Consider the following 144179-nt stretch of genomic DNA (forward strand, 5'->3'; position numbering starts at 1 on the left):
TATGTCAGGAGGAGTTAAAATTTAGAATGGGAATTACATATATTGGATCCATGAATCTGTACCTCAATTCCAGATTTCATTGCAAATGTTCCACTTTTCAGTTTTTGGTTTTCTGAGCCATTATAACTATGCCAAAAATAAACAAACCCAAAGCTCCAAAGCTGCACTTATCTCAACTAGTCAGATTTATCCTCCAAATCAGAATAAAGCGGAATGGAATAGATTTGGAAACACCCAAGAAGATCCAAGTTAGGTCCCATTCAGATCAAATTAGAATTGGAAAGGAATGTTCAACTCATCCCCACTGTTTATCTGTAATATTGATTCAACTGACTTCCAAATACTGTAATATATTTCAAAAAGTGTAAACATGCATCAATGTATCCTGCTTGTAAATGCCATGTTGGGAATATGGGACGATTCCTCTCTGTGTTCTCACCCAAAAGCGTTCACTCCCTCCACCACCAGTGCACCATGGCTGCAGTGTACTGTATCTACAAGATGCACTGCAGCAACTCGCCAAGGCTTCTTTGGAAACACCTCTCAAACCCACAACCTCTACCACCTAGAAGGACAAGGGCAGCAGTGCATGGAAACACCATCACCTCCAAGTTCCCCTCAAATCACACACCATCCTTACTTAGAAGTATATCGCCGATCCTTCATGGTCGCTGGGTCAAAATCCTGGAACTCCCTCCCTAACAGCACTGTGGGAGTACCTTCACCGCACGGACTGCAGCGGTTCAAGAAGGCGGCTCACCACCACCTTCTCAAGGGCAATTAGGGATGGACAATAAATGCTGGCCTTGCCTGAGCTCCAAGCTCTGCGCAGAGCCCCGTGCAATGTTGGAGGCAGAATCCTGCATGCTCCTTGACATTGCCACGGGACTCTTTGGTAGACTTGCCATTGCACCTATCAATTCGATATGCATGCCCAACACCCACCTTCTGAAGGCTGCCCCATTGAGGTGTAGCAGAACTCGCACGCGAACTCGCCCTCTGGGGAGCTGGCCCCCGACCAACCCTTTCCCCCTGGCCTTCCTGCAGCCCACTCATGCCCGGTGTCTCACCCTGTGCAGATCCCACTACTACACTAGCCTCTAAAGTACAGGCAGTGCCAGTTTCTGAGCTGGTGTCTGTGAGTGACAGATGCAGTGATGCCGTGTCTTCTTCTTCTTCTTCTCCCCCCTCACTCTCATGCATCACCTCAGGGACAGGCTGGTCTGGTGCTTGTTGTTGATTATCTGAAAGCTGAAAGGCACAAGAATCGGGTTATGGTGAGGGGAGGGGGGAGGCAAGATCCATGCATACAGCAACAGCAGCTTGAAAGTGAGAAGAGATTGTGGGCTGAGAGGGAATTGGGATGTGAGAAGAGGATTAGGTATGAGCATACTGTTGTTGTCCCCAAGGAGTTTAACCTCACTGGTCGCCACGGACTCTATGATCTGCCACCCAGTGATGTCCATCACGCTCTCCTCCAGCTGGCTGAGGGTGTGGATGTCAGCCTGTCCCCCACCTGTCTGCTGTTGCTCCTTCCAGTTATGCGTGACCTTGGCCTGCAAGAGAAAAAGAAGTGTGTGAGTGGGTGTGGTGCAATGTGTTTGGCTGATGTGCCTGCCATAGTTGAATAGCTATCAGTGTGTGCAAGGTGTGCGATGTGGGTGTGAGTGTTGCAGCAGAGGGTGAAGTGAAGCTCTGATTGTGATGTCTGAGTGGTGATAGGTAGAGATTGTTGGTAGGTGAATGCTGGGGGTGTGGTGCATTAAGTAGTGTGTGAGGCTAGTGATGCAGATGGTGGGTGCCCAACCCGCCCCCAACCCGTCTCCATGTCATCTTCCCAGGAGCCGGGTAGCTGTCTCGTGCCGGGTCCCGCCTCCTTGGAGACGGGAAGGGATTAAAGCCTATTAACTGCCAGGTAGTTAACAGGCAGAAAATAAGATTATCCCCTTTTTGCCCTCACAAGTGCAGGTTTCCCGAAGGCTCCAAAACCCGCCAGGTCAGCGAGGCGAGTAGTGGGTCTGTGGGGGTCGGGGGGGTGCAAAGGTGTGGTGTGAATGTAAGTGATGGGTGCAAGAGTGGAGAGGTGAGTATCTGAGGTAAGTGCAAAGTGTTAGTAAAAGTGTACTTACCTTTGTTTCTTCCTGCAGGCTTCAGTCGGTGGGTATGCGGAGAGTCTCGCACCTCTAAGTTGGAAATGACAGATGACCATTGCATTCTCCAATGCAATATCCATCTAATTTCTGCAAAAGAAAGAGGTGTGGTGAGGTCTTCAAACTATAGAGAATGTCACTGTTTGACAGCTTCACAGAGCTGTCAAACGATGACAATTCAGCTGTCAAAACTTTTTGACAGATGAAACGTCATACGTTGACGTTCTCTGCAACCGGCTTTCCCTTAATTGGCCTGCTAAGTCCGCTGGGCGGGCTTAACAAGGTCAATCAAGGGAAAATAGCGTGGGTTGGCCAGAAGTTATTGGAGGTGGGACTGAAACCCGACAAGTGGGAGTCCCGCCTCCAAAAGCTCCCCATTGGCAAAATCATCCCCTTAGCTCCTAGCTCCTGGTACTCTCCAAACAGGACCTCTTACCTACTCTTTCCTATGTTGTTGGTACCAACATGGACCACAATGACTGGATCCTCCCCCTCCCTCTCCAATATTCTTTCACGCCGGTTCGTGATGTCTCTCACCCTAGAATCAGCTAGGCAACGTACCATAGGGGATTTTCAATCCTGTTTACAAAGGATGCTTTCGGTCCCCCTAATTATTGAATCCCCCAAAACTTCCACATTAGGCTTCCCCCTCCTCCTCCTCCCCCCAAGGTGCCTTGGTCAGCATTCTGGCTGCCCTTCCGACAATCTTTATCCTTAATCTCACAGGTAGCAAGTACCTTGTGCCTGTTGGATAGGATCAGTTTCTGCAGATACTCGTTCTCTAATCTAAAGGGATATGGGAACAACAACAACTTACATTTATATAGCACCTTTAACGCAGTAAAACAGCTCAAGGTGCTTCACAGGAGCGTTATCAAACAAAACAGAGTAAATAAATGTAATTGGAACTATTTGCTCACTTGTAGCGCAGATGATGCCACAGACTGGTTGGGCCGAATGGCCTGTTTTCATATTGTAACCTCTATGTATGTGTGTGTAACTACACCAAGCTCACTGGCATGAAAACATTACCTCCACAATATATATTACAATATAGATGAGTGTGATCTATTATCTTTTTATTTAAATAGCAAACCCGCCACTTCACCATGATGAGTATTTTGGATCTCAATGAGTTAAGCAAAGTGTAATGCCACGTTCTCGCCCATTTGCGTCTGACCACATTCATTCCACGGACAGCAAGTGGGACAATCGCCCACATGATAGATTCATTCTTGTGTCTGTCACTCAAGCTGTATCAGCTGGCTTCGAGGTGTGTGTGAATAATTTAAAAGCTACCTCTGGAAGGATGATGGTAAGGCATACCAGCATTTAAAAATAAAGAATATTTTTTAAAAGGATACCATTCCTTTAGTATATAGCAGGGCCTAAAATCTGTGGCCAGTAGGTCTGGAAATTAAGCCCTGGTATCTCCAGGTTTATGTCAAGGATTCTGGGATGCTTGTTGGAGTATTTTCAAGTGTTTTTACTTCAGCTACAGAGGGTGGTTGAAAGAGGGATTGTGGCAAATTGGATTTTGCCTAAATTGAATTAACTGGGTTTTTATACTATTTCTCTAGCATTTTTCCCAACAATAAACTAGCAGCCTGAAACCAGGCTGGTTATAATGGTAATTTAAAGTGCTAATTAGTTATTCAAAGGGAGGATCATTTTGTACAATCTTTAACATTTTGGGCTATTGTAAGAAGATGGCTCATTCTGACACCTGATGGTCCAGGTGTCATTCCATTCCATTCGCCTAGCAGGAGGGCTTAACTAAGTGAGACATGTGGGAACCTTCTGCTCCCATATCAAAAGAGTCGGTTGTCACAGACTTAAGCTGAATTCCCAAAGGACTCTCTCTCAAGACTCAGAATGCTCTGTGTTTTCCCTCTCTCAGACTTAGAATGTCCTGTGTTTTCACAGCAGCAGCTGTATTTTAAAAGTCTGAGCCAGTTTAACTTTGGAATCTTAGTTATGGAACTTGAACCCATGTTTAGAGAGTTTATAAGTTGTGTCTTTATTATTTTTCATGAGTGAGGAGCATAGGAAAATGTATTGTTCCTACTGTTCGAAAATTCATTCGTAAACCAGCCATTATTCTGAAGCTGTGTTTTGTTTCGATAGAGTGCTTTTCAGTCCACCTTTCATGAAAAGAGTAAAATTTACCTGGTGGCACATGCAATATTTCAATAACCAGTATATGGAGTAGGCGTTCTCGGTTACAATTCCTGGGTCATGCTATTGTGTATCTAGGTAGTGGAAAGACTCTGGGTCATGGGGACTGCAAGGTCCGCTCACAGGTGGACTGGTGACGCTGAACTGGGGTGAATAGCTTGCGCACAAGGGCAAAAATTGTGACAGAAATGGAGGAATAATTACAGCAGCTGTGTTTTGTTTTATTTATACCCATCATTTGAAAACAACAACAGAAAATGCTGGAAAAACTCAGCAGGCCAGGCAACATCCGTGGAGAGAGAAATAGAGTCAACTGAGAGAAAAGGCAGGAAAGCTATCGCATTTGAAAACAACACTTGTTCACATAAAGATTTATTTACCGCAAATGTATATATAAATCTTTACATAAACAATATTCACGAATTTTGAATATAAACAAAGAAAAAGTAGATGCAGTAATCATTGCTGCTGTGGGTAAGGAAAACAGTCTATTTATTTTTCAAGAACCAATCAAAAAACAATTGCTTCATTGCCTTAGAGCAGAATTCTTACAAACTTTTTCCCAAATTCTTTCACTAGAAGTACTCCTCTCCCGCTTACATAGCTCAACACTCCATCTTGCAAACAGTTTAACCTTTGACTCACCATGACAAAACCACAGGAAATCTGCTGATATATACTGTTTGCCTAGCGTGCATTTTCTTGGTCACAAATTGGGTTTTATAGTTACCTATCTGCAAATAAATTTCTGTGTCATTCTTAAACCTGATAGGCACAAATTTCACATTCTTAAAAGATTAACTAATTTAAAACTATCAGGTTGGGAATGTATCCATGAGCAAGTAGGAAGCAGGAATGAAAACCACCAATCATGAAGTTCAACAAATTGTGGAGGTGAAATTCGACGTCAATGGTAACACAAAATGGGCGATAGCGAATCGACAGACGATTTTACACCCTATCTGATTTTTCTATCACCCCTGACTATAATACTAGGCCAGAGCCTGCTGTATTAGAAGAGAGGGTGGGCTGCATTCTTCAGCTGAGGTAAACAGGTCACAAGGTGTAAGGCTCCCTTAGCTGCAGAGAGATGGTGGATGTGTTTTCTTCTGTTCCTGTTGGAATGGGGAAAAAAACATTAAATGCCTCCTGAGGCAAATATTTGCAACATCTATGAAGGCAATGGGCCCTAAACAGTGCCAGAAATCATCTCTTTTAAACTGTTCACTGAAAAGAGAAAGAGGAAATTCGAAATGGAGAAGCCTGATGAACAAGGCCTCCACTATAATAAGGAGCAATTGCATAACTTCAAAAGGATTTGTTTTCCTATTTATCTGATGACAAAGATAAAAGTATGTTTATTATTTTTAAATAAACAGGTGTATGAAAATGTATTTCGTGGCATAATACTCTCCTTATAAACAGGCATATCATCCAAATTACAGTGAGTAACACCACAGGAGATACACTAAATTTGTAGTAATTGTGAATTTCAAATATTTGAACACAACTACTAATCCTTTATATATTTAACATGGTGAAGGAAAATTGTCAATTGATATACATGTGTCTGTATACCATATCAAGAACAAAAATAGCATTTTTGGACCCGAGCCATTCAACACTTTTCCACTTTTTCCCCCTCTTTTCCTTTTCTCTCTATCCCTCCCTGACTGGTCTCTCCTGCCATCATGCCTCCTTTCATCTCTCCCCTCTCGGGCACTCTGCCCTCCCAAATCCCTACCTCAATCCTTCATTACTCTTCGACCTTCCTACTCTCCTGCCGCCATCCCAGGCTTGACTCCCTCTTAGCTAAGCCTATAGCTTCCCTCTGTGCCTCTCTTGAAATTCTACGAAGGGCCCATCGAGCCACTCGTCACTGCCTCCTTACGAGAAGCAACCCCAACTGTCCCATCCTACACTCTTGAAGACCTTCCCGCACAGCACGTCCACTGGGGGCAAATCTTGCCAATCTCCTCCCCATCCAACTCATCCCCCCCAGCGCTGACCCTGTGGATGCTGGCAGTGGGGCATCCATCACCGACCCTCTCCGCATCTCCCTCCAGAATGTCCGTTCACTTGTGAACAAGGCCCTTGCCATCCATGAACTTATCGTGGATGATTGCATCGACATCATGGCCCTGATGGAAACTTGGCAGAGGGGTGATGACACCTTATCCTTAGATGAAGCCTCCCCGCCTGGCTATACTTTCCACCACTTGCCCCGCTCAGACCGCCGTGGTGGCAGTGTGGCTCTCATCACTAAATCACACCTTGGTCTTTCCCCCTACTCCTCTGGCACTTTCTCCTCTTTTGAGCATCTTACCTTATTCCATCCCTCTCACCTCTCATTTAAAATTCTCGTTCTCTACCGCCCACCCAAGTAACATAGAAATGTTATTACCAAGATATCTTCACTGCTCTCCTCCCTCAGCCTCTGCACTGAACAACTTCTCATCCTCAGTGATTTCAACCTCCATCTCAATTCATCATGCTCTCTCTCCTCTGAGTTCACTAGCCTCCTATCCTCCCTTAATCTCTCCCTCCATGTAAAGTCCCCAACCCATATTCACGACCACCCCCGCGACCTTGCCATCTCTCGTGGCCTCGCTAATCCCATTGTGTCAATCGCAGATAAGGCCATCTCTGACCACTTCCTCGTATCGCTCTCCAACCACATCCTCCTTCCACCTTCCACCTCCGCACCCCCCCCCCCCCCAACCCCCTGCAACACTACTTCCTTCTGTGTCCGGCCCTGGAAAAAACTCTCTCCCAACTCTCTTACAATGGCACTCTTGAAATCCCAACTGTCCAGCCTTTGGCCCTCCATTCACCATGACATTTCTGCAGCTACCGATCAGCTCAACCACCATCACCTTCAATTCTGTTTAGGTTCCAGCTGGTTAATTTTCTTTTTTGGATTCATTATTTTGTACATTATTTGACATTGCTCCCAAAACCTCCTCACCACCAGTCCTCTCTGCTGGTGTTCTCTTTACTGCTGGTTCCACCAGTCCACCATGTTGTTGTTTACCATCCATGCGAGCAAACAGTTCAACTCATATTTACCCTCACCACCACCTTTGATGCCCTAGTCCCTATTAAAACAGTTACTCTCTCTCACCCTGGCTGTTCCCCCTGGTACGGCCCTCATCTTCACTCCCTTAAGTCTAAGGGACGCAGACTTGAATGGATATGGCGGTCAACTGGTTTAGCCATTCACCACCAGATCTGGCTGGACCACATAAAGCATTATCGGATCCTGTTCTCATCTTCCAAAATTGCTCACTATTCTAGAATCATTCTGGAATGCAAAGCTAAACTTTGCTCCTATTCTCTACTGCTAACCGTCTTTTTAAACACTCTCCCCTTTTCTCCTCCACCCTCACCTCCGACAACAAGTGTGAGGAGCTCATGGACTTCTTTGTCTCTAAGATTGAAACCATCCATTCAGCTGCCTCTGCCACTTCCTTTCCTTCCCCTAGCCCACTGGGCCAAACTTCCTCTAAGGTTCCCCCTTGCCCTAGCCCTGAACTCACATCTTTCTCCAGTTCCTCTCCAATCTTCCCTCATGACCTCTCCACGTGCATCTTGTCCATGAGACTCATTTCCTGCTCCCTCGACCCTATTCCCGCCAAACTGCTGACCACCCAACTTCCTTTTCTGGCTCCCATGTTAGCAGGCATTGTTAACGGTTCTCTTTCCTCAGGTACTGTCCCCCTCTCCCTCAAAACTGCCATCATCAACCCTCTCCTCAAAAAACCAACCCTTGACTCCTCCATCCTTGCAAACTACCGCCCCATCTCCAACCTTCCTTTTCTCTCCAAAGTCCTTGAACGTGTTGTCACCTCCCAAGTCCATGCCCATCTTTCCCGCCATTCCATATTTGAATCCCTCCAATCAGGTTTCCGCCCTTGCCACAGTACCAAAATGGCTCTCATCAAAGTCACAAATAACATCCTTTGTGAATGTGACAAAGGTAAACTATCCCTCCTAGTCCTTCTTGACTTGTCTACAGCCTTTGACATGGTTGACCACTCCATCCTTCTCCAATGCCTCTCCACCGTTATCCAGCTGGGTGGGACTGCACTCATCTGATTCCATTCTTATCTATCTAATCATAGCCAGAGAATCAGCTGCAACAGCTTCCCTTCCTGCTCCCACATCATTACCTCTGGTGTCCCCCAAGGGTCTATCCTTGGCCCCCTCCTATTTCTCATCTACATGTTGCCCCTTGGCGACATCATCCGAAAACACAGCGTCAGTTTCCACATGTACGCTGACAACACCCAGCTCTACCTCAACATCACTTCTCTCGACCCATCTACAGTCTCTCAATTATCACACTGCTTGTCTGACATCCAGTTCTGGATGAGCAGAATCTTTCTCCAATTAAATATTGGGAAGACCGAAGCCATTGTTTTCGGTCCCCACCACAAACTCTGTTCCCTAACCACTGACTCCATCCCTCCCCCTAACATCTGTCTGAGGCTGAACCACACTGTTCGCAACCTTGGTGTCATGTTTGACCCTGAAATGAGCTTCCGACCACATATCCGCAGCATAACTAAGACTGCCTAATTCCACCTCTAACATCGCCCGTCTCCACCTTTGCCTCAGTTCATCCACTGCTGAAGCCCCCATCCATGCCTTTGTTACCTCTAGACTTGACTACTCCAATGCACTCCTGGCTGGCCTCCCATATTCTACCCTACGTAAACGTGAGGTCATTCAAAACTCAGCTGCCCGTGTCCTAACTCGCACCAAGTCCCGTTCGCCCATCACCCCTGTGCTCGCTGACCTACATTGGTTCCCGGTTAAGCAATGCCTCGATTTCAAAATTCTCATCCTTATTTTCAAATTCCTCCATGGCCTCGCCCCTCCCTATCTCTGGAATCTCCTTCAGCCCCACAACCCCCTGAGATATCTGCACTCCTCTAATTCTGGCCTCTTGAGCATCCCTGATTATAATCACTCAACCTTTGGTGGCCGTGCCTTCTGTTGCCTAGGCCCTAAGCTCTGGAATTCCCTGCCTAAACCTCTCCACCTCTCTACCTCTCTTTCCTCCTTTAAGACGCTCCTTAAAACCTACCTCTTTGACTAAGCTTTTGGTCACCTGCCCTAATTTCTCCTTATGTGGCTCGGTGTCAAATTTTTTGTCTTATAATACTCCTGTGAAGCACCTTGGGATGTTTTACTATGTTAAAGGCACTATATAAATACAACTTGTTCTTGTTGATGTTGTACTTACCTTCACTGAATTCCTGTGACTTGTGGACTATATTAAATGTACTGCATATTCTTGGCATGCGTGCATTTTACCCCCAAGCTGTGATTCCTAGTTTACCCACAGTACATGACTGCGATCCAGACCTTTACTCACATAACTCTTCAATTATTTTTGATCAGTAATGTCTCCATGACACAATTGGCCCTATTTTAACAAATGGCACTATTTTAACAAATGGCATTATTTTAGTATCCTCCCAGCATTTCATTCTCCAAATACATGAAATAGTGCATTCTAATGAACTGATAATAAATCCTGTAAAATATAGCAAATAGGTTTTACTGTAAGTGCTTGAGAGGAACTAATGGGTTTATTAAACATTAATGTGCTCCAACTTTTGAGTAGAATCAAAAGAAATTCTTAAATAATTACGTGGTACATATAAATGCAAAATTACGTAACTTGGACAATTTTGGTTACAAAGCTAAACAACAACTTATATTTATATAGCACCCTTAACGTTAATAATGTCCCAAGGGGCTTCACAGAAGTGTTATCAAAAAAAAATTGACACTGAGACATATAGGGAGCTGTTAGGGCAGATGACCAAAAGCTTTGTCAAGGAGTTAGTTTTAAGGAGAGTCGTAATGGAGGAAAGAGAAGTGGAGAGGTGGAGAGATTTAGGGAGGGAATTCCAGAGCTTAGGACCTAGGCAGCTGATCTAACGAAGACCATCAATAGTGGCGCAATTAAAATAAGGGATGTTCAAAAGTCCAGAATAGGCAGAGGCCAGAGGTCTAGGGGGAACTTTAGGGCTGGATGAGATTATTATAGAGATAAAGCGGGGCAAAACCATGGAGGGATTTAAAAACAAGGATGAGAATTTTAAAATTGAGGCACTGCTTAATTGGGAGCCAATGAAGGTCAGCAATCACAGAGGAGATAGGTGAGCAGGACTTGGTGCAAGTTAGGATACAGGTGGCAGAGTTTTGGATGACCTCAAGTGTAAGGAGCGTAGAAAGTGGGAGGCTGGCCAGGAGTGCATTGGAATAGTCAAGTCTGAAGATGATAAAGGCATAGATGAGGATTTCAGGAGCAGGTACATTGAGGTAAGGGAGGAGACGGGCGATATTACGAAGGTAGAAATGGATAGAATGGATATAAGGTAGGAAGCTCAATTTGTGATCAAATATGACACCAAGGTTGCGAACAGACTTGTTTAGACCCCTTAATCACTCAAAACATTACAATGAGGTCAATAGATTTGTTGAGAAGAGGATGTTTATTTCTGTTTAGGTTCCAGCTGGTTAATTTTCTTTTGTGGATTCATTATTTTGTACATTATTTGACATTGCTCCCAAAATCTCCTCACCACCAGTCCTCTCTGCTGGTGTTCTCTTCACTGCTGTTCCTACCAGTCCACCATGTTGTTGTTTACCATCCATGCGAGCAAACAGTCCAACTCATATTTACCCACCCTTTTTCCATAACTCTTTATTCCACCTTCCTTCAACCATTGACCGATATTAACATATTCTTAATAGTTGACATGGTCTCTGATTCAACTCCGTACATCCACAGCTTCTGTGTACAAATGTTTCTCCTGCTCTGTATCTCTTATATTTAATCTTATATTTATGTCCCCTCAGTTTAGACCCCCTAATCATTGGAAACAGCCTGTTTCTATTTACTCTGTCCCATACCTTTAAATACCTCTATCCAATCACCTCTTAATCTCCTCTTTTGTAATGAAAACAGCCCCAATTTTTCATTTTGTTCTTCGTATTTGTATATCCTCATCTAGTGAAACTGCGCTGTACTCTATTGTCCCAACATTGAATTCCATCTGCCACCTTTTTGCCCATTCCATCATCTAATCCCCTGCCTCTTCCTTTAGTCCTCAGAATTATTTACTACATCTCCTATTTTAGTATTGTCTGCAAATTTTGACACAACTTGCTCTAACTCTATGTCCTAATCATTAATGTGCACAGTGAACAGAAACAATCCCAAAAAAGAACCCAGTGGGACATTGCTATCTACTTCCAACCGTTCTGAGAAATTACCCTTAACCCCGACTCCCATGTTTTTTCCCTTCGGACCAGTTTTTAATCCAATTTGCTACCCTCCCCTTAATTCCATACCCTGTAATCTTCTCCAATAGTCTCCTGTGCGGTACCACCTCAAAGGCTTTCTGAAAATGCATGCACACCACATCCACTGCATTCCTCCCATCCACTATATCTGTTACCTCAGAGAACTCTATCAGCTATGTCAAGCAAAATCTTTCTTTCTGAAATCGTGTTGGCTGTTTCTATTTATTTTCTCTTTATCTAGATATTTAGTAATTTAATTTTTAATTAAAAATTCCAAAATTTCCCTGCACACATTTTAGGAAATCAATTCCCTTTTCTTCATTTACCCCCTCACTGTCCTAATCAGTGAGTGGCTAATTATTGCTGGAGATTTATCAAAAATCAAAATAAAACTTTAAAAAAACTTTTTCTCTGTCTCTTTTATCTCTCTCTCTCTCTTAATCCCACCTTTCTTTCCCTCTCTTTATTTTGCCTTCTGTATATGATTTGGCATTGAATTAACTATTCTAACTTACACTTCCTGGTTTAGACTGCTGCCCAGAAATTCATCTCAGGCGAGGATCGGCCGCTCGTTTTGCTTCACTGCCCGAGACGAAGTTCTAAGCCTGCATGTCTCAGTCAGGATTCTTCAATCTGATTGGTTGAGGAGACACACTGTTGCTTGTCCTATTCACACAGGTCCCAGATCCCCTGTAGAGAGCACCACACTGTTTTGACTCTCCAATAACTGCAAGTTGCAGTGCAAAAGCCCACAGAAATTCTGTAGGCAAATGTAAGTGTAAAGAACAATGAGCACTGTTCGTTCGCCGCTGACCACAAAATACAGCCGAAATGTTTATTTTCCAGTCCAGCCAGTTTGCAGCCAAATTTCTGTTAATGCCATTAAATCTATGGCCTAGGAATTCATTTAGGCCATTTTTCAGGTACCAAATTGATGCAGGGAACGATCTCTGCACCCAAAAATAGAGGCCCAAGGATCGCAGGAAATTGGTCCTTGGGACGCATTTAAATAATTGCGGTGAACTGCCGGCACCTGTTGCACCTCCACAGACAGCTCGCCTGACTGAATAAACGAATTTCGGGCTGCCTGCTTCACTTGCTGGAGAGGGTAATTTGCTCTAGCCTGGCCTTCTGCATTTTCCCTTACCTATGAATGGTCACCATTTCTTCCTTTACCATTGCTAGCTCCCTATCTCTCAACAACAGCAACATTTATATAGTGCCTTTAATGTTATGAAACTTCCCAAGGTGCTTCACAGGAGTGTAATCAGTTAAGAACTGACACTGAGCCAAAGAAGGAGATATTAGGACAGGTGACTAAAAGCTTGGTCAAAGAGGTAGATTTAAAGAAGCATTTTAAAGGAAGAGAAAGAGGTGGTGAGGTAGGGATGTTTTGGGATGGAATTCCAGAGCTTAGGGCCTAAATGACTGAAGGCACGGCTGCCAATGGTGGGGCAAAGGAAGTGGGGGCTGAACAAGAGCTAGAGTTGGAGGTTTGCAGAGTTCGCAAAAGAACTGTATGACTGAAGAAGGTTGCAGAGATAGGGAGGGGTGAAGCAATGAAGGGATTTCACCACAAGGATGGGAACTTTAAAGTCAGGCGTTGGTGGACTTGGATCCAATGTAGCTCAGCTAACACAAGGATAATGAGTGAATGCCAGTTAGGATCTGGGCAGTAGAGTTTTGGATGAGCTCAAATTATGGAGGTTGTAAGATGGGAGGTCGGCCAGCAGAGCATTGGAATAGTCGAGGAGCCCTTGCTCCAGAAACCTCTCTCCCTTCCTGATGTGTAAGATTGTCTGGCTGCAGAGATGGTGGATGCATTGGTTGCAATATACCAAAATTCCCTGGACTCTGGAGAGGTCCCAGTGGATTGGAAAACCGCAAATGTAACACCCCTACTTAAGAAAGGAGGGAGACAGAAAGCAGGAAACTATAGTCCAGTTAGCCTAACATCTGTCATTGGGAAAATGCTGGAGTCCTTCATTAAGGAAGCAGTAGCAGGGCATTTGGAAAATCATAATGCAGTCAAGCAGAGTCAGCATGGTTTTATGAAAGGGAAATCATGTTTAACAAATTTGCTGGAGTTCTTTGAGGATGTAACGAGCAGGGTGGACAAAGGTGAATTAGTGGATGTGGTGTATTTGGATTTCCAGAAGGCATTCGATAAGGTGCCACATAAAAGGTTACTGCATAAGAGAAGAGCTCACGGAATCGGGGGTAATATATTAGCATGGATAGAGAATTGGCTAACTGACAAAGCAGAGAGTCGGGATAAATGGGTAATTTTCCGGTTGGCAAACGGTAACTAGTGGGGTGCCAGAGGGATCGGTGCTGGGGCCTCAACTATTTACAATCTACATTAATGGCTTGGTTGAAGGGACCGAGTGTAATGTAGCCAAGTTTGCGGATGGTACAAAGATGGGTGGGAAAGCAAGTTGTGCAGAGGACTCAAAGAACCTGCAAAGGGATATAGACAGGCTAAGTGAGTGGGCAAACATTTGGCAGATGGAATATAAAGTGGGGAAGTGCGAGGTTATCCACTTTGGCAGGAAAAATAAAAAAGCAAATTATTATTTAAATGGAGAGAGATTACAAAATGCTACAGTTCAGAGGGACCTGGGGGTCCTCCTGCATGAAACACAAAAAGTTAGCATTCGGGTACAGCAATTAATGAAAAAGGCAAATGGAATGTTGGCCTTTATTTCAAAGGGGTTGGAGTATAAAAGCAGGGAAGTCCTGCTACAACTGTACAGGGTATTGGTGAGACCACACCTTGAGTACTGTGTACAGTTTTGGTCTCCTTATTTAAGGAAGGATACACTTGCATTGGAGGCAGTTCAGAGAGGATTCACTAGGTTAATTCCAGAGGTGAGGGGTTTGACTTATGAGGAAAGGTTGAGCAGGCTGGGCCTATATGCATTGGAATTTAGAAGAATGAGAGGTGATCTTATTGAAACATATAAGATACTGAGGGGGCTCGACAAGGTAGATGCAGAGAGGATGTTTCCCCTCGTGGGGAAATCTAGAATGCAGGGGCACAGTTTTAGAATAAAGGGTCGCCCTTTTAGAACTGAGATGAGGACGAATTTCTTCTCTCAGAGGGTCGTAAATCTGTGGAATTCTCTGTCGCAGAGAGCTGTGGAGGCTGGGTCATTAAATACATTTAAGGTGGAGATAAGGGTGTGAAGGGTTATGGGGAGCGCGCAGGGAAGTGGCTTTGAGCCCAAGATCAGCCATGACCTTATTGAATGACGGAGCAGGCTCGAGGGGCCAAGCGGCCTATTCCTGATCCTATTTCTTATGTTCTTATGTCTTCAACTCCGTCTCAATTTCTGATATCTTGAGCTTAGGGAATCTCAGTTGGAGATACATCCCATAGATATGATTGTCTGAATTAACACCTGCTACTCAAAAGCCCCATATCCTGCAGGAATCGAAACAAATACCTCTGCCCCTGTCTGTGCTGCGATTTAAATATTAGTTGTTATAGTTAAGTTTGTAATCTTATCTACTTAAATTTCAAATAAACTACTCTGCTTCTTCTTTTCCCTCTGCTCTGAATTCCCATTCTAGCCATATCCCCATTATGGAAATCCTGTTTTCACTGTTCCCATCTCACTCCATTACTAGCTCCCCCTGAGGTATGCTCTCCACTGCCGGTTCTCTCTTCCACTAGTGCTCTCCATCGCTGATAATGATCTTCACTGGTTCTCCCCTCTAGGCCTGCTGATCGCTGCAGGTCTTCTCATCTGTAGCTCCCCTCCTTACTGTCTGACCCCCTCCTCCATTAGTCCTATCAATCCATTAATGTTCTCCTTCCTGACAATTCTCTCCCACTGCTTGGCCTTTCCTCCTCTACTGATCTTCGTCACTGGTCTTCTCCTCACCACCCTTTATTTCCATTTCTTCACTGCTGATCCTTTTCTTGCTGCTGGCCTTCTCCTTCCATTGATGCTCTCCTCACCATCTTTGTTCTCTCCTATTAGTTCTCTTCTCCATTGGTCCTTACCTACTGCTTATGCTTTCCCCAACTGGTACATTCTGCCATTGGTGATCTCTGCAAGTCCTATGCTCAATTTCAATACAGATAGCATTGAAATCCAACTTAGGCTTCAGTATAAAAGATAAGATGGCTTCAAATTACATAACAGATTTAACTGACAACATTTTGAATCATGGAGTTAAAGCCTTTAACTCACTCTGACCGGCTGTATTACAGTTTGGACTGTATTAGTCTAAGGGGTTCAATTTACTTGGTGCATTAGAGTTACCATACACACTAATTGTGCGTTAAGGGATGATAATTTTGTGATTTTGAGTTAATTGAATTGGCGTTAACATTTGTCTACACTCCTAAAATTTCTCCTGGGAATAAATATTTCTAACGTACGTTAACACTCAGACTGCGTTAATGCTTTTTTTTGCTTGCTAACTGCTTGTTAAGCAGCAATTAACATGGAATGTGCAAATTTGCTTACTATTTACTTAATTCCTACATTGCATTAATTTCTCCTATTTATAACTGGCAAAAAGTATTGGAGGGAGCTGGCAGAGTTCCAATGGAGTAGATAAGGAGATATTGCCTAAATCAAGAATCTTTTTATGAACCTGCGGTATGGATATAGTATCAGTTCTAACATTACTGGATACTTTTGAGGAGGAGCAGCAGAAAAAGCAGAGCACCACAAGACAGGAGGTCCCGGGCCATAAGAGACAGATTTACAGTATTCGTGACTACCCAATGTAGTGTGAGTGCCATCAACGTGTCAGCTATCTGGATCTCAAAGAAGCTGCTCCTTGTACTGTCCTTCCTGACCCATAATCAGTGACTCACCCTACACGACCTCATCAGGCTCGCCAGTACTGTCTGAAGGGAGTATGTCTGTGCTGACACCTGTTTCAGGTTGGGTTGTGCGTGCAGTACCTGCTTCCACCTCCTGGGCTTGTGGGTTTTTGATAAAAGAAATACCACAAGGTGAGCACATGGGCTTTAGTCATAATGAATAGAAACATTCAATATGAATGTATTTAGGATTTCTTTACAAGAGCAATTCGTATCCCATTGTTGTTACAATTACAGTATATTCTACATTTCCTGGCATTATATAATCATATCTTTGACATTGAAAATCAGTGCAACAGTGAATCTCATAGAATCAGAATGATACAGCATAATATATGTGATTATTATCCACAGGTCACAAATGTTGTTATCTCAAATTTCAGTGTCTTGGTCTATTGACATCCATAATGGCCTTCCTGTAGTGAGTAAAAGGATTTAACCATTGCATGCCAATGCCCATCCCAGCTGAATGTAACCTTCATCTCCAAAGCACAGTACGCTTGAGAGACAGTTTTGCAGAGAGAAGCAAAGGCCACACAGCAATGTATAAATTGCCAGGTCTAATTGACTGAAATGTACCTTACTACAGGTACTGACAATGGAAAATCAGATTGAGTAATTTTATGTAGTCAGTTTTACCTGCAAATAAGGATAACTTGTCAACAATCTTTCTCCAATGCTAATAAGCAGGTCTACCTTTTCTAGCCCATTGTAAACATTCTAAAATATCCACATTACCTCTCTTGTTGTGGTTCACTTTCAGCAGTATATTGGTTAAATTTGTGTGAAACTATCGAGGTAAACATCGCTGACATCTGCAATTTCCTTCAATAGACATTTCTATTAATGTAAGCTAATGATCATTTATATCCACATTTAGCAATGTAAAATAGTTGATAGTCATATCCTTGGATATCAATGTGACCTAATTGACAGTGGTCCTCTTTGTTTATCTTGGCTCTTTTCTTTAAATCAAACACACTTGTCCACACGTTCCTCCAAGTGAGTTGTGGAGACCAGTTTAAATTCCTGGGTTATTGTCGCCATGCCTGCCAGACCCTCTGCTTGGTGGTGGATTGCCTTTTTTACAAATAGAGGCCATCTCATTATTTCCTCATGTAATCTCATCAGTACAGCAGGCCTTTCAATGCCTTATTCACTCATTCAGTGTGCCAATTTGCACACTCCACAACTGGATTATTCACTGAGCATGATCTGTAGTGCTTATGTGCCTATTAAGGGAGGTAATGGGTGATTCAGCACCACTATTTTTATGATTGACTGCTCAGTTGTGCACTAATTGAGTAAATCTGTGTGTCCCTGTGAGTGCACTAACAAAACGAGTGATGCACAATCGGCAGGAGACCAATTGAACCCCTGCGAAATTTCAGATCCATTGTATTTTTGTTTGTCTAGGTTTAATTTGGTATCTGTCCCCTTAAGTCTACTCACAATACATAAGAAGTTTAAAGCCAACTGCAATATGCAACAAACCATGTCCCAGGTGAATTTGATGTAAAAGATGCAAGGAGCTTCAAACTGGTTTTTGAAATGTAGGTTTAATTTAGTCAAATGTACGACAGCCAATTATTTTTGAATCCAAGTGTCAGTTATGAAAATTGAATGAGCAAATCCCAAGTAGTGAAAGGGTATATAAGTGGATGGATCTGGTCATTAAGCTGAATTAGAAGATTGGCTAACCGTAACCTTCACAGAAAAATATTAGGTAAACTGGTTAACTCCCATAGTAAGAAAATATTACAAGAAAGAGAAGAACTGCATATCTATTGTATATTGAATTTGATACATGGACACACATTTCATTGAAAGCTCATTGGCCCAGATTTTCCGTTCCCCATGACGGCATACACACAGGGTACGCCATTGTAATCCTTGTAAAAGGCCCCGCATGTTCTGGGTTCCCCATGTGCTGCGCCTGCGCGAAAACCCGGAACTTGCGATCTGTCAAGGTTCGCCTTGACAGATCTACCGCACCGACCCAAAAATCACTTTCGCTGACGCAGAGTTGAGCTATTTGCCCAACTACAGCCCAGCAAATGCCCACAAAACCCTTATGCCTGGTAAAAGAGGGATAGGTCCTGCATTCACCAGTGTAAGGGTTAATATAAATGTTAAATTTAAAATTTAAACATTAAAAATCATACAGGTTACAGCACTTCAAGTGCATAGCCAAGTACTTTTTAAATGCAATAAAGGTTTCTGCCTCTACCACCCTTTCGGGCAGTGAGTTCCAGATTGTCAATGTGTTTGTTATAAATGTGTTTACAATTTCACTCCACCTAATGCCACAGAGGAAAACTTCTCCTTATATTAGTCAATCCTCCATGGCTATAATAGTCCCTATTAATGTTTAACAGGTTTTTGCTTTTTGAAATATTTTTTATTCTAAATAAAATATTCAATGAGTAACTAGAATATCATGTTTATCTGATTCATAAAAGACCAGTATAATTAATGCAATTTATGCAACATTTCCCATTTATATAACAAAACTGTATTCTGTAACCATTCATTAAATATTCTCAATTTTGAAAATGTTTAAATGAGTGATTATTCAGTACTTGCAGCAAATATGTTACATCAGAATGTGTTAGGTGGTAGATTTTAAAACAAAAGTCTACTGTTTTATACCTGGAGGTATGATATAATAAAATGCATCTTATATCCACAGCGAGTTATTGCAATGTGATGGCAAACAAACTGTCTAGAAGTGGCAGGTGTATATTAATCAAAAAGCAAATGTTAAATTATACACTTTCAACATTCCCTACTTATTATACGAGCAGTAAAGAAAAGCACCAACTTTCTGTTTATATGTCACTCTGAGGGGGGAGGGTGAACAGCCAGAGGTCATCGTCCATATCGATACCAACGACGTAGGCAGAAAGAGGGATGAGGTCCTGCAGGCAGAGTTTAAGGAGCTAGGAGATTAAAAAGCAGGACCTCAAAGGTAGTAATCTCTGGATAACTCCCGGTGCCACGTGCTAGTGAGTACAGGAATAGGAGGATAGAGCTGATGAACGCGTGGCTGGAGAGATGGTGCAGGAGGAAGGGCTTTAGATTTTGGGACCGTTTCTGGGGAAGGTGGGACCTGTACCAGCTGGACGGGTTACACCTCATGTGGTGGCCACCTCTAATGTGGCAATATGATGTTGTGGCAATAACGGAAACGTGGCTTGAAAACGGGGAGGACTGGGCACTTAATATTCAAGGGTACAAGATGTTCAGAAAAGATAGGGAAGGAAAAAAGGGAGGTGGGGTGGCAGTGCTGATTAAGGAAGACATTGTAGTGTTGGAAAGGGAGAATGTTCTTGAGGGGACAAGGACAGAATCCATTTGGTTAGAGTTGAGGAGCAAAAAGGGTATGATCACGCTATGGGGGTATTCTATAGGCCTCCAAATAGTGAGAGGGAGGTAGAGGAGCAAATCTGCAGGGAAATCGCAGGGATATGCAAGAGTGGTGATATTGGGGGACTTTAATTACCCAAATATCGAAAGGGATAATGCTAGGGTAAAGGGAATGGAGGGGGAGGAATTTCTGAAATGTGTTCAGGAGAATTTCCTTGATCAGTATGTTCTTGGCCCAACTAGGAAGGAGGCATTGCTGGATCTGGTGCTGGGGAATGAGGTGGGCCAGGTCGACCAAGTGTCTGTGGGAGAACACTTGGGTACGAGTGATCATCGTATTATAAGATTTAGATTAGCAATGGAGAGGAGCAAGGAACAATCTAGAGTGGAACTTCTAAACTGGAATAGGGCTAACTTCAATGGGATGCAAAAGGATCTAGCCAGGGTAAAATGGAACCAAAGACTGACAGGAAAAACTGTAACAGAACAATGGGTGACCTTTAAGGAGGAGATGTTCCAAGTGCAGACTAGGTACATTCCAACAAGAGGGAAGCTTACGGGAACCAAAGCAAGGGCTCCTTGGATGACGAGGGAGATAGAGAAGATGATGAAACAATAAAAGAGGGTGTATGATGCATGTCAGGTGAATTCTTCAAGGGAGAACCAGACCAAATACAATAAGTTGAGAAGGGAAGTGAAGATGAAAATAAGATTGGCAAAGAGAGAATATGAGAGTAGAATGGTGGTTAACATAAAAGGGAACCCAAAATCTTCTACCGGCATGTAAACAGTAAGCGGGTAGTAAGAGGTGGGGTGGGGCCTATTAGGGACAAAGAAGGTGATATATGCTTAGAGGCGCAGGGCAAGGCTAGAATATTCAATGAGTACTTTGTATCGGTGTTTACTAAGGAGGTGGATGCTGACAAAATATTGGTAGAAGTGGAAAAGTAGAAGCAATGGAAGGGGTGAAAATTGATAGACAGGATGTACTAGAAAGGCTGTGTATGCTTAGAGTGTATAAGGCACCTGGTCCAGATGGCTTGCATCCCAGGTTGCTAAGGGAATTGGGAGGGGAGATAGTGGAAGGGCTTGCCATAATTTTCCAATCTTCTCTAGATATGGGGGAGGTGCCTGAGAATTGGAAAGTGGCAAATGTGACACCATTGTTCAAGAAAGGGTGTAAGGAAAATCCTAGTAATTATAGTTTAATATCAGTGGTGGGTAAAGTTTTAGAAACAATAATCAAGGAAAAAATTAACGGGCACTTGGGGAGGTTTAAGCTAATTAAGGAGAGCCAACATGGATTTGTAAAAGGCAGAACATGTTTGACTAATCTAACTGAATTTTTTGATGAAGTAACAGGGAGGATTGATGAAGGGAATGCAATGAATGTTGTCTACATGGATTTTAGGAAGGCGTTTGACAAAATACCACATAGAAGGCTGGTTAACAAAATTGAGGCTCATGGAGCAGGTGGGTAAGTGGCAGCTTGGAGAAGGAATTGGCTTAAGGACAGAAAACAGCGAGTTGTGGTAAATGGCTGTTTTTCAGACTGGAGGATGGTAGACAGTGGTGTTCCCCAAGGGTCAGTGCTGGGGCCACTGCTTTTTTGATATATATAAATGACCTGGATATTGGAATACAGAGTAGAATTTCTAATTTTGCTGATGACACCAAACTTTGGGGGGGGGGGGGGGAAGTGAGGATGATGCCAATCGACTGCAACAGGACATAGAAAATCTAGCAGAATGGGCAGACAAGTGGCAGATGGAATTTAATACAGAGAAGTCTGAGGTGATGCATTTTGGCAGAAGGAACAGCGAGAGGCAATATACACTTAATGGCACAGTTTTAAAGAGTGTGCAGGGACAGAGGGACCTGGGAGTTAATGTGCATAGGTCCCTGAAGGTGGCAGGAAATATTGAGAGAGTGGTTAGCAAAGCATATGGGATCTTGGGCTTCATAAATAGAAGTATTGAGTACAAAAGTAGAGATGTTATGCTGAACCTTTATAAAGCACTGATTAGACCACAACTGGAGTATTGCGTCCAGTTCTGCTCACCACACTTTAGGAAGAATGTGAAGGCCCTTGAGAGGGTGCAGAGGAGATTTACTAGAATGGTTCCAGGGATGGGGGAATCTTAGCTACAAGGTTGGAGAATCTGGATTTGTTTCCATTAGAGCAAAGGAGGTTGAGGGGTCAAGCGTAGGTCCCTTGCAGTCAGAATCAGGGGAATTTATAATGGGGAACAAAGAAATGGCAGACCAATTAAATACATATTTTGGTTCTGTCTTCACAAAGGAGGACAGAAATAACCTCCTTGAGATGTCGGGGAACATAGGGTCTGATGAAAGGGAGGAACTGAAAGAAATTAGTATTTGTAGGGAAATGGTGTTAGGGAAATTGATGGGATTGAAGGCCGATAAATCCCCAGGGCCTGATAATCTACAACCTAGGGTACTTAAGGAAGTGGCCCTAGAAATAGTAGATGCATTGCTGATCATCTTCCAACATTCGATGGAACCTGGAACAGTACCCATGGATTGGAGGGTAGCTAATGTTACCCCACTATTCAAAAAAGGTGGTAGAAAGAAAATGGGGAATTACAGACCGGTAAGCCTGACATCGGTAGTGGGGAAAATGCTAGAGTCCATTATAAAAGATGTAATAGCAGAGCACTTGGAAAACAGTGACAGGATCGGACAAAGTCAACATGAATTTACAAAAGGTAAATCGTGCTTGACTAATCTACTGGAATTTTTTGAGGATGTAACTGGTAAAATAGATAAGGGAAAACCAGTGGATGTGGTTTATTTGGACTTTCAAAAGGCTTTTGATAAGGTCCCGCATAAGAGATTAGTGTGTAAAGTTAAGGCACATGGGATTGGGGGCAAGGTATTGACTTGGATAGCGAACTGGTTGGCAGACAGAAAGCAAAGAGTTGGAATAAACGGGTCTTTTTCTGAGTGGCAGGCAGTGACTAGTGGGGTACCGCAGGGATCGGTCCTTGGACCCCAGCTATTCACAATATATATTAATGATCTAGACAAGGGAACTAGATGTAATATCTCCAAGTTTGCAGACGACACAAAGCTGGGTGGGCATGTGTGCTGTGAGGAGGATGCCGAGAAACTCCAGGATGATTTGGGCAGGTTGGGTGATTGGGCAGAAGCATGGCAGATGCAATATAGCGTGGATAAATGCGAGGTTATCCACTTTGGTGTCAAAAACAGGAAGGCAGATTATTATCTGAATGGCAATAGATTGGGAGAAGGGGAAGTGCAACGAGACCTGGGTGTCCTTGTGCACCAGTTGCTGAAGGTAAGCATGCAGGTGCAGCAGGCGGTTAAGAAGGCAAATGGTATGTTGGCCTTCATAGCGAGAGAGTTTGAGTACAGGAACAAGGATGTCTTGCTGCAGTTCTACAGGGCCTTGGTGAGACCACATCTTGAGTATTGTGTGCAGTTTTGGTCACCTTATCTGAGGAAGGATGTTCTTGCCATGGAAGGAGCTCAGCGAAGATTCACCAGGCTGATACCTGGGATGGCAGGAATGATGTATGAGGAGAGATTGGCTCGATTGGGCTTATACTCGCTGGAGTTTAGAAGAATGAGAGAGGATCTCATTGAAACTTATAAAATTCTGACAGGCCTGGACAGACTAGATGCAGGAAGGATGTTTCCGATGGTCGGGGAGTCCAGTCACAGTCTAAGGATAAGGGGTAAGCCATTTAGGACAGAAATTAGGAGGAATTTCTTCACCCAGCGAGTGGTGAACCTGTGGAATTCTCTACCACAGAAGGCAGTAGAGGCCAATTCATTAAATATATTCAAGAAGGAGTTGGATATATTTCTTAAGGCTAAAGGGATCAAGGGATATGGGGGAAAGCAGAGACAGGTTACTGAATTTGGATGATCAGCCATGATCGCATTGAATGGTGGAGCAGGCTTGAGGGGCCGAATGGCCTACTCCTGCTCCTATCTTCTATGTTGATAGAGATGTTCAAGATTATGACAGATTTGGATAGGCTAGACAGGGAAAGGCTGTTCCCACTAGTTGATGGTACAAGGACTAGGGGACATAGATTTAACGTTTTGGGTAAGAGATTCAGGGGGGATGTGAGGGAAAACTTTTTTACACAGCGAGTGACGAGGACCTGGAACTCGCTGCCGACAGAAGTGGTGGAAGCGGAGACACTCAATTTTTTCAAGTGGAGACTGGATAGGCACTTGAGGGAAATAAACTTGCATGGCTACGGGGATAGAGCAGGGGAATGGGACTGACTGGATTGCTTTACAGAGAGCCGGCACGAACTCAATGGGCCGAATGGCCTCCTTCTGTGCCGTTATGACTCTATGACTCTTTTTTTGAAATACTGTTATTACAACTGTAGACAATTAATTAGAATTCCCGCTGCTTCATATGTATTAGACAATCTTTCCTGAGTATTATGGGATAGAAATTTGTCTTGGGCGGCAGTGCAAAACGAGCAGTATCGCTTTGGCTGCCCATTTAAATGCCCTGCTCGATATTCAGTGCTTTGAAATCAATGGAACTGAATATCGGGCAGGGAGTATAATGGCAGCCTATATGATACTGTCCATTTTGCACGAATCCCCAAGACAAATTTCTACCCCTATGCCTTTTTGTGTGTCAGCTGTGGCTCAGTTGGTAGCACCCTTGCCTTTTGAGTCAGGAAGGTTGTGGGTTCATGTTCCACTCCAGAGACTTGAGCACAAAAATCTAGGCTGACACTCCAGTGCAGTGCTGAGGGAGCGCTGCACTGTCGGAAATGCTGTCTTTCGGATGAGATGTTAAGCCGAGGCCCCATCTTCCCTCTCAGGTGGATGGAAAAAATCCCATAGCATTATATCGAAGAAGAGCAGGGGAGTTATCACTGGTGTCCTGGCCAATATTTATCCCTCAAATCAACATCACTAAAAACAGATTATCTGACCATTATCATATTGCGGTTTGTGGGAGCTTGCTGTGCGCAAATTGGCAGCTGCGTTTCCAACATTACAACAGTGACTACACTCCAAAAGTACTGTAAAGCACTTTGGGATGTCCGGTGGTCGTGAAAGGCACTATATAAATGCATTTTTTTTTGTTTATTGAATATTACTTATAAATACACAGTACGATTGAAAATTGCTATTTTATTTGGGAGGTACCACCGAAGTGCATCAGGAGCAGGGGACATCACACTTTTAAAGTATCTGCATAACCTAAAGAGTGTTGTCCCTTTTGGGCTTTAAGGCAGATAAAGTCAGTGACAGACTGCAGTTCAGCCGGGGTGTTGCCCCTCGTGTTGTGTAGATTGACCCGAGTTGGCTGCAACGGGTGTTATTTTCTTGTTGTTTTGGGGAAGGTGCTGCTGTTGTTTGGAGCAGGTGGCAGAGCCCAGCAGGTGGGGATTGAGCGCCTGGATCTGCGAGGGCAACGGCTTCCCCTGACAGGCGGGGCGAGCGGCGCATCCTGTGTGCAGACACTCACAGCCGGCGCTCAGGGCAAAACCAAGGCGCTCTCTCTCCCCCCTACTACCCACCGCCCGAGCTGCGGCCCTTCCAGCTGAACGACTAACCAGTATTAGCTTTTATGGTGAAGGCACCTTGGTGAAGTCCTTCGTCTGGCCCATGTAGTCGAGGTACTGTGCAAATAAGGTGCATATTATACATAGAACAACATGTACGATTTGGGGTCAGTTGAACTTTCAGGTGTTAAAACCCGTACATTGTATTTTGCATGCAAAAAATTGGGAGCGGAAAATGTAGCAGCTGTGTTTCGTATGGTGTAGCTAGTTGAATGTCGTGAGAGAGAAAAAAAAACCTAGCAGACTGGAAATAAGCCAGCAGAAGGGAGATTATGATGCCGATCTCAGAGTAGCTGGATTCTGGAAGTCCCGTTTTAATAGCAGATCGCGATAAGACACAGGGAGAGAAGCCAGGAGCTCTCGGCTGTAGCAGATGGCAGAGAAGGAAAGTATTTGAGCCGAGCCCGAATGCAGCAGCAGCCCTTCCCTTTGAGCTCTCGGCAGCCGGGCTTGGGGAAAGCATCACCAGCGATCAAGCTGCACACAAGACACGCACACACAGCCCTCAAACAGAGAGAGTGGGAGAGCAAGAGACACTCTGCCAGTTTATTGTTAACATATACTTGACCTCCTGACCCCTTCACGACACAGATGTCTGCTCTACCTCTTTCAACTCCCCCTGGCTAAACCCCACCCACCCCGCACCTGGGGAGCGAGTTACCAGCGCCAGCCGGCTTTGCAGGCAGGACTCTCTTCAGTACAACTGCTCGCTGCTAACGAGAGTATCTATCCGGCCGGGCACATCTACGGAGGGCGGCTGCCTGGAGTTTGTCTTCTGATCTGACATCGTGACGATCGATCCTGGTGGCCTGCAAACATCCAAAGGAGGCAACTCGTTTGTATTTTTTAAAAAAAAGCAAAACAGTTTGTTTTCCCCCTTGCCCCTGAAGTTTGCAATAGTCCTTCTTGTTTGGGGAGATCTGAAGTTTTCAGTATTTTCTTCAGTTGGTGCTGAGTTTTACGTGTGGACGGATCTGCTTGGCTGCAGGGAGAAACTTGCATTTTTCCTTATTTGTTTTGTGGCCGAGGTCTGGAACTTCTATAACTTAATAAATAGGCGAATGGTTGGAATCTCTGGATCTTATCAACGTAAGTGTGGTTCGCAGCATTTGCCTTCCTATTACTGATATCTTCCCCCGGTGTTAATTTAGGGCATCTGCGTATTTAAGCAGCAAGTTATTAGTTAAACGGATGCAATTGTAGCGACGTTCTCGTCTTTTGAGCTGTGACATTTGTTTTCATTTTTGGAATGCAAATTGTATAAATTTGATTTAAATGATTGACCCAGTTATTTGAAGAGAGGCATTAAACACGAGACATACAGGTTGCTGTTAAAATGATAATGCAAGCTATAATAAAAAGCTTACACATTGTATAGCGTGAACAGGATTGTGCACTTTTAGATTAATTACCTCTATTTAACAGTTGGAGTTTCACTTGACCTTCGTCCTTCTGTCAAAACAATTGTCTCATTCATATTAGAATTTTCCAAAAATCAGAAAGTTCACTTACTTGGAAGTATGATGAAATATGATGTATGGATCATCAATTAATTCATTTGATCTTTGTAGTGATTTGATTTGATCTATTAACCAGTATTTAACTTGCTTGTCGATGGGCATTTGTTGGTCTATTTTCAGCACTTAATCCTGTTATCTAGGAAGCTTTACATCTGGCTTTGTTTTGGAACGGCTACAATTATGTGATCTAGTAATATGAGAAAGGGGCATGAGGGGAAATGGCTCCACCTGGAGAGTGAGTTGCAGGGCAGTCAGCTCTGACCACCCTTTCCTGTCAAATCCTGTTTTCCCCTTATACAGGAGATGCATTCTAAATGCAGAGCGTTCAATGCAAAGCCCAATTCATTAAAATTCTTAGTGACTGCATCACTTGTGAGCAGCTCAAACTGAAAGAAAGTTAGCATCTGCAGTTTTGCATTTGAAAACAGTAGCTGTCACAATTGTCAGTTTCATCTTTTGATTCACTTTGATGATTTTCCCAATGCAGTTCATTAATGGAGATCTTTCAGTTGTTAAATGGAAGGTTAATATATTGTTTTGAGCTTTGGATTTCAATTAAAAAGCTTGGTCTTTGTTCTGTGGGAACTTGTCATGTGCTGTGATCAAGATGCCTTATCAGTTAAATAAAAGGTGACTTAGTACTTGCATGTTGGGGAGGCTGGTTCTCATGAGCACTAGCAGGAGATACATGTGGATAAACAATTGATGTTTGTGGTTTGGCAAAATGTGAACATTAGTTTGCACAAATTCATGAGCATATTTTTATTATTGTATATCAGATATGTCCAACTGTTAGTTACACTTTACTAGAAACATCATAAAATTTAAATAAATATAGAGAATACTTATTTTGAAATTCACGACTAGTTGCATATTCAACCGTTTCCTTTGAAAGGCTTTTTTTTTGTTTGGCCTAATCAAAGCCTTGCTTAAATTAACTCCAGTTTTGTGTATAAGAACATCTTTATTAATTTTCTTTTAACATAGTTATGGTACTGGAATTCCTTTTATGTACAAGTGCATTTTTGGGGGTTTTGGAAAAGGAGCCTGTTTCCCACTTGTCGCACCCAGAAACATTTCCATGAAGTTTGTTTTTGTTTCTTTTGGTGATAAAATAATTGCTGGCCACAGGGACATGAAAATAGTCGAGTTTTATTCCTACACTAAATTCTCACTTAACTGTTCAATGTCAGGAAGCAATTGCATATAGGACACAAATCTTAACCCACCAGCAGTGGTCCTTTACTGATCTTTCTTTCATCAGTGTGAGACACTCGTGAAAGAAGATTCACACTACGTTACCATTGCAGGTAAATTTGCTTTTGTCTTATCTATAGTTTATTCCAAATTTATGAATGAAATAGAACTTTTTAAAATGATCACTTTCAATAGTGCACCATGCAGTATTGGTTGGAGAAATCTATTCTAACATTGAGGTTTCTCCACTTTGAGGTGAAAGCTCTAATCATTTCTTCCTGCATGGCATTTTGGATCCAATGACACGACTGTAGTTTGTTGGAACTCTAGCTATGCCATATAACACACAACAGCATTTTGATGTATATAAATACTGCATGTTATGAGCCAGTGCAGAGTACAAAGATGTAATTGGGTCCAGAATTTACTACAGGAAGAAGGAACAGCATCCCCTAGTGAGAATACAGTGTTGGAAGTAGTACTTCTTCAGAACACAGCAATATAACATTTGAACCATGATTGTATTTGTGAGACTACTATTTGGCATTTACCATTTTATATAAAAAAGTTATCTCTTCAACAAATTCAATAGCTACATAGGTTTGTAATCATTAAGGAATCTGTGAAATGGATCTAGTATGCAAGAATTTGAGTTTTAATCAAGAAATAATGCATATGTGCTGAAATTAAAATTGAATTTTGCTTAAGCTTTAATAACAATGACATGCTATAGTAAATTTTATCTAATTTTTATATTTTTATTTATACTTCTATAAAATGAGGAAAGAGCATGTTTTCTAAGTGATTAAAACACACGATAATGATTTTAATATCACTACATATTTTTATATGTTTTATATGCCTTATTAACGTCACATTGGTTAGGTTTGAGTTTGGTCATTTAACTGAGGAAACATCAGTTCAATTTGTTATGGGTAATTGTATGTGCTAAGTGTTGAGTAGGGTTATTTACATGGTGTTCAAACAGAACAAGACACTTTGCCCAACTTCAGTAGCCATCTGTAAGTGTAGAGGGCTTGCACCTGTCAGTCCACACTAATTATAGATTAGGGTCAAAGAAATGAAATATGAGCAGTTGCTGTCGATGATTACTCCAACTCTTCTAGAAAATGATTATTTGTGATGTACATGTTTATTTTCAGAAAAAAAACACTATGGCTATATGATAATTATGTAAAAATTTTTAATGCTCATTCCATTTTGAGGTTAATGTTTTTGGCAATACATGCAAAAACTTCTTCTAATAAAAGCTGCTACTGTAATCCTAAAACTCAAGGAAATCATTTGTCTGGGGAAAAGCTGTTCTCACAAGGTCACTTTTTTCAGTTGAATATTATTTTAGTCTGTCGTGTCCACAGTCATATCAATGAGCCTTCCATGTTATTGGATTAGTTGAGGATTTGTGACAGACCCCTTTTATCTGCCATATTCATAGTGGTGCCAAGCTTTTCATCAGCTCCTTTTTTATTACAGTTCTGCTTTTCCACTCACATTATGGCAATGTGCTCTCACAATTTGAGCAGCTTTCCACCAGGTGACAGGTGTCCTGCCCGGCTGCAGTTGGCCGGGAGTCCATTTTCTGTAATCCTCAGTCCGTGTTTTCCCTTTGAGTTGCCAATTAACTTCTCACACACCCTCTGTTTATTTTCCTGGATCCATCTGGGCTGAGCTGATATTGTAATCACTCTAATGCACATTGCCTTCCCTTCACACACAATGTGCCATCATGACGAGCCTTTTATTTTAGATAAGCCGAGGAAGTGTGTTTAATGAATACAAACCCGTTGTGCTGGTGTGCACTCTGCCAGAAGGTAATCTCCATGAATAGGTGCTTTCAGTATTTGGAGGAGATGCATAAGTCGATAAGGCTGGGAGTGAAGATGTAACCTGTTATCTGCTGCTCCTCTTGCTGGCAGTGAATTTACATTTAAAGATTAACACTGAAGAAAAGCTGCCTTTTGACAAGGTTAGGTATCATTCCTGGTCTTGACAGTATCTGACATCACCTAAACCATTTCTGCAGGACTTCTAAAGGTGAGATTACCAGAGTCGTTATCTTTAATTGGGTTTAGCATGCCATCTCGGACTGCTTTCTGTAGTGTAGAACTAAGTACTGGGAGATGATAATGGAGAACAAAGGATTATTTATTGATGTGGCTTTATAACCATTAGAATACTAAAGAATATGGTCAGGGTAATGACTTGATTTGCTATTTCATTATGTGTAAATTGCCTGAAAATAGTCTTGCCTCTCACAGAAAAACCAATAAAGCTCTTGAATGAAGAGGCAGAAAGCCTTTGTCTTTTATTTTTGATGGCATACATTTGATAGAACTCGCTCTCTTGTGTTGTCTGCTAGTGAAGCTGAAGAGACCAGTGTGGGTTTGTTTAAATATAGGTAATGGTGCACTAACACCATACAACACATGTAAAAATGTTTATATCCCTGGATGTATTCCAATTCAGCAAATAGAATGAAATAAAGCTTAGTTGAGATTTGTTTTTTGCATGGAGTAAGTATTTTTATTTTAGGGGAGAATTACAACTAGTCAATAGGTCGAGACAATAGAAACCATTATTTACTTCTGAGCATATTGACATTTTGTGTTTGTGACTGGCTCGGTGTGTGATGAGATATTTTAGGATCTCACTGGTTACAGTACACAAATATTGCTGTAACTGACCTTTATGTCCTTAGACAACCCATTTGATGTTTGCAGATTCTTCCTAGGGGGGTATTATTTAAACAAGGGTATTACATTACACAAGATGCAAATATGTGGCCTTGTAACAATTTAAAGCTTCTTTAATCATTCCTTGTATTTTATTATGCAATAAAAGTGACGATGGAAATTTAAAGCCTAATGTAATGCTGGCCTGTCTGAATCATGTGTCTTGTAATTGTTGGTATGCGGGCGACTTTTAAGAATGTTCGAGACTGAGGTTTGTATGATTTTCATGAAATTGTTTTGCTTCTGTTTGATCAGCAGGTGCTGCTGAGATGAAAGCCATGTGCAAATTATTTCAAGGATAAAAAGTGTCGATTAAAAATGAATGTGATAAAAGAAAGAGCAATCCGTTTTCTGTTTTCAATTTGTGCAAAGTTTGAAGAGCTATTCTGCTAAACTGCCACATCTGTTCCTTTTTGAATATTGCAGTACATCCCCCTATAAATAAAGTGCTTTTTATTGGTCTAAATAGCCTGAGTTTTCAAAATGGCCAAAAATATATTCTGAAGAATCCTGATTGTAATTTGTCTCTCCATGGTATTTTCCTTTTACCAATTATTGATAATTATGGAGAGAATCTGAAGGTGGTGGTAGCACTTTTTTTTAAAGACAAAATATGCTACTGTAATTTGTTTGAAATGATGCATTTAACTGTGTGCCAATACTGAGGCTGAAAGTAGATACCAGAATTATTTATTTATTTTGTTTGGGTTTTAAAGTGGCATACTTTCCAGCTTTTAAAATGGATTCCACTCTTGACATACCTTATTGGAAGCACATGAGCAGCATGTGTCTTACAGCATTCACCTACTGTATCTTTACACAGTTTTATTGAATTTCATGACTTCGCGCAAATAGAGCTGAGAGTAAAAGCAGCTGACTCTGAAATCTCATTTCCCCAACAAGCATTCTGCAGTTTAGTAAATAAAGTTTTAATTTTTCACCTTTTGAATAGCTTGTAAACTCCATAATGTCGCACAATTTCCCAGTTTAAAAAAAATCTATATTAAAATTTCAGCATTTTCACATTCGCAAAGTTTGCACGCACTTTTACTCAGCGATACAAACAAAACTTTTTGTTTTAGAAATAAAGAGAAAGATGTGGTGCGTTTTGCACTGAAAGGTGATGAGGGTGGGTGAAAAATGTTAATAATGTAACCCACTATGTGATAAATTAATTCTGAAAAGTAAATGTCCTCTAAAATAGCAAACCCCAGTGAGCTGGAGGGCACTTGCTGAAGAATTGCCTTGGTAGTTTGCTGCAGAGTCCACTGATTGCATTAGTAATGCAGTTTAAAATCATCATCACAACAGTGAACTGTGCAGGTACAATTCAAATACTTGTAGAAATATTCTGAAAGGAGGAGGAAGGTTTGGTGGGATCCATCAGACCAAAGCAATATAAAGAAAAATTACAATATTCTCGTGTTTAATTGTTATTGAGTTGCCTGAAGGCTTTTTAAAACTTGGTTTGCTACATTGCTTTCATGGTCAGACGCTCAGCAGATGAAATCAGAAAATCATGTTTGCAGCTGGGCAATTACAATGGTGCCCAAGATCTGTGACTATCGAGCATGAACGCAGATGCCTTCAAAGTTATATTTTCTTGCATGTGGAGGTTGTTGGCATGAAACAGATGCCTTCATTTTTTTTTGAGAAGTCAGCCTGTGGATATAATTGGTTCTCTCTTCCCATCCTCCAGGGAGAGTCTCTCACAGATGAAATCAGATGAGAAAAATTTTGCACAAAGCAAACGTATTCATGGTTTAAGCACCCTGTGCTGCAGACACAGTCAATGACTAGATTCCTCATATTTATGGAACAAGAAATAAGAGTGTGTGTACAATTTTTTTTCAATTTTATTCCTGTAATAAAAAAAATCAATTTGGTGTTACTGTAGCGAATATGTATACGCATCTGCACTAAATTGTATATATAATAGTGCGGATGATTTTAAAGCCCTTGTTTGACAAAGCAAAGCTTTTCCAAAATGAGTGCATTTTAGCATATGGTTGGAATCAATCAAAAAATATCTTGTGTGTGCAACTGATTACATTACCATCTGTCATAAAATGTCCTCAGTTGGCATCTTTTTTTTTACATAATGTCAGAACCACAAGAACCATTTTATGAAAAAAAACAATGATAGGCTGTTTCTTTATAGTAAGGGAAACTTGGGCTTGGTTCTCAGATAAACATATGGTTTTCATCATTTCACGAGCTGGTAAGAAAAATGGTTCTGTTTTTTGTTGGAATGATAACATTTCAATTTGCTCCATTTGCTGACTAATATCTAGTCCATTTTATGGCCTACAGTATTTACATTTTTATATTACAACATATTAAAGTAAAAGTCTAGGGGATAGAATTCCACAAGTTGATCATTTTAGTGGAAAATGTCATCATTTCCTGTTTTGTGCTCACCAACTTTTTTGGTAAAATTATTGACATCAGGCATTCATTCCCTTAGTTATTTACTCTAGTTTGGCAATTCCACAAGTAATTTGTGCTACATTTAAATTGTGAAACTGTTTCTACTTGAAGCAACTTGGCAATCTATTTTGGTTCCTTGTGCTCTGGAATTTGCCTCATTTGCATTGTGGGGTGGATACCAGAATGCTGGCAGCAGCACTGCAACAACTGAACATTACATTGCTCAGAATTTGGAATTATAAAGTGGTAATTTTTCTCTCCTGGATATTTCTTGATGTTTACCATACGAGGTGCGGTACCTTTCACAATACACAAAAAAAACACATTTCTCAAAGTGGTACTTTGTGTGGCCAGGGCCAATAGAATCATAGAACTTGCAGCACAGAAAGAACCCATTCAACTTGTTGCTTCTGTGTTGCTGCTACTACATTGGAGCTATTTACTCCTAATCCTTTTTTTCTGCTCTATCTACATTATTCTTTATATTCTTCTTCATGATTTTTCCAAAACCAAGCTACATGATGTGATCGTACCTGCCTCAATAGCCACTTGTAGTAATAAACCTCTGCATGAAAAAAATAATCTAACATTCCTCTTTGTCCTTCTAGTGACAATGCTCAGTCTATGCCCGCTTGTTAAAGAAAGGAAAAACTTGCATTTATATACCACCTTTCATGTTCTCGGGACATCCCAAAGTGCTTTAAACAAATGCAACCATTATGTACTCAAACACATAAGCCAATTTGTACACAGCAAGGTCCCACTAACAGAAAATGAATGAATGACAAGATAATCTGTTCTTGGCTGAGGGAGGAATGTTGGCTAGGACACTAGGACAATCCCCTGTCCTCCTTTAAATAATACTTGGAATCTTTTATGCCCACCTGAGTAGGCAGATAGGACTTTGCTTTAAGGCCTCATCTGCAAGACAGCACTTCCACAGTACTGCACTGAAGTGTGAGCCTAGATTATCAAGGGGCTTGAATCCACAAACCACTGATTTAAAGGCAAGGTTCTCTGGACTGAGACAAGCTGGCATTCAGCAATTTCCCAACCAGTGGAAACAACCGTTCAATGTTTACCCTCATGATTTACTAACCAGTGGAAACAATCTTTCATTGTTTACCCTCTCGAAATGCTTCATAATTCTATCAGCGTTGCCTTATTTTCACTGCTATGGAGTTGGGATGGTTTACGTAGTAGTGATATAACAGAAATGGAGCAATGGGCACCCAGCCACTACAATAGTGTGAATAGTAATTGTAACCTAGTCTGTTCTATTTAAGTTTTATGAAAGCTGAAGCTTTCTTTTCATTTATGTGGAGGTTGTTCTGTTAATTCCTAGGTTGTTCTATTGATTCCTGGGATGAGAGGGTTGTCCTATGAGGAGAGATTGAGTAGATTGGGCCTATACTCTCTGGAGTTTAGAAGAATGAAAGGTGATCTCATTGAAACATAAGATTCTGAGGGGGATTGACAGGAAAGATGCTGAGAGGTTGTTTCCCCTGGCTGGAGAGTCTAGAACTAGGGGGCATAGTCTAAGGATAAGGGGTCAGCCTTTTAAGACTGAGATGAGGAATTTCTTCACTCAGAGGGTTGTGAACCTTTGGAATTCTCTACCCAAAAAAGCTGTGGATGCTGAGTCGTTGAGTGTATTCAAGGCTGAGAGAGAGAGATTTTTGGACTCTAGGAGAATCAAGGGATATGGGGATAGGGCAGGAAAGTGGAGTTGAGGTCAAAGATCAGCCATGATCTTATTGAATGGCGGAGCAGGCTCGAGGGGCCGTATGGCCATCTCCTGATCCTAATTCTTATGGTCTTAAGTGCATAAGACCATAATGGTAATTTTCTTAATTGTATAGTCTTGCAGTCTACACCCTTCATTGTCACCAGTGCAAATGCTAAACTATTAATTGCTCATTTGTCTCCTAGCTTCTAGATGGTATAAACATTATTCTTGACTTGTTCTGTTGTAAACATAAATTTTAGATTTTGTTTTGCATATCTGTGTACGTATATATGTACCTTTTCTTGAGTGTACACCCGGACAAGTCATTAGGACTGATATTGTAAATTTTTTTTTACAATTGTAACAATGTACAGTGTGGCAAGAATGGTTAGTGTTCTGTCGGTACTAAAGGAACTCATTGTCATGAGATAAAGGAAGATCATGTGCTTTTGTAGTCGATTATATTTAAAGATAAATATATGGGTTGCTTTACAGTGAACCACAGTGATTCGAATCCAGTTTAGTTGTACTGCAGTAGTCAAATAAAATTCTGAGAAGTTAAACAATTTTGGACTACCTATTTTAAGATTTTGCGCACTATCTTATATTCCTACTAAGTCACTGCAATTGCTGCTTTTTTCCTCTGGGAAGCAGCATGAGATGCTTTTCTACTTTAAAGATGCTATATAAATGCAAATTGTTGTTATGGGACTGTGCATGTGTGCGTGTTTACATGAGCACATGAAACTTCAATGATCATGTATATACATCAGTGCTAAAAATTTAGATGGAAAAATACCTATCTGGAAGACCAGAAGTATTCAAAGTTGGAAACTGGTCACTTGTGTTTACATCATAGACACATGTTTCAGGGACACATGTGTTTGAGTATTGTGTATGGTCTTGAGACAGCTCAGTCTGGAAATGTTTCTGTTTCACAATAAAGTCTAAAGTTAATTGTGCTTTTTGTATTGATCAAATGTAAATCCCAGATAATGCTGGCTTTGTTTACCAACAGAAGTGAAAGTTAGATGAGATTTATTCCCATCTGTAAAATCAGGGAAGCATCCTAATTATGAGAGGGAGGGTATAGTTTATTATCTGGTTGTGATCTAAGCCTTTTTTTGTCAGGCTAAAGATTGATATCCAGGCTAGAGGCCAAAGTCATCTATAGCCAGAAAAAGACGTAGGAAATTAGCCAAGGACTGGCAGAAAGCAGTCTGGTCTAAACAGCAAAACAATTGGAATTCATCAAGTAGAATAGGAAGGCCGGTGAAATGGAGAAAGGAACTTTCATTTGAATAGAGCTATGGGGAGATAGCCAAAAATGTGACTTTGTGTCTTCAGCTGCTATTTCTGACTCCGGGCATTGTCTCCCAAGAGCTCTTATCTCAAATTCCTGGATATGAACTTCTTACTTCCTAAAAATGAACAAAACAAAGAGCAGCAAAATAAAAGCAGATGCTGTTGTGAATAACAGTTATGTTTCTTCTGCAGTTAATTTTTTTTAACAGTACAACTTCTGGAACTATATTTTTTAATGTAAAATGCATCACTTTTTTAAAAGCTGTTATTTGCCAGTTTAAAAAGTTCACCTTCTATTCAGACAAACTGTCAATCATCCCCCTAAGTTTTGTTGTAATGAAAATAAAATTTGTGCTGGTAGAGCAACCAGCATAAAGTTAGGATTATCACTAAAAGAACGAAAGGGGAAGTTGGAAGCACATTTTTCACACACAGAATATTAGAATGGAATACTTTGTTACAAATGGCTATTGAGGCCGGGACTATAGCATCATTTAAAAAGAAATTGGGTAAGTAGCTGAAAAAGAACATTAAAGGTTACAGGGTATAGACAGGTAAATGGGAAATTGGAGCTAACACCAACACAGGTCTGATGGGCCAAACAGCCTCCTGTGCTTTAATTTCTATGATCTACTTACTGGTAGCATTCGTTGGTTCCCTCTACTGAAACACATTTTTGAGGTATGTTAAAGTATCTTGTGGAAGTTGCTGTGTACTGTCTGGTCTGCTCTGCCTGCAACTCACGTCGTACACAATTCAGTCCCAGCAGTCCCATTATCTTCCCCAGACCTACTGTCGAGCAATTTTTTTTGCGATTGGAAGCTCAGTCAACCAAGCTTTAATGAAACATCAAACCACTATATTTTTGTTAGATATTTAGACCCAAAATTCGAGCTGGTGGAAGTGCGGACTCCCTTCCATTGTCATCCACTGATGCAGACCCCGCCCCAAATCATTACCATATGGTCATTACTGTAATCAGGGTGAGTGGCCAGTGCCTGTAATGGTGCATCGTAGGCATCTAACCTGACATTATTGCAGAAAATTAGATTGCCCCTAAAAAGGAGAGGAAAAGGCCCAGGTGGGATCGATTACCTCTCTGTAGTGCAGCTCTGGGACCTTTCCAAAAGCCTCAGTGGAACCAGTACTCAGCTGGTGAAAGTTCTATGGGCCTTACAAGAGTGTAATGGCCAAAATATCTTGTGTAGCTCAGGAACTCCACCAAACACCTCTCCACCCCCTTGACGTAGGAAGCATGAGTTGTCCTTTCCCTCCCCCCACCTGTCCACTGACTGGAATTTCCTGGGCCTCTTGCATGGAGCAGAATCCCAGTGGTACCAGGTTCTGTCCCAAGTTCTAAAATTCTAGTTCCCGGTGGACGATGTGCACTCCCTCTGCCCGCTCAAACCCCTGGAATTTTGGGACCTTGATCTTCAATGCCTGCATTAATATAATTAACAGCAAAACAAGTTTGAAGATTTTTTTAATGTTAATTGGTTAGGTGTGTTTGAAGCTCTGTATTTTGACATTACTTTGGAATGGGGAAAGGCAGAAGGGGTGGATCTGAAAGTACTAAACGCAAACTTAATCACATTGTTTTAGGATTAATTTTAACTGTGACATTGCCTATAGTTTTCCACAGGGAAATGTTTTGAACTGAAGGAAGATTTGATCATATCAGAGTTGACCATAAGTGGGCTTTGCTACACTAATCTGTCAAACCTATTTTAATCTGTGATGGGGGAGGAGATGGAGAGAAAAATCTATACCGTACATTCCATTGCTTTGGAGTTACTCATTTGTACCATTTTTATTCAGTGGCCTTTAGTAAATTTGCACAAGCTGTTGTATAGCCCAGAGGAACTGAAGTATTGGAAGCTCCTTTGGATTTTAACCCTCTATTAGGTACTATTTGCTTATACCATATCCACACAAATTGATTGATTGGACTTCACTCTGAGAAGAAAATGTTTCTGGAAAAGTTTTGAAGTGGGGGAATCTATTTAGTCATGAACAGACATTGGTTGGCATTCAGGAGATTAAAATGTAGATATCTTTTGATAGTAATCCAGTCTTGCAGGGAAGAAATAACAGGACTGTTTGTTTTTATTTATATTTATATAATTAATTAAACCATACCACTGAAGAGCAGGCCTTTTTTGATTTTCAAAACTGCATCTTAAAATGTAACTATTAAGTGCTTTAATTCTATAACTTGATGCTTCTATCTTCAGAGTTGTTTCAAAACTGTAGTTGTTATTGTCTGTTCCTTCATTGGCACCCTGAATAAATCCATCCTGCTTTACTCTTCTGCACTCTCCCTCCCTTCCCCTCCTTTCCCCCCGCAGAAAGAAATGTCAGAATGTTTTAAACTATAAATGACTGGGTAGAGATGTTTGATATTGTCCCTAACCTCCCCATAAGGCATATCTTTCAAGCCCTTTCCCATGTCCATTTTGACTATATTAACAGCAGCCACGTCTACAGTACACAACTTTTTGTCATGGTGTTTTTTTGTTGTGGCTCATGGCATTGCGCGAGGCTTTTAAAATTTGAAATCCAGTGATAGTTGTATCGTAGAAGCCAATGAGTTCAGTTTGAAAATACTTTAATACATTCATATTGACTCTGTGCTCCAATAAACGACAAGCATTCAAGCTTTCTTAGTAAAGGCTGGGAAAACTTTAGAAGGCTTATTGCATGAATCTGATTTATGACTGTTTTGAATGAAAGAATATTGTCTCTTAAAGCAGGATGTTTTCCTAACCAGTTGGCTTTAAGAGACTTCTGTGTGTCTCTGTCATATTTACTTTCAGAAATATCCAAATAGATGTTGTAGAAGGATAGGTTTTGTCTTTTCCTTGGAGAGTATGGTAACAATTTGCAGACTAAAATACAAGATTAAAAACAAAATTCACTGCAGACAAGTGCATTTGTGGTTTAAGCAAACCTATACTGTATGGGTGGTTCAGAGGGGAAAAAAAACTTTTTTTGTTGATGCTCCAGCAAGTTCTAGCGGAAGCAGCTCGGAGTTTCTGTGGAGCCGTAGCACGGGTCAGACTCATACACAACATTCCTGCTTCCGTGTTTAACAACCTGAGGAGCAAAACATCCAGTGGCAAGTGTGTGAAAATTCTGTATCTTGGGCCGCAGTTTGTTGCACTGACATCCTGCAAGCCAGTCCTGTCCATTCACAAACGTCAGGGCTGGTTCCTGACAGCATGCTATCTCTGCCTGGCCTGGGTTCCTTTCATTCAGGATTCATTGTGTGGAAGAGGGTTTGGTCAGGAATTCGGGTTCCTGCCAGTACTGCTCTCTCCCAGCCCCTTCAGCACTGACAGATGCCTGTTGTCGTGGACAAAGGAATTGGCTCTTTGCTCCCTCTGTTCCTCCTTGCATCCGAGGTTAGAATTTACACCATCTCTACCCTTTATGGTAACACATGAAAAGAAAGCCATGTAAAACCTGTGTTAAATTTGTTTTACAAATGATGTAGATGTTGTAGAGACTGAATCTAAAGAACTTAAATTATTCACAAGAAAAAATATTAGCCAGGAATAAGAAAAAAAATTGCACTTGGTTGCATTTGCAATGTCAGTTTATCTGAATTTGGTTCAATATATATTTTCACTTATCTCCACATTTTGTGAAAAGAATGAAAACATCCTCAACTTAAATAGGCTTGGAACTAAATAGTAAAAACTATGGCTACCTGTAAAAAGCAAATGTTTTACAGATATGAGGAGATAATGAGCCTACTAGTAGTTTTTGTAAGCAGTAATATCGATAGCCCTCTGAACAGCTGATGCCAACACGCTCTCCGCCTGTTGTGCTGTAGTACCAGCTCCACCTAGTGGTTATATCTTGCTGCTATTATTAGATTGAATAAGTGGCCTCTTCACAGTATTTCTTGTGAAATGCTTTGCTAAGATTTGTTGTTTCGCGTAAGATACCGCAGCAATCATTTGTTTTCTACCATATTTGAAGGTTTTAAGCAATCAGTGTGTGATTATAAACTTTGGATCAATTTGAACAGTTAATTGGTGCTTATTGGTGCTCTGTTCCGAACATTTCTACACCTATTGTGAAGTGGATTTTTGGTAAATATATTGCTAGAGTAAATAAGCATTCAGAAAGTAAGGCCATTAGAAAAAATGTCGTATAAGATGCAAGACACTTTATCATTTTTAATCAAAAGCAAGCAAGTGATCAGAAGCATTTTCGGTCCGGTGCAAACAACCATAACATTTGAATTTAATTTGTCACAAACAGCTCAACAGAATGAGGGAAGGCCTTGAAATTTTGCCTGAAGTGTGGTGTGGGGGTAACTTTGAGAAAGTGGTCCAGATGGCAACCAACACACTGCAGCCCTATGATTTTTTTTTGTCTCTGGTGCAGAGGAGGGAAAGTTCATTGAAGCATAAGCTATCGCCCTTGCATTTCAACAGAGCAAACTCATCATCAGTCAGATAATAAGGGGGGGGAGGGATGATTGAGCTTGTAGAGAAACACTTCAGCTGTGGTACTGTAGAAGCACAGGAAACCGAACAACACTCTTGGCCTGTTTATGAAGAAGTGCAAGCATCGTCCCTCCCTGACAGATTTCACATGGGTGGGTCAGCCTTGCCAGCAGGAGGCTTTAAGAAAACACTAATAGCTTCCAGCTGTGTGGAAAATCAGGCTCTTTAGAGTCAAAAATGGGAGATTTGAATTTCAAAGCATGCTAATGCCTTCATTTCTGTTCACTACCATTTGGCCATAAAAGATTATTTTCCAATATGTCAACCCAATTGATGGCCAGTGGTCCGAGAATGAAAGGGAAACAAGCAAGCGGGGAAATTTGTACATTGGTGAGTCCGCCCTCCAGCTGGTGTGGCATTTTGTAGAAAGACCTACCATGAGATGAGGGGATCTTAATAACCATTCATCAATTGATCATTGGTTGATCATTGAGTGCTATGTTATTCAGTTTATCAAGTCTTGCACAAAAGTCAGAAAAGGCTTCATTCAACTTTGTTAAAGCAAACTCTTAGAGTAAAATGCTTTATTTGAATTCATTTTGCCTTTTTATTATTATTCTCTTTCCTCTTTTGTTAATGCAGCCTAACTGAGTCCTTTTATTTGGTGGTTTGAATATATGAAACTATTAATTCCTTTACGAAAGCCCAATGGGAAGCAGGAGCAGATGGGGTAGAAAACTATTTGGTTGGGAGTATTGCTTTCAATTTGTGTCAATGAGGTTTCAGTTCTTTTGAATTAACTCACTTAATACCTACTGTGTGAAGCCATGAATTCACAGTGTATCAGATGCATGTTGGCAATTAGTGGCCAAAGAGTAGATAGGGAAAGTTGAGCTGACTTGTAGAAAAGTCTCGATGCAGCTAGTGTATTGTTACCGAGCCATGATCTCGTGAAATGCATTTTGGGGTTTCTTGCTCTCTCTGGGTAAGCAATTTTAGAGTTGTTAATACCTTTATGTCTTTTAGTTTCTCTGTTATTTAATGTGTTTTTGTTTGATTTCCCTTCTAAAGATTTTGATTCATACTTTTATAGATAATTATCATCCTGAAATTTGAATTAAAAGCTAGTTCTTGTTTCAATGCTTTTAATAATTCCAGGTTAGCTCAAATGTGACTTTTTTATTTCTAATATTTAATTAGCTGATGGAGTCATTACTTGCAATACTTTTCTCAAAGCATGACAATATGTTTCAGATTAGGATAGCCAAAACTATGATCAATATTTGAAATTAAATTGATGTTGAAATGTTTAAATCAAAGCATTAAAAAAAACACTAAAATGACAACGGTTTAGAACTGAATCCATTAATGTTTATGCTGCACACCCATCTTGTAATCTTTGGAATTGCCTTGAATTAAAGTGTGAGCCTGAGGAACAGGGTTGGCCTTGTCACTATTTCAGATTGTTTGTGGGTGCCAGTGAATTCTACTCCCATTTCTGACTGCAGACGATGATTTTCCTGCTACTAATATCAAGAGTAGTTAAAGTGCAGTGAATCGCATTGATTGTAAATCACAGCCGCCTGGATTAAACCAAACTGGGGGATGCTGCCACATGTGTGGCACCTTTCCTGTAATTAAATAACCTGGAGATAAAGGCCTGATGCAGCTGACGGTTACAGAAAACACTGGAGGAGTATCCGATGCACAAGCATCCTTGTCTTGTCATTCCTTTCACTGATAGACCACTAGGTGAGAATCCCGAAGGAATTGGTTCATGTTAATGTGGATCAATTTGAAGCCGCAATTACTGTTGTGAGGATATGGTCCTGGCATTTAGAAGAGCTGTTTCAAGAAGAAAGACAAAAAAGAGTGAAAATGCTTGTGGTCTGAAATGCATGTCTGTGGTATAATCCTTTGATAGCTGGTGTATGTTGTAGAAGAGCTGACAATTATTGCTGTTCATAACCCTTTGAGGTGCTCCTGACTACACTGGATTTTTTTTTCTTAAAGAGCTGCATTACATTAGGAAACAGCTTATTGGCTGCAGCACTGCTGTGAGTGTTTGTTAACTGACATCAGTTGTCAGAGAGCCATGGATTGATCCATATGTGAACAGAGCATATTCATAGCTCTCAAAAAAAGGTCAGTTTTTCCTGTGTTCCCACATGGATTTCATCAGCGGTTTAAGGCGGCTACAGGGAAAAAATGCATTTGCATTGACAGAGGCTGAATGCTGGGGGATCTGCATTCAGACACATGTGAATCATATGCTGTAAGGAAGGCAGGAGGAATGCTACAAGCAACGTAGTGGAAGGATTGCAAAGAGTGGGGGCAAACAAATCAAAGAAGGAAAGGTTTACATTTCCGTTTTTGTAAAGAACGACACAGCTTATCTGAGGACTTCACAACAATATATCCCTGTGTCTGGTGCCTTCCTTGCCCTCCCCTGGGTTGGAGCTAGTAAAAAAGGTACAGTAAAATAAGTCAGATGAGGGTCTCAGGCAGAGATAATTTGTGCATACATCCATGTCATTGTTCTGCCTGAAGAGACTGGGCTTGGTTCAAGGCCACATGTGCTCCTGTCATCATTCACATTTCTGCTCCAAGTACAATTCGGAGTGTCAGCTCTCCATCTGTCTCTGCCTGGCAAAAGCACGCACCCAGTTTCCTGCCTCTAGGTAGGGTGCCGCAGCAAGCCTTATGGCTGTCTGTTTTCTCTGATCATTCCAGAGCAGGAGACCGTAGGTCTGCTGACTAGTTTTGCATTTTTATTTTTTTAAGAAGAGGGTAAAGGTGTGTAGCTCGTTCAATAATGCCAGGTGAGTCTTGTGGAGGTGACCTGTTCACCAAGCATGTTTAACATTGACAGGGTATTTTGTTTTAGTTACTGTCAACCTAGAAGTGAAATTATAGCCATTTATTGACTTGATGATAGGGTCTTGTTTTGTGTGCAACGTGTCACATTTTATTAGTCATACGTTGTGTATGAACTGTTAAGCCATGTGGCTGATGGTGTTATTATCTTAAGATAAAATATGTATCGAGAGAGACTGAAAGTGCACAGCTGTCTGTTTACAGATTATTTGGTTAGAAGTCCAGAAGTGGCTGCAGTTTAAAGGAGAGTACACTTTGCAGATGGTGTTTTGAAATTGTATCTGCCTGCTTGTACTGCTGTGTGTAGGTATTGCCAGTTGTTGAAGAAGATTTTTCTTAGGGGAGTTGTTGTGTGGTCTTATTCAACCAACATTTTTGTCCATTTTACAGCGCTATTAAATGCTGCATGTTACATCTGTACCATTGCATAGTATACTGTTTGTTACTAACACATTTTTGTTAATAGATGTCAGGCTCCAGTTTACTAGGTTGCTATGCACTATTGTTTTCCCAGTGATATATGAAAGCTAGTGTGCTGTGCTGTACTGTACTGTCAGCCCTTGTAATGTGGTACATAATCTGCAAATAACAGATGTGTGCAACCACAAGCATGTGCAAGATTTAATCTACTTGAGCATATCTGACACTTGGCTATTTTTTTGACACCCATCTGTACTATAGTCTGTTAGGATGGTCTTCACAATCTGCCCCGAGTGCTGTAGTTAAATTTCATTTTCATTGAGAATAGGATTTGTATGATAGCTTTTTTTTAAAAAAACCCACAGTAATTGGGGCCATAAACTCTAGCTGCACAATTGTTAATTTGAAAACCTCTTGTAACTACATCTCTGTGTTTGCTAAAGCTCAGATGGACGAGACAATTATGTAACTCTCAATTGTGCCCAGCTAGGGGACTTCAATTCTAATGTGGATATATTGGGTGCCTTTTTTTTCTCAATAGGTTGGATTATAACCTTGCTTTTTTTTTAAATCACATAACTTTTGACCAATAAACCTGCATGCTAGATGCCATGAGTTGACAGCAAAATAAACAGAAACATTCTGGAATGGTCTGTTTCTATATTTCTACTGTTAAAGCAAAATCTAGCTCACATTATCAGTGGTGCTGAATATAAAAAGTTAAATGGCGAGCTATAAAAGCACGAGAAAACTGTTTTAACAAACCTAACATTTTATTGAAAATGTTAAAAATCCGCACTCCCTGCATTTACTTGGGCAGGGCTTTCATTTGGCCTTGTGGTCCTATTATGTTTGTGTTTCTGCCAACACTTTAAACACAAGACAACTTTAAATTTTTATTGGTGTAAACAGATATTTGTGTGGATCTCTGTCTTTGGGAGTCGTGTGTGTGTGTGTGTGTGTGTGTTTCAGTACGAGATGTACTAAAGTATGGTTTTAGATATGGTTTGCCCATAAATATGCATGCAGTAAACTATGTGTGTTCTGTCAGGCCGTTGTATATAGGAGAGTGTTTGAGTGAGGGGCTACTATAGTGTACAATTTCACAAAGCAAATCTTGTGAACCCTGTACAGTACTTCCAAAGAACAGACGCAGGCTTATAAATACAGCACCATTAATGCATCTGGCATTGCTCAGGGTCATTTCCGTGAAAGACCATCAGTGATCATGGTCATTGTAGTACAAAATGATACTGTTCTGTTAGAAAAGGCCTGGCATTAGGTCAGACCACCCTCTTAACTTCTGCTGTCCAGATGTGGCCACAGCTCTTTTTCTTTACATTTCAAAAATTGATTCTGTTTTCAGAATCTGGTTCTACTTAGGACATCTCCATCCTGGGGCGCATTTCATAAATTGTCCACATATTTTTCTTAGCAGAGAACTTAACTGGCTGTAATTTTTAACACATGGCTATGTCATGTGATATTTTCAAAACACTTGCAGACAGCACTGAGCAAGTCCCAGTAGAAATAAACAGCCATTCTGCCGCCAGTCTTTTTTTTAATAAGTATAAAAGAATTATCTGCATTTTATATGTAGAAGAAACTTTATTTTAACACACATTTCTACGGCGCAGTTTGAAATACCTCTCAAATAAACAAATGATTGCTTCTTGGATTCAATGAGACTTTTTAAAATCTGTAAACATATATTAAAGTTATTGGGAAATCGAAGTACTTATTATTGTGCTTTAACTATTACCAATAAGCAGCAGATCATGCTTTGTTCTGCAAGGTGTCCAATATGTTTTCTGGAGGGCATGTCCGATTGTTCAGTATTTCTGAAAGACGACAGAAGTCCAGTTTTATTTTTATTTTTATTATTTCTGTACAAATTCTTTCACGTAAGATTAGTTATGGTTCAATCTGATAGTTTAGAGGTTGTCTCAAGTTCTCCCTAATGGTTTAAGGATTGATTTGTCTACTTTTTTTTAATAAAGTGCTTGAATAATACCAGTCACCCCGAAACACAAACTAAAACATTAGCCTTTTGTTTATAGCAGGCTGACTAATCTAATGAACCAAATGATTTTCATATTGTGGGTCCAGAGACCTCGTATGCTGCGGCAGCTTTGTTTCAGCAGCATCCTGAAGAGTCGTCTACCACAGAGTCATGAGGGTCACATATGGCTTCTCCAGACAAGCAGCATCCTACCATGGGCAAAGAATATTCAATATTAAACATTTAGTTTTGAAGAATCTAATTAAGTGCTCTGATAAATTTAGAAATTAGAAGCTTTTTTTTTACCTACACAACATCCCCATTTAAAGATTAAATTTATGTTTTGTTCACCTTTTACTACAAAAAATCTTGTGCATACATTTTTACTAAATATTGCCCTGTGGTTTCATGCATTTCATTTTATGTTAGTGTATTTAGTGCTGGACTAGGATAGCTTTCTGTAGATATTCCAGGATAGACAAATGTATACATTGTGAAGGCTGCATAAGAATTGCTAATCAAAGGGTTAATGTACTGTCTACCGCATCTGTGCTGTAAAAAAAAAATCAGCTTGATTAATGCAAAATGCAATGCAACAAACAAATCGGGCAGTATATTTCTGCACTCTAATGGCTACCCCCCTCTGGATTAATTTTAAAACAGGGCATGGAATTCTATAAAAAGGTGGATAAATTTTGCTTCGTGTTTCCAAAAATTCAGTTAGCAGAATAGTCTTAAAAAGAATATTGCCTTTTTTTTCTGGAATTAAATTAAAAGGCCTTTGACCTTGTCTTTAAAACAATATCTGAGCAAGCTTTTGTGCTACAGCAATTGGTAGCTCTCCCGCAGGCACTGTGCAGATAGCCTGCTGCAGTCCCATAGCCCTCACCTTATTTAATATAATGGAATAAAACTACTTTTGGAACCACCTGGTACAGATGAGGCAACCCGGGGGACGTGTACTTCAGGGATCGAGAAACCGAATGCTAAGAAATGTGAAAGTCTAAGGGGACAACTGGGGGATTGCAGGAAAAAAACAGTACAGGGACACTAATACATCTTCCTGACAAGCAGAGGTTTGATGGGACATGTACTGCATACTGTTCCATCTGGTGCTTATGATTGCATGGCATATTAGCGTGCTGCAAGTTCATAATGTATTCAAGGCGAGAAACCATCCCCTGCATACCAAGTGAGCTCTCCTTCCCAAGACTGCCTTTGAATCTTGATGATCGTGTCTTGCATGTTCCACCTGTGTTCTACAGGATGCGATGATTTTTTTTTACACACCACGAGAGACGTGCACCCCATGCATCTGCTGCAGTGGTGGCTCTGCTTATTTATGTAAACACACAAGTTGGATTGTAATCAGACTTACCAGTGGCTTATTAGAATCGTAAACCAATTCTCCTATCCAACCTCTAATTACAGAGATAATTACGCTCAAACAGCATGAGTTAAGGGGATGGGTCACAAGTGCCGACATACTCCACACTGGTTACTGAGCCATCATCCCAAGCTTTTTGGCTCATAGCAAGATTTTCACTGCTGCATTCCCAGGCATTCATACTGAAGAGACCCCAAACTACCACAGTGCATAGTATTCGGGCGTAACGTGACATATTGGCATTAAATTTCAGCATAAGTTTCATTTGTGTTTGAGGACATTTCCAATTATCCCCCTTGGTTGGTGATAACATTTCTAAACATTAACCTTCATTACAGTATGCTGCCTTTGTAATTAAGATGTACTGTTGCTTTGCTAAAACAGGCTACTTGCCTGCTAAATTCAGAGAAATCTGTACCGAGTGAGTGTGGGTAATCTGAAATATTTCAGCAAATGTTTACAAGATTCCATGAATGTTTCAACATACCACACAAAAACTGTAAATATCTGCTTCTGGAGATACAATGCACACATCACTTCATGCACTTGAACACTATGTGTAATCCCTAGAAACCAGACCCCACCAAGTCAGCCTCTCGTATGAAAGAGCACCTTGTTTAAAACAGACTGAATAATTAATATAGGCTGCGTGTAGTGAAGTAATTCCATTTGCTTTATATAGTGTCATACATTTTCACATATTGGAGGCTGTTAGATAAAGAAATTTGGCAGTCATCTTTTAGACTGCTTCCATTTAAACAATTAAAAAAAACCCTGCCACAAGCTTGATTTACCTTTTTGCCACTGTCTTTTAATTGTCTTTAACCGATCAGACTCAAAGTTGCTTCGTATTTACCATCTTCTAGAATGGAAATTATTTCACATTATTACTCACAAACTTTTGTTTCTATTCGGGCTTGGCCATGCAGCCTTTAATTTGAAAATAGTATGCATAACAAGTGAACTCTTTTTTTTTTTAAAAACCCAGCACTTTCACTTCTAATAAGTGTTTCAGTTTCTAGAGGAAGAGAGGGAAGTTAAATCAACATTCCCATGATTATGCTTTTACATTAGGAATAAAGTATTCTTGCAGAAACTCAACATTTTGAGCTGAAAAGGTTCTTTTGTACACTTACACTGTGGCTTTGCTAAGAAACAAATCATCATTCAGAATGATTGTGCTACCCAGAACAAATGGAACTGATTTACAAATACTCAAACCATATTTTCTGAGTTTACATCAAGTCACTAACTTTACTAGAGGCTTGGGTTTTTTTTGGATATGGATTAGGACTGGCCCATTACTTCAGCATTATCTCCATCATGAATTGATTGCGCTAAACAGCACTGAATGAGTTGCAGATGGTGGCATTACATTTAATTTGGAGGACCTCTCGGCTCTGGCTCCATCTGATCCAGGGCAGGTTGGCTGTGCATGAAACCTTCTGGCTGACACCAAACTGTCAGTACAGTAGAAGCATGTGTCTGCCGGGTTGGGGGAGGCAGTTTTAATCCTCAGCAGAGCTGTGCTGCAGATGGAGATGCTTGGGTGACTATTTTGGATAGCTTTCAAGATTTCATAAGGAAGTTCTGTATTAGGACTAATTGTGTGTGCTAAAGTGTAGAGATACACAGAAGTAACATGATTTCAGATTTATAATTACAGTTTATGCTTCAGTACTTGTAGAATGCTGAGATATTTAAGCATGAGGGATATGAGCCTCTTGTATAAGTAACAGATTAATTCCACAGGCTTCTTTCCCATGTGTTTTGGAGCTGGTTATCTGGACGGTCTTTTTTAACAGTACAGCTTGAGTGTTAGCAGAATGGAAACCAGATGGGCTAGCAGTTCCCACTGTTATCTCCCAACCAGCCCTGGCAAGCTCACTGCCCCAGCATGTCAGGAATATTTTCCTTTATTTAGGAGAGCCTGAATTCACTGCTCTGTCTGCAGTAACATGTGGTTGTTAGTTTTGGGTTTGGAACTGAAAAATATTTATTCCATGTGATTCTAACCACTTGAGGTAGTGAGGTGAAAAGACAGGGTGCACTGTTGAGCAGTGAAGGCTGGAAAACGACCGAGTATCATTGGCAAGCTTGTTCGGTCCCAAATATGAATTTAGTCATGGTCTTTTGAAAATACCAAAACTGTAAGTTGACATTAAGAATAAAATCTAGTGGATAAAGAAGTGACAAATAGTGAGAGACCCATTTATTTTTTGTGTTTCATGATCCTAATCTTCTGAAAAAGCTGTGGTAGCAAGAACGTTGAAACATTTTGGAAGAAGTAAATCTCTGGATAGATATTGGTACTGTGATCCTATGTGCTTTAATAAAGTTAATGTGGATTTTTTAAAAAGCATTTCAGTTAAAATTGCATTAAAATTAGCCTAATGTCCAGGCTTGTGTGTTACTGATTTACATATTTGTGCCAATTGCCCTATTTTTAAACTTTGCTTAGCTTCCAATAATGTGGTGAAGTGTGTGACCAATGAATTGCTGGATTAAACAGAAATCAAATAACGTTTCACAGTAATTATACAATGCATAGACAAAGTCCTATTAATTTTAATTAGCTATGAGCTGTTCTACAAGAGAGAAAGAGGCACTATATTACACACAAACTATTTATGTTTAGTCACAGTTCAAGGATTCCAAATACCCTATAATTTAGGTATGTGTTATATGTACAGGAAACTTCGCGATATCTGGCACCGACGGGACTGAGCTGCTGCCAATCTATCAAAACTTCTGGATAGACCAGTGCTAATGTTGAAGGATACGGAGGTTTTCATCTCCGTATCTGACAATAAACACTGTTGCTTAGCAACAGCTTGTAAACACTCGGCCCGTACCTTGGAAGCGTCTCTGAAGCTGTTGCTAAGTTACAGAGATACTTTCCAGAGCCTGACTGTTTAAAAAAAATGCTAGGAGAAAAAAAAACTAACCAAAACGGCTGCTGATTTCTGCCGTTAGATCGAGGTTTCCAGACATACAACCTCCGGATAAACCAAAGTTTCCTGTACGTGGTGACATATTATCGATAAGAAGTAACATTGTAAATAAAATATATAGTACAATAGGCCCTAATCATAGCCTCAGACTTTACGGACCCATTTAAAGCCAGGACCTTGGCTGGCCGCCATTCTTTTCACAATTGGATTCCATCTATCCAGCAACATTCTTGTTCGGCCAAAATAAAATGACTGCTTTAGTTCTGGATCTGAGGAAAGCCTAGATTATGGCAAGATGGAAAAAGACTGCATGGGAAGAAAGTAACTGAAACATGAGGAACAATTCGTGAAGGAAAAAGTGAAATCTATCATTGCACTGGGGAAGGAAAAGAAAATGTAGGAAGTAGGCACTGTGTGTTTGTTACAAAAACTTCTGGGACTTGTCCTGATTAAAATCTTAACTCCGTCCTTTTAAATGGTTTTGCAGAGACAAGAACTCATTGAAAAAGCTTTTTTTTGTGAACTATTTCAAATTGATAGGTTTCTATAAACATATGAAAATTGAAATATGATATTCAGTTTACAGCTTGGTGGACAGAAAAACAGTGCGGTAAATTGAGACTGTTGATGGAAATAGTGTGCAAGAATTAATTATGGCTTATTGTTAAAGTAGCTCAGGAATAAATGAGACACCTATTCATCTGCAATAAATCACTGATATACAGGAAACTTTGGTTTATCCGGAGGTTGTATGGCCGGAAACCTCGATCTAACGGCAGAAATCAGCAGCCGTTTTGTTAGGTTTTTTTTTCTTCTCCTAGCATTTTTTTTAAACAGTCAGTCTCTGGAAAGCCTCTCTGAAGCTGTTGCTAAGCTACAGAGACGCTTCCAAGGTACGGGCCGACTGTTTACAAGCTGTTGCTAAGCAACAGTGTTTGTTGTCAGATACAGAGATGAAAACCTCCGTATCCTTCAACATTAGCGCTGGTCTGTCCGGAAGTTTTCATAGATCGGCATCACGTCGGTGCCGGATATCGCGAAGTTTCCTGTACTAATACAGTATTTTGTAGGCTGTCAGAATCAACCTCAGTCCAGTATTTGTTTTCAATTTTTATTTAATGAATATATTTGGAACCGCTTATGCATGTTATACTAACATGGTGTTGAAACTAATATACTTTACGTGCTCCCTTTTTAATGTTCATGAGCCGTGAGTTTCCAGACTGCTGCTTATACAGTTAGTTAACACATGGCACCCTCTGTGCCAAAACAAAAGAAAACAGACAGGCATTAGGTGTTGCCTCAGAGATATTGTGTATTTGGTTCACATTGTGCCAGTGTCTTACCTGTACATTAGGTTTTTCTATCAAGTTTGTCTTTAGGGGCTTCATTACATTCCCTTTTCTCTTCATCTTTGTTTTTGGTAATATTTGAGTACTGAACTAGAAGACAATGTTGAAATGGAATTGGGCTCGTGCTTGATGCTAAGGAAGCATCTGTACGTCTTTGAGCCAAGAACAAAATGACAATCTCTCCACATTACTAATGAGATGACACCATCTGGAACATGCCTCCTTACAATTGTTTTGATCAGGGAATGATTAAAAGATGAAATGACTGTTTTTGGCCACTAAAATTACCTTTTTGGAATGGTATGATGGTATTTAACAGTTCCTTGAGCAACTGATGCCCAGAGGAAGAAAAGAATAACACCAATTCCTCTTTTGCCTCTGACAGATCGCACTGAGAAGCGCTCCACAATGCCAGACTCACCTGCAGATGTAAAAACACAATCCAGGTTGACGCCTCCAACAATGCCACCTCCTCCAACCAACCAAGGAGCACCTCGAACTAGCTCATTCACACCAACAACATGTAATTAGAAATATTGTATTTTAAAATTCTGTTTCTACTTGTTTATCTATTTTAGTCTTTATCATTGCTATTCTCTTTTTGCTTTGCATAAAATTACAGAAAGTATTTTACCGTGGTGGGGAGGGGGAGGAAGAGAAGGTAAGCGAGAAACTGCCTGGTGGTACTACTGTGTAGATCATATGAGTATACAAGGTGTAAGCTGCAGAGAGAGTGCTGTACTATTAAGTTAACTGGCATCTCTGGGGCTTCCTATATAATACTGTTAAGTTAGTCTGAAAAGCTAAAACTCTTTGAATTAACTTCTGTTGCGGTTTAGGGGTTGAATTTATTTATTTATTTTAATCCCTGTAATGCTTTAACCCTGACGGTCTCACTGGAGCTCTTCTGGCAGGTGCTTCGATAAATATAACCTCCGTACTTGGCCTAGTGTTGGGACTGTACACCTGTTTTACTTTAGACTGACAATGCTATTTTCAGATGTTTCCATGCTGTATGTGTCCTCCCCAGCAAATGCAAAGTAGAATTCAGCCTGGCCGTATTCAGTGCTGTGTAGCATATGTAAGAAGTAGAATTCTTCTTCTGGAACTTTTAGCTGTACACTTAACTAAGACATGCTACACAGCACACAGTTGTTGCTGGCCTGTTTGACGTATGGTGGAAGAAATTTTCACTGTCATTGTTTGCAAGGTTATTGCTTTTAAAGCATGCTCTCTTTGTATCTGTTATTAATGTGTGGAGCCATCTATTCTCAACAGACACAGGCCTAATTTATTTTTATTCCTCTTGTTACAGTAACAAATGGCAGCAGTCACTCGCCCACTGCATTGAATGGGGCACCATCTCCTCCAAATGGCTTCAGTAATGGAACCTCCTCTTCTTCCTCTTCCTCACTGGCAAATCAGCAGCTGCCACCAGCCTGTGGTGCTCGACAGCTCAGTAAGCTGAAAAGATTTCTAACGACCTTGCAACAATTCGGCAATGATATTTCACCGGAAATTGGGGAGAGAGTGCGAACCTTGGTGCTTGGGTTAGTGGTAAGTAGGGAATACAAAACTGTTTCAAGTTCTTTGCCACACACCTCATAGTATATCGATGTATGTTTGTGTAAAAAGTCAGTTCTCTAGTTACTGCACTTGTACTGGCATCTGACTCTCTCAAAACTGCCCCAGTATTTTTGATCAAATTGTGCGATTCAGAATCATTCCTGTACCAAAAACACAGGGCTTTAACTCTCCAGCTCAGTATCAAAATGCATACAGTGGAGGGGAAAATGCATACCTCGTGCTGTAAGTGACATTAAATTACATACCCCACAAGCTAAGTTGTTTTATTTATAGAGAACACTGCAGTGATCAGACTGAGAGACTAAAAATCAAATGGTCTAAAACTTTGTCCATTTTGAATATTATTACTTCAGGCAAATAGCAATATAGAGTAACTGGTCACAGGTGTGTGACTGTGATTTTCTTTATTCCTCTCCTCTTACTCTTCTCTTTCCTGAAGATAGTGGGGGTGAAATTGATCGTGCAAAATTGGTGCTAGCAAATCAGCAGCCCGTTTTGCACGCAGCCGGAAACTAAAAATTTGACTAGGTTCACTATTGGCCATTTTCAAGACCACTTTCACCCCCAGTGACTCATGCTTGTATATATTTGCATAGCCATTAGTAGCTTTCCAGTACTACAACCAACTGGTCATTGCTCACATTCGATAGTGAGTGTTGTGCTATTTGGCTGTGGCAGCCATCAGAAATTGGCCTGATGCTGTCTTCTCCTGACATTCGCACAAGAACGTTTCCAGTAGTGATCATCAGCGAGTGCTCAGTAGAGTAAATAGGAGAAACTGTTTCCACTGGCAGGAGGGTCGGTAACCCGAGGACACGGATATGAGGTCATTGGCAAAAGAACCAGAGGGGAGACGAAGAGAATTTTCTTTTAAGCAGCGAGTTATGATGATCTGGCTTGCACTGCATGAAATGGTGGTGGAAACAGATTGACTAGTAACTTTCAAAAGGGAATTGGATATATAATTAGATAAGGAAAGATTTGCGAGGCTGTAGGGTAAGAGCAGAGTAGTGGGACTAAATGGATAATTCTTTTGAAGAGCAGGCACGATGGGCCGAATGACCTCCTTCTGTGCTGTATTTTATAATCATTTGCAGGAACTCTAGGTGACTGACTGACTAATTTTCACTTGCCTTAGTCTGGAGACATGGAAGCTAATGTCGTCCCCCGCCTCTGCTGCTCCAATTGTGATTAGTTAACTTGCTGCAGACTAGGGCACCATAACACATTGCGAATTATGCCCTGAGACATCGGGACAACTTTAATTTCTTTTTGGAAGGAGGTGTTATAAAGAATGGTGTCTCATAGCTGTAGCATGTACCTACTAGACTAACTTATTTGATAAACTAACTGCATTAGAATGTAATGTTGTTAGCTGGTTCAGTATCTTATTATTAAGTTAGTGGAGTGGAATGGAATGATTCTATCAAACTTGCAATATGCTGAGTGGGTAAATACTTCAGGTCATATGTTACTGAGCCATACATGCCAAAAGATGTGAACTCTGCCTGGTGCTAAATTAGTTGATGTCAGCTCAGACAATGGAGGCACTGCAGTTGGCGGAATTCCTGATGTAGAGAAGGGAAATATGAGCCAGAATACCCACTTCTGATGCACGTGCTGAAAATGTGTGTGCAGATTCTGGTGATCGGACTCTTTTGTGATGGCCCCACTGCTGAATAGCCTGCTCTTGCTATTCAGGCTCACACATGATGGATAATCAATTTGGTTAAGTTATTGGAGGGCTTATGGAACTGTACCCCAGCATAAGTCAGTATCTTCAGGAAAAGAGGGTAAGGAGAGATATTTGGAGAAGAAAAGCAACTTTTGATGCACTTAACTAGTGTGTGCTTATTGAGGCGAAAGCTCATGAGAATTCATAGCTGTGAAAGTCTTTTGTGCTCTTGATGGCCGTTATCCAGAGAGAAGAATTGGCTGGTATTTACTTAATGTTTCAAGCTTAGGTTGTCTAAACTGTTACCCACAGTCTCGTGTACCCTGGTGACTCGCTGTAGGCTGTTTTTTTTAATTCATTCACGGGATGTGGACGTCGTCGGCATGGCCAGCATTTATTGCCCATTAATTGCCCTTGAGAAGGTGGTGGTGAGCTGCCTTTTTGAATACAATGGAGTGGCTTGCTAGGCTATTTCAGGGGGAAGTTTAGAGTCAGCCACATTGCTGTGGGTCTGGAGTCACATATAGGCCAGACCTGGTAAGGACGGCAGATTTCCTTCCAAAGGACATTAGTGAACTAGATGGGTTTTTACGACAATCTGGTAGTTTTATGGTCACCTTTTTATTTAATTAATTGAATTTAAATTGGATTTGAACTCATGTCTCCAGATTATTAGTTCAGGCCTCTGGATTACTCGTCCAGTAACATAACCACTATGCTACCATAACATTCCCAGTGCCTGCTCCATTTCAAGTTTAGGTTATATTTCTTGTTTTTGGGACTTATTGCAATGATACACTTAGAGGGAGCAACTCTAAGAATGGATATTTCCAAAGTAGGAATTGCTTATGCTGCTGGACTCACTTATTTGAAATATAATGTGAAATTATTATGGAACAGCAAATTCAAACAGCTAATTTGTAAGTTAACTGGGATGGGGAGATGCTGTTATGTCTTTAATTGCACAAAATTAATCTACAAAAGTTGCAGACTAGTTTAGTTTAATTTTAGCAGTTTTAGTGAGTGACACAGCAACAACAACAACTTGTATTTATATAGTACCTTTAACATAGTAAAATGTCCCAAGGTGCTTCACAGGAGCATTGTCAAACAAAATTTGACACTGAGCCACATAAGGAGAAATTAGGGCAGATGACCAAAAAATTGGTCAAAGAATTATGTTTTAAGGAACATCTTAAAGGAGGAAAGAGAGATAGAGATGCGGAGAGGTTTAAGGAGGGAATTCCAGAGCTTAGGAGTGGCAATTGAAGATATGGCCACCAGTGGTTGAGCGATTAAAAATCAGGGATGCTGAAGAGACCAGAATTAGAGGAGCACAGATATCTCGGGATTGGGGGGTGTGGGGGCATGGTGGTGCTGTGGGGCTGGGGGAGATTACAGAGATAGGGAGGGACGAGGCTATGGAGGGATTTCAAAATCGAGACGTTGCTTAACCGGGAGCCAATGTAGGTCAGCGAGCACAGGGGTGATGAGTGAACGGGACTTCATGCGAGTTAGATCACGGGCAGCTGAGTTTTCAGTGACCTCAAGTTTACCTAGGGTAGAACATGGGAGGCTAGCCAGGAGTGCATTGGAATGGTCAAGTCTAGAGGTAACAAAGACATGGATGAGGTTTTCAGCAGCAGGTGAGCTGAGGCAAGGGCAGAGACGGGCAATGTTACGGAGGTGGAAATAGGCGGCCTTAGTTATGCCGTGGATATGTGGTCGGAAGCTCACTTCAGGGTTAAATATGACACCAAGGTTGCAAACAGTTTGGTTCAGCCTCAGACAGATGCTAGGGAATGGAGTTTGTGGTGGGGACCGAAGTCAATGGCTTCAGTATTCCCAATATTTAAGTGGAGGAAATTTCTGCTCATCCTGTACTGCATGTTAGACAAACAGTCTGATCATTTAGAAACAGTGGAGGAGTTGAGAGACGTGGTGGTGAGGTAGAGCTGGGTGTCCTCATCGTATGATGTGGAAACTGAGGCTGTGTTTTCGGATGATGTCGCCGAGGGGCAGCATATAGATGAGAAATAGGAGGGGGCCAAGGATAGTTCCTTGGGGGACACCAGAGGTAACAATGTGGGAGTGGAAAGAGAAACCTTTAGGTGATTCTCTGGCTACAATTAGATAGATAAGAATGGAACCAGGCGAGTGCAGTACCATCCAGCTGGACGACGGTGGAGAGGCATTGGAGGATGGAGTGGTCAACCATGTCAAAGGCTGCAGACAGGATGAGGAGGGATAGTTTACGTTTGTCGCAGTCACATAAGATGCAGCATTAACTTGAGTATTCCTTGAATGGTATTTATATGGTAATTATTCACCAAGGGGCTAGCTAATAGGAGAATGAGTGATCCACTAATAAAAAGTTTAGGCACGGCAGGATAGATTTTCTTCTTCTGTTTCCCCCCTCACTTGCATCCCATCATAATTTCTTGGGTGTTCCCCAAAGTTCGTGACTGGGTTTGTGCATGGTGTAATGGAGTGGGTGTTCCCAGCCTCCCACTTCAGTTTCTATTTGACATCTGCTAAAATCTGTGGTAAAGGCCTGCCTGTTAGTTTTCTCCGTCCCTCCCCCCAGGATAGTCTAAAAGCCTCAGGATGTTGCTCCCTGGCAGCAGTTCAGAAGGACTCGCTGACAGGAGTTCTTCTGTGCTCTGATTTCCTCCCATATGTTTGGATGAGCTTGCACTTGTAGTACACCTGGGCTGGAAAATGTGTGCACTTGCAATTTCATAGGTGCAGCACACCTAAGGTGACCTGAGGCTGTCGGCTGCCCAGCTAGTGCCCATAGAGGAAAATCGACTCTTGTAAACCTCACAGAAAGGGTGCAGTGTAGCATGGTCTGAATTAAATGTAAGCATTTGGGCTCTGCTGGCCTTCCACATCATAAGATCATGAATTCTTTACTTGGAGAATCCATTCACTAAAACAGATTATTTGGTCATTATCACACTGCTGTTTGTGGGAGCTTGCTGTGCGCAAATTGGCTGCCATGCTTCCTACATTACAACAGTGACTACACTTCAAAAGTACTTAATTGGCTGTAAAGCACTTTGGGACGTCCGGTGGCCGTGAAAGGCACTATATAAATGCAAGTTTTTCTTTTTTCAATTACTGGTTGGATGTTAACTTAACATGCCTTATGGCTGTTTTTCTTCATGGATAGAAATAGAGTATGTAGGAAAATTACAGCATTTTAGCCAATATCTGAAAGACCGAGGTTAAGATTTTGATGCCTTGCATCAGAACTCTTATCATGGCACTGCAATTTGAGGATTAAAATTACGTTTTATTGTTTTTCCTTTTATGAGGGGTTAGGGGAAAGAAACAAGCAAACTTGTTCTGTGGTGTCTATCAGTGTTGCCCTATAACTGGGGTGATGCATCCTTCAGTTTTACCCACCCTTTATGAACAGGCAGCTTGCTCCCTCTTGAGGCTTAACCCTGAATTATTTGCCCAGAATTTCCTCTGAGCCACTCCTGCTCCGCCGCCATAACTTCACCGGAAGCTCTGCCGAAATCCCGTTCACTGCCAGCCGTCTGGCGAAGTTATGGCCGTGGAGCGAGAGCAGATAAAAATGTAGCATTTGAGATTAAGGGAGGGTGAGCGTTTTGGACTTTTTTAGGAAGAAAATGGGAGAATGTTAATTTCAGAAGTCCTAACGTGTGGATATTTGTTAAGTCTCAAAGGTGATCCAAGCAATATGGGTCAGTGGTTAGCGGTTTTAGCGGGCTTAAAAGTGGATAAATCCCCAGGCCCTGACTGGATGTATCCCAGGCTGCTGTGTGAAGCAAAGGAGGAGATTGCAGGGGCTCTGACACAAATTTTCAGAACCTCTCTGGCCACAGGGGAGGTGCCAGAGGATTGGAGGACAGCTAACGTAGAACCATTATTCAAGAAGGGTAGTAGGGATAAACCAGGGAATTACAGGCCAGTGAGCCGAACATCAGTGGTAGGGAAATTATTGGAAAAATTTCTGAGGGACAGAATTAGTCTCCACTTGGAGAGGCAGGGATTAATCAGGGATAGTCAGCATGGCTTTGTCAGGGGAAGATCATGCCTGACCAATTTCATTGAATTTTTCGAGGGGGTGACTAGATGTGTAGATGAGGGTAGTGCAGTTGATGTAGTCTACATGGACTTCAGTAAGGCTTTTGACAAAGTCCCACATGGGAGACTGGTCAAGAAGGTAAGAGCCCATGGGATCCAGGGCAATTTGGCACTTTGGATCCAAAATTGGCTTAGTGGCAGGAGGCAGAGGGTGATGGTCGAAGGTTGTTTTTGTGACTGGAAGCCTGTGTCCAGTGGTTACCGCAGGGATCGGTGCTGGGTCCTTTGCTGTTTGTAGTGTACATTAATGATTTAGATATGAATGTAGGAGGTATGATCAGTAAGTTCGCAGATGACACACAAATTGGTGGAGTGGTAAATAGCGAGGAGGGAAGCCTCAGGCTACAGGACGATATAGATGGGTTGGTTAGATGGGCAGAAAAGTACAAATGGAATTTAACCCTGAAAAGTGTGAGGTGATGCATTTTGGGAGGACTAACAAGGCAAGGGAATACACAATGAATGGTAGGATCCTAGGAAGGACAAAGGATCAGAGGGACCTTGGTGTGCATGTACATAGATCCCTGAAGGCAGCAGGACAGGTAGATAAGGTGGTTAAAAAGGCATATGGGATACTTGCCTTCATTAACCGAGGCATAGAATATAAGAACAGGGAGGTTATGATGGAGCTGTACAAAACGCTAGTTAGGCTACAGCTGGAATACTGTGTGCAGTTCTGGTCGCCACACTATAGGAGAGATGTGATTGCTTTGGAGAGGGTGCAGAGGAGATTCACCAGGATGTTACCTGGGCTGGAGTGCTTCAGCTATGAAGAGAGACTGGACAAGGACAGGCCGGGGTTGTTTTCCTTAGAGCAGAGAAGGCTGAGGGGGGACCTGATTGAGGTGTACAAAATTATGAGGGGCATAGATAGGGTAGATAGAAAGGAACTTTTCCCCTTAGTAGAGGGGTCAATAACCAGGGGGCATAGTTTCAAGGTAAGGGGCAGGAGGCTTAGGGCGGATTTGAGGAAAAACTTTTTCACCCAGAGGGTGGTTGGAATCTGGAACTCACTGCCTGAAAGGGTGGTAGAGGCAGGAACCCTCACAACATTCAAGAAGCATTTAGATGAGCACTTGAAATGCCATAGCATACAAGGCTACGGACCAAGTGCTGGAAAATGGGATTAGAATAGACCGGGCTTGATGGCCAGCGCAGACACGATGGGCCGAAGGGCCTCTTTCTGTGCTGTATAACTCTATGACTCTATGTTCAAGGCTCATTAAGTTGCAAGGGAGCATAACTGCAACCTGTACTAGATTATCAAGAAGTAAAGACTCTTGCTTGCCAAGTGAGTAGCAGGAATTTGATGTAGACTCACTATCAAAATAAGAAAGGAACATGGGTGTATTCTCCACTTGAAAACTAAGGGGTCGATTTTCCTGGAGCCGTCAGGTGGGGTTTCAGGCGTGTGCGGGGGGGGGGGGGGGGGAAATCCCGAATTTGGGGTTTCCGACACCATCCCGCCCAAAACCCCGCCTCACGCAAGTTTCAGGGGCAGCGGGTACCCGCCCCGCACTGGGACCTGCCGAAACCAGGCGGGAAGGGATTAGTGTCAATTAACTGCCTGTTAACAGGCAGTTTTTAGCCTAATCCCTATTTTGAGGGGTTTCGTGTGGGATTCCCGACAGCTCCAAACCACGCCAGGTTAGAGCAGGTGGGCCGTCGAGTTGGAGGGGTCGCGATGTCGGTGCTCAGGTGAGTGATGGGTGCACTCATGCACCCATCAGTGTGTTTGGTGTGTCTAAAGTGTGTAAAGAACTTTTACTTACCTTAACAGCCTTTCTTCCTGTAGCCGTCGGGAGCCCATCACTCAATCGGCACTTAAAGCTGAACGGCTGTGATCTGTGAAATGTGACAGCCTTCAGCTTTGAGTGCTGCTGAGAGTTCTAACTGAGTCTGTGCCGAAGGACTCATGTTAGAACTCAGACTGTCAGTGTTTCACAGCTTCAAACAGCTGTGAAACACTGATATTTCATCTGTCAAGAACTCTTGACAGATGAAATTGCAGTCTGTGACGTCACCTGTTGCCGGGTGGCCCTTAATTGGCCTGCTGAGCCCGCTGGGCAGCTTCGACAAGGTCAATCAAGGGAAAATCGCGCGGATTGGCCGGACATCGAAGTAGGCGGGTCTAAAACCTAAAAGTTGTAGTCCGCCTTCTTCCCGACAGCTTCAGGAAAATCAACCCCTAGGTGTACAGAATAAAAATACAAAACTTCAATGGTTTAGTTATAAATGCACCACATTGTATGGTTACAGCACTAAGTCATATAGAGATGCAGGAAGGTTCTAATACAATCCTTGAGCTGATGTAGCTGATTTATGTAGTGGAGGGGGCCATAGCAATTGGCATCAGTGACCCCAAGTTAAAGAGAGGAAAACTTGCCAGATTTCTTGCTCCTAATCGTTACCATTGACCCCTGCTCAGTTTATGCACATACAGATGTCAGATGAGGACATAATTGAGCTCTGGTATGATGGGCCTCACAATTGAATAGTAAGTCAACAATCACTGTCCAGGTTGTTGTGTAAGGAATAGCTACTTGGGTAAGGTACCAACAGCAATGGAAAAGATGAATAAGGGGGAAATGAAAGCAGAGGGAAACATGTAAGACAAGGGAAAAAAAGAGGATTAAATCAATATTCAATGATTAAACCACCACAAATTGTGAGCATGCCCAGGGTTGGATTCTAGCACTTTTTAAAAAATATAAGGCCATATTATTTCAGGAGTAGCCTTCAAATGATCTGCTTTCTGCCACTTTAGTTTTGCAATTTACTTCAGTGTTTATTGCTAGTACCACATGCCCCTCTCGCCTCACGTACTGCAATGGTGATCCAGTGACGCCTGAGGTCAAGTGGAGTGTCAAACTTGTCAGTGAGCTGTGACAGTTCATGCTGGATGTTGCATTGTAACAAAAACTGGGTCAGTCTGTTTCAATTGGTGGATTTTTTTTTGCTCATGGTATCTTGCTTTTCTTGCATGCTTTAGGTGTCGAGATTTAATGGTCAGGGCCATGTATATGCTACGATATGCTATCTACACAGTGCCATTTCCCATCATTCGACATTGTAACTCCTTACTCATATGTGCTACAGCCATTTTGATTTTGGTTTCCAAGATTAATCCTCTTTCTTTGATCATTACGCAGTGTAATAATTTTGCTCATGGGCGATGCACTTCATGTCACTTAGCTGTGCAGTAAATATTACTATTCCTTGCCATTTACTCTACGTATTGTAATGTTTGTATTATTAATGAGCATCTTGATATATCCGCTGAGGTGTCCCAAATGTTTACTGAGCAAAGTATAGTCTATGTAAATGCAAACTATTGTAGAGTTTTGCAGGGAATGGGAATATTTTGCAAACTTAATTGCACAGCTAAATGAGCCCAGTTTTTCCATCTGGCAGGAATGTTCTCCACGCATAGTAATATCTGCAATTGTGCTATGGAACTTGAATAAACAAATGTGTGGTGAGATTGCTTTTGCTAAGATGGCCCTGGAGTTTTATAGGGGTTGGTGGCAGGGTAATTAGAAACACACTTTTCCTCATCTCTAGTATATCTTTAACTGTTAGAAAGCCATTGAACCCTTTGAAACATTCTCTGCTGTTTTTTCCCAGTTTGCCGCAACCACCTTCTAGCATTGGGAATGTGTGTTTTTTTTTCTTGTTTCTTTGGAAACCAGAACTTATAAGGAAACATGGCTACTATATTGGCATAGGATCATATATTTCTTATTGGTGGACAGTGTATGGGTTTAATAATGAATAGTTCTTTTAAAAATTAATCTATCGCCACAGAACTGAAATTATTTTATTTACACTTTCTAATGGCTCCATCAGCTTAAGTAAAAGGAGGTGCATTATAATTTTCTCGACATGAAAGATGCATTTGGTTCTAAAATAAGATATTGTACTAGGTATTTTATTGTCTAGCCTCCAGAGAGTGTCACGGTGTGCACAAGAGGTTATGTTCCAAATCTAATGTCTGAGCCTGCTGTTTGTATCAGCTGTTTGTTAGATTAACTTTTTTTCTTATTTTGATAATTTTGTTTCTTTGTCATTTTTAATTTTGCTGCAATATCAAAATGTTTATGTGAAATAAGTGTAATTGAGACTATACGGCCATCTTCTTAGCAGCAGGACCTCAGGAACAGAAAACAAACTGAATTCAGTAGCTACTCTGACAGTATTTATGCAGGTTTTCATAAAGTATCATTATAGTTTGAAGTGAATGAACAATACAGCATCCACCTACTAGGGAAATACATTTGTTAATTTATTTTCAACTGAAAAACTTGAATTATAAAATAAACTTCTGTAACTTTTTTTTAGATTTATAAATTATTACAGAAAATCTGTGTAAAAGCTAAAATAATTGCCCATTCATAACAATAAATAGATGGATGATGTCAATAAATTAATTGAACTTCGAAATTTAAATTCATTTTCATCTTCAAAAAAAGTTGATTTAAAAAGAAATCTGTGTTTCAAATGATCTTCAACTACTTTATTAATTAGATTTTCACTTTTTAAATAAAACTTTGGGCCTAATGTTGCAGGACAATAAGTATATTATGCACACTTAAAGCGTTTGCCTGAAATTGCTCTCTGCGATTTTAAGAGGTTTTAAGCCATTTATTTTAAACCGGTTAACGCTGTGCTAAAATAGTGGAAAGAGGAATTTCAAACAAACCTGTTAAGCATTCATATGCTATCGTGTTCTACAACGTAATTTCAGAGCTATAATTTCTGTAATACAGCCCATTTCCCTTTTTTAAAGAAAAAAACAATCGGCACAGCCAGAAGCAGGAAATTGTTTCAGTGGTTGAAGGGTTAAGCTGTAAAGACAGTGAACATACTGGTGAATTCAAACCCTCAAATACATCTGTATTTTAGAGTCACCCCAGGCAGTATATATGGCATCAAGCAATGGAACTTATTATAAGAGAAGCTTTTGTTCATGGATATTTCTAGTAGAGAAGTGAAAATGTGAGTACAAAGAACACATGGCCTCAGTGTCCACAACTGCTTTTAGTGCTGGGTTCAATATGTGTTGAAAGGTCCTCACTCAATATTTTATTTAAATTTGAATATTTATTAGTAATAGAATGCAGAAATGTGTTTTGTTTAGCTTTGTGAATGTGAAAAGAAAATACTTTCACTTTTTTAAAAAAAAGAAAATTATTTTGCAGAATTCTACCTTGACAATTGAAGAATTTCATTCCAAACTTCAAGAAGCTACGAATTTCCCCCTCCGACCTTTTGTTATACCGTTTCTAAAGGTATTTGCAACATTTCCCATTTATCTTCTAACCATTTGAAAATCTGTCCCTACCGAATTAACTGTGCAATTGGTATAGACAATTCTGTAACTGGTATTTTAAGGGTTAAAACCTGCTGTTACTGAAATATTAGAATAATAATACTTGCATTTATACTAGAAATTTGCCTTAATGACTTACTTTTCAGAGTTCAGTGAAGGATTTGTTGGCAAACCTGAAAGTTATGTTTAATAAAGGAAAAGAACATCAGTGTAGGGTTCCAGTTTATTCCAATAGTCCATAATTCATGTCTGATTCTACAGCTTCTGTTAGTATTTCTAAATCCGTGAAATAATTTCCTTTAGACTGTCGGATCAAATGCATGTTTTCCGCTAAGGATTTCAAATCTATTCCCACCTCCTCCTTCAAAAGAGTGCAGGAAATTGGATGGATATTTTTTTTCCCCTTGCTATTGCCCCTAAATTGTACCATCGGAAGTTGGGTGCACACCCTTCCATCATAGAACCCCAAGGAGCAGCTGGCGATCCCCTCTCACTGAACCGCCAGCAAATCCTGACCTAACTCTACAGAGTGGCTGCAGGAATAGGCAGGCGCATACCAACAAATGACTGACAGATTTTAAATAATAAATTAAAACTACTTTTGAAATGGCTTCAGTCACCAAGGCCCAGCTTGTTAGAAGTATACTTCTGTATGTGCTTGTTTTCTTGCGTGAACTGCCATTCCTTTCCAAGAACTGGCACGCGAAATCAAGATGGACTAATTGGGATTTGTCTGTGCCACAGTCCAACATTCTAAAATATGAGCATCATTTTGAAAGCTTAAGGGTGTTTTGTTTATATATTTTTAATAAAAGCACATAATTGTTGCTTGCTTTTGGCCAAGCAACTACAAGCGCTATGTTTGCATTGCATCATGCAAATGCCATTTCCTTTGTGAATATTACTGACTTTTTCATCGTGGAAACCGCTCCCTTTAGGATCAGGTTGGCGGTGAAAAAAGCCAAAAAAGCATACAAGGACACTTCCAGAATCTTCCCTCACTGCTGTACGCCATATGGTTACCATATCATTTCATAGGGGATCACTGGAATCAAAGATGCAACTTTTTCTAATTTTAGTGCCTTTCCTCAAAGGAGACATTAATGACAAAAACCATATGGTTGTGGGAACGTGGACCTTAATAACTGCATTCAATCCCAGCTGTAACAATATGCATTAAAGTCTTGTTTTCATTAGGCTAATGTAAGCCACAGACTCTTGATTCTATTTCATGTTACGGGGAATCATTTACAGGAAAGATATTAGACACCATTATAATTACTTTCTCTGGTACTGGGATTCCACCCTCCCCCCACTACTTTGTGTTGTCACTTCCTTAGTTTGGTGAAGCATTTAAATTGAAATTAACTCTTTGGGTACTGAAATTCAATGGAAATTTGAACATTTAAAAAAATATCTGCAAAAATGATTTTCCTGTGAATTTCAGATATTGCATCTGATAAATGTATTGGATTCTCACAGTATTGCTTCTTTCAAGGCAGCTGTTAAAATTTTGATATAACACTACTAAACTTCAATAAACCTCCATAGTCTTCTACAGAATAACTCTTACAATATCAGTAAATGCATTTGTGCAAAACCTGGCAAAGTTTCTGTTTGTAAAGTAGGATAAGGGTTCAAATGTAGAGTTACATGAATGTATTCCTTATTTTGTGTGGGGCACCTCCAGATTTCATATGTGCTGCTGAACCTGGCTCACCAAGACCGTGCACTATTTTAACATCCTATTTGATCCACCCCACTGGGCTTCAAATCCCATAGCATTTCCATTACTAAGACGGCTTGCATTTGCAATATGGCCACTGCCACCCAAACCTTTTTGTTACCTCAAGATTTTATTTCTCAATTTCCTCCTCATTCGCTTCCCAACCTATACCCTTGATGAGCTCCTACTTGTCTAAAACACCGATGCTCACGTCATGTTTTACACTAGGTCCTGCTTGTCCATCACCTCTGTACTCACTGACCTACAATGACTCCCATCCTAATCTAAAAATTCCTCCACAGCCTCGCACCATCCTACCTCCTCTAATTTTATGCCCTCTTGCGCTCACTGGTCCTCCGACTCTAGCCTTCTGCGTTTATACCATTCCTTCAACTCCACCATTGGTGGCAGAACCTTCCACTGTCTCAGCCCAGCTCTCTGGAACTCCCCCTCCATCTCACTGCTGCTTCTCTCCATGTTTAAAATCCTCTTTAAAACTCACTGCTCTGACCAAACCTTCAGTCACCTAATGGTTCAGCATCCATTTATTTTTATCTTGTGAAATGCCTGGGATTTTTCTACATTAAAAGTGCTTAGTAAATGCAAATTGTTGAAAAATAAAATTGCAAAACAACAGAGAAATGTTTTACAAAGAAAAGACTTGCATTTATATAGCACCTTTCATGACCTCAGGATGTCCTAAAATGCTTTACACCCAATGAAGTACTTTTTGGGGTGTACTCACTGTTGCAATGTAGGAAATGCGGCAACCAGCACAGCAAGATCCCACAACCAGCAATGTGATAATGACCAGATAATCTGCTCAGTGATGTTGGTTGAGGGATAAATATTCGTCAGGACACCGGGGATAACTCCCCTGCTCTTTTTCAAAATAGTGCCAAAGGATATTTTACATCCACCTCGACAGGACCTCGGTTTACCAACACATCTGACAATGCAAGGCTCCTCAGTACGTCACTGGAGTGTTATCCTAGATTTTGTGCTCAAGTCTTTGGAGTAAGACTTGAACCCACAATTTTCTGACTCTGAAGCAAGTGTGCTACCACTGAGGAATGGCTGATACTGTAAATACCAGCTGACATGGTTTTAATAAATTAGACCAGAAAAGTGAGTTTTCTGGGTGCTCTCTTTCTTCCACCACCTACTTTCTCCTACTTTCTGGATAACTAGGATTAAAGACCTTGTTTTTTTTAAAATAAACTGCTTTATTGGTGTAGTGTCCGAGGATCAATAATACTCAGACTGCAGGAGAACAATAAAACAGGTATTTACTGAACAGAGAGTAATTCAAGACTGAAATACAGAAGCCTGCTATGGCTTTATATACAGGGGTGGTCACTGCCGGTACTGCAGTATAGAATCAGTTCTTCTCTTAAAGGCACATACACAACAATTGGGTTTTCAAGAATTTTACATTTACAAGCTATCAAGTTATTAGTTATGTACATAGATGTACATTTATTTTCTGAAGCATTTGTAAAATGAGGTGCTTTGGGTAGAATACAGGAATCTGTACCAATTAAGCTGGAATCCCATCAGTGGGTCAAGGGGGGGGGGGGTGGGTGGAGGTAGCTGAAAGCTGCAATAGCTGATGGTAGATTCCCAAACCTAGTTTAATTGCCAGCTTCAATATATATTAAAACATGCTTGGTTTTTGTTGGGTTTGTTTGCCTAGACCTCCAGATAAGGAAGAGATAGCCATCTATGGATGATGAGACCAGGGCAAGTCTTAATGTGTAATGTACATCTCCTATTGGTCAGTTGTAATGCTGTGGGCGGGAATGGAGAATTAGCCACTCCACCTACTTGGCTGAAGAAGACAGAGTGATGGTTGTGTAGCCCTATGGAATGGGAAGAATGTTTTTAAAAGTTTGAATTGATTCAAAAAAATAGAATGTGAGAACAACACAATAATGATTTGAATTTCTAGGTTACTGCTTGAAATCTACCAGTGAATAATGATTGTTTGCTATTGGCTTAGATACTTTATAAACTTATCTGTGTGCAAGAGGTTCAACACATGAACCATTCTTTTTTATTAATTTGGAACTGCTTTCCTTTCAGAAGTTTTATTAATTTTTCATAGGTTTTTTTGTGTATGATGTTTCCAGGAAGTCAAAGTTGAGCCATGTCTTTGGAGTAGCATGGATTTTCTTTTTCCTGTAGAAAAATATCCTTTCTATTTTTTTGTTTGGAGGCAAGACAATATCATTAGTATGCATTCCAAAATTATTCAATTACATTAGATTGGCCTTGTGACACTGCTACACCTGAGCATTTTCTTTTTGTTTTCCATTTGTTGCTTATTTTCTCCCCTCCCTTCCCCTCCCCATTCCCTGAAATTGTTGCTTTTTTCTGGGGTATAATTACTTTGGCAGCGCTGCCCAAATAGCCATTAATTACTTGAGCTCAGACGGGGAATGCTAGAAAACTCTTTTGACCACAGAGCATTGCAGACTATGATTTGGACAGGTTGGGTGATTGCAGATGCAATATAACGTGGATAAATGCGAGGTTATCCACTTTAGTGGCAAAAACAGGAAGGCAGATTATTATCTGAATTATCTGAATGGCAATAGATTGGGAGAAGGGGAAGTGCAACGAGACCTGGGTGTCCTTGTGCACCAGTCGCTGAAGGTAAGCACGCAGGTGCAGCAGGCGGTTAAGGCAAATGGCATGTTGGCCTTCGTAGCGAGAGGGTTTGAGTACAGGAACAAGGATGTCTTGCTGCAGTTATACAGGGCCTTGGTGAGACCACACCTTGAGTATTGTGTGCAGTTTTGGTCACCTTATCTGAGGAAGGATGTTCTTGCCATGGAAGGAGTTGAGCGAAGATTCACCAGGCTGATACCTGGGATGGCAGGAATGACGTATGAGGAGAGATTGGGTCGATTGGGCTTGTACTCGCTGGAGTTTAGAAGAATGAGAGGGGATCTCATTGAAACTTATAAAATTCTGACAGGACTGGACAGACTAGATGCAGGAAGGATGTTCCCGATGGTCGGGGAGTCCAGATCCAGGGGTCACAGTTTAAGGATAAGGGGTAGGCCATTTAGGACAGAAATGAGGAGAAATTTCTTCACCCAGAGAGTGGTGAACCTGTGGAATTCTTTACCACAGAAGGCAGTAGAGGCCAATACATTCAATATATTTAAGAAGGAGTTGGATATATTTCTTAAGGCTAAAGGGATCAAGTGGTATGGGGAGAAAGCAGGGACCGGGTACTGAATTTGGATGATCAGCCATGATCGCATTGAATGGCGGAGCAGGCTCGAGGGGCCGAATGGCCTACTCCTATCTTCTATGACTAGCCCAATCTTGTTCTTGCCCATCTTCTTCTTAGGCAGTCCCTCGGAACTGTGAATGACTTGCTTCCACATTAAAAATGAGTTTGCAGGTGACCGATGAGTCCAATGCGGGACCTACAGTCTCTTTCACAGGTGGGGCAGACAGTGGTTGAAGGGGCGGGTGGGTGGGGTGCTTGGGTTGACTTGCGCTGCCTGCGCTTGGCTTCCGCTTGCTCCCGGCAAAGAGACTCGAGGTGTTCGGCGCCTTCTCGGATGCTTCTCCTCCACTTTGTGCGGTCTTGGGCCAGGGATTCCCAGGTGTCGATGGGGATGTTGCACTTTTTCAAGGAGGCTTTGAGAGTGTCCTTGAAGTGTTTCCTCTGCCCACCTGGGGCTCTCTTGCCGTGCCAGAGCTCCGAGTAGAGCGCTTGTTTTGGGAGTCTCGTATCAGACATGCGGACAATGTGACCCGTCCATCGGAGTTGATTGAGCGTGGTCAAAGCTTCGATGCTGGGGATGTTGGCCTGAGCAAAAACACTGACGTCGGTGCGCCTATCCTGCCCAATGGATTGGCAGGATCTTGCGGAGGCAGCGTTGGTAGTACCTCTCCAGTGCTTTGAGGTGCCTGCTGTACATGGTCCATGTCTCTGAGGCATACAGCAGGGTGGGTATCACTGCTGCCAGGGTTAAGGACATCTCCTCTGGGCTGGAAAGAAACTTGCAGTGGGAGGGGGTGGATCCAGTTGTCGTGGTCCATGTTGGTACAAACGACGTAGATAGGACTAGGAAGCCAGTTCTGTTAAAGGAGTATGAGTAGCTAGGGGTCAAATTCAAAAACAGAACCTCAAGGGTAATAATCTCTGGATTATTACCTGAGCCACGAGCGAATTTGGCTAGGACAAATAAAATTAGAGAGTTAAATGCGTGGCTCAAAGACTGGTGTGGGAGAAATGGGTTTTGCTTCCTGGGACACTGGCACCAGTACTGGGGCAGGAGGGAGCTGTTCCGTTGGGACGGGCTTCACTTGGCCAGTGCTGGGACTAGAGTCCTGGTGGATCATATAACTAGGGCTGTAGAGAGGGCTTTAAACTAATTAGTGGGGGGAGGTTCCTAGAGAGCAAATAATAAAAATGACAACAGAGAAGGTCATAGACTTAGGTAGCAGTGGGGAAATTAAAAACCAGAGCGTGTCAGGAAGGGACAGAAGGTATGGAGTAAAAGGTAAAGTAATAAAAAGGGCAAAAGCAGGAACTAAGTGTCACAAAACATATTTGAAAGTTCTCTATCTGAATGCACGTAGCATTCGTAACAAAATAGACGAGTTAATGGCACAAATAACTACATATGGGTATGATCTTGTGGCCATTACAGAAACATGGCTGCAGGGTGACAATGCCTGGGAATTAAACATACCAGGTTATTTAACGATCAGGAAGGACAGGCAGGAAGGAAGGGGAGGTGGGGTGGCTATGTTAATAAAGGAAGGAATCACTGTAATACAGAGAAATGATATTGGGTCAAAAGATCAGGATAATGAAACAGTTTGGGTGGAGATAAGGAATAATAAGGGGGAAAAAACACTAGTGGGCGTAGTCTATAGGCCTCCGAACAGTGGCAACTCTGTTGGACGGAGTATCAATCAGGAAATAGTTGAGGCTTGTAATAAGGGAACATCTATAATTATGGGGGATTTTAACTATCATATTAATTGGACAAATCAAATTGGGCAGGGCTGCCTTGAGGATGAGTTCATTGAGTGTATTAGGGATGGGTTTCTTGAGCAGTATGTAACTGAACCGACCAGGGGGCAAGCAACCTTAGATCTGGTCCTGTGTAATGAGACAGGATTAATTAAAAATGTCCTAGTAAAGGCTCCCCTTGGAATGAGTGACCATAACCTGGTTGAATTCCATATTCAATTAGAGGGTGAGAAGGTTGGATCTCAAACAAGCGTGCTAAGCTTGAATAAAGGAGACTATGAAGGTATGAGAGCGGAATTGAGTAGAGTGGATTGGGAAAATAGATTAAAGGGTAAGACGATACATGATCAGTGGTGTACATTTAAGGAGTTATTTTACAACTTCCAAAAAATATATATTCCACTGAGAAGAAAAGGGTGTAAAAGAAAAGACAGCCCTCCATGGCTAAGTAAAGAAATTAAGGATAGTATTCGACTAAAAACAAGGGCATATAAGGTAGCCAAATCTAGTGGGAGGATAGAGGATTGGGAAAACTTTAAAAGACAGCAAAAAATAACAAAAAGATTGATTAAGAAAGGGAAGATAGATTATGAAAGTAAATTAGCAAAAAATATGAAAACAGATAGTAAGAGTTTTTTATAGTTATATAAAAAGAAAAAGGGTGGCTAAAGTAAATGTTGGTCCCTTAGAGGATGAGACCGGGAAATTAATGGTGGGAAATATGGAGATGGCAAAAACACTGAATGAATATTTTGTATCAGTCTTTACAGTAGAGGACACTAAGAATATCCCGACACTGGACAAACAGGGGGCTATAGGGGGGGAGGAGCTAAACACGATCAAAATCACGAAGGAAGTGGTACTCGGTAAAATAATGGGACTCAAGGCGGATAAATCACCTGGACCTGATGGCTTACATCCTAGGGTCTTGAGGGAAGTGGCGGTAGGGATTGTGGATGCATTTAGTAATAATTTTCCAAAACTCCCTGGACTCAGCAAAGGTCCCGGCAGACTGGAAAACTGCTAATGTAACACCATTATTTAAAAAGGGCAGTCGACAGAAGGCTGGAAACTATAGACCAGTTAGCCTAACATCTGTGGTAGGTAAAATTTTGGAGTCCATTATTAAGGAGACAGTAACAGGACATTTGGATAATCATAATTTAATAGGACAAAGTCAGCATGGTTTTATGAAGGGGAAGTCATGTTTGACAAATTTGCTGGAGTTCTTTGAGGAAGTAACATATAGGGTGGATAAAGGGGAACCAGTGGACGTAGTGTATTTAGACTTCCAAAAGGCATTTGACAAGGTGCCACACAAAAGATTATTGCTTAAGATAAAAAATCACGGGATTGGAGGTAATATTCTGGCATGGATAGAGGATTGGCTATCTAACAGAAGGCAGAGAGTTGGGATAAATGGTTCATTCTCAGGCTGGCAATCAGTAACTAGTGGTGTTCCGCAGGGGTCAGTGCTGGGACCCCAACTCTTTACAATCTATATTAACGATTTGGAGGAGGGGACCGAGTGTAACGTATCAAAGTTTGCAGGTGCTACTAAGATGGGAGGGGACGTAGTGAGTGAGGAGGACATAAAAAACCTGCAAGGGGACATAGACAGGCTAAGTAAGTGGGCAGAGATTTGGCAGATGGAATACAATACTGGAAAGTGTGAGGTTATGCACTTTGGCAGGAAAAATCGTACAGCAAGTTATTATCTTAATGGCAAGAAACTGGAACGTACTGAAGTACAAAGGGATCTGGGGGTCCTGGTGCACGAAACTCAAAAGGTTAGTATGCAGGTGCAGCAAGTGATTAAGAAGGCCAATGGAATGTTGGCTTTCATTGCTAGGGGGATAGAATATAAAAATAGGGAGGTATTGCTTCAGTTGTACAAGGTATTGGTGAGACCGCACCTGGAATACTGCATACAGTTTTGGTGTCCATACTTAAGAAAAGACATACTTGCTCTCGAGTCAGTACAAAGAAGGTTCACTCGGTTAATCCTGGGGATGAGGGGATGGACATATGAGGAGAGGTTGAGTAGATTGGGACTCTACTCATTGGAGTTGAAGAATGAGGGGCGATCTTATTGAAACATATAAGATTGTGAAGGGGGTGGATGCGGGGAGGATGTTCCCGATGATGGGTGAAACTAGAACTAGGGGGCATAGTCTTAGAATAAGGGGCTGCTCTTTCAAAACTGAGATGAGGAGGAACTACTTCACTCAGAGGGTGGTAGGTCCATGGAATATGCTGCCCCAAAAAGCTGTAGAAGATACATCATTGCATAAATTTAAAACAGAAATAGACAGTTTCCTAGAAGTAAAGGGAATTAAGGGTTACGGGGAGCGGGCAGGAATTTGGACATGAGTCCATGTCCGATCCGAACCTAGCCCTGTGGGTAGCGGAGCGGGCCCAGGGACCGTGTAGCCTGATCCTGCTCCTATTTTGTGTGTCTAATTCTGTTAGATTCAGGAGATGGTTCTGTAATAGTAGATTGGCGGTTAGGATCAGATCAGCCATGATCTTATTGAATGGCAGAGCAGGCTCGAGGGGCCGATTGGCCTACTCCTGCTCCTATTTCTTATGTTCTTATGCTCTGTAGACCATGGGCTTAGTGCCGGGTTTGAGGTCCTGGTCTTCAAACACTCTCTCTTCCTCAAGCGACCGAAGGCTGCATTGGCAGACTGAAGGCGGTGTTGGACTTCGTTGTTGACGTATGATATACTTCCATCTGGCCTCTTGATTAGTAATCACGAGTCCTGGTGATTTTCCATCTCCCCAATCCAGGGGTGCTGAGCACTTCTGCAATTGCTTTGGTTCCAATCAATTCACAAGTTAATTACAAGTTTGGAAAGCCATTCAGCCAATCTTAGTCCATCCATCTAGGAAAATCCTGAATTCTGAATCCAAGTGAATGATCTAAATTCAAACCAGTGGCCCCATCACCAATCCCTGGGGCACACCACTTAATTCTTACCTCCCCACCCTGACCTCAACTCCTCCACTATGTATCTGTTATTTTCGATCCTTCAGCCAATTTCTTCACCAGGACCCCCAGATCCCTTTGTACTTCAGTACTTTCTAGTTTCTTGCCATTAAGATAATAACTTGCTCTATGATTTTTCCTGTCAAAGTGCATAACCTCACACTTTCCAGTATTGTATTCCATCTGCCAAATCTCTGCCCACTTACTTAGCCTGTCTATGTCCCCTTGCAGGTTTTTTATGTCCTCCTCACTCACTACTTTTATTAACTGTCTTTTGGAATTCTATATATATTACATCACAGGACTTGCCACAGTCCACTTGGCTTGCCATTCCTCCACAAAGTTGAGCATATTGGTCAGACAGGACCCTTGTTGAATCCATTTTGACTGCTGTTTACTGTTATTATTATACATATAATCAATTTTACTCCTGGTAATTGATTCAATTATTTTGCCAGGCTATGATATAAGACTTGCATTTATATAGCGCCTTTCACAACCTCAGGACATCCTAAAGCGCTTTACAGCCAATGAAGTGTAGTCACCTTTTGTATTGTAGGAAACGCAGCAACCAATTGCACGCAGCAAGCTCCCACAGACAGCAATGTGATAATGCCCAGATAATCTGTTTTTGTTATGTTGATTTTGAAGAATAAATATTGTCCGGGACACCGGGTGTACCCCCCCCCTACCCCCCCCCCGGCTCTTCTTCAAAATAGTGCCATGGGATCTTTTACATCCACCTAAGAGAGCAGTCATCTCATCCAAAAGATGCACCCAACAGTGCAGCACTCCTCTCAGCACTGCACTGGAGTGTCAGCCTAGACTTTTGTGCTCAAGTCTCTGGAGTGAGACTTGAACCCACAACCTTCTGACTTGGAGGCGAGTGTGCTACCCACTGTGCCACGGCTGATATGTAGTTGCCTGTGTCTGTGTTGTTGCCCTTTTTGAATATGAACGCTGTTAGCCTGTTTCCAACTTTTAAAACTTTGTTATTTGGATGTTGGTGACCCTGGCAAGGCAGCATTTATTGCTCATCCATAATTACCCTTGCAATCCTTGTGGTGATGTGCTCCCACAATGGTGTTATATAGGTAATTCCAGGGTATTGACCTCGCAATGAAGAAGAAATGGTGGTATATGTTCAAGTCAGGCTTATATGTGACTTGGAAGCGATGTTCCCTGGCATTACTGCTCTTACTCTACTTGGTGGTAGAGCTCACGAGGCTGGATGCTGCTGTTAGAGTAAGCTTGGTGAGTTGCTGCATCCAAAGTGTGTTGGTGGTGGAGGGAGTGGGTATTGAGTTCAATGGCAAGGTTGTTGATCAAGTGGCTAACTCTGTCCCAAATGATGTTGAAGTTTTTGAATATTGTTGTGGCTGCACCCATCCAGGTGAGTGGTGAGTATTCCGTCACACTCCTGAATTGAGCCTTGTAGATGGTGGATAGGCTTTGAGGTGTCAGAAGATGATCCATTCATCAGCATATCCAATCATTACTCTGCTGTTTTAGGCAGGGTGTTAATTTGGCTGGGCAGTCCAGTTATGGTTCTAGTCAATGATGAGCCCGAGGATGTTGGTGGGAGCAACTTGATGATGGTACTGTTGAAGATCAGTGAGGTGGTTGGGCCATTTCTTGTTGGTTATCATTGCCAGGCACTTGCGTAGTGCCAGTGTTACTTGCCACATGTCAGCTCAAGTCTAGGTGTTGTCCATGCCCTGCCATAGGCTTACAAGGGCTGCTTCATTATCTGAGGGGTTGTGGATGGAGCTGAACACCAGAATCATCAGCAAACGGCCATACTCTTGACCTTATGACAAAGGAAAAGTCATTGATGAAGCAGCTGAAGATAATTGAGCCAAGAGCACTGCCCTGAGGAACTCTAGCAGTAATATTCTAGGGCTACGGTGATTACCGTGACCATCTTCCTGTGTGTCAGGTATGACTCCAGCTATGGAGGGTGTTTCTCTGACCTCTCCTTGCATTTAGCTCTTGTGCCCATGCCTGTATAAAAGCTACGATGAGGTCTGGTACCCAATTGTTCTAGTGGAACCCAAGTTAAACATTAAACATGATGGCCTAGAAATTTGTCTTGGGCAGTGGCGCAAAACGGACAGTATCGGATCGGTCGCCCGATATAGCAGCACCTGATACTCTGTTCCATTGCAGTCACTGGTACTGAATGTTGGGCGCTGCGTATAACGGGCAGGCCCGAGACAAATTTCTAGGCTGATGTGTCTAGGAATGTTGATGGGAGGAGCCTGGGATGTTGGCTAATAGAAATAACTCTGAGTGCGACTATGCCAGTCTGTTGCAGGACTAATTTTTGAGACAGTTCTTGCAATCTGGGCACCAATCATCAGTTGTTGTTGAGAATTTTGCAGGGTCACCTGGGCTGGGATTACTTGACTAATCCAAGGTCTGGTTGCTGCCAATAGGACAATCCAATATTTCTCTCATTGTTCTGTTTAATATTGGTTGTTTTAGAACTGTGGCTTGTTAGGCCACCTCAGAGAGCATTAAGAGTCAACCACAATTTGTCAGACTCTTGCCTCCCCATATATTACATATATATTATAATATATATACTTGTTTTGTGCTTTTTTTTGTTTGTCTAGGACTAACAAGTCATTACTGAAATCAGTATTGACTTGTTAGTTCTAGACGGGAATCATTTATAAAAAAAAATCTAAGTGGATCTTTAATTTATTGCAAACTACCAAGGATCACACTATCTTCCTTTTGCATGGTAAATCTTTGATTTTGTGTATTTCAAATAAACTTGTACAGAGCTAGTTAGCTCCATAACAATGGACTGATCAGCATTGAAATGTATGATACTTGTGCCTCCTGTTTGCTAATCAGATTGGTGCAGCATACAGCTTCCTACCAGTGCCGTCGCCATGACAACCACCTTGGTTGTTCCAGGTCTGGTAGCACACTTGCTTTCGTGCTGCATATTACTACTGGGACAACACTGTGTCTTTTCATGTGCATATGGCTGCAGAGCTCCAGTGTGGAATTGCAGCCAAATGCAATCTATGCTTTACCACATGATGCTACAGCAGTGGTGGGCAAAATACAGCCTGTGGGCCATATCTGGTCCACCAAGTCATTCTATCCAGCCCACTGGACGGGACAGAAATAGAACGCGAGCCGGAGCTCGAGCTGCACATTAGTCACTTTCACTTCTCGTGGGTCAGAGACGGACCCGAACTGTAGCCAGGAAACGCCCCGTAATACAGGAAACTTTTTTTATCCGGCACCGACGGGACCAACGTGGTGCCGGTTCATCAAAAATTCCGGATAACCGAGAGCTATAGTAAAAGATAGAGAGAGCTGAGAGCTCCGTATAAAGCAACAAACCCTGTTGCTTAGCAACAGGTGCAGAACAATGGCCACAAGTTCCAAGTGTCTCTGTAGCTTGGCAACAGCTGCAGCCACACCCAATTGCACAGCAACAGATCGAGGAAGGCAAGTAATATGAAGTAAAACTTACCTGAACCTACTCCTGAATTTTGCCGGTTAACCGAGATTTCCGGTTATTTAGGTGCCGGTAAATCGAAAGTTTCCTGTAATTCAATTTATCAATTCGCAAAAGTGATTCTCCCCAGCCTGATCTTCAAAGGATAATGTTCCGCTTCTGGGCCCCAATGGCAGATGCCCACACCCTGAATGCACTGCACACTCGAACATACCCTATCATTTTAGAGTCGAGTCATGGCTGCTCATCTCCATCTCTCCTTTACCAAAGAGACTGGCACTGCATCTTTCCTCTCCCGGTACTCCGAGTATGATGGCAGGGGGGTTCTCATCGCCGTCTTAGATACTGGAGTGGATCCCGGAGCACAAGAACTCTAGGTAATGGCACGCGATTATAGATACTGCGCATGCCTCACTGCTTATAGAGCAATGTGTTTAGTCTGCCACCAGTTTTGTGGTCAATATTGTTTCTGTCTTAATGGAGGGCTCTTCATTTCAACCTTGCTGTTGCAGGGGGACCATGATGTGGGCTTATTTCTGCTCACTGGGTCAGTGTTCATGCTAATTGGAACTTCTGTTGAGTCTGGACTGTGCTGAGGCTGATAAAGGGTTTTGCGCACTGAATCGCTTAGAATCATAGAATGGTTACAGCACAGTAGGAGGCCATTCAGCCCTTCGAGCCCATGCCAACTCTATGCAAGAGCACTTCAACTAGTCCCACTCCCCCGCCCTTTCCCCATAGCCCTGCAATTTTTTTCCCCTTCAGGTACTTATCCAGTTCCCTTTTGAAAGCCATGATTGAGTCTGCCTCCATCACCCTTGCATTCCAAATCCTAACACTTGCTGCATAAAAAAGCTTTTCTTCATGTCGCCTTTGGTTCTTCTGCCAGTCACCTTAAATCTGTGTCCTCTGGTTTTCGACCCTTCCGCCAATAGGAACAGTTTCTATCTACTCTCTCTAGACCCCTCGTGATTTTGAACACCTCCATCAAATCTCCTCTCAAAGTTCTCTGCTTTAAAGAGAATAACCCCAGCTTCTCCAGTCTATTCACGTAACTGAAGTCCCTCATCCCTGGAACCACTCTTGTAAATCTTTTCTGCACCCTCTCTAAGGCCTTCACATCATTCTTAAAGTGTGGTGCCCAGAATTGGACACAATACTCCAGTTGAGGTTGGACCAGTGTTTTATAAAGGTTCATCGTAACTTCCTTGCTTTTGTTCGCTATGCCTCTATTTATGAAGCCCAGGACCCCATATGCTTTTTAACCACTTTCTCAGCCTGCCCTGCCACCTTCAACGATGTGTGTACATATACTCCCAGGTCTCTCTGTTCATGCACCCCCTTTAGAATTGTACCCTTTAGTTTATATTACCTCTCCTCATTCTTCCTACTGAAATGTTTCACTTCGCACTTCGAGGATAGCCTCGTACAGAGGTAGCCTTGAAATCAGATAGCAAAATAAGGAACAATGGATACCTGCATGGGGTACTGGAAATAACATAGCAAACGGCCAGCTGCACAGTCAAATATGTAACCCCTGTATGTTTTCAAAGACCGTGCAAATGTAGCTGGTTCATTTCAAATGCTCTTACTCAGGGGTGGCCAATTATTTGGGCTGGAGGGGCACTTAACAGTACTGCACGCGCAGTATCTCTTCCAGCTGCAGGAGCTGGTGAGAGGCTTGTGCGGGACTTCGTGATTGGTGTGAGACCACGCACCTTTGGGGGAACATTGGTGTGCGGCCCTCAACAGCTCGCCAAAACTTGTTAAGTGGCCCTCCAGCCCAAATAATTGCCCACCCCTGTGCTACAGCAATCCATGCTGACTAGCATCCCATCACTATGAAAAGCCTGTGCAAAAACGCAGCTTCCAAGGGCAGCAAATAACTCATTGTGTTGTCAGGCCACTTTTGTTATTTGCTTATTCATTCATCTGTAAGGTCAGTGGGGTCTAGCAGTTCTCCCTATGTGGCTGCGCTGACTGATATTGTTTTGTGTGTCATTCTTCTTGCAGGCCAACCTGCCCCTGCTGCAGAGGGAGCTACTTCACTGCGCGCGCTTGGCCAAGCAGAACCCGGCACAGTACCTCGCACAGCATGAGCAGCTGCTGCTGGATGCCAGCACCACCTCACCCGTCGACTCCTCCGAGCTGCTGCTTGATGTTAATGAAAATGGGAAAAGGCGAACTCCAGACAGGTGAGACAAATGGCAGCAATTTATCAACAGAATGGTTTCTTTTAGAGCCGAAATGTATCTGCGCAGATGCATCATGGGGGCAAAAAAGCATGCGAATGAATGCTGACTTGTGCTTTTTCTTCCTTAAATTGCAACAGCTTGTTGTCAACTGTGGAAATTAATTCTGAGTCAGGAAGCTCTTTTTTCTTTCTTCTTTGTTGAGTTAATTAATGAACCCATGGTACTGTGTTTAATCCTATCTCTAATCTTTTTATGATGGCAAGAGATGAGTAACTAGGAAAATGCTGGTTTAAGGGAAACAACTGACAGTTTTGCTGCTTCTCTTCCTGCATATGGTCAGCTATGGATGAGTAGCTACAGCGAGGCTCTGAGTCCATTAAAATAGCTCATTAAAAAGATCAATCTGTTTCTGTTTCTGCACTATCCTAGGAATGCATCAGTCATTGTACCTAACAAAATTTGACATTGGTATATAAGAGTAAATATGGTATCTACTTGAATTAGAATTTGGCAATATTGGAGTTAGGAGAGCCCCATGCTAATAAAGGAATGCTTTGTAAGCTTCTTCTTTTAGTACTACATTATAGTAGCTAGACCTTCGTCTTGAATTTATCTTTGATCATCTTGCCTATTTTGCAGAACCAAAGAGAATGGCTACGATCGTGAGCCTTTGCACTCAGAGCATCCCAGCAAGCGGCCCTGCACTATAAGCCCCAGCCAACGGTTTAGTCCAAATAATGGGTTATCCTACCAGCCCAACGGCCTGCCTCACCCAACACCACCCCCACCTCAGCACTACCGTCTGGATGATATGGCCATGGCTCACCTCTACAGGGATTCATACAGACATCCCAACCACAGGGACCTCAGGGACAGGAATAGACCTCTCGGTGAGTATCAGTTGTGGGTCTTTGTCACTGCATGCAAAAACTTATAAAATAACCGTTCCATTTTCTTGATTTATTGTCAGCTGAACTGCCAAAGGCACGATAATGTATTAGATATCTAAAAGGATGAGTCGTGTTGAGATGATATATGTTTATTATTACTAGTGAACATTGCAAGTGCAATGGGCCAAGGCTTGCCTATAGACATTTGTGGTAAACTGGTGTGTTTGCTGAAGGATGGATGTGTCACTTTTATGTCAGTGATGAGAATTGCAGGGATGGTGGTGAGTTACTTGATGGATAATATAAAAAAATGGCATGTTTTCCAGCAGAATAGCTTTGGAAGTCTGAAATTATTTTCCACTGTTGGCAGGGATGCATGGCACCCGTCAAGAAGAAGTGATTGATCATAGACTAACGGATAGGGAATGGGCAGAGGAGTGGAAGCACCTTGATCATGTAAGAAAATAAATCAATTTACTGAAAAGCTAACCTGAAGGGAAACAACTGCAATTTTATATTTACACTAACATATTTTGTGTGTTTGTTCTTTAAAGTCTGAATGATTAATAATGTAATTTAGTGCTATTTATGCTTTAGAGCTGAATACTGGAAATTTGCGTCCTGTGTAAATGCTAACATTATGTAAATACGCAATATATTAGATTTTTAAAAATTAATTTTTCATTTTCTGATTACTAAAGGATGCATCTCTATCATAATTGCACTTTAAAAGTATTTAAATCTATTAAAGCTTGACTGAATTTTAGCTTCCAAGTTTGGAACAGTAATGGTATGATTAACATTTAGTAACTGTTTATGTTGTTCTGATGTAACTTTATTATATGTAGAAGTATGTGATCAGTTTTAGTGGCTCACTGATGTACCTTGATGTGTTGTTTCAGCTTTTAAACTGTATCATGGACATGGTAGAGAAGACGAGGCGGTCACTAACGGTCCTTCGGCGCTGTCAGGAAGCTGACCGCGAGGAGCTTAATTACTGGATTAGGCGATACAGTGATGCGGAGGATATTAAAAAAGGTAGCGGCAGCAGCAGCCATTCCAGACAACAGAGTCCTGTGAATACAGATCCTGCCCAACTAGGTAACAGTCATTAGGTACCATAACCTACTCTTTAATGTGGTGCAGTAAAGCTTATAATGCTACCGTTACACTGTAAATCTGGTACTGACTTCACATCAATATAAATTTAGCACTAACACTTCTAAACCCATAACCGGTACACCTAAACTGCCTCATCCATCTAAGTGGGTGATCTGACACTATAGTTGCTTTGTGCTGGTTCCAGAAAACAGCTGAAGCTGTCACTGGACTTCAGAAATCCAACCTCTTGCTCCACCAGCCCCCCCCCCCCCCCACATACCCCTAGGCTGATCGACATGTGTCAGTTGAACGATTAAAGCGTTTGCAGTCAGATGAAGCAGCCATACACACTGGGTCCTCCAGTTCCCTCTGAACCTGACGACAGATGAACATGATCAGTGCTGGTCAGGGAAACAGAAAAATGCAGGAAGCTATTGCTATGAGTTAGTGTAACTATGCGGGCATGAGTGAATCAGTGCCGTTGAATGTGCCTCATTCTTACAGGTGCCCTGAGATATGACAATGGAATGAAATAGTTTATTGGTTGCCATGCTCCACTCTCTCATTTGCCCTGGGAAGTTCCCAACACTGCACACAGTGTTGAAGGGAGTCATCTACTGAAAAAACATTTATGAAGTTACCCAGAAATGGCATTGTTCACAGTACTTTTTTTCTTTTCTAGATTCCCATCGGGAGTTCCTTCACAGGCCACCTGGCCATCTGCCGGAGGAAATATGGAAAAAAGCTGGTAAATGCTATTATGGGAAGGAGGGCGGGGGCAGAGGGTGTGTGTGTGTATATATGTATGTATGTGTGTATCTCAATAAATGTTACAGTATGGTGAATTATCATTAATCTCCACATTAAATAAAAATCACCTGGGACATTGCCTCTTTAAGGAAAGCCATGGCTTGAGTGATCATAAGAGGCAGTTATAATTCCTCTTTTTTAATTTAAAAAAAAAATGGGAGATTGCCTGTTTTTCTCATCGGTGCCTTGGTAGCAAAATTATGGGAACTTGTGGTTCTGAAACCTGATTTCTGAAAATTCAGTTTCATGAACGGTTATTGATCAAGGAGTAAAATGAGCATTTTGTTTTGTATCCCACATCTTCCCCACATTGCACTGTACAAATGACTTTACTTTGGGCCATGTCTTCAGTTTGTTTTCTCATCAGCAGCAGTTAATGCCTTTGATATCTGCCACACTGGCAAGAAGTTTGAATCACTGTTTTATCAACTAACTAGTATGAACAGTCTTAAACACAAACCTGGGCACTGGGCTCAAAGAGGAAGTTTTGTCAGTTTGTTTGAGCTGCTTGAGTTTAATTAGTAATTTTAGTCTGGAAAGTGTGCTTTCTTTTTATCAGCACCATCTTCAATTGCAATCTATTAAAACTGGACTGATCCTAGTTCACTACTCTGTGACGGCCAACTCCTAGCATTAAAACTTGCCAAAGATGCTGTCCAGCAATTGACTCCAATGATACCTGCCTCTGTGATTGTCCATTGGTCACAGAACTATCCCCAAATGTGCAGCCTGTTTCTAATTTGGCAATAGTGACCAACTCACCTGCTGGAAGGTAATCATTGGCACCCAGGATGTTAAAGATTGTGGCCCAGAAATTCGGGTCCCAACGCGTGAGTACGCACGGGGTACTCACGCGTGGACCCAATGGAAGTGCCGGTTTCTTGCATGCACTGCGCATGCGCGGGAAACCGGCACTTCCGTTCCTCTGAACGAAGGGGTTCAGAGGTCGAATGCGTGCACGCAGGAGTCTGCGCGTGCGCATCGAACTTACGTTTTTTTTACAGGTTTTGCCGTGAGGGCAAGTCTTTAGATTTTAGAAATGTAAAAACCAGGCGTAAGGCCTGCATTTTAAAAGGTAAGTGGTCAATTAATTAAAATTAAAACATTTTTTCTACAGGTTTATTATTTTTAAATACTTTAAAGCAAGGTAAGTTTATTTTTAGCCCTGTTTTTTTATAAAATGATTTTTTTCAAAAATTTAAATTATTGTTTAAAATAGTTATTTAATGTAATTTATAGTTTATTTAAAAAGTGTGATGATTTTTTAAAATTTATTTGAAGGTTTACTACTATTTTTTGGGGCCGGAGTATTCATAAGTTTAGACAGGTCTTCCTGTCAATCTTATGAATGGGCTTTTCCCTCCTCCGATTGGCTGCCCATGGCTCACGTGATCCCAGGGGATGCATCGCACTAACTACGCCCCTGGGACACGCAAGCACAGCGCGCCAGCAACTGGGCCAGGCCCCGGAGTGGAATTCCATGGGAGCCCAGAGCTCAACTGCCGGCGCGCAAGGTAAGTGCAGGTCAGGGGCTTGCACCCGCGGGAAGCCCCTGACCCAAATTTCTGGGCCCGTGCAGAGAGACCTTAGCCTAAAGGTGGTCTATCGCTAGGTGCCATAGGAAATCGATTATTAATAGGGAGCCTTTGGAAAACATCTTTAACGAAGCACTGGCCAAGTCCCATCCTGTTTCAGCTCGTTGGGCAGGGGAGAGGTTGAGTGGCAGTGTCTCCACATTCCATGCAACTTAATTCATCGTTGGTCACAGATTGGCCCTTCCCTTTGAGTTCATTCAATAGTCTGGTATACACAAAACGTGACTCCAATAAACTTCCACGAGGGACAGCTACCCTATTATTATGTGTATTTCCTTCTGCAATTCTGTGGAGTATTTTTCTTGACTGTCTTAAGGGTGCATGGCTAGGACCCTAATGAGCAAGGAGGAGCAGAACATGCTATTTGCTAGAGCCTTTAAAAGGATATCACCCAGAGAGGAAAACTTATTACATTGTGGTGCCCCAAAATATGGGAGACTGTCTGCTAATCCTGTATCTCTGTGTCCTGGAGAAAAGGATCATTTGGATGGCTTGGTTGTCGGATGAACTTACTGCTGGTGGCCCAAGCAATGCATACTAACACACCCGAATAAAGGAAATCCACAGCTTGGGTTCAACATTGGCAGAGTTCATCAGCCATACAGATGATTACTATTAAGCCTAACATTGATCCAAGGTTATTACCAAGCGTCTGTCTCATGGCAGTAGCCTCCCTGAAACAGTAGTGGTTTCACATTTACATCTATCTGGTTTCTTATGGCAGGCTTATCAAAGATGGTCGCTGTAACAATTCAACAGCCTCTGACACTGCTGGAGTGACTGGAATTTATAATTACTGGATCTAATGCCCACTTCGCCTCGACATAGGCCATGCTCTCAATAAATGCTCAGTTTCACATGAGTGAGGGCAGCAGCCGCATTCTGCCAGATAGGTTTGTCACCATACACCCTAAATGCTTCTAAATCTAGGCAAAGTATAGAATATGGGCGCTGGGCTGCAAGCGGGTCCTGAATCTGACAGGAGCTGCCATCTTTGTGATTCTGCATGCAAAGCTTTTTATGCAGCACCTTCAGCAGAGCCTCCTTGCACAGTGGTAGGTGCTTTCTCCCATCTGTCCTGGGACACTACAGTAGAAAGAATGTCCAATACCTGCCAGTGATAATCGTACAGCTAACAGTTACTACAAGTTCTACAGCTTTGTTTTACTGTCATGAGCTTTTGTGGCCAATGCCAGCCTGTCACAGGATGGGGTTTCACTTTAAATTACAGGAGGTTTTGGGACCCCTCTGCTATTTATTGCCTGGTACATAACAACCTTGGCTCTGGGCTGTGTAGTTGGCCCAAGGATAGTTCAGGAATACAGTCTACAGCAGGACATGGAGAGTGTAGACTGACAACATGCCTGTTGAAATAGTTGACAGTTAAGATGGAATACACTTCTGCACCTCTTCACTGATTCTGTGCAGATATGGTATTGGTGCAGCGTGAGCTCCATTTCATTGCGTGAATTGACCCCTTTCATTGTAGTGGTCAATTTATTTATTGTCAAATAGGGTTATCTGAAACTCCCTCACAGCCTGTCCTTCATTTCTCACTGTGTTCTTCTGTGGCTTGAAGCTACTTCCATTTTTTTTTTGTTTGAATGTTCTTAAGCACAAGGGTCTTAATGCTGCTGCTTTCAGACAAAGAACTGAGGGTGTGGCCTCTAGCAGGATCTGTCATACAGTGGAGCAGGGGAAGATCATGTGATTGCCTCTTTATGAAAAGCAATGTCCCAGATGATCTTTATCCATGTCGCAAAGGTGTACATTTTATTCATATTTTATGTAGAGCTGAACTCGAAAGAGTGAAATAAACCCTTGCAAAGGTGGGTAGGTAATTATAATTTCTCATCTTATTAGATTAAGAAACATAATATGTCATAAATTGCATATTTTAATTTATTGCACAATAGTCTACGTCTACTTTTCTCTGGCTCATTGAGTATTGTCACCATCTGGCGTGATACTGAGCCATTCGAGATCAGGAAGGTCCCAGGTTCAATTGTTGGTCTCTGCTAGGTCAGCTGATCACTATTTTGAACAGCTTACCAACACTTGCAAGTGAAGAATGTCCATTTTGGATTAGGTACAAGAGGGCTACCAGTGCCTGTATGAATTACTGCATTCGGCGGGGGGGGGTGGGGGGGGGTGGTGGAGAGCGCAAGCACCGAGAATTGAACAAGGAGAAATAAAAAGTCTGTCAACCTGGTTAATTTCATTCTGAAAATATTTATTCTGTATTCATTCTGTGACTGCAAGTAGTTTAGCTGACTGATTTTGTGTGCTAGTGTGCCCTTTCTCATTGTACACTTTTGTGCACGATGATGATGTCAAGGTACCCATATTTTTTTTAGTCTGATAATTAATGTGCATGCTTTGAACAGCCCTCATTTACAGTATAAATCAAAAACTGGATAGTTGATTGAATTAATTTTTATTTTTATTTGGTGAGGCACTGAATCTTAAAGGGTCAGAGAGTGGCACATGCCTAATTTAGGTTGACATACTGATTTTTTTTAAAAACCGCATTGTAGCATGAGGTTTGTCTATGTATGGAATTGTTGTTCCAGTCTTTTGAAGGAAAGTTAAATGCTTATTTGTAATTTGCAGGAATTATTCAAGCACATTACTGACATCCCACCAAATCTCTTTACTGATCCCATGTGCCAGTGAGGCTCGAATGGAAATGCATAATTTTAATATAAATTGCCTGATTTGCATAGACAATTAGTCAAGCTACAGTTCTGATCGTAAGCAAAATTGTTTTCCTGTTTTGCCATTGAGCGAGAATTTCAATTCACCTTGAATATTTACAGAAAAATTGACACAGATTAGAGGATTGAAGGTGATTTTTTAAAAACAACATATCTGTGTATGTGCAGAATTAATCTATATTTGTAAAATGGTGCACTTTATATGCAGAAGATTACATTGAAAAATGGGCCCAAAACCCATGTGCACAATATATGCAAGTGTGCATAATGGCTACATTTTTTAATTAAAGTGTATATCAAAGTAATATTTCCATATAATATGCGCTACTTTACGAGTTTGAAAAGGACCCCAAGCCAGGGTCACATTAACTATGAGTGTGTTGCTTCTGGTGAATGTTGTATGCAAAAAAAAAAGGTGTGAATTTTAATAGATATGAAAGCAACATGCCAAGCCTATCTTAACAAAGCCAACAGTGTGGTGCAACCTACATTGATAAGTTGTACCATAGTTGATGATCATAGGGAGTATTACATATATTCCTATATATTTTCATATCTGCTACAGCAGGGGTGTATGTACTTATGTTAATCAAATAATTTTCACAATGCATTTTTTTCTTAAGTCAATAAAATGGCATGATAAATTATTAAGCATATAGTGAAACACTTCCATAAAACATGACATGATCAGTTCTAATAGGGTGTTAATTTGTGCAATATTCCAGCTAATAATTAGTTCTTATTAAATATTGCATTCATCATTGTCACTTAGCTTTTGTAAGTGAGGAAATTATAATGGATAAAAGTAATTGTGGAGGAGTGTGCTATCCTTTTGATAATTACACCAGTTAATTTTTAATGAAAGATATTTATTGAGTTACTCCTTGTTATTTTGGGCACAACAGTATTGGACGGAATGTGTGAACTGATTAGGCGTTTTCTGTTTTACAGAAGAGGCTGTGAATGAAGTGAAGCGCCAGGCAATGTCTGAGTTGCAGAAAGCTGTGTCAGAAGCAGAGAGGAAGGCCCATGACATGATTGCTACAGAGAGAGCCAAAATGGAGCGCACGGTAGCGGATGCGAAAAGACAAGCTGCTGAAGATGCACTCGCAATTATTAACCAGCAGGAGGATTCCAGTGAGGTAGAATCTCCCGTTACTTCCAATTCTTGGTTGAGAAATCAAATTTAGTTGTGATGTGTTCTGGGTACATAGGAACCAAAAAAATGCTCTCCTCCCAACACACTCGTGTCAAGTGCAGTAGGAATGTGATGGAAGGGCTGGAAATTAGGACATGACATGAATAGACTGGGTTCTTGTCTTCTTGCCAGTTTCTCCATTTTGGAATGGAGGCGCTGACCACCACGAACAAGGGCACCAGCATAAGATAGGGGTGTAGAATCCCAGACTGGGACTTTCCTTGTCCCTGGCCTAGTGGAAGAGCAATAGGCTGGTACACCGAGTAAGCAGGCCTCCAATTAGCAGATGCGGGATCTACTTGGGGATCCAGGCCTGTGGGTTTTTTTCTCTTCCTTTTTCTGAATGCATAGCTCATGCTGGGCTGTGACCCCCATGAAGTACAACCTTCCTGTATTTTTTCTATTGGCTAGTCTTCATGCTTGAACCCAGACAGTAAGACTTGCCATGCTATCATAGTAGAGCTTTAGTTTATGACAGGGCGAGAGAAGGAAGCCCAGAATGGCCAAGCTTTTTTGATAAGAATGATCCTGTGTGAAATAGCAATGAATCAGAAATAAAAGGGGTGAATTTGGTCCTCTCCAGTAGCGCGACCTCGCTTCAATGGAAAATAAAACGGGTGCAATGTAAATCGGGCTGCCGTTTCGCTACGAGTCTGTTTTGTGCTACTGGCGCTGGCCAATTTCACCCCCAAAGACTTGATGTAAAAATACAAAAGTTTTGAAGAACCTAGTCGTTACTTTTGTTTTCAGTTGATAAAAAAAATTAAAAAAAATGCTTTTTAAAGATTGTTAATAATGGCACAAAATCTCTGCATGTGAGCAGGACTATTTTCAGCCCTTCATTGTACTGTATGGATTACAGCACCATGTTAAATAATCCCGTTTGTGTGCTGATTGTTACTTGTAAGAAGCAGAAGCACCATTACAGAAGTGCAAGAACCTATGTATCCCCTTTCCTTGTTATTTTTACACTGAAAATAGTTGAAAAATAATATGGTATTTATATTACCAGAATATTGGGCATGTTTTAATTAAGGTTCATTTAAATCTCCAGCTGATGTTAAAGAATATCTGTTTAAATTTGATTTTCAGTAAAAAAAAAAAAAAAATGTGTAGCTGTGGTTGACTTTCTCCCCAGCAACCTGAAGTATTGTGGATCAGTGGCATAAAACGCGAAGTAATCTCTCCAAAGTTGCCAATAGCAATAGGTGTGTAAAATGGCAAGTTCTATTTAAAATAAAATGTTGATAACCACTGCTAAAATCCCTCTGTCACTAAGTGTTTTGAAGCTAAGAAGCTGAAAAGCCAGCCATCAGCAACAGTGGGGTGCCCAATAGCTGTTATAGACAGTGCAGGGTCATTAGGTGCTTAGTGAAAATTAACAATTAGAGTTGTGACTCTGTAATGCTAATGAAGGTTTCTTGTAGTGACTGGAGCATGGTTATCTTCTTTACATTAGCATTTAATGTGTAGCATATGATTCTCGAGCAGAAGACCTTAAAATATCAGTAGCCTAAGTGCAGGAGTGAAGAAAATTGGTGCTTTATGCGTCTTGCTGCAATCTGGATCACAATTACTCCAGCTTAGTATTTACACAATGTTTACATGTCGATGATTGTGGATTCAAATAAATTTAAACCAAATGTTAGAGATGTTTTGAATCATTACAGTAGGGGACATTTTAAGAGGTTGAAATCACTTTCCTCACTGGTTTTTAGTGTCTGCACAGACTGAGAGCTTAAAACCAGTTTTACCACTTAACAAGAAGAAAAATAATCAAATGCTGTGAATCTGATATCAGGACAGATCTGGCTGTAAATACACACCATCAACATCTGAAAAAGAAAAGACTGGTACCATTTCGTTGACTGCCGGCACACAGTATCTGAGAGCCATATTTGCGTGGATCTTGCAAATTGCCATTGAGTCTCCAATGAAAGAAAGATGAAGCTGGATTTTATTCCTTTTTAGTGATGGCAGCTGTAGGTTTGCAGCATTCAGTGGGAGCACCAACAGTAAAAGAAAATAAAAATAATAATAATATGGGCGAGGGCTGCTCCCCAGGACCATTCTCGATCAAATAGAAGGACTATAAACTTAGAAGGATTGCACCCATCAAAGAATTAAAATGCAACTGAATGCAGATCCATCAGGATAGATCACAAATCTGTTTGAATAGATGAAGTTATCTTTATTTCCAACAGAAAGATATATCACAATGAATCCAACTTAAAAACTAAAATAAGCGAGTCTCCCTCCAAGTGAGTGAAACTTGACAGGCTTGTGAGCGAGTTCAGTTTTTCCTAAAGATGCTGATTCACGCTGTGCCACAGTGATAAAGGTACCAGTAGCCCTCTGGCACCTCACCCGTGTCTCCATTCTTCATGTGTGAACTTTGACCATTAATGTCAGTGGGCTGTTGGTGTTTGTGGTGTCTGAGCCTGATCATGCCCTCACTTGGTCCAGACATAGCTCAAACCAGATAAAGCCCAGTCATCTCCCTGACTTTCAATGGCACCACCATTACCAAGTCCCTAACCATCAAATTCTTGATGGTCATCATTGACCAACAGCTTAACAGGACCAGCCATATCAATACTATGGCTACATGGGTGAGGCAGAGGTTGGGTATTCTGTGACAAATGGATCACCTCAAAGACTGTACACCATCTACAAAGCTGAAGTCAGTATGTGATGGAACACCCACCGCTCACCTAGATGGGTGCTGCTGTAACAACACTCAAGAAGGCTAAGACCATCAACAACAGAACAGTTTTCTAAATTAGTACCTCTACCACTGGACTCATTATTTACTCCATCCATTATGACTGCAGTATGTACTATCTACAGATTGGACAGTAGCAACTCGCCAAGGTTATTTTGATGTCACCTCCCTGCAACTTCAAGAAGGGCAAGAGCAGCAGTATCATGGGAACATCCATCACCTCCAAGTTACATATATTTATGACTTGGATTCATTGCTGGATAAATATCCTGCAATATTCTATCCAACACCATCATAGGAGCACCATCAGTACATGTACTGCAGCAATTCAAAAAGGCCCACCGCCACATTTTCAGGGCAGTTAGAAATAATCAAGAAATGTGGCCTTGCCAGCATTGCCCACATCCCGAGAGCAGGATCCTGCATGGATCATTGGATAACAGTCAGAAGTAGGAACACTGGCTGATTTTTGTACCACGTGCCCACTTGTAGCACCCGAATGACTGCCCATGTTGAGATCAGCAAAGATCTGGGATTGTGCCTGGAACCTTAGTTGTCTGCAGTCATTTTAGCAAGTATTTACTATTTATTCTGATGCATAAGCTTTTCCCTATTGTACAGTTGCCATTTTGGAAAATTCTCTAAATTGCAACTGTGGATATTACACATCCCTGTATTAAGAGTACTTAAGAAACCTCATGGCCCGGCATATCCCTCACTCTACCATTACCAACATGCCAGGGGACCAACCCTGGTTCAATAAGGAGTATAGAAGAGAATGCCAGGAGCAGCACCAGGCGTACCTAAAAATGCAGTGCCAACCTGGGGAAGCTGCAACACAGGACTACATGCATGCTAAAAAGTGGAAGCAGCATGCTATAGATAGAGCTAAATGATCACACAATCAACGGATCAGATCAAAACTCTGCAGTCCTGCCACATCCAGTCGTGAATGGTGGTGGACCATTAAACAACTAACGGGAGGAGGAGGCTCAATGAATATCACCATCCTCAATGATGGTGGAGCCCAGCACGTGAGTGCAAAAGACAAGGCTGAAGCATTTGCAACCACCTTCAGCTAGAAGTGCCGAGTGGATGATCCATATCGGCTTCCTCCTTAGGTCCTCAACATCACAGAAGCCAGTCTTCAGCCAGTTCGATTCACTCCACATGATATTTAGAAACGGCTGAGTGCACTGGATACAGCCAAGGCTGTGGGCCCCGACAACATCCCGGCTGCCGTGCTGAAGACTTGTGCTCCAGAACTAGCTGCGCCTCTAACCAAGCTGTTCCAGTACAGCTATAACACTGTCATCTTACCGACAATGTGGAAAACTGCCCAGGTATGTCCTGTCCACAAAAATCAGGACAAATCCAATCCGGCCAATTACCGCCCCATCAGTCTACTCTCAATCATCAGCAAAGTAATGGAAGGTGTCATCGACATGCTATCAAGCAGCACTTACTCACCAATAACCTGCTCACTGATGCCCAGTTTGGGTTCTGCCAGGACCACTTGGCTCCAGACCTCATTACAGTCTTTGTCCAAACATGGACAAAAGAGCTGAATTCCAGAGGTGAAGTGAAAGTGACTGCCCTTGACATCAAGGCAGCATTTACCGAGTGTGGCATCAAGGACCGTAATAAAACTGAAGTCAAAACTCTCCACTGGCTGGAGTCATAACTAGCACAAAGGAAGATGGTTGTGGTGATTGGAGGTCAATCATCACAGCCCCAGGACATTGTTGCAGGAGTTCCTCAGGGCAGTGTCCTGGGCCCAACCATCTTCAGCTGCTTCATCAATGACCTTCCCTCCATCATAAGGTCAGAAGTGGGGATGTTCGCTGATGACTGCAGTGTTCAGTGCCATTCGCAACTCCTCGGATAATGAAGCAGTCCATGCCCGCATGCAGCAAGACCTGGACGACATTCAGGCTTGGGCTGATGAGTAGCAGGTAATATTCGTGCAACAGAAGTGCCAGGCAATGACTATCTCCAACAAGTGAGCATCTAACCCCCGCCCCTTGACATTCAACGGCATTACCATCACCAAATCCCCCACCATCAACATCCCGGGGTGTCACCATTGACCAGAAACTTAACTGGACCAGCCGCATAAATATTGTGGCAACAAGAGCAGGTCAGAGGCTGGGTATACTGCAGTGAGTGTCTCGCCCCCTGACCCCCCAAAACCTTTCCACCATCTACAAGGTACAAGTCAGGAGTGTGATTGAATACTCTCCACTTGCCTGGATGAGTGCAGCTCCAACAACACTCAAGAAACTCTACTCCATCCAAGACAAAGCAGCCCGCTTGATTATCACCCCATCCACTACCTTAAACATTCACTCCCTCTACCACTGGCGTACTGTGGCTGCAGTGTGTACCATCTACAAGATGCACTGCAGCAACTCGCCAAGGCTCCTTCGGCAGCACCTCCCAAACCCGCAACCTCTACCACCTAGAAGGACAAGGGCAGCAGGCGCATGGGAACAACACCACCTCCAAGTTCCCCTCCAAGTCACACACCATCCTGACTTGGAAGTATATTGCCGTTCCTTCATCGTCGCTGGGTCAAAATCCTGGAACTCCCTCCCTAACAGAACTGTGGGAGTACCTTCACCACATGGACTACAGCGGTTCAAGAATGGATGGAAGATTGGGAAGTCTTTAAAAGACAGCAAAAAATAACTCAAAGATTGATTAAGAAAGGGAAGATAGATTATGAAAGTAAATTAGCAAAAAATATAAAAACAGACAGTAAAAGTTTCTATATTTATATAAAAAGAAAAAAGGTGGCTAAAGTAAATGTTGGTCCCTTAGAGGATGAGACTAGGAAATTAATGGTGGGAAACATGGAGATGGCAAAAACACTGAACAATTATTTTGTATCAGTCTTTACAGTAGAGGGCACTAAGAATATCCCAACACTGGACAAACAGGGGGCTCTAGCGGGGGGGAGGAACTAAATACGATTAAAATCACTAAGGAAGTAGTACTTGGTAAAATAATGGGACTCAAGGCGGATAAATCCCCTGGACCTGATGGCTTGCATCCTAGGGTCTTGAGGGAAGTAGCGGTAGGGATTGTGGATGCATTGGTAATAATTTTCCAAAACTCACTGGACTCAGCAAAGGTCCCGGCAGATTGGAAAACTGCTAACACCCTTATTTAAAAAGGGCAGTAGACAGAAGGCTGGAAACTATAGACCTGTTAGCCTAACATCTGTGGTTGGTAAAATGTTAGAGTCCATTATTAAGGAGACAGTAACGGGACATTTGGATAAACATCATTTAATAGGACAAACTCAGCATGGTTTCATGAAGGGGAAGTCATGTTTGACAAATTTGCTGGAGTTTTTTGAGGAAGTAACATACAGGGTGGATAAAGGGGAACCAGTGGACGTAGTGTATTTAGACTTCCAAAAGGCATTTGACAAGGTGCCACACAAGATTATTGCTCAAGATAAAAAATCACGGGATTGGGGGTAATATTCTGGCGTGGGTGGAGGATTGGCTCTCTAACAGAAAGCAGAGAGTTGGGATAAATGGTTCGTTCTCAGATTGGCAACCAGTAACTAGTGGTGTTCCGCAGGGGTCAGTGCTGGGTCCCCAACTCTTTACAATCTATATTAACGATTTGGCGGAGGGGACCGAGTGTAACATATCAAAGTTTGCAGATGATACAGGTAGACTATCCTTTATCCGAAAACCTCGGGACCAGCCGAGTTTCGGATAAAGGAGAATTTCGGATTTCGGAAGGGGGGTCGGCGGGGGATCGTGCGCACGACTTACGCTGACGCTCAGCGTAAGTCAGTCGGGGTCGGCGGGGGTCGGGGCTGGCGGGGTCCGCGGGGGGTGTCGGCGGTTGTCGGGGCTGGCGGGGTCCGCGGGGGGGGGGTCGGCGGTTGTCGGGGCTGGCGGGGTCCGCGGGGGGGGGTCGCCGGTTGTCCGGGCTGGCGGGGTCGGCGGTTGTCGGGGCTGGCGGGGTCCGCGGGGGGGTCGGCGGTTGTCGGGGCCGGCGGGGTCCGTGGGGGGGTCGGCGGCTGGCGGGGTCGGCGGTTGTTGGGGCTGGCGGGGTCCGCGGGGGGGTCGGCGGTTGTCGGGGCTGGCGGGGTCGGCGGTTGTCGGGGCCGGCGGGGTCCGCGGGGGGGTCGGCGGTTGTCGGGGCCGGCGGGGTCCGCAGGGGGGGTCGGCGGTTGTCGGGGCCGGCGGGGTCCGCGGGGGGGTCGGTGGTTGTCGGGGCCGGCGGGGTCCGTGGGGGGGTCGGCGGCTGGCGGGGTCGGCGGTTGTTGGGGCTGGCGGGGTCCGCGGGGGGGTCGGCGGCTGGCGGGGTCGGCGGTTGTCGGGGCCGGCGGGGTCCGCGGGGGGGTCGGCGGTTGTCGGGGCCGGCGGGGTCCGCGGGGGGGGTCGGCGGTTGTCGGGGCCGGCGGGGTCCGCGGGGGGGGTCGGTGGTTGTCGGGGCCGGCGGGGTCCGCGGGGGGGTCGGCGGTTGTCGGGGTTGTCGGGGCCGGCGGGGTCCGCGGGGGGGGTCGGCGGTTGTCTGGGCCGGCGGGGTCCGCGGGGGGGTCGGCGGTTGTCGGGGCTGGCGGGGTCGGCGGCTGGCGGGTCGTGCGCACGACTTACCCTTTATCCGAACTTCCGCAACCGGAACCCTCTAAAAACCGAAGGTTTTTTCGTTCAGCGTAAGTCGTACGCACGACTTACGCTGAACGAAAAAACCTTCGGTTTTTAGAGGGTTTCGGTTTTCGGAAGTCCGGATAAAGGGTAGTCTACCTGTACAAAGATGGGACGGAAAGTAGTGAGTGAGGAGGACATAAAAAACCTGCAAAGGGACATAGACAGGCTAAGTAAGTGGGCAGAGATTTGGCAGATGGAATACAATACTGGAAAGTGTGAGGTTATGCACTTTGGCAGGAAAAATCATAGAGCAAGTTATTATCTTAATGGCAAGAAACTGGAAAGTACTGTAGTACAAAGGGATCTGGGGGTCCTGGTGCACGAAACTCAAAAAGTTAGTATGCAGGTGCAGCAAGTGATCAAGAAGGCCAATGGAATGTTGGCTTTTATTGCTAGGGGGATGGAATATAAAAACAGGGAGGTATTGCTGCAGTTGTACAAGGTATTGGTGAGACCGCACCTGGAATACTGCATACAGTTTTGGTGTCCATACTTAAGAAAAGACATACTTGCTCTCGAGTCAGTACAAAGAAGGTTCACTCGGTTAATCCCGGGGATGAGGGGGTAGTCATATGAGGAGAGGTTGAGTAGATTGGGACTCTACTCATTGGAGTTCAGAAGAATGAGAGGCGATCTTATTGAAACATATAAGATTGTGAAGGGGCTTGATGGGGTGGATGCGGTGAGGATGTTCCCAATGATGGGTGAAACTAGAACTAGGGGGCATAATCTTAAAATAAGGGGCTGCTCTTTCAAAACTGAGATGAGGAGAAACTTCTTCACTCAGAGGGTGGTAGGTTTGTGGAATTTGCTGCCCCAGAAAGCTGTGGAAGCTACATCATTAAATAAATTTAAAACAGAAATAGATAGTTTCCTAGAAGTAAAGGGAATTAAGGGTTACGGGGAGCGGGCAGGAAATTGGACATGAGTCTAGGTTCGGAATGGTCATGGCCCTGTGGGTAGTGGAGTGGGCCCAGGGGCCGTGTAGCCTGGTTCTGCTCCTACTGTGTTCTAATTCTGTGTTAGATTTCAGGAGATGGTTTTATTCCTGTTCCTGGCTGGGGTGGAGATCGCCTTTACAGAAGGTAAGTACTGTAGAAAATATAGGGACAGAGTGATCTCCTGGAAGAAATTCGATCGCCTAGATGGGTCGGAGAGGAATTTCCCAGATTTTTTTCTCCCAAATTGGCCATTGGGCCTTTATCTGGTTTTTCGCCTCTCCCGGGAGAGCACATGGGTTCGGGTGGATGCACAGTGATAGAAGATTTGAGGTTAGGATCAGATCAGCCATGATCTTATTGAATGGTGGAGCAGGCTCGAGGGGCCGATTGGCCTACTCCTGCTCCTATTTCTTATGTTCTTGTTCTTAATGCGGCTCACCGCCACCTTCTCAAGGGCAACTAGGGATGGGCAAAAAATGCTGGCCTTGCCAGCGACTCCCACATCCCATGAACGAATTAAAAAAATATATCTATATTGGGTTATATGCTGAAATCCTGCAAGGGGACTTGAACCCATGTCCTCTGATTTAGAAGTAAGATTGCTACCACTGACCTAAAGCTGATGTACAGCAAACAGTACCATGTCCTCAGATAACAACAGAAAACGCTGGAAAAACTCAGCAGGCCAGGCAACATCCGTGGAGAGAGAAATAGAGTCAGCATTTCAGGTCGAAACCCTTCGTCAGAACTGACGAAGAGTTTCGACCTGAAACATTGACTCTATTTCTCGCTCCACGGATGTTGCCTGGCCTGCTGCGTTTTTCCAGCATTTTCTGTTGTTATTTCAGATTTCCAGCATCCGCAGTATTTTGCTATCGTAGTACCATGTTCTCATTGGTTTTATGGAAACATATACAAGATGTGCAGTCAAGTTAAGTATTAGCTTTAAACATAAGAAATAGGAGCAGGAGTAGGCCATTTGGCCCTTCGAGCCTGCTCTGCCATTCAATAAGATCATGGCTGATCATCTACCTCATCTCCACTTTCCTGCACTATCCCCATATCCCTTGATTCCCTTAATATTCAACTAAAACTGTTGTGTTGTTTGGCAAGAAAGTCTTGCAAACAACTTGACCACAAACACCTGACTGTAATAAAGCCATCAAACCTTTCTTTAATACAAAGCCCCTCCATTGCTCTTGTCTTGTCACTTTTCAGTGACAGCAAAAGTCCTAATGCAGGTTAAGCTTATACCAAATAAAATAACTTCTTCATGGTTCAGAGTACCTAGACATGCAGTAAAAAGGCTTCCTTTAGCCCAGGTACAAGATCTAGGAACAAGAGGTGGATTTGTGTCAAAACAGGAAAGGAGAGCTCCTGCCTATGCTGATTAGCACCTTGAAAGGGGCATTAGCCTCAGAACAGGCATGTCTCGAGTGTCGGCTTGACCCGGTGATGGCACTCTTTCCTGTGAGTCAGAAAGTTGTGGATTCAAGGTCCACTGTAGGACTTAAGCTTGTAAGACGGTACTGAGTGAGTGCTGCATTGCTAGAGTGCCATCCTTCAGATGAGATGTTAAACCAAAGCCTCATCTGCCTAAAATAAAAAATAGAAAATGTTGGAAATATTCCGCAGGTTAAGCAGCATCTGTGGAGAGAGAAACAGAGTTAATGGGCTGGATTTTGTCAATGGGAGCTTTTGAAGGCGGGACTCCCACTTGTTGGGTTTTAGTCCTGCCTCCATCGACTTGTGGTCAACCCACGCTATTTTCCCTTGATTGACCTTGTTAAGCCCGCCCAGCGGGCTTAGCAGGCCAATTAAGGGAAAGCCAGTTCACAGAATCACAGAAACCCCACAGTGCAGATAGAGGCCATTTCGGCCCATCGAGCCTGCACCGACACATATCCCACCCGATCCCCGTAACCCCACGTATTTAATCCCCCTAACACTAAGGGTCAATTTATCATAGCCAATCAACCTAACCCGCACATCTTTGGACCGTGGGAGGAAACCGGAGCACCCGGAGAAAACCCACGCAAACACGGGGAGAATGTGCCAACTCCACACAGACAGTCACCCGAGGCCAGATTCAAACCCGGGTCCCTGGCGCTGTGAGGCAACAGTGCTAACCACTATGCCACCGTGCCACCATTACAGGTGATGTCAGTGAGTAACGTTTCATCTGTCAAGAGCTTTTGACAGATGAAATGTCATCATTTGACAGCTCTGTGAAGCTGTCAAACACTGACAATCTGTCTTCTAAGTTGTGTCTTTACTCAAGACTCAATTAGAAAGCCTTCCTGACCAGAAAGCAGAAGGCTGCAGCTTTTGACAGTTCAGCGGCCATTCTGCTTTCTGTGCCGGTGAGCTGAGGGACTCCCAAGACCTGAAGGGAGGAAGCCTGCAGGAAGAAGTAAAGGTAAGTAAAACTTATTAAAAGACTTTACACACACTTACCTCTGCACACATGCACCCATTACTCACCTGCACAATGGATATCTCGGCCCCTCCAACACCCGCAGACCGACGGCCCGCCTTGCTGACCCTGGCGGGGTTCAGAGCCATCGGGAAGCCCACACTTCAAGGCTCTAAATAGGGATAGGCCAGAAAACTGCCTGTTAACTACCTGTTAACAGGCAGTTAATTGGCATTAATCCCCTTCCTGCCTCGAGGAGGCGGGACCCGGCGCAGGTCGGCTACCCGCCTCCTGGCAAGATGGCATAGAGGCGGGTTGGGCACCCGCCCCCAAATTCTGCCATTTTCCCAGCAGACCCGCCTCCCCAGGGCTGGCAAAATCCAGCCCAATGTCTTGGGTTGATGATCTTTCATCAGGAGTGGAAAAAGTTGGAGATGTAACAGGTTTTAGCACATGCAAGGGCAGGGAAAGTGGGAGTGGAGGAAAGGACAAGAGGGAAGGTCTGTGATAGGGTGGAAGGCAGGAGTGATTAAATGACAAAAGGGATGATGGTGCAAGGCAAAAGGGGATGGTAATGGGACAAGTAAAGGAACAAAAGAATGGTCCAAAGGAGGTGTAAATGGGAATAGCAGAATTATTACCAACAACTGCTGTCCGAAAAAATGGGGGCAGTTGCTATGATCTGAAAGTTACAGAAAAGTGAAGGCTGTAAAGTGCCTAATCGGAACATGAGGTGCTGTTCCTTGAGCTTATGTTGAGCTTCATTGGAACAGTATAGGAGGCAGAGGTCAGAGTGGGAGTGGGGCAGTGCATTAAAACGACAGGCGACCGTAAGCTCGGGGTCACACTTGCGGACTGAAAGGAGGTGTTCCTCAAAGTTGTCACCCAATCTGCGTTTGGTTTCCCCAATGTAGAGGAGACTGCATCATGAGCAGCGAATACAGTATACTAAATTGCACGTAGTACTAGTAAATCGTTGTTTCAGCTGGAAGGAGTGTTTGGCGCCCTGGACAGTGGAAAAGGAGGTGGTAAAATGACAGGTGTTGCATCTCCTGCGCTTGCATGGGAAGGTGGCGTGGGAAGGGGAGGGGGTGTTGGGGTTGATTGAAGAGTGGCGGAGGGAGTGGTCTCTTCGGAATGCTGAAATAACAACAGAAGATGCTGGAAAAACTCAGCAGGCCAGGCAACATTCGTGGAGAGAGAAATAGAGTCAACGTTTCAGGTCGAAACCCTTCAGAACTGAGAAAAAAAGGCAGGAGATGAAACCGATTAAAAGGCAGTTTGGGGGTTGGGAAATGGGGGAGGGGATGAAAGAAGAGACATTAAGAGATATTCAAGGTGAGACGAAATGGTAATAGGACAGGTAAAGAAACAAACAATGTCTCTAGATGAAGTGTGAAATGCGCTGGCAGAATGAAAGACAGCTTCCGTGTGGGAGAGAGGAAAAAAAAAGGAAAAGGCACAAACCAAAAGTGTGGATAAAAAATATGAAAATATAATGGGGGCCGAGGTTATGATCTGAAATTGTTGAACTCTATATTGAGTCCGGAAGGCTGTAAAGTACCTAATCGGAAGATGAGGTGCTGTTCCTCGAGCTTACGCTGAGCTTCCGTGGAACAATGCAAGAGGCCGCAGATGGTGAGGTCTGAGGGGAATGGAACAGTGAATTGAAATGACAGGCGACCGGAAGCTCGGGGTCACCCTTACGGACTGAAAGCGGTCACCCAATCTGCGTTTGGTCTCCACACTGTAGAGGAGACCACATTGTGAGCAGCGAATACAGTATACTAGATTGCAAGAAGAACAAGTAAATCGCTGTTTCACCTGGAAGGGGTGTTTGGGGCCCTGGACAGTGGGAAGGGGGGAGGTATATTTCAATATATATCCGAATGCTGTTCAAGTGAATGTAGAATATCCCGTGGTACTAGTCGAGAAAGAGCTGGGTGTTCTCCCAATGTCCTGGCCAACATTCATTGCTCAAACAACACCACCAAAAACAGATTAACTGATCATTTATTTAATTTGGTGACTGTACTACAAAAATATATCATTGGTATTGGAGTGCTTTGGCATGGCTTGAGGATATGAGAGGCACTCTATTAATGCACATTTGTTCATTTTTCTTTACCAAGCCCCGTTGTATGTGGACCTGGTGTTGAGTAAGGCTGAATGTCTGAAATATCAGGCTGGCACATCAAGAGTCTTCCACCATGTTGAAGGCAAATATCCATCATACAGTTGATAAGCAAGCTCTTGAGATGTGGCATTATGGGTGCTGGAAGGCATTACCTGGTGGCTGGGAATGAGAATTCATGTTCATATATCCATGGTTCATGACCCAACCTGCTGCATCCAACTGGTGGAACTGCCATTCAGTGGGTTTGGATGTGTAAATGCTGTGATCAGGAGAATGTAAATGCTGTGATCAGTAGGATGTTGGCAATATACTTGTACATTTCATAATGAGTTGTGTTGCTGACCATACCTGCTATTTTCCCAGTGAGTTTCAGTTGTTCAATTAATAACTAGTAACTGTTCTCTTTGGTGGTTTTGTACTTGGCAAATGGGGGTAACCATAGTTAAGAATCAGATGATGAGAGCAGAAGGGGACGTGGACAGATTACGTGAATGGGCAAAACTATGGTGGATAGAGTTCCGTGTGAGGAAGTGTGAGATCATCCACTTTGGATCCGAGAAAGACAAGGCGTAATATTTTCTTAATGGTGAAAGACGAGGGGCTGTGGAGGGGCAAAGTGGAAATCCATGCACACAACTAACTAAACACGAGTGTGCAGTTACAAAACACAATGGAAAAAAATAATCTCAAAACCAATCAAAAGAAAACACTGCCCATTTGTGTCTGGAAATTGCAATCGGGGGTCCTACAATCGGCATAGGAGCCCAATTTGCATATGTGAGCAACCTTGTCCATTTATAGGCCTATCTGAAAATAGCACGAGGTGGGCCTTGGGTGTCAATGAGGCTGCTGACCTTTCCACCAACCACCCCTGCTCACAGCACCCCCCCCCCCCCCCGCCCCCAACCACCCCATACGATTTTCAACTGATGACCACTCACTTTCCAGGCGAGAAACAATTAAAAATCTTACCTGTTATATTTTATTACATTGAAAATTCTTTACCAATATTGAAGTGTTGCTCTATTGTACTATGAAACTTTCATTTAAGTATCCATTTTTAAGTAGACATCTTTACATAGGCTTACAAAATGTTTAAGTTGGATAAAGTAGCCACGTCTCAACATAGAAACATAGAAGATAGGAGCAGGAGTAGGCCATTCGGCCCCTCGAGTCTGCTCCGCCATTCAATGAGATCATGGCTGATCATCCAAACTCCGTACCCTGTCGCTGCCTTCTCCCCATATCCCTTGATCCCTTTAGCCTTAAGAAATATATCTAACTCCTTCTTGAATATATTTAATGAATTGGCCTCAACTGCCTTCTTTGGTAGAGAATTCCACAGGTTCACCACTCTCTAGATGAAGAAATTCCTCCTAATTTCTGTCCTAAATGGCCTACCCATTATCCTTAGACTGTGACCCCCTGGTTCTGGACTCCCCGACCATCGGGAACATCCTTCCTGCATCTAGTCTGTCCAGTCCTGTCAGAATTTTATAAGTTTCAATAAGATCCCCTCATTCTTCTAAACTCCAGTGAGTACAAGCCCAATCGACCCAATCTCTCCTCATACGTCATTCCTGCCATCCCAGGTATCAGTCTGGTGAATCTTCGCTGAACTCCTTCCATGGCAAGAATATCCTTCCTCAGATAAGGCGACCAAAACTGCACACAATACTCAAGGTGTGGTCTCACCAATGCCCTCTAGAACTGCAGCAAGACATCCTTGTTCCTGTACTCAAACCCTCTCGCTACGAAGGCCAACATGCCATTTGCCTTCTTAGCCGCCTGCTGCACCTGCGTGCTTACCTTCAGCGACTGGTGCACAAGGACACCCAGGTCTCATTGCACTTCCCCTTCTCCCAATCTATTGCCATTCAGATAATAATCTGCCTTCCTGTTTTTGCCACCAAAGTGGATAACCTCACATTTATCCACGTTATATTGCATCTGCCATGCTTTTGCCCAATCACCCAACCTGTCCAAATCATCCTGGAGTTTCTCGGCATCCTCCTCACCGCACACACGCACACCCAGCTTTGTGTCGTCTGCAAATTTGGAGATATTACATCCAGTTCCCTTGTCTAGATCATTAATATATATTGTGAATAGCTGGGGTCCAAGGACCGATCCCTGCGGTACCCCACTAGTCACTGCCTGCCACTCAGAAAAAGACCCGTTTATTCCAACTCTTTGCTTCCTATCTGCCAACCAGTTCTCTATCCAAGTCAGTACCTTGCCCCCAATCCCATGTGCCTTAACTTTACACGCTAATCTCTTATGCGGGACCTTATCGAAAGCCTTCTGAAAGTCCAAATAAACCACATCCACTGGTTCTCCCTTATCTAATCTACCAGTTACATCCTCAAAAAATTCCAATAGATTAGTCGAGCACGATTTACCTTTTGTAAATCTACGTTGACTTTGTCCGATCCTGTCACTGCTTTTATAATGGACTCTAGCATTTTCCCCACTACCGATGTCAGGCTTACCAATCTATAATTCCCTGTTTTCTCTCTACCACCTTTTTTGAATAGTGGGGTAACATTAGCTACCCTCCAATCCATGGGAACTGTTCCAGAGTCTATAGAATTTTGGAAGATGACCAGCAATGCATCTACTATTTCTAGGGCCACTTCCTTAAGTACCCTAGGATGTAGATTATCAGGCCCTGTGGATTTATCGGTCTTCAATCCCGTCAATTTCCCTAACGCCATTGCCCTACAAATACTGATTTTATTCAGTTCCTCAAGCCCAATTACATTACCATACAATTTGTAGCTAATTCACAGGGCAGTAGCTCTCGTGAATATTGCCTCATTCTTTATTTCCAATCCAAGGAGAAGTAAAAATTCATATCTACTCGGCCAGTTTAAAACTCACTGTTAAACAACATGAAAGAAATCCTACCAGTGTAAGCAGTTTGGTTCCAAATATCTGATCACTTACTACCCCGAGAAAAATGTTTAGCAGTGCATTCCCAGTTGGTAGTTAAATACTGCACAGCAAAGAAACTGGATTGCAGCAAAGATATGTTTAAACATCTCTTATTTAATTTAAATCAGCTTGATCAGAACCGAACACAATCTCTCAGTATAAATGGGGTGGGAGAGGTTTGAATCCTACTCTAGTCTTGGAGCAGCAGACATTTGTTTAGAACAAAAATGGATGTCAGCGTTTCCGCCCTTTTGAGTAGTTATGATGTGGAGAAAGGATAATACTATTTTAGTACAGGTTCACCCGTAAGCCTTCCAACCGTGATTCAGATGAGCTGAATACTCATTCTTCTGGACATATTTAAAATTCCAGTATTTAAAGGGTTACTATAATTGGTTCTTCCTATGTTAATAGTTTTACCATACATCTGCATTTAATCTGACAGAAACTGATATGGTGGCAATTAATTCAAGTATTCACTCAGTTATAGACTGCCATCATCATCGCATTTTAACAGAGTGTGTGCACAAAGCTGTGTCTAAAACAGATAGCTTCCCTTACAGAATTAGTCAGCGATGTTCAAGTATTTAAATACCTGTGAACAGAGGTTTTGTGATTAGTCAACTGATTGAATAACTGCATAATGATTAGTTAACATTGTTCTGTTACAATTAACTAGTACTCATTTAAATATAAAAAAAGCCTCGACCGCACTTGTTCTAATTTTCAGCTTCTATGCAGTTCTAAATACTATTTGCAGTAGCGATTAATGTTCTCGCTTCCCTGTGAATCACAAGACGCCATTGAACTGTCTATCATTACAAAAACAATGAAAAGAATCCAGCACCTATTTAACATACTAGTTGAGCTTGCTTAGACCTCTTATTTTGATATGTAATTAACTTTTTATTCTGAAATGACAGCTTCCCACAGTTCTTTGGAACTGGGCACTTCTTCAAGCACAATACACAGCACACAAAAGTGGTGACAGCTTTGCATCTCAGAAGCTCTACCTCATTTGTACAAGAGATGTGTGCTATTTATATGAGCTATAACCAACCAACATGCAGGTGGACAAATTAATATTGACTTCCCTGCTTTATACAGTTTTCCTGGTTTACAGGACATCTGTAGGTTTTTCTGTTGTGCACTTGCAAGTTAGTATCCGTTGACTTGACTTTTCCAGTAGACTTTCGGCAACTTCTAATGTTGTACTTATGTTACTTTGTTTTTTTATCCCCACAGAGTTGTTGGAACTGTGGACGCAAGGCCAGCGAGACATGCAGCGGCTGCAATACAGCACGATACTGTGGTTCATTTTGCCAGCATAAGGACTGGGAAAAGCACCATCATGTGTGTGGACAAACCCTTCAGGCCCAGCAGCAAGGTGAGGCGGCCACAGCCAGCTCATCTGCAACACCCAGCAGTGGGGCAGGCAGCCCAGTGGACACACCACCAGCAACCACCTCCAGGTCGACCACCCCGGCCACTCCATCAACCATAGAAACGACCCCTCGTTAAAGATACAAATTGCTCAGTCACACAAAGATGAAACGGAAAAAAAAAGACTCTTACACTATCAAAGGAGAAACTAATCTGGGAGTAGTAGTGAGTTACGAAGGCCAGTAACGGGTCACACTTACTTACTATGAAAAAACAAAGATATTATTTGTTCATCTTTTTTCTTGTTTGTAAAACTGCAGAGAAGGCAGAGAGCATCGCAAAAGTAGATTTGACCTCTTCCCTCGTTATTTTTCCAGTAGCTGGGATTAAAACTAGGTAACCTCATAAACAGATGCTTTATCAGACAGCAGACCAAGGGATTGCTAATTACTGTACAAAGCAAAAATGCTAATATTAAAGGACACATTGTTCTTTTCTACAATAATGAAAAAGAAATCTCTTGCAAAACCCTCAAGGGCACATGCGTTGGCTACAGCATAGACATTTTAACAAGAAGATGAATGGCGTTCATGGGTTACTGACTGAACTCTGAAGACCTGCAACAAAATGTGCAGCTGTGCAGCAGATTGGAAGGAAGCACAGATGTTCATCCTTTCCTCCAAAAAAAACAATATCCAGGTCAACAGAATGAAGAATTGAATCTGTTTTTTTGCTGTGGGATGTATGAATACAACAACAAAGAAAATGCCATAATAAGAGGCTTTCAGTCCTAATGAGAAACAGCCTGTATTTGATTTGCATTTTTTGGCAGTCACTGTCTACCAGCTGCCCTCAATAGAGCATTTCTACACTTTTACAAGGTTCCACATAGTAAGACAATCAGGTCTGTTCCTGCTCATTTTTTTGATAATGAAATGGTGGCTACAGCACTGGCCCACTCTGTGTTCCCACTCCATCTGTTCAGATTTGAAGTAGTTCTCTTGGTGTTAAAACACTTCTGTCCTGTGAGGTTCCCTATGGTGTTCTTGTAAATGTGTTGGACAAACGTGAAGATCCATTGTAGCTAACCATGCCCACATTTAGTCTATTATTCCTAGTTGGTGATAGACCTGTATCTTTCTATGCTGCTTTTATATCTGTATGTATTAGTGATATTTCTCTGGTAGTTCCCACAATGGAATTTTTTTGTTGTCCTCAAAAGATAAAGGAAAAAAAAAGAGCTATCTATCTGAGCTGCTATTTCACTCTGTTTAGGATTTCTAAGACTTAGCATGCGTCACGGAATGCTAACATATTGGTGTTTTGTAAGAGGGATGTACATAAATGTACTTGCACTGTCACAATGACTCCCTAGGCATGCTTATTTGGGCAAACTCTTAATATGCTAGAGCCATTTCACAGAGTTAGCTATAGGTTAGAGTAGCTGTGAATTTCATTTCTTTGACAAACTGGTCACTATTACTAGTGGCATTTTATATAATGAGATCATACAAGAGGACAGTGCATGCATATCACTGCGAGGTCATTAAGTATTGCTGATTTTAAAAATCTTTTATCTTAAAAAAAAACTCCAAATGCTGAGGTGTAGATTGACAGCTTTAACACTGCTGAATGCCAGGTATTAACAGTATTAAAAAAAGGGAAGTCAGCCAAAGACTGATCCGACGGACCAAAATCAGAAAAAAAAAGCACCAATAATTGTTTCAAAGCAGTCAGCAGGTTAAACGATTTCAGCAAGTTTCAGTAAATCCATTGTATAATCCAAAAACCAGATGTCATACACGTATATATCGGATGCTGTGATGTATGTGAAAACAGCACTGTTTTATTAACACTAGTGTGTGAAAGGATTAGTGCATCACATTACTGATCTACTTACTTTAATTCAGGGCACCCTGTGTAAACCAATTCTCAGAGTTCTTCTCTTTTCTCCTGTTTTGCTACAGACTCCTCAGTGGCAAAGTTTCACTCTACCTCTGACAGCATGTATATTGCACCAGTAGCTAAACTAACTGGTATAGTCAAACCAAATGGGCACAAGAGAACCAGGAAACCAAAAGTAAGCTCATACAGCTGCAAACCATATCACTACTTGGTAACAATGCAGACCTCATACCTGAACTTTTGTTAGTTTCCTTTTAAGCTTGTCACTTATACAGATTATGTGAGAGTATAATTTGTAGGTATAAACGCATAAAAAATTGACTTCATTGATTACAGTTTAAAGGTTGGTTGCTGATAGGAACGGGGGGTCCTCTCTGTTGTGAGATGTACTTGTGACAGGACCACCTGTCTTTGTTGTGTAGGTGCATGTCGTGGAACAAAAATGGGGAAAAAAGCAAAGGCCGGTTAACTTATGCAAAGCATGCCTATGCCTGGAATACTTAAGAAAGGGACTCCATATTGTCTGGTTTCTAAAAGGACAGAAAATTGGAGAATCTGAAATGCAGATTTAAGTAAAATTTTGGTTCTGCAACTTTATTGTGAAAGTTGTTGTGCAATACTTAATTCAGACATGTACCACAAGTTAACGGTAGACTAACTTTTTGGGGGGTGTCTAGACATCATGCTTTTGTCAGCATATTTCTGAGCTTTTAAGTCTACTATGTCTAAACTGTGGTTCCTTGATTATCTTTTTTTCTTTAGTTGGACTGTATTGTATGGTCTGTCAACCTGTGAATCTTTAAAGTATGATTCAGGTATTGTTGTATTCCTTACTGTGTAATAAAAATTTTAATATCTGTATTCACCAAAGGTTGTGGTTCTTTGTGGGGAATTTGTGAGACTACTTTAATACTACTCTGTTGGGTATTTTGGTAAACTGCTTTCCTAGGGTTGACACAGTCCACTTGCAGGTAAGACACAACAGTCTATGGATTTTAAAGGTTTCTGCATATTAATTAGTATTCTAATAAATTTGGAAGTAGAAACAAAAGTCGCCTGAGATTTCTGGTACAGGTTTTAATTAGAAATGAAGCTTTGAAGGAGATTCTTGTCCTTTTCAAGCTCTCTAGGCAGCCTTCAGAGGTTTGAATGTCACAACAATAATGACTCCTTTTGGGTCACGTACATCAATAATTGCACTGCGTACTGACAGTGGTGCGTTAACCATACAAAACTGAGATCACGTCAGGAGGATTCAATCCTCCTAAAGGGCTGGCCAAAAACCCTTTAACATTTAAATTTTCTGTTACCTGCATTCCATTTGTAGTATAATTTATATTTAGTTTGAGGAACTAGAACATTGTTAATTGTTTTAATTTGCTATCGGCTAACTAGCAAAACATAGGAATGTAAATAGTGTTGTGTGTTCATGTTTAATAAAAAATTTAAGCTCCCTGATTAGTTTACTGCAAAATGAATAATACTGCTTCAATATTGTGTTGCAGCAGGGTTTACAGTTTAAAAAAAAAAAAAAAAATCAACTATACCAATTTTCCACTACATTCGAATGAAAAAGTTGTCAAGAAGTACTGCCTTTTATCTGTGTTTACACATAGACTTTAAAAAAATAAAATAAACATGTGTAACACAGGCTTAGTATATACTAGGGCAGACTGGCCATGGGGTCATTGGGAAACTTTCCAAGTGTTCTCGTGAATGGTTCCATAGCGCTATATTATCAGTTCTCCCCCTTTTTCCATGATAATCCAGTGTCCTTTTGGGGAAACTAGTTCACCCCCAGTGTACGCACTAGTATATGGTGATGTCACTATGCTAGAATGTTATTTATTTTTATCTAAATTGTGCTACTGGGGTAATTCTCAACCCAGGCAATTTTCCTTTTACTTTCTCTTCCCACGTCCTCTTCTTTCTGGACCAATCATGTTATTTTCTCTATGTGGCAAAATTAAGACATCTCACAAATAGTTAAAAGGATGTGAAAATTCCCACCTACAGTAAATTCATGCTAAGCAAAATTTGTCTTTTTTTTAAGAAATTCTTACTGGTTTTATTTGTAATTGAAAATTGGGAGAAATTAAATAGTGGACAGTACATGAAACCACTTCGTATTAGAAACAAGGAGAAAAGCAGATTACCAAGATTATTATACATTGCACACTAATCATAGAATGGTTACAGCACAGAAGAAAGCCATTCGGCCTGTCAAGCCCGTGCCGGCTCTCTGCAAGAGCACCTCAGCTAGTCCCACTCCCCCGCCCTTTCCCAGTAGCCCTGCAAATGTTTTACTTTCGGGTACTTATCCAACTCCCTTTTGATTGAGTCTGCCTCCACCACCCTTTCCGGCAGTGCATTCCAGATCCTAACCATGTGCCGAATAAAAAAGTTTTTTCTTATGTCGCCTTTGGTTCTTTTGCCAATCACCTTTAAATCTGTGTCCTCTGGTTCTCAACCCTTCTGCCAATGGGAACAGTTTCTCTCTATCTACTCTGTCCAGACCCCTCATGATTTTGAACACCTCTATCAAATCTCCTCTCAATCTTCTCGTTCTAAGGAGAACAACCCCAGTTTCTCCAGTCTACGTAACTGAAGTCCCCCATCCCTGGAATCATTCTCGTAAATCTTTTCTACACCCTCTTCTAAGGCCTTCACATCCTTCCTAAAGTGCGGTGCCCAGAATTGGACACAATACTCCAGTTGAGGCTGAACCAGTGTTTTAGAAAGGTTTATCATAATTTCCACGCTTTTGTACTCTATACCTCTAATCATGAAGCCCAGGGTCCCATAAGGTTTTTTAACTGTTTTCTCAACCTGCCCCTGCCACCTTCAACGATTTGTGCACATATAACCCAGGTCTCTTTGTTCATGCACTCCCTTTAGGATTGTACCCTTTAGTTTATATTTCCCCTCAATCTTTCTACCAAAATGTATCACTTCACACTCTTCTGCATTAAATCTCATCTGCCATGTGTCCGCCCATTCCACCAGCCTGTCTATGCCCTCTTGAAGTCTATCACTATCCTCCTCACTGTTCACTATACTTCCAAGTTTTGTGTCATTTGCAAATTTGAAATTGTGCCCTGTACACCCACATCCAAGTCATTAATATATATCAAGAAAAGCAGTGGTCCTAGTACCGACCCCTGGGGAACACCAGTGTATGCCTCCATCCAGTCCGAAAAACAACCCTTCACCACTACTGTTTCCTGTCACTTACCCAATTTCGTATCTGTGCTGCCACTGTCCCTTTTATTCCATGGGCTTTAACTTTTGCTAGCAAGCCTATTATGTGGCACTTTGTCGCATGCCTTTTGGAAATCCATGTACACCACGTCAATCGCATTGCCCTCATCAACCCTCTCTGTTACCTCATCAAAAAACTCGATCAGGTTGTTTAAACACGATTTGCCTTTAACAAATCTGTGCTGGCTTTCCTTAATTAAACCACACTTGTCCAAGTGACTCTTAATTTTGTCCCTGATGATTGTTTCTAAAAGCTTCCCCCACTACCGAGGTTAAACTGACTGGCCTATAGTTGCTGGTTTTATCTTTACCCCCTTTTTTGAACAATGGTGTAACATTTGCAATTCTCCAGTCCTCTGGTACCACCCCCGTTTCTAAGGAGGATTGGCAGATTATGACCAGTATCTCCGTGATTTCTTCCCTCAACATCCTAGGATGCATCCCATCCGGTCCTGGTGACTTTATATACTTTTAAGTGCAGCCAGCCTTTCTAGTACCTTGTCTTTATCAATTCATATTCCATCCGGTATCTCCTCCTTCACCATGTCTATGGCAGCATCCTCTTCCTTGGTGAAGACGGATGCAAAGTACTCATTTAGTACCTCAGCCATACCCTCTGCCTCCATGCGTAGGTCTTTTTGGTCCCTAATTGACTCCACCCTGCCTTTTGCTACCTGTTTACTATTTATTTGCCTATAGAAGACTTTTAAATTCCCTTTTATGTTAGCTGCCATTCTATTCTCATACCCTCTCTTTGACCCTCTTATTTTCTTTTTCACTTCTCCTCTGAACTTTCTATATTTAGCCTGATTCTCAGATGTATTCTCGACCTGACATCTGTCATACGCGCTCCTTTTCTACTTCATCTTACTCTCTCTCTCATCATCCAGGGAGCTCTGACTTTAGTTACCCTAACTTTCCATCTAGTGGGAATGTACCTCAACTGTACCAAAACTATTTCCTCTTTAAAGGCAGCCCATTGTTCCACTACAATTTTGCCTGCCGACCTCTGATTCCAGTTTACCCGGGCCAGATCCGTTCTCATCCCACTGAAATTTGCCTTCCTCCAATTAAGTATTTTTACTCCAAATTGCTCCCTGTCCTTTTCCATAGCTTATCTAAACCTTATGATACTATGATCACTGTTCCCTAAATATTCACCTACTGACAGTTGCTCCACTTGACCTACCTCGTTCCCCAGAACTAGATCCAGCAATGCCTCCTTACATTACAGCGGTGACTCCAATTCAAAAGCACTTCATTAGCTGTAAAGCGCTTTTGAGACATCCGGTGGTCATGAAAGGTGCTATATAAATGCAAGTCTTTCTTTTCTCAGGCTAGAAACATACTGATCAAGAAAGTTCTTCTGAACACACTTTAGAAATTCTTCCCCCTCTCTGCCCTTTACACTATTACTATACCAGTCTATATTAGGGTAGTTGAAGTCCCCCATTATCACTACTCTATAGTTCTTGCATCTCTCTCTAATTTCCCTGCTAATTTGCTCCTCTATATCCTTCCCACTAGTTGGTGGCCTATAGAATACACGTAGCTAGTGTAATGGTAACCCTATTATTTCTTAAAGACGCTATATAAATAAAAGTTGTTAACGTAGTAAAACGTCCCAAGGCGCTGCACAGGAGTATTTTAAGACAAAAAATTTGACACCGATCCACATGAGGTTCAATTGGAGCAGATGACCAAAAGCTTGGTCAAAGAGGTAGGTTTTAAGGAGCATCTTAAAGAGGAAAGAGAGGTAGCGAGGTGGACACGTTTAGGCAGAGAATTCCAGAGCTTAGGGCCTAGGAAACAGAAGGCACGACCACCAAAGCTTGAGCGATTATAATGCTCAAGAGGGCAGAATTAGAGGCGTGCAGATATCTCGGCGGGGGGGGGGGGGGGGTTTGTGGGGCTGTAGGAGATTACAGAGATAAGAAGGGGTGAGGCCATGGAGGGATTTGAAAACAAGGATGAGAATTTTGAAATTGAGGCGCTGCTTAACCGTGAGCCAATGTAGGCCAGCGAGCACAGGGGAGATGGGTGAACGGGACTTGGTGCGAGTTAGGACACGGGCTGCCGAGTTTTGGATGACCTCAAGTTTACGTAGGGTGGGAGGCCAGCCAGGAGTGCATTGGAATAGTCAAGTCTAGAGGTAACAAAGGCATGGATGAGGGTTTGAGCAGCAGATGAGGTGAGGCAAGGGCAGCGATGGGCGATGTTACGGAGGTGGAAGTAGGCGTTCTTTGTTATGCTGCAGAAATGTGGTCGGAAGCTCATTTCGGGATCAAATATGACACCAAGGTTATGAACCGTGTGGTTCAGCCTCAGAGATATGTTAGGGAGAGCGATGGAGTCAGTGGCTTGGGAACGGAGTTTGTGGCGGGGACCGAAGACAATGGCTTCGGTCTTCCCAATATTTAATTGGAGAACATTTTTGCTCACCTGGAACTGTATGTCGGACAAGCAGTCTGACAATTTAGATACTGTGGAGGGGTCGAGAGAAGAGGTAGCAAGGTAGAGCTGGGTGTTGTCAGTGTACATGTGGAAACTGATGCTGTGGTTTCGGATGATGTCGGCAAGGGGCAACATGTAGATGAGAAATATGTCTAGAAATAACTAGCCGTATAGATTCTGTTCATGACTCCTCCAGGACATCCTCTCTCTCCAGCACTGTAACATTCTCCTTAACCAATACTGCCACACCAGCTCCTATCTGTCCTTCCCTATCTTTCCCGAACACACTATATCCAGGAATATTTGACACCCGATCCTGCCCTTTTTCGAGCCAGCTCTCCATTATTGTCACATCATCATATTCCCATGTGGCTATTTGTGCCTGCAGCTCACCAACCTTGTTTACTAGAATCATAGTCATTACGGCACAGAAGGAGGCCATTCGGCCCATCGAGTCCATGCCGGCCCTCTGTAGAGCAATCCAATCAGTCCCATTCCCCCGCTGTATCCCCGTAGCCCTGCAAGTTTATTTCCCTCAAGTCCCTATCCAGTCTCCCCTTGAAAACATTGAGTGTCTCCGCTTCCATCACTTCCAACGGCAGCGAATTCCAGGTCCTCACCACTCGCAGCGTAAAAAGGTTACATAGAAACATAGAAGATAGGAGCAGGAGTAGGCCATTTGGCCCCTCGAGCCTGCTCCGCCATTCAATGCGATCATGGCTGATCATCCAAATTCAGTACCCGGTCCCTGCTTTCTCCCCATACCCCTTGATCCCTTTAGCCTTAAGAAATATATCCAACTCCTTCTTGAATATATTTAATGTATTGCCCTCTACTGCCTTCTGTGGTAGAGAATTCCACAGGTTCACCACTCTCTGGGTGAAGAAATTCCTCCTCATTTCTGTCCTAAATGGCCTACCCCTTATCCTTAGACTGTGACCCCCTGGTTCTGGACTCCCCGACCATCGGGAACATCCTTCCTGCATCTAGTCTGTCCAGTCCTGTCAGAATTTTATAAGTTTCAATAAGATCCCCTCTCATTCTTCTAAACTCCAGCGAGTACAAGCCCAATCGACCCAATCTCTCCTCATGCGTCATTCCTGCCATCCCAGGTATCAGTCTGGTGAATCTTCGCTGAACTCCTTCCATGGCAAGAATATCCTTCCTCAGATGAGGCGACCAAAACTGCACACAATACTCAAGGTGTGGTCTCACCAATGCCCTCTAGAACTGCAGCAAGACATCCTTGTTCCTGTACTCAAACCCCCTCGCTACGAAGTCCAACATGCCATTTGCCTTCTTAACTGCCTGCTGCACCTGCGTGCTTACCTTCAGCGACTGGTGCACAAGGACACCCAGGTCTCGTTGCACTTCCCCTTCTCCCAATCTATTGCCATTCAGATAATAATCTGCCTTCCTGTTTTTGCCACCAAAGTGGATAACCTCACATTTATCCACGTTATATTGCATCTGCCATGCTTTTGCCCAATCACCCAACCTGTCCAAATCATCCTGGAGTTTCACGGCATCCTCCTCACCGCACACACGCCCACCCAGCTTTGTGTCGTCTGCAAATTTGGAGATATTACATCCAGTTCCCTTGTCTAGATCATTAATATATATTGTGAATAGCTGGGGTCCAAGGACCGATCGCTGCGCTACCCCACTAGTCACTGCCTGCCACTCAGAAAAAGACCCGTTTATTCCAACTCTTTGCTTTCTGTCTGCCAACCAGTTCGCTATCCAAGTCAATACCTTGCCCCCAATCCCATGTGCCTTAACTTTACACGCTAATCTCTTATGCGGGACCTTATCGAAAGCCTTCTGAAAGTCCAAATACACCACATCCACTGGATCTCCCTTATCTATTTTACCAGTTACATCCTCAAAAAATTCCAGTAGATTAGTCAAGCACCATTTTCCTTTTGTAAATCCATGTTGACTTTGTCCGATCCTGTCACTGTTTTCCAAGTGCTCTGCTATTACATCTTTTATAATGGACTCTAGCATTTTCCCCACTACCGATGTCAGGCTTACCGGTCTGTAATTCCCCGTTTTCTCTCTACCACCTTTTTTGAATAGTGGGGTAACATTAGCTACCCTCCAATCCATGGGTACTGTTCCAGATTCCATCAAATGCTGGAAGATGTAAGTTCTCCCTTACATCCCCCCTGTATCTCTTGCCCAAAACCTTAAATCAGTGTCCCCTAGTCCTTGTGCCATCAACTAACGGGAACAGCCTTTCTCTGTCTACCATAACCAAACCCGTCATAATCTTGTACACCTCTGTCAAATCTCCCCTCAACCTCCTTTGCTCCAATGAGAACAACACCAGCTTCTCCAACCTAACCTTGTAGCTAAAATCCCTCATCCCTGGAACCATTCTGGTAAATCTCCTCTGCACCGTCTCAAGGACCTACACAACCTTCCTAAAGTGTGGTGACCAGAACTGGACGCAATACTCTAGTTGTGGCTTAACCAGAGCTTTATAAAGGTTCAGCATAACTTCCCTGCTTTTGTACTCCATGGGGGAGAAATTCGGTATCGCCCTGTTTGGGGCACAATTATCAGCCAGGCGCAAAGTTTAGCGCTTGGTGCTAATTATCACCTCCGACTACAAACTTGACTTTTATCGCCCCTGGAGATGATTGGAGCGCTAAATCGGGTGCTGCACACCTGTCTTAAGGCACAAAGGCTGAGGAGCGAGGCGCTAACTCAGAGCGCGGGCACAGCGCAGGTGATGTCAGTTAGTGATGGAGCACACACACACTGGCGCCAGCCAGTTCTTAAAGGGATGGGTCGATCTTGCTCTCCAGCCACATCCTGCTCACTGGAGCCTTGAATCTCGGCCTGGAGAGACCTGTGACTACATTTTCCAGCCAGGGACTATGGAGCGGGTGAGAGAACGAGCTCAGCACTTCAGCCTGGGAGGCTCTGGTTGGCGCGGTGGAGCGCAGAAGATCTATACTCTACCCTAAGAGTGGCAGGAGGCCTTTGCCGTGCGAGTACAGAAGAGTGTGGAGGGAGGTGGCTCAGCACGTCTCCTCCAGGAGCATGGTGCCCAGGACCCATACGCAATGTCGCAAAAAGTTCAACGACCTCACTCAGGTCGTCAGGGTGAGTGGCTTTTTTTCAATACCTCTCCATCCCTCCATTTCAACCTCACTCTATGGCCAGCGAGTCTTAAAACCCCAGTGCCCAACACTCATCCAACACCTATGGCCCTCTCATGAAACACACATGCACATTCCACACCTTGCATACAGTAAGGGCTATTCAAATATGGGAGGCACATCAGGAAAGACCATGGCTGTATATTTACTCAGACGCCGTCCTTTTTCTTGCAGGTCAAGCTATCATAACAGGAGACAGCAGCAACGGACGGGTGGAGGGCGGCCTCAGCTGCAACCCCTCAGCGATCTTGAGCCGCGTGTCCACAGGATTGTGTCAAGCCAGGTGATCAGTCCCATCGACCCCATTCGGGACAGCAATGGTAAGGTCATCAGCTTTCTCTCCTCTCTCATTCCACTTGTCCCTCACAACACCAGCCTTTGACACTTTCAATCCAACTTACTAAATTGCTGCACTCCTCCCTCCTTTACTGCCCCCCTGTCCTCACGCTAAAGCCACTCTTGTACCTCCCTACTTTCAGATAGTGATTCACAAGCTGAGGAGATGGGCCCTCAAGCTGCCAGTGGGAGCGAAGCTGCAGGCGAGGAGGAGGAGGAAGCCGGAGCATTACCCGAGGAAGCCTATGCCCACACTGGGACCACGTCTTCCCTGGAGGGGAGCAGGCGGGAAGGGTCTGATGAGGGTGAAGCTCCGGGACCCAGCGGGCTGCAGCAATGCGATGTGGCTAGGGAAGCTCAGGGGCCTTCTCCCCAGAGGGAGGGTAGGCCAGCGAGTCCTGCTGCACTGGACACAGAGGAGGAGCGGCTCATCGCTGAAATGAACACCCAGGCGGTGGACATGCACAGTCAGCTCATGGGTGCAGTGGGAAGGGTGCCCGAATGCATTGATGCACTGGCAAGGAGTGTGGAGCACTTCGCTGTAGCATAGGCGGCTGCCACACACATGCTTAGTGCTGCAATTCAGTCACTGGCTGCCGTGATCCAATCTCAGACTAGTCTCATGCAGACTCAGATTGAGGCCACGCAAGCACTGACTGCTGCCATCCTCGCGGGTTCAGACACATTTCCCCGGGGCTCTCACCGCGCCGCAGCAGGCCAGCAATCTGTGCTCCAGCAGATTGCTCCGGATGCTGAGGTGTTGCCCTTTGGGAGTGCCAGTGCGTCGGTCGAGCAGGGAGTTGCTGTCCTCTCTCAAGATGACAGCATTCCTGCTGCCACCACTGTCACTTGCCCATTGCACTTGCCACCGCCTGTAGCCCAGACTGCTGCCGCCCCTGCAGCGTTGATGCAGTCTGCAGCCGGGCCCTCCAGGCCCAGAGCTGGTCGAGGCCATCCTTCAAGGGCATCTGTAGTCTCAGGTTCTGACAATCAGCAGCCTTCCACCAGCCTTGCTGCAGCCACTGGCGCCCCATTACGGAGGAGCAGTCGGGTGGGAAGGGAGGAAGTGCGCAAGGGAAGGACATTGCCCCTCGAAGGGCAAAAAGTAGGAGGTGTGACGAAATGTTGGGAATTTTTTTATTAAAGGCCGAGTTTCATGTTCAAACTTTTGTTTAGTGTTTTGCACATTATCTCCAGGATGTGAGAACCAGTTATGTTAATTAATGATTTTTTGTGTTTGTTTCTATTAGTTTGTCATGAAGAAATGACACACACAGAGTTTGTAAAATAAAAACGTTTTTGTATTCAAAATGTACAGGATTGGCCTTTGGAATCATTGCTGCCTTGGCCGGCTTTGGGGTTGTAGGTTGCTTTCATTCATGTTGTTCTCCATGGCAGAAGCCATTTCCTGAGTAGGGGCCTAGATGCGTCTTGTTATCAGCTGTGTACGGATGGCCCTTGCAGTTTCAACATTGTGGGCCTCCCTCCCACCTTGGTGCTGCTGCTGATCATCCTCCTCCTCTTCCTCCTCCTCCGGTGGTGCTCCAAGGCCTGGTGGCATTGGCTGGGTCCTGAGGATTACCAAGTCCTGAAGAATGCAGCACACAACTATGAAGAGGAAGACTCAATCAGGTGAGTACTGCAGGGCTCCTCCTGAGTGGTCCAGACAGTGGAACTGTTGCTTGAGCATGCCAATCGTCTGCTCAATGATGTTCCTGGTGGCGAGATGGCTCTCATTGTACCGCAGCTCAGCAGCGGTGTTGGGGTTACAGAGCAGTGTCATCAGCCAGGTGCAGAGTGGATAACCCTTGTCCCCGAGAAGCCAACCACTTGGCTAATGTGGTGCCTGGAAAACTTCTGGCACACCAGTCTGGCGCAGGATGAAAGCATCATGGCTGCTGCCAGGATAGCAGGCATTGACAGCGAGTCTCAGCAGTCTGTGGTCACAGACCAACTGGACGGTTAAGGAGTGGAACCATTTGCGGTTTCGGAATACCTCTGCATTCTCATGCGGTGCCCGCAATGCCACATGCGTGCAGTCAATGGCACCCTGCACCATGGGGAAGCCCGCTATCCTCGCAAAGCCCAATGCACCTTCATGCTGCTTGGCCTGGGTCATCGGGAAAGAGATGTACTGGCGTTTCCTTTTATAGAGGGCATTTGTGACCTGATGGATGCAGCAATGGACCGCGAACTGGGAGATGTTGGCGATGTCCCTCATAGCTGCTTGAAAGGAGCCAGTGGCATAAAAATTCAGAGCCACTGTGACCTTCACTGCCACCGACAGAGACGTCCTGGTCCTCAGTTGAGGCTGCAGATCTGGCTGCAGCAGGTGGCAGAGCTCAGTGACCACCTCCTTGCTGAAGCGCAGCCTGCGCAAATACTGCTCCTCAGACAAATGAATGTAGGAGAATTGTTCCCGGAATACCCTGGGAGGGTAAGGCCTCCTGTGCAGAGGCCTGTTGGCCCTCCTCCGTCTGGCCATGATTGCCACTATCTCTGCGTCTCTGTTGCCTCCGATTCTGCAGGCGCAGGATGACGCCCAGAATCAGTGCAGCCCCCAAAGTCTCTTGGCAATCGAAGTAATGAAGGTCAAATCCAAAAGTACCTGCAAAGTGATGCTCAGTAGCCAAAACTACTTCACACAGCATTGACTATGCAGAAGTCTCTCTATCTCTCTCTCAGAATCTCTCTCTCTCTGTCAGAATGAGTGGTACAAAAATGTCTATCTCAGAAAAAGCCAGGAAGAGGGCGCCTTTAAATAGCACCACCGCCCCCCCCCCCCAACCCCTCACTGACTGGGTAACGTTCCAGCCCCCTGTCATTGCTTGCGCCAGGCAGAAAGGAGGGGGCGCCACTCAATATCCGGTCCGGTCCGGTGTGCCACGAGGGCATTGCACGCTTGACTGATGTCACGATCTGTGGTTGCAGGAGATCGAGGTGGTAAACTTTTGCCCCGCCGCAGAAGCTCTAGACAATTTCGCGAGTGGCGCAAACATCTCCGCAGCCAGGCGCTAGTTGCCTTGCACCCCATTAGCGCCCTAAAAGGGCGCTAACAGGAACACAAAACAACAAAATTTTTCCCCCAGTACCTCTATTTATGAAGCCCAAGATCCCATAGGGAAAAAATTCGATTGCTTTGCATCTCTAAGAGGGCACTAACGGGGCGCAAAGCAACTAGCGCCTGGGTGCGGTGACGCCAACGCCTCCCGTGAAATTCAGCGGGAGGTTAGCAGTGCCGGTAACCATTAGCACCCCGTGGTACTGCGCCACCAGCAATGAAATCATCGCTGTGCACAGCACCTCGCTCGCGTCCCGGCCGCGATCTTCGGTAGCCCCCTGACTTACCGCCGGATGCTATGTCTGACAGGGTTAGGGGGGCCTACCTGCAGCCGGGGCAGCGCTAATTAAAGGCGAGGTGCCAGGTGGCTATTTTTGTTGCTGGCCGCCTGCCAGCACCTATCTCCTCTGCCTATTCTGAAGCCCCCCCGCTGTGAGCCCGGCACTTCTCTTGAGTGCCGTGCTCTTTTGTCGGCACTCTGGTGTCCCAGCTGGGCCCCAGGTCACGCTGCGCAAGGCCCCTCCCCTTTTAGAAGGTTCCTGTAGGCGTCACTGATGGAAATTAACAGTAGGAACTCTCGATGAAATACAAATAACAAAATAAACTGTGTAATGGTGTGATGTCTTTAATAAGGCTTTATCCTGTAAAAATGCTGGTAGGTAATGGAGATGGTAAATAATAGGATTGGGATAATGGAGATTTCATTGTAAGTATGAGAGTGAAAGCTATTCTGTTGAAGGAAAAGGGATACACCTTCACTGTTGTTAGATCTGTGATTCTGAGAGTATGATGTTTTTCAATAACCACACGGATGCTGTAACTTAACAAATAACAGGTATTTACTGGAGGAGGGTAGTCTCAAGACTGGGGGTACAGAGGCATGCGCAAGGCTTATATACAGGTGTGGTCACTGCCGGTACTACAGTATACAGGAGCTGTAAAAGTAGTTCTGTCTTAAAGGTACATACACTACAATTCCTCCCCTTTTAGATTAGTAGTACCCCTAATATTCAAATAACAATTAACACTTTAACATGTACATTAAACAACAATAGTCCTTTTATAGATTCAGTCTTTGGGACGGCTTCCTGACCCTTTCGGGATAGCGCCTTTCCTGAGGTTCTTGTTCTTGGTGCAGAGGCGATTCTGGCCCCTTTTCATCGGGCAGTTCATCGGGTTCCACTGTTACTGGTTCTGAGGTAGATGCTACCAGTATGTCGGGTTCATCCCCAGGTACTCGAGACATGGGGTTGACTCGTTCCTGTGACGCTAAGATCTGATCGACGTGGCGTCTCACAATGTTCTCCCCGACATCCACTGTGTACATTAATGGCCCCTGCCTTGTGCATATCGTTCCGGGTTGCCATTTCTCTGCTCGGTAGTCACGGGCTAAGACTGGTTGACCTACATTGAAGCTCCTTGTCAGCTTCTCATTGATGTGCTGGAATTGTTTGTCCTCAACATTTCTTTGCACATTTGGTCTGAGCAAGTCCAGACGAGATCTCAACCTTCGGTTAAAGAACATCATGGCCGGGGTCTGGTTGGTAACTGCATGTGTCGCGTTTCGGTAGGCTAGTAAGAAATTGTCCACCTTATGCTGTACTGGAATTTCATCGTCGCACATGGCCTTTATCGCCTTCTTAAAGGTTTGTACGAACCTCTCAGCCAATCCATTTGTGGCTGGATGATACGGGGCGGATGTGTAATGCCTTACCCCATTCCTTCTCAAATTTTCAAAACTCTTCGGACACAAGCAGTGGTCCATTATCAGAGCAAATCGTCTCTGGCAAACCATTTCTGGCAAATATGGTCCGTAGGACTGCAATCGTTTTCTCTGTAGTGGTTGAGGACATTTTTATCACCTCAGGCCACTTCGAATGAGCATCCACTGCTATTAAGAACATTGAGTCCATGAATGGACCAGCAAAATCAATATGCACCCGTTGCCATGGAGAGAAGGGCCACTCCCATGGGTGTAGAGGGGCATGTGGTGGTGCATTTTGGACCTTCTGGCATCCTGAGCAGCTCTTGGTTAGGTCTTCGATTTGTTGATCAATTCCCGGCCACCACACATAAGCCCTAGCAAGGCTTTTCATTTTCACTCCCCCCAGATGACCTTCATGTAGCTCATTTAGCATTCTCTCCCTTAACTTGGGTGGAATCACCACTCTGGATCCACACATCACTGTCCCCTGGCATACTGACAGCTGTTCTCTTCTGGATGAGAATGCTGGGAACAGTGAGTCGCCATGTGTTGGCCATCCCCTCACCGTCAAATCATATACCCGAGACAGCGTCGGATCATTGTGGGTCTCCTTCTCTATATCCGCGTTCGTTACTGGCAACCGTTCAATCATTGATGAATAAAATATCTCGATAGGGTCCACTGCTGGTGCTTCCTCCACAGTAGGCAGTGGCAGGTGCGATAGCCCATCAGCGTTCCCATGCTGTGTCGTGCCTTTATATTCTATATCATATTGATTCGCCCCTAGAAACAGGGACCATCTTTGTAACCGTTGTGCAGTCATCACTGGAACACCCTTCTTAGGATTAAAGAGGGAGACAAGTGGTTGGTGGTCAGTCAGTAAGGTGAACTTCTGCCCATGCAGATAGTGGTTGAATTTTTTTACTCCCCATACTAGGCTGAGGGCCTCCCTGTCAATCTGGGCGTAGTTGCGCTCGGCTGAGGTTAGTGACCGAGACGCAAAGGCTACTGGCCTCTCCAACCCGTCTGGGAATTTGTGCGACAGCACCGCTCCAATACCATAGGGTGATGCATCACATGCCAAACGAATTGGTAGTGCTGGGTTGAAATGGGCCAACACCTCTTTTGATGTGATCAATTCTTTACACTTCTGGAAAGCTCGTCTACGTTCGTCATTCCACATCCATGGTACCCCTGTTTGCAGTAGGGTGTTCAGTGGGTGTAATACCGTGGACAAATTTGGTAAGAACTTGTGGTAGTAGTTTACCAGCCCGAGGAACGACCTCAGTTGTGACACATTTTCCGGTGCTGGAGCCTTGATTACTGCCTCAATCTTTTCAGGGGACTTATGTAACCCCTCTTCATCAATAACGTGGCCACAATACGAGATCTGTTTCTGGAAAAACTCGCACTTGTAGCGATTAGCTCGTAGCCCATACTCCTTTAATCTGGTGAGCACCTTCTCCAAGTTGGCGAGGTGATCACTGTCATTTTCGCCCGTGACCAGGATGTCGTCCAAAGTCTAAAGGCAGAAGTCACACCCCCATCCACATCCATGGGGCTGTGGTGGAAAGGGTGGACAGCTTTAAGTTCCTCGGAGTCCACACGGTGGCATAGTGATTAGCACTGTTGCCTCACAGCGCCAGGGACCCGGGTTCGAATCCGGCCTCGGGCGACTGTCTGTGTGGAGTTTGCACATTCTCCCCGTGTTTGCGTGGGTTTCCTCCGGGTGCTCCGGTTCCCTCCCACAGTCCAAAGATGTGCGGGTTAGGTTGATTGGCTATGATAAATTGACCCTTAGTGTTAGGGGGATTAAATACGGGGATAGGATGGGATATGTGTTGGTGTAGGGGTTACGGGGATCGGGTGGGATATGTGTCGGTACAGGCTCGATGGGCCGAAATGGCCTCTATCTGCACTGTGGGGTTTCTGTGATTCTGTGATCACGGAAGACCTCTCCTGGTCCCTCAATACCTCCTCTCTGGTGAAGAAGGCCCAGCAGCGCCTATATTTCCTAAGGAGGCTGAAGGGATGTAACCTGTCGCCCCTGATCCTCTCTAACTTTTACCGCTGCACAATAGAGAGCATCCTGACGAACTGTATCACAGTATGGTATGGCAGCTGTAGCTACTATGACCGGAAAGCCCTGCAGCGGGTAGTCAAAACTGCCCAACGCATTACCGGCACCCGGCTACCGACCATAGAGCACATATACCAGAAACGCTGTTTACAGAGGTCACGGACCATCATCAAAGACCATACCCACCCCAGCCACACTCTGTTCGCCCCCCTGCCATCTGGGAGATGCTACAGATGCATTTGCACCCGAACGACCAGATTTAGGAACAGCTTCTTTCCCAGGGCTGTCATCCTACTGAACTACACAAATAACCTCTAAAGCCTGCACATCTGCCAATGCACTTTATTATGTTTATGTTAATGTATTACAAGCCAAATGAATGTTGAATGTTTAAATGTCTTAATCCAAATGTACACTCTCGGGAGCCGCAAGCCTACATTTCGTTGTACTGCACTTGTGCACTAACAATGGCAATAAAATTGATTATGATTATGATTATGACTGGGTCCCTGGAATCCCTTGCAGGACTTGATCCATTGCCCTTTGCCACATAGCCGGAGCCGAGGCTACCCCGAACACCAGCCGATTGTATTGATAGAGACCTTTATGAGTGTTAATCGTAAGGTATTGTTTCGAAGCTTCGTCTACCTCCATTTGCAAGTACGCCTGGGCTAGATCAATTTTGGTGAAGCGTTTACCTCCAGATAGCGAGGCGAAAATATCCTCAATTCGTGGAAGCGGATATTGTACCGTGTGAAGGACTGGGTTCACTGTCACCTTAAAATCCCCACAGATGCGGACCTTCTTTGGCTCCCCAGGCGTATTACTCAACGACCTCTTCATTACAGGAATGATGGATGTAACCCACTCGCTCCAGTCCACTTTGGACAGTACTCCTGAACGTTCCAACCCTTCCAGCTCTGCTTCGACAGCTGGTCTGATCGCATAAGGCACTGGTCTGGCCTTAAGAAACTTTGGGCTTGTATTTTCCTCTATTTTAATCGTTGCTGTTATGCCTTTTAGTGTTCCGAGTCCCTCCTGGAACACTTCTTTTGCGTCAGTTAACATTTTTGACAGTCGTCCAGGTGTGAAGTCATCATCCTTTTTGGCCTCAACCTTCAGTGCCTGTATGGAATTCCAATCTAATTGTATCTTCCGGATCCATTCACGTCCTAGCAGTGGTGGTCCTCCATCTGGCAATACATATATATCCATTTTAGGTATTTCCTGGCCTTTATATATCACTTTCACCCTTATTTTTCCTTTGGGGTAGACTTTTTGCCCCGTGTACATCTTCAAGACAATCTCTGTAGCTTTCAAGGGTATATGTGAAAATAGCCGCTTGTAGTCCCTTTGGTTTATGACTGTTAGGGCTGATCCTGTGTCCAATTCCATTTTCACTTGGACTCCGTCTATCTTGAGTGTAACCCAGATAGTCTGGTGATCCTCCATTTTGGTTACCTTATGTAGTTTCAGACAACCCAGCTCCTTGCTTCCAGAGTCTGTGTCACTTTTCTGTTCGTCTGAACCACTGTCCATCACCTGGTGTACCTTTTTGTACTTCTCCTGTGGAGATTTTTTACTGTTGGTTTTCTTCCCAGACCTGCAGACTCTTGCTATGTATCCTACTTTTCCACACTGTCTGCACACTTGGTCCTTGAACCAACAATCCTTCTGGTCATGTGTTGTTCTGCCGCAGCGATAGCACTTCCCTGTTCCATAGGACATTTCATTGGTGCCATATTCTTGCGGTCTCCGTTGTATCTCTGCAGCGCCCCTTGCGGCTGCTTCGTGTGATACTGCCATACTGAAAGCCTTGTCCAGCGTAAGATCCTTTTCTGATAGAAGCCATTTCTGGGTTCCTTCACTTTGTAGCCCACACACAAACTTGTCCCTTAACGTATCTGCTAGTCCCGCTCCAAACTGGCAGTGTTTCGATAGCTTGCGCAGTTCCGTTAGGTACTCAGCATTGCTTTCGTCTTTGTGTTGGTTCCTTTTATGGAACTTAAATTGTTCTGCTATCAGCAGCGGTGTGGGGTTTAAGTGGTCCTGTAGGATTTCTACTATGCTTTCGAAATTCTTGTTCACCGGCTTCTCTGGGGTTATTAGATTTCGCAGTAACCCATAAGTTTTTGCACCCATAGAATTTAACAAAACCAGTGCTTTCCTAGCATCTGGCACTTCATTCACCCTGCAGTACACCTCAATATGTTCCACATATGTCGCCCAATCTTCGACTTCATTGTCGAACGTAGAGATACTGCCACTCTTCGGCATCCCTGGGTGTGATTTAACTGTCAAAAATGGTGTCTCCCGCGCTTCCCCTTCTTCTCCGCTGGCACAAAATGGCGTCTCCCGTGCTTTCCTTCCTTCCCGCGCTCGCCCTTCTTCTCTGCTGTGGCTTCTAAAAATGGCGTCTCCCGCGCTCTTCCTTCTTCTCTGCGGCTCAATGGCGTCTCCCGCGCTCTCCCTTCTTCTCCCCACGGACACTGTTCAGCCCTTGAGCCCTGGCTGTGCTCTGCGCGTTCTTTTTTTTTTACCCTCTCTCTCTCCGGTTTGTTTTTTTTTCTCACCGCCGCTCGGTTTTCAACCCCTGGCTGCGCCCTGTGCGCTTCACCCTCAGTCTTACCCCGTCGACGCTGCTCGGCTTTCTCTCCGCCGTCGGTCGGCTCCAGCCGCCGCTGTCCGGGAAGAGTCTGTGCTGGACCTGTCGTCAGTCTTTTGCTGATCGTCGTGGCTGGGGAACCAAGCCCGGCTCTCCACAGCCTCCCCTGTGATGTTCACTCTCTGCCGGACGACTGGGCGGTTGCTCGCAGTCGACGCCCGTGTTCCTGGCCTCGACTTTCTTACACCGCCCTCCCGGAGCGAATCCTCGAAGGGAAATGCAGAGTTGCAGGTAGATTCGAATCGACACTCGTCGCCATTGTTAGATCCGTGATTCTGAGAGTATGATGTTTTTCAATAACCACACGGATGCTGTAACTTAACAAATAACAGGTATTTACTGGAGGAGGGTAGTCTCAAGACTGGGGGTACAGAGGCATGCGCAAGGCTTATATACAGGTGTGGTCACTGCCGGTACTACAGTCTACAGGAGCTGTAAAAGTAGTTCTGTCTTAAAGGTACATACACTACAACTGTGTCTGTGAAATCTAATAGAGTTCTTTGAGGAAATAATGGAGTGTATTGATAAAGTAAATGTAATGCATAGAGGGTAACGATAATGGCTGATTATTTTTGTGGGCCCCAGAGAAGCACTCCCACTCCTCTGGGGCCCAGAACAATAACTGCCAGGTCTCTTCAGTTCCATTGCCCGTGGAACTGGTCAGAGTGAGCACGGCGCAGGCTCCGACTCAATATAGCAATTGGGGCCTTTTTTATGTCCTAGGACCCCAATTTCCAAAAGGGTCCGAGCACTCTCTCTACAGATTTTTAAAAGGTATTTAGTAAGGTGTTTGTTGCTAAGGAGACTTGGTGATAAAATTAAGGTACTTTGAGTTTGATTTTCACTGTCTCCATCTGCCGTTAATGGGGTGGTAATGGTCTCAAAATGTGGTCAGTAGCCTTACCGCACTATTAACACAGCCGATGCGCTGGCTCCATTATGAAAGGGGTCTATAAATGGATGTCCAAAGTGCCTCCTTGTTTCAGGTACTAGGCCCCTTTTAATATGGAAATTGGGGTCCTAGGACATAAAAAAGGCCCCAATTGCTATATTGGGTCAGAGCCTGCGCCATGCTCACTCTGATCAGTTCCACGGGCAATGGAACTGAAGAGACCTGGCAATTATTGTTCTGGGCCCCAGAGGAGTGGGAGTGCTTCACTGGGGCTCACAAAAGTAATCAGCTGTTAACGTCCTGGGACCCCCATCCTCCAGGATTGCGACCCCCTTCCCCCTGCAATTTACCTTGCTGGCGAACACCCCGGCCCAATCTTGAGGCTTCAATCCAGCGAGCTGCATCAGGACCCCGGTCAAATTTAAAGGAGGCCGGGGCCTCAAAATCACGGGGGCCTCTTTGCTGCTGGAACAGGCGACCAACCAGCTTGTTCCGCCGGTCGATCAACCAAAAGTCAAAATCGACCCCTTGGCATTAAAGCAAATGTGTCACATGGATAGGAAGTTGGTTAAAGGACAGAAAACAAAGACTTGTAGTTAATGGAAAGTTTTTGGACTGAATGGATGTAAACAGTGTTGGGACCATTGCTGTTCTCAATGTATATGTAAATAAACTCAAGTGTAAATAGCATAATATCAAAATTTTCAGATAACAGACAATAGGGGATATTTTTAACTGAAATGGACTGTAAGAGACTCCAGGAGGACATAAACAGGGTGTAGATTGGGAAGATAAATGTCAAATGAAATTTAATGTGGAGAAATGCAAAGTTATATATTTTAACAGGAAGAATAAAAAGTTAAAATATACAGTAAATGTTAACATTTTTAACACATCTATCATATTACCCTGTAATCTATGCTGTTCTAACGAAGGAAGATCCAATTTGTGCATCCTGCATTGCTTCATGACTTGCTCATAGACTCTGTTTTCTGCCTCCACATTTGTTTTGCCTTCACTTGTTTTTTGGCAGGCACTTATTTTGCTCCTGACAGTTATGGGAAAGGATGAAAGGTATCTTTCAAATATTTGCAGCCTTTGGAAAAGCTGAAGCAATTTCTTTGCTTCATACATGAGCACTTACCTTCAAGTGGCCACATCCCTTTAAATAGTCCTTTTAAGGACAAGTACCTCTGCCCACCGCCCCAACTTTGGTGAGCTCCCAAACCAGGCTCAATAGTGGCTGAGAGCATAGCTAATTAGGGCTGATGTCAGGAATTTTTGCAAAGTTGGTCCTGCAGGATGTCAATGAGCACTCGGCTCGCTTTATTCTGGTTCTCTATTTTAGTGCCAGGACTGGAAAACCAACACTATTGAATTCTTGGCTCCATGGACGTGGGTTGCAGTGCAATATCTTACGAGATTGGCCATTATTCCTGTATGAGCTTTGACAGTGGATGTAACCAGGGTGTTTGACCACAGGAGCATCACAGGTGAGCCTGATCCTAGCCTTTATACCATATCCTCACACAGACAATGCCAGCAGGAGCTACTGAATAGTGATTAGGATTGCCTGATTTTCATCTCCCTATCGCAGAGACACTGATGCCAATTGTAGGACCCTTACTGCTGTCTCCACTAAAGTCATCTAATTTAGTACAAATTGCAGATCAATCCTGAGCTATTCTGGTCTGTATGGTTGAGCTACTTCCTGGATAAAATCAGAGTCATTAAGGTACTGAATAAAATAGGCTTTCAGTACTAGTTAGAGCACAGAAAGTAATTCTAATTCTAATTTTTTTTTAAAACACTACACTAAAGTAGAATAGGGTAGGAATTCAAATTACCAGGAGGACATACTGGGTGCAACCTTATAAAGGATGTGATTAAATGAGTATACATCATACAGATACAGTAGATGGAAGGATTTTTCAGTGGGAAAAAAATTTAAGAATGCAAAGATAGGAACGCTGAAGGAAAAAGTTGCTGCTATAAAGTATATCCTGCTGCATAATATGCATTCAAAGTATTGTGATTGTGTGAGGGGAATTAATCCTAGATGTCACGCATAGTTTGCGCACAGCATTAATATAAGACTATCTGGAATCTTGGCAGGCAAGTGTGTATTTGGAAAATTTAGACTATAGTTTAATCAAGCCATGATATTTTATGTTTCTGTGTCTGAAATTATTCATGCTGAATCATTTTAAGAACCAGCATTTGAGTCAGCTCCAATAGCGCTTACTTATTGAACTCATCTAAGGGACTAGGGCTCAAACTCGGGTTTGATTGATGCTGAGGCAAATGATGATTTTGCCACATATTGCTTAGGCATCAGTAGGAGGATGGGAAAATGGTATTAATACACTTCTCATGTTGGTCTATTGGGTTGGCAAAGAAGCACTTTGACTGTCCAGGGTAAGTTGTGCAGATCAGATGGTTCTATTTGTCCTGAAGTGTCAGCTGTAGCTCAGTGGGTAGCACCCTCACTCTGAATCAGAAGTTTGTGGGTTCACAGTCCCACTCCAGAGACTTGAGCACAAAAATCTAGGCTGACACTTCAGTGCAGTACTGAGGGAATGCTGCACTGTCGGAGGTGCAGTCTTTTGGATGAGATGTTAAACCAAGGCCCTGTCTGCCCTCTCAAGTGGATGTAAAAGATCCCATGGCACTATTTTGAAGAAGAGCAGGGGAGTTATCCCCGTTGTATTAGTCAATATTTATCCTTCAATCAACATCACTAAAAACAGATTATCTGGTCATTATCACATTGCTGTTTGTGGGAGCTTACTGTGCACACATTGGCTGCCACATTTCCTACATCACAACAGTGACTACACTTCAAAAAGTACTTCATTTGCTGTAAAGTGCTTTGGGATGTCCGGTGGTCATGAAAGGCGCTATATAAATGCAAGTATTTTTCTGAGTGAAAATGGTAGCATAACTGAGAAGAGATAAGTCAACAAGTGGAAATGTGGAAAATTACAGTTAAAATAATTGAAATTCAAGCATAATGTTAAGCCCAACATTAACTATACATGAAGCAGATCAACAATCGGGAACAACATACTAATCTCATTAATCTGGCATGTTTAGTCTTACAGCAAATGAGTGGCTGCCAGTGGCTTGTTTCTGATCGGATTCCCCATTGGCACGACTCTCCAACTTTCTTGAACTAAGCAGTTAAATAGAACTTCAATTAAAAATGTTTCTCTGTAATCATTGCAATAGGGCTAATTTGAACACATTTTTCACTCTTCCTCCAGCATGGGGTATATTTTCCTCTTCAGCGATAAACCCACCAGGACTGTGGTGGGTGGGCTTTGTGACCGCCCCATGACCCATGACACTGACATAGCAGGTTTTTCTTGGACCAGCCAATTTAAGTATTACTGGGTAGGTTACAACAGGTTTTCTAAGAAGCCTGCTTGGGGGTTGGGATGGAGGGGATGAGTGGGAGTTGGGAAGGGATGAGTGGGGGTGGGGGGTGGGGTGGGGTGGGGGGCATTGGAATCAGAGGAAAGTTGTTTTTGCAGGTTCTGGTTGTCAAAAGCAGTGGATTCTGGTTGGCTGCCTCCGGGGGAGCTGCAGCTGTCCTTGAATTTAAAAAAATTTAAATTTCTTGTACTAGCTGAGTACAATTCTATGACCAACTGCACAAGTCTTCTAAAGGTATTTAAAATTTAAACCCAACCACTGCCTCTTTAGCAATGCAGCATAGCGCAACAGAGTGGCCCAGTATTGCAAAGGAGTTAATGAAGGAAAATATATTAGATGATATATTTCCTTCATTTACACAATGTTTTAACACACCTGCATATTTAATGCACTCTCTCACTTCTGGAGGGAAGTACCAGCAGTTGCAGGGATCAGCAGGGAGCTGGCAAAATGGCTCCCTTGCCATTTCCCTTCCTCATCCACCCCAATACCACTGTAAAATGGTCAGTAAAGGGGAGTAAACTCTAGTCAATAAGTCGAAAATAAACATTGTACTACATATTTCAATTTTTAAAAAAGGTATTGATCCATTTCTTGGTACTGTACTATTTATGTTTATCTCCGTGAAACACTTTAGAATATTTTATTATAATAAAGGCACAATATAAGTATAATCCTTACATAGAATCTACAGCACAGAAACAGGCCATTCAGCCCAACTGGTCTATGCCGGCGTTTATGCTCCACACCAACCTCCTCCCACCCCTCTTTATCTAACACTATTAGCATATCATTCTATTCCTTTCTATTCTTTTCTCCCTCATGTTTATCTAGGTTCCCCTTAAATGCAAATTTATCCGATGTTTTAAAAAAATTGTTTACAAACCTCTTTTTTTTATATTCTGCTTGTACTCTCTCAACCTCTCGCCATTTAAATTCTCCATCAGATAATGGAAGTACCAACCATTCTTTTCCATCTGTCTCCCTAGTATTTATTTCAATCTGTTTAATCTGCCTCAACCATTCAGTTGTCTCTCAAGGTCTGAAAATCCAGGGGAAAAAACAGGAAGCTGTAAATACTCAGCAACTCAGTCTGTGGCTCAGTTGGTAGCACACTCCTCTCTGAGTCAGAAGGTTGTGGGTTCAAGTCCCACTCCAGGACTTGAGCACATAAAGCTAGGCTGACACTCCAGTGCAGTGCTGAGGGAGTGCTGCGCTGTCGGAGTTGCCGTCTTTTGGATGAGACTTTAAACCGAGGCCCCGTCTGCTCTCTCAGGTGGATGTAAAAGATCCCATGGTACTATTTCGAAGAAGAGCAGGGGAGTTATCCCCGGTGTCCTGGCCAATATTTCTCCCTCAATCAACATAATAAAAACACATTATCTGGTCATTTTCACATTGCTTTTTGTGGGAGCTTGCTGTGCGCAAATTTGCTGCCGCATTTCCCACATTACAACAGTGATTCCACTTCAAAAGTACTTCATTGGCTGTAAAGCGCTTTGAAACGTCCGGTGGTCATGACAGGCGCTGTGTAAATGCAAGTTTTTCTTTTAAGACCCTATGTCGACTGACTGACATTGTATTCTCATTGCAGCCCTGGCAGCTTGTATTAGGATACAGTTAGCTGACTTCTGAGAAAAGATGAGACTCTGAACTTTATTAGAAAAGGAAATCAGTTGGTTGGCAGAATAGCTCACTCATAAGGATTATTCAGTAAATTCAAACTTTTGGTTCAGGCTCGGTTTTGGAGAATTGAAATATGGTGCACCAAAGGGTGCTGATTGCCCACAGAACAGCAGCACAGCAAAGATTTATTGGACTGGATACCATCTGAAATGGGGTCGTATAGCAGCATAGAATGAAGCAAAATCTGCCCACCTGAATGTTGTGTATGTACCTTTAAGAGAAGAACTGATTTTATACTGCAGTACCGGCAGTGACCATCCCTGTATAAAAGGCCCTAGCAGGCTTCTGTACTTCAGCCTGACATTACACTCTGTTCAGTAAAATACCTGTTTAATTGTTCTCCCGAAGTCCGTGTATTATTGAGGTGCGGACTTTACAGTGGCGACGAGCAAGTTCGAACTCACCTGCAGTACTGCATCACCTCACTGGGATCTTTCCCTGAGAAGAAGTTTCTTGGAGGTCGAAGTCAGAGCAACGGGTGTCGACCGCGGGCAACCGCCCAAGGATCCATCGGTGTTTGGAGAATTGTGGGAGAGGCTGTGGAGAGCTGAGCTTGGCTCCCCAGTCAAGGCGTTCCAGCAAATCGTGCTGGTAGCAGGTAGTGCGCTGACCCTTCCGGACTGTGGCGGGCTCGAGCTCGATCGAGCGGCTCTGCAAAAGGGGCCACGCAGCGTGGCCAGGAGGAAAGAGAGAGAGAGAGGGTGGAGCGCACAGGGCGCGATCGGTGCTCAGGAACCGGGCAGCGGAGAGAAAATAAACGAGGGGAAGGAAAAGTGAGACGCGCCAAAGCCGCGGGTCGCTGCCATTACCCTGTAGAATGCTAGGAGCAGCGTGGCAGCAAGGGGAAGAAGGAAAAGCGCGGGAGGCGCCATTTTATTCCATTGGGGAAGAAGAAAAAGCGCGGGAGGCGCCATTTTAAATCACCCAAGATGCCGAAAAGTGGCAGTATCACTGCTTTCGACAACGAGGTAGAAGACTGGACCACGTATGTGGAAAGAATTGAAGTGTACTGCAAGGCAAATGAGGTGGCCGATGGAAAGAAGGCGTCGGTATTATTAAATTTGATGGGCGCAAGAGCGTACGGCCTATTGCGGAATTTAATTACCCCAGCTAAACCAATGGAGAAAAGTTTTGAGGAGATTGTTAATATCTTACAGGAACACCTAAACCCTACACCGCTGCTGATAGCAGAAAGATTCAAGTTCCATAAAAGAAACCAGCACAAAGATGAGAGCAATGCTAACTATCTTACGGAACTACGCAAGTTATCGAAGCACTGCCAGTTCGGAGCAGGACTGGCAGACACCTTACGGGATAAGTTTGTCTGCGGGCTCCAGAGTGAAGGAACCCAGAAACGACTACTTTCGGAAAAGGACCTGACGCTAGAACAGGCTTTCAGCATGGCAGTATCCTACGAAGCAGCAGCACGGGGAGCTGCGGAAATACAACAGAAACCACAAGAATACAGCGCTAACGAAATGGCGTATGGAGCAGAAAATTGCTATCGCTGCGGCAGAACAACCCATGATCAGAAGGACTGCTGGCTTAAGGACAAAGTATGCAGACAATGCGGGAAAATGGGACATATAGCAAGAGTCTGCAGGTCGGGAAAGAAAACCAACACTACAAGAACTACTAAGGAAAAGTACAAGAAAGTAAAAAAAATGACAGACAGTAGTTCGGAAGATCAGGAGAGTGATAACGACTCTGGGAGCAGGAGATTAAGTTGTCTAAAGTTACACAACGTGATCGCAAAGGAGGATCACCGAACCATTTGGGTCACCCTCATGATAGCAGGGTCCCAAGTAAAGATGGAATTGGATACAGGATCAGCCCTAACTGTCATGAATCGACGAGACTATGAGCGGCTATTCTCACACATACCCTTAAAGGACACGTCCATTGTATTGAAGACATACACGGGGCAAAAAGTCTACCCCAGAGGAAAAATAAGGGTGCCAGTTAAATGTAACGGCAAGGAAACACAGAAACTGTATCTATATATACTACAAGATGGAGGACCACCATTATTGGGATGTGAATGGATCCAAAAAATACAATTGGATTGGCATTCCATTCAGGCGCTAACTGTGACTGACAAAAAGGATGATGACGTCACACCTGGACGACTGTCAAAGATTCTAACTGACGCGAAAGAGGTGTTCCAACAAGGACTTGGGACTCTAAAAGGAGTAAATGCAACGATAAAAATCGAAGATAACGCAAACCCAAAATTTTTTAAGGCCAGACCGGTGCCATACACGATCCGCCCAGCCGTCGAAGCAGAACTGGAGAGTCTGGAGCATTCGAGTGTGCTGTCCAAGGTGGATTGGAGCGAGTGGGCCACACCCATCGTTCCTGTAATGAAGAAATCGTTGAGCAGCACGCCTGGGGAGCCGAAGAAGGTTCGCATCTGTGGGGACTTCAAGGTAACTGTGAACCCAGTCCTGCACACAGTACAATATCCACTTCCACGGATAGAAGATATTTTCGCCTCACTATCTGGAGGGAAACGCTTTACGAAGATTGATCTGGCCCAAGCGTATCTACAAATGGAGGTGGAAGAAGCATCTAGGAAATACCTCACGATAAACACTCACAAAAGCCTTTACCAGTACAATCGACTGGTATTCGGGGTAGCATCAGCCCCGGCTATTTGGCAGAGGGCAATGGAACAAGTCCTGCAAGGGATCCCAGGGACCCAGTGTTATTTGGATGACATCCTGGTGACGGGCGAAAATGACAGTGAACACCTTGCCAACCTGGAGCAGGTGCTCACTAGATTGCAGGAATATGGGCTACGAGCCAACCGCCCCAAATGCGAGTTCTTCAGGAGAGAAATCTCGTAATGTGGCCACATGGTTGATGAGGAAGGGTTGCATAAGTCGCCAGACAAGATTGAACTGTAGTCAAGGCTCCAGCACCAGAAAATGTGTCGCAAATGAGGTCGTTTCTTGGGCTGGTGAACTACTATTATAAGTTCTTGCCGAATTTATCTACAATTCTGCACCCACTGAACGCCCTGCTGCAAACTGGAGTAACATGGAAATGGAGTGATGAGTGTAAGCGTGCCTTTCAGAAATGTAAATGCCTAATCACTTCAAAAGAAGTACTGGCCCACTACAACCCAACACTACCGATTCGGTTGGCATGTGATGCGTCTCCCTATGGCATTGGAGCGGTGCTGTCGCACAAATTCCTTGACGGTTCAGAGAGGCCAATAGCCTTTGCGTCGCGCTCGTTAACCTCAGCCAAGTGTAACTACGCCCAGATTGACAGGGAGGCCCTCAGCCTGGTGTGGGGGGTGAAGAAGTTCAATCACTATCTGCACGGGCAGAAATTCACCCTACTGACTGATCATCAGCCCCTGGTCTCCATTTTTAACCCAAAGAAGGGCGTTCCGGTGATGACGGCGCAACGGCTGCAAAGATGGTCACTTTTTCTAGGGGCACATCAGTATGACATAGAATACAAGGGTACGAAGCAGCATGGAAACGCTGATGGGCTGTCGCGCCTACCGTTGCCTACGGTAGAGGAAGCACCTACAGTGGACCCTGTTGAGATATTCCATGCGACCATAGTCGAATGTCTGCCTGTTACAAACTCAAGTATAGAGAAGGAAACCCGAAATGACCCGACACACTCTCAGGTCTATGATTTGACGGTGAAGGGATGGCCAGCACATGGCGACTCACTGTTGCCAGCATTCTCGCCAAGGAGAGAACAGCTGTCAGTGTGCCAGGGGACCTTGATGTGTGGATCCCGAGTGGTAATTCCACCCAAGTTGAGAGACAGAGTGCTCAATGAGCTTCATGAAGGTCAATCTGGGAGGGGTAAAAACGAAAAGCCTAGCCAGGGCTTATGTGTGGTGGCCGGGAATCGATAAACAAATCGAGGACCTGACCAAGAGCTGCTCAGGATGCCAGAAAGTCCAAAATGCACCACCACAGGCCCCTCTACACCCATGGGAGTGGCTCTCATCTCCATGGCAATGGGTACACATTGATTTTGCTGGTCCATTTATGCACTCAATCTTTCTAATCGCTGTGGACGCCCATTCGAAATGGCCAGAGGCCATCAAAATGTCCTCCACCACCACGGAGAAAACTATTGCAGTCCTACGGACCATCTTCACCAGGAATGGCTTGCCAGAACAGATTTGCTCCAACAATGGGCCACAGTTTGTGTCCGAGGATTTCCGGAGGTTTCTGAGGAATAATGGGGTGAAACATTACACATCTGCCCCGTATCATCCAGCCACAAATGGATTGGCTGAAAGGTTTGTTCAGACCTTTAAAAAGGCAATAAAGGCGATGTATAATGACGACATACCACTACAACACAAGGTAGATAATTTCTTGTTTGCTTACCGGAATGCGACACATGCAGTCACCAACCAAGCTCCAGCCATAATGTTCTTCAACCGAAGGCTAAGATGTCGCCTGGATTTGCTCAAACCAAACATACGACGAGATGTTGAGGATAAGCAATTCCAGCACATAAATGAGAAGCCAACCAGGAGCTTCAAGATAGGACAACTAGTCTTGGCCCGCGACTACCGAACAGAAAAATGGCAGCCAGGAACGATATGCACACAGCAGGGACCACTAATGTGCACAGTGGACGTTGGAGAGAGCATCCTGAGACGCCATGCTGACCAGATTCTAGAGTCACAGGAACAAGCCAAACCTATACCACGAGCATGTGCACCTGGTAATGAGCCCGAAGTACAGATTGCGTCTACCTCAGAAGCAGTGGTATTGGAAGCTGACGAACCAACCAATGACAATGAGCCAGAATCGACTTCACCGCAAGAACAGGATACTCGAGAAAGGCGCTATCCAGTCAGGATTAGGAAGCCTCCTCAAAGACTGAACTTATAAATGATTATTTCAGTTGATGTATATAGTACTGAGAAAATTGTAATTGTAATTAGTTATTATTTAGTTGTTAAATGAATGTTATGTACTGTTTATCTAAAAGGGGAGGAATTGTTGTGTATGCACCTTTAAGAGAAGAACTGATTTTATACTGCAGTACCGGCAGTGACCAACCCTGTATAAAAGGCCCTAGAAGGCTTCTGTACTTCAGTCTGACGTTACCCTCTGTTCCAGCATTTCTGGCTGTGCAGCTGCCTCAGTCAGCAGGAGGAGAAGGAGCAGCCAAACCAGGAGAGTGGAGAGTGGAAAGTGGTGGTCTCCTGACCAGGAAGAGGAGGAGAACGTAAGACCACCACCTCCACCTCCTCCACCATCATCACAGCAACTGAGGTGCCTGGAGAGAGAGGACAGAGGAGGAGAAGGAGAAAGGAGGCCAGCAACAACACCAACCAGGGGAGCGGCCTTTCCATTACTGCCTCCCCAAATTGGCCTCCACTTCAGGAGAGGGAGAGAGGGGAGAGAAACAACCAACAACCACCAACTGTTTGGAAGGAGGGAAGAACAACATCATCTTTCAGGTGGGTGTTATTTGGTGCACTCTCCCAAAGACTTTGTATTTTAGGTGGGGGGAGAAAAGAAGAAACAAGGCCGGATCATCAAGGGGTGTCTGTGTGTGCGTGTGGCTCTTGTAAAAAAACTAGGCCACACACACCACTAATAAGCACCCCTTCTATTGCCTGACTTGGGACAGCTGGAGCTGCCTAGGTGAAGTCCAATTACATCGTTAAGACCTGGTGTGGGACTGAGCCTGGGGCATCTCCAGCTTTCCCAGGTGAAGACATCTTCTCCCCCTGCCAGAAGACCACCACCATCAAAGACTTTAAATTCCCATCAGAGAGTGCACCCCTGCCAACACCCACCCACCCACCATCCTGAGTGGCAACCCTGCCCTTGCGGCCTCCCTCCTTCCCCCCCCCCTCTCTCTCTTTGTCTCTCTCTGCCTATTTCTCTAAGGCACCTCAATTTCATCTCTTTTTATTAATTGCCTATTGAGCAGAGGGGAGAAGGCCCCTCTCCCAATTTCAATCAATAAGGGGAGAGGTGTGTCTTCACCTTAAACAGCTCCCTCTGCTCAATAGAGGACCAAAAAATGCCTGAGGCCATTAACACCTTCAGGCCTGTGACTTGGGGTGAGTGTAGCCCATTTAAAAACACCCCATAATGGCGACTGCATCTTCGCCGGTGGCGGGGCCAGCCAGGACTTATGTGGGAGTGGCAGCCACAGCCACAGCTGCTCCCGCTGCTTCTGCTGCCCCGTCACCTTTTAAACTTATGACAAAAAAGCTTGGGGTGAAGAGCTACACTCACCCCACTATGACATTTGAGGCCTACGTTAAAGCCATGGCTGGGGTTGTCGGCCCCTCAGCCATCGTCGCGGCCTCAAAAATGTACGGGAAGGCTGTGTTCTTCCTGGGGTCGGAGCGGGCGGTGTCCCTGGCCATGGGGCTCACCGTGGGCGGGACCTTCCTGCCGGTGGATCCTCTTGAGGCCACCGCGCAGAGGATCGTCATCTCGAACGTCCCGCCCTATGTTCCTGGTGAGCTCCTCCTCCCCCATTTATGCCAACTTGGGGAGGTGAGGTCGGGGATCACACCCATCCCGCTCGGCTTCCGGGAAGCCAGCCTTCGCCACGTCTTCTCCTTCCGGCGCCAGCTGTTTATCCAGCTGGCGCGGGAGGAGGACACCAACGGGGCGTTCGTCATCCACCACGAGGGGACCGCTTATCGCGTCTTCTGGACATCGGACGGTGTGCAGTGCCACGCCAGCAAGGAGGTGGGGCACATTCGGAAAAACTGCCCCGCCTCCAAGGTTGCTGGATCATCTAGTGCAGCCGAGGCTGGCGCCGCCGTCGCTTCTCCCCCCGGATCTGCCCGCGCATCGGGAACCGCTGATGCGCGGTCGGCGTCGGAGGCCGATGCCACCAAGGCCTCCGGCGGGGGGGAGGGAGCGCGTCCGGCCAGAAGGAAGGCGCGGAATAAAACTAAACACCTTAGGGCGGGTCCCCCCCGTGGAGGGCCAGCCCTTGCCCCTTGAGCCCCTTACACCCGCGCTCCTCGCGGAGTTAATCAGGGCAGACGCGAGTGGGAGGGGCCTCGTGCCCGAGCCTGTGGCCGCAACCGCCGTAGCAGAAACGCCAATACCTGCGGCCGGGCTTGGGCCCGAGGAACCCGACAAACCTGCTCTGCCGGAGGGAGCGGACGAGGAGGCCCTGCAGACATGGAGGTCTCCCTCACATGCTCTGCATTAAAAAGAAGGCGCGACCACCTGGAAGAGGAGGAGGACCGGGAGGAGGAAGGTCCCTCCGAGCAGGGGGAGTCGTCGCCCGCCGCGGATACTGCGCCCCCCCCCGCTGTCTTTACCACCGGCGATCGGCAGGGGTCGCCTGTCCCTCGGGAGGCTGAGGCAGATGGGTGTGTCCGGCACGTGCCTCCCGGGGATGGGGACGAGACCCTGCCCGTGGGGGTGGGCGCGGGACAACCCGCGGCGGTGATTGACATTTTATCGGTGCCGTTACCCCTCGCCAGGCCGGGTGGCCTGGGGTCTGGGTCGGGCGAGCTCGAGGAAAATGAGCTCGCCCAATGCGACCCGGACATCTCCCAGGGGCTGCTCGTCCCAGTGGAGGTTTTAATTGAAAGCACCCCATCCGCTGGGTCGGAGGCTGGTGGCGGGGAGGAGGATGGCCACCTGGCTGCGTCTCTCGTGCCGGACGTACTGGAGGAGCTGGGAATTGTTCTCTCCCCGGTTTCTCCGGTCGTTCTGGCGTCTGAGGCGGAGGGGGACTCCGAACTGCCGCCATCTTCTGGCCCGGCGCCCCTAGCGGAGCCCAGGGAGGAATCCTCTGCCGCCGATCCTGGGGGTGGGATCCGGGCAGAGGCGGGGCCGGCAGGTGCGTCCGAGCCGTTCGCTGCGCACTGCGCGACGGACGGGTCGGCCACTGGTGACGACCCCCTGGAGGAGGATGGGGACTCGGTGATGGGCACGGAGGACGATTTGGACTCCACCGTCAACGAGGCGCTGGATGACCTTGTGCCCCTCGCCGAGTCTCTCCTCATTCCCGTAAGGGAACTCCGGGACTTTATGGACACGTGCCAGGGTCGGCAAAATAAGATCTGGCTGGCCCTCGACAGGTGGTCGGAGCTGGCGCTGCTCATCGTGTCCGTCCACGCCGCCGTTAAAATCATGGGCGCGGACGAGGGCGTGGACTCGCTTGAGCTGCGTCGGCTCAGAACGTTTCTCACTGGGCTGCTGAGGAAGTGGCGGCTGACCAGCGGCTGCGCTCCCTCCCCCCGTTAGGTATAGGTAGAGGTTGCACTATGCTTCTGACATGAAGATAACCATAGCCAGCCTCAACATCAACATCAGCAGGGAGGCGCGCCGCAGATTCAATAACTTCTCGGTCCTTCGGGACGGGAAGTATGCGGTGTGTTTCCTGCAAGAAACCCACACCATTCCGGGAGACGAAGCCACATGTCTCCTGGAGTGACAAGGAGGGGTCAGCATGAGTCACCTCTCCAACAATTCTAGCGGGGTGGCTATCTTGCTGGCCCCGCATTTTCAGCCGGAGATCTTGGGGGTCAAGGAGCACGTGCCGGGCCGCTTGCTCCAGGCCACTGTTCACCTGGGGGCGTGCCGCTCCATCTAGTGAACGTGTACACCGCTCAGACCGGTGCGCAGCAAGTGCGCTTCTTCGAAGAAGTGTCCGCTCTTTTGTGCTCCATCGACGCAGGCGAGTGTGTCATCCTTGGGGGGGATTTTAACTGCACCCTCGAGGAGAGGGACCGTTCGGGTCCCCCGTGAAGCCCAGCGGCGATGGAGAAGTTGAGGGACCTGGTCGGGTCCTTCGACTTGGTGGACGTCTGGCGAAATCTTCACCCCGACTCCAGCGCCTTCACCAGTGTGAGGTCTGGGGGAGGGAGGTCCAGAATCGACCACCTCTACATTTCCCGGGCTTACGTCTCCTGCGTTCTGGCGGCTTCCATGCGGCCGGTGCCGTGCACGGACCACCACCTGGTGTGGGCGGAGCTCGCTCTGCTGCGCGCGTGGAGGGTGTCCGCGTACTGGCATTTTATCAACCTGCTGCTGGAGGACGCGCGGTTCCGGGATTCGTATCATCGGTTCTGGGCCGACTGGAGAAGGAAGCGGGGGGGCTTCCCCTCCTTGAGGCTATGGTGGGCAAGGCTCACATAGAAACATAGAAACATAGAAGATAGGAGCAGGAGTAGGCCATTCGGCTCTTTGAGCCTGCTCCGCCATTCAACGAGATCATGGCTGATCATCCAAACCCTAGCACCCGGTCCCTACACCGACAACCATCCCACCCAAGCCCTATCCCCATAACCCCGTAACCCCACGTATTTAATCCCCCCTAACACTAAGGGCCAATTTTTTTATCATGGCCAATCAACCTAACCCGCACATCTTTGGACTGTGGGAGGAAACCGGAGCACCCGGAGGAAACCCACGCAAACACGGGGAGAATGTGCAAACTCCACACAGACAGTCACCCGAGGCCAGATTTGAACCCGGGTCCCTGGCGCTCTGAGGCAACAGTGCTAACCACTATGCCACCGTGCTGCCCTTTTCTTCTGTCTCTTCTGTCAGGAGTACGCGAAGGGGTCGACCAAGAGGCGGGAGGCCCGGGTCGTGCGTTTGGAGAAGGAGGTGCTCGACCTGGAGTCCCGTCTCGGTCAGGTCGTCGAGGACCCGGCCCTGCGGAAGGTGTACGAAGAGAAGAAGGGCACGCTGAAGGACCTGCAGCTCGTCGGGTCCCAAGGCGCGTACGTGAGGTCACGGATCCAGCTCCTGCGGGACCTGGACCGCGGCTCCCCCTTCTACTCACTGGAAAAAAGACGGGGGGTCCGTAAGCAGCTCTTGGGGCTGCTGGCCGACGACGGAGCACTGGTCTCAGATCCGGAGGAAATCAGCGCGGAGACCCGCGCCTATTACGGGGCTCTGTTCTCTCCGGATCCGTCCAGCGAGGATGCGCGCAGAGTTTTGTGGGAGGACCTGCCGAAGGTTAGCCGGGAGGGCGCCGAAAAATTGGACGCTTCCGCTAAGCCTGGCGGAGCTGACCGGCGCCCTCCGCCAGCTCTCTAGGGGAAAGTCAACGGGGCTGGACGGGCTGACCATGGAGTTCCACAGGGCATTCTGGGACGTCTTGGGGGGCGACTACGCGCGGGTCCTGGGGGAAAGTTTGGCGACCGGGGAGATGCCCCTCTCTTGGCGCAGGGCGGTCATTGTCCTGCTGCCTAAGAAGGGCGAACTCCGCCTCCTTAAGAACTGGCGCCCGGTCTCCCTCCTCAGCACGGACTATGAAATCTTTGCCAGGGCCATGTCTGCTCGCCTTGGCACCGTGCTGGCCCACATGATCCACCCTGACAAGTCCTACACGGTCCCGGGCCGGACCATCCACGATAACATCCATCTGGTCCGGGACCTGGTCCACCACTCCCAGAGGGCTGGTCTGTCGGTTGCCTTCCTTTCCCTGGATCAGGAGAGGGCGTTCGACAGGGTGGATCACAAGTATCTCTTCGGGACTCTGCCCGCATTCGGGTTCGGGACGCATTTCATCGCCCGGATCCGACTTCTGTACGCCGCCGCGGAATGTCTGATTAAAGTTTACGAATCCTTGACGGCGCCCCTTCGCTTCGGGAGGGGGGTGCGTCAGGGATGCCCCATGTCCGGTCAGTTATACGCCGTTTGCATGGAGCCATTTCTGCGCCTCTTGCGGAAGAGTTTGACGGGACTGGCTCTGCAAGGGCCGGGCGTGGAGGTGGTCCTCTCGGATTACGCCGATAACATGCTCCTCACGGTCACAGATCCCGCTGACTTGCGGAGGATGCGGGAATGCCAGCAGATTTACTCGGACGCATCCTCCGCCAAGGTCAACTGGGAGAAATGTTCCGGACTCCTGGTGGGTCAGTGGCGGGTGGACACCCTGCCGGAGGAGTTCAGGCCTTTCGCCTGGAGCACCACGCACCTCCTCTATTTGGGTGTCTACCTTAGCCCTGCCGAGGACGCCTGGCCGGCGAACTGGCAAGAGCTGGAGGCCAAAGTCACCGCTCGCCTAGGACGCTGGACAGGACTGCTCCGAGTGTTGTCCTACAGGGGTCGAGCGCTGGTCATAAACCAGCTGGTGGCCGCCATGTTGTGGTGGTCACTTTGATCCCTCCCCCTGCATTTGTCGCCAAGATGCAGAAGAAGCTCATCGACTTCTTCTGGGACAAAAGGAAGCACTGGGTCTCTGCCGCGGTTTTGTGTCTCCCGCTTAGGGAGGGCGGTCAGGCGCTGGTGTGCCTTTGCACCCAGGCTGTGACTTTCCATCTTCAGACGCTGCAGAGATACCTGTACGTCGAGAATCCTCCGAGATGGTGTGCGCTGGCGACATATTTCTTCCGCCAGCTGCACGGCCTCAATTACGACACGCAGCTCCTGTTTGTGAAAGTGGGCGGCAGGCATGCCGGCCTGCAGGAGTTGCCTATCTTCTACCAGGAACTACTATGGGTTTGGATCTACGCTGCTTCCAGGTGGAGCTCTCCCCCGTCAGGAGCGGCGGCTCTCCTTCGGGAGCCGCTGCTCAGGAATCCGCACCTCCACGACCGCGGGTTCGGGCGGCTGGCGGAGGGCAGGGCTGTGCCTAACAAGGTGACCAGAGTCAGGGACCTGCTCGATGGCGGAGGAGCGGGCTGGATGGCGCCGGAGGAGCTGGCGCGGCGCCTGTCCTGGGCCAACGTCCGGCTCGCGGTCGAAGCCATCGAATCGGTGAAAGGGGCACTGGGCCCTGACTCCACTAGCTGTATCGAGGCAGCTCAGGCATGTGGGACGATCCCGTCCGAGCTTACCCCCGTTTGGACGGAATTCCTCATCGGCGCCCGGCCCCGAAACGCCCCTCGGGAACCGGCGCCTCACAACTTGAGCCGTCTCGAGGAAATACCCTCCATGCCTTTTCATTCTGCGCGGAGGGGTTTCCTGTCCGGGCTGCTCCTGCAGACTCTCCACTTTGCCATCTTCGTCTACCGTCTGGACACGCCTTGGCGTGGCGTCTTGCCGACCGGCGGAGGCGGAGATCCCCAATGGAAGGCTCTCT

At 44.0% G+C, this 144179-nt stretch overlaps 1 protein-coding gene across 4 annotated transcripts; it reads left to right on the plus strand.

Annotated features, from left to right (window-relative positions):
• Nucleotides 1-25169: 25169 nt before the first annotated feature.
• runx1t1 (RUNX1 partner transcriptional co-repressor 1) lies at nucleotides 25170-108262 on the plus strand. Of its 4 annotated transcripts, none has more exons than XM_085992677.1 (11): nucleotides 25170-25517; nucleotides 52235-52372; nucleotides 53165-53406; nucleotides 64432-64521; nucleotides 79786-79967; nucleotides 80607-80857; nucleotides 81228-81313; nucleotides 81760-81958; nucleotides 82641-82706; nucleotides 88032-88222; nucleotides 105359-108262. In XM_085992677.1, exons 2-11 carry the CDS (start codon nucleotides 52258-52260, stop codon nucleotides 105632-105634), a joined length of 1698 nt encoding a protein of 565 aa, XP_085848803.1. In that variant the 5' UTR covers nucleotides 25170-25517; nucleotides 52235-52257; the 3' UTR covers nucleotides 105635-108262. The 4 variants fall into 4 exon arrangements, with proteins under 4 accessions (XP_085848803.1, XP_085848802.1, XP_085848804.1 ...); XM_085992676.1 differs by lacking the exon at nucleotides 25170-25517 and adding an exon at nucleotides 26265-26552; XM_085992678.1 differs by lacking the exon at nucleotides 25170-25517 and adding an exon at nucleotides 28987-30235.
• The last annotated feature ends 35917 nt before the right edge of the window (nucleotides 108263-144179 follow it).

This window comes from Somniosus microcephalus, chromosome 7 (assembly GCF_052327205.1).
Source record: "Somniosus microcephalus isolate GS21.2 chromosome 7, FLI_Smic_1.0, whole genome shotgun sequence".
NCBI classification, from domain to species: Eukaryota; Metazoa; Chordata; class Chondrichthyes; order Squaliformes; family Somniosidae; genus Somniosus; species Somniosus microcephalus.

Bases quoted from the DNA above. Each gene is read 5' to 3' on its own strand.
- runx1t1 (XM_085992676.1), top strand. From the start codon at position 26,525: ATGGTTGGAATCTCTGGATCTTATCAAC. The intron at 79,968-80,606 runs GTGAGACAAATG...CCTATTTTGCAG, and splicing joins AAAAGGCGAACTCCAGACAG to AACCAAAGAGAATGGCTACG. The intron at 88,223-105,358 runs GTAGAATCTCCC...TTATCCCCACAG, and splicing joins AGCAGGAGGATTCCAGTGAG to AGTTGTTGGAACTGTGGACG.